At 42.1% G+C, this 142,130-nt stretch overlaps 2 protein-coding genes across 2 annotated transcripts in view; both read left to right on the top strand.

Moving 5' to 3' along the window:
• The window catches only part of MUC2 (mucin 2, oligomeric mucus/gel-forming), a 59,762-nt gene extending 50,377 nt beyond the window's left edge, over positions 1-9,385 (top strand). The window contains exons 30-41 of the mRNA XM_034768774.1: positions 476-698; positions 1,041-1,141; positions 1,279-1,310; positions 1,686-1,866; positions 2,076-2,180; positions 2,822-2,862; positions 3,485-3,604; positions 4,104-4,202; positions 5,157-5,285; positions 6,198-6,237; positions 7,304-7,433; positions 8,927-9,385. Of these exons, the coding sequence (XP_034624665.1) occupies positions 476-698; positions 1,041-1,141; positions 1,279-1,310; positions 1,686-1,866; positions 2,076-2,180; positions 2,822-2,862; positions 3,485-3,604; positions 4,104-4,202; positions 5,157-5,285; positions 6,198-6,237; positions 7,304-7,433; positions 8,927-9,176 (1,451 nt within the window). The 3' untranslated portion in view covers positions 9,177-9,385. The remainder of the gene's footprint in view (positions 1-475; positions 699-1,040; positions 1,142-1,278; positions 1,311-1,685; positions 1,867-2,075; positions 2,181-2,821; positions 2,863-3,484; positions 3,605-4,103; positions 4,203-5,156; positions 5,286-6,197; positions 6,238-7,303; positions 7,434-8,926) is intronic.
• An 11,375-nt stretch (positions 9,386-20,760) lies between these two features.
• On the top strand, positions 20,761-89,230 carry LOC117876508 (mucin-5B-like). Its single transcript, XM_034768773.1, has 47 exons — positions 20,761-20,842; positions 22,633-22,888; positions 24,971-25,085; positions 26,915-27,002; positions 30,433-30,575; positions 31,056-31,284; positions 31,847-31,972; positions 33,019-33,136; positions 36,072-36,210; positions 36,809-36,910; positions 38,287-38,356; positions 38,614-38,751; positions 40,631-40,795; positions 44,370-44,464; positions 49,581-49,707; positions 53,969-54,218; positions 55,454-55,506; positions 57,395-57,495; positions 57,935-58,086; positions 60,716-60,854; positions 62,689-62,799; positions 63,498-63,677; positions 64,817-65,053; positions 65,795-65,951; positions 68,686-68,814; positions 69,298-69,382; positions 69,580-69,617; positions 70,440-70,607; positions 71,834-71,935; positions 72,805-73,064; positions 73,502-73,679; positions 74,560-74,810; positions 76,070-76,253; positions 76,849-77,053; positions 78,243-78,421; positions 79,496-79,565; positions 79,758-79,870; positions 80,358-80,389; positions 80,887-81,064; positions 82,930-83,034; positions 83,531-83,571; positions 84,454-84,576; positions 86,079-86,174; positions 87,143-87,271; positions 87,457-87,496; positions 88,216-88,339; positions 88,941-89,230. Exons 1-47 carry the CDS (start codon positions 20,761-20,763, stop codon positions 89,113-89,115), a joined length of 6,378 nt encoding a protein of 2,125 aa, XP_034624664.1. The 3' UTR covers positions 89,116-89,230.
• Positions 89,231-142,130: the final 52,900 nt, after the last annotated feature.

Raw genomic sequence — 142,130 nt, 5'->3', positions numbered from 1 at the left:
CTAATGACTGTAATAAACCCCAAAAGCTTTATTGAAATAATTTTACAGGCCAGATTTCAAAGGTGGGGGAAATAGATGAGCCTGTAAAAATGCATGTGTGCTCATTGTGTGTGAAATGCTCTACATTTGTTTGAGCAAATGCCTGTGTGCCCAGTGTGTGGATTTTGCAGGCACAATGGGTGAATCTACATAGTTAATGGGAGACAAACTTTTTTTTGCTGGTGCAGCGTGGGAGCATTCCCATCTTCAAAAATGTGGCTCTAAGAAACGCTAGCAAACAAAAGTATTTGTATTCAGAAGATCAAATCCTGTCCTTACCCTGGCACAACAGGATGAAATGTTGCTTTGCATATGTTACTTAGTGTAAAATCACCTACCACTCAGAGACCGTGCAATACCTGTCTATTTGCAGGAGGGGTCATGGATGGATTTTTTCCCTCTTAAGTCTGAGTTTCTGGGTTTTTATGGTTCTCAGTCAGACCTTCAATGTTATTGAATGAGTCAGACATATTTTTAAATCTATTTGTTTCCAATGTTTGTTTGAAGATTGCAAAAGGTGTACACTTGCTGGGCCTCCTTATGATGGTCTTGCTGAAATATTTCTTTCTCTATATTTCTTCCATTCAAGCGCTTAAGTGCCCATCACACAGAGTATACAAAGCATGTGGTCCTATTGAAGAGGTGACCTGCAAGTCAAGGTAAATAGTTACTTTCCTGCCAATCAGGTGCCCTGCAACTACCCACTGATAGATAATCCACAGAGAAGTGAGGAATATCCAATTTAACAATCTTGATTTAAAATAGAAATCTTTGAGACAGCCTTTAACTGGTTATCATTATATCTGCCCTGGTATCCTCTCATACAGCTGAATCAAACACTGTATAGTGGAATAAGCTAAGATTAGAATCAGGATGATTTAAAATCTGTAAATTTCACATGTGCAGTTTCTTTTGCCCATACGTTTCTGGATAAAATATATTTGGCCAACCTTCCACTGTGTGTCATTGATGATAATGTGGGCTTTTTTTGTCTCGTACAGCCAAGTTGCACAAAACCAAACCAGTCGTGTGGAAGGCTGCTTCTGTCCTGCTGGAACAATGCCTTATGGTGAAGGTGTGGATGTCTGTGTAAAAACCTGCGGTAGGTTGTGTTACCATATTTAAATGCATGTGCATTTCCTTTTTGTTGTTGCCAGGTTGTGTGCACAATATAGTTCTGAATCTGGCTACCTGTCATCGTATCAGTGGTAATGAAGATTTATTTTGCTCTATTTGCAGGGTGTGTTGGACCAGATAATAAACCAAGAAAGGTATGTTACACATTTGCTTTTCCATTGCAAGTATTTTGTGTCTCCTCCATATCGGTCCTGTTTTGTATAGACTCCCAGGTTTTCATCCATGCACTTATTTGGTAGGTGAGTAGAATTTTGAAAATCCTTGATTTATATTTATCTCAGCTTGAGTTATACATTAGTGGGAGATATTGTCTTTAGACAGCTTCTGATAATCCGTTTCCAGACTACAAAATAGTAAATTTATAATTCCACTCTGCTCCCTCCTAACACATACATGTACACGTGCTTACACTTAAACACACAGCACAGCCCATTGAAAACAACAGATTTATGTTCTTTCTATTCTCTAACTATTCATTCAGTTGCTTTCTTCTCTTTCTTTAATGACAGTTTGGGGAAGTTTTTGAGTTTGACTGTAAGAGATGCATTTGCCTGGAGGGTGGAAGTGGCATTAGCTGTGAGCCCCTCAAATGTCCAGCGCAAGCGGATAAACCAAGCTGCAGTGATGAAGGCTTTTACGAGGTCACTGAAGTCAATCCTGACAACATCTGCTGCAGCATAACTTCCTGCAGTAAGTTCCCCTTTTGCTTCATTTACAGCATTCCTCTGTCCCTCAAACTTTCTTTTGTAATAACAGTTGGATTATTCATTTTTGTTAAATTAATTGAGATTAGTCTGTGAAGCCCAGGCCAGCTAAATGCTTGGACTGAGCCTGTCCAAGTGGCATATTTCTCTCTGTAGCTGTTATTTTACATTTCTCTTGGCTTTTTCCCTTTGCAGGATGCAATGCGAGCTTTTGCACAACCATACCTCCTAAATGTAAAATTGGTTACGAACTTGTTTCTGATATTGCCACTGGCAAGTGCTGTCCTACGTATGAGTGCGGTAAGTCGCTTTTAAATATATGAGAACAGTCAGTATTGTACTTTACATGCTTGAGCATTAAGGTTGGTAGCCAATACTGTGTGCTTCTCTCTTGGAGGAGGCAACAAAACCAGGCTTAGATTCTAGGTTGCTACCATGGACGAGCCCAAGTGGTAGCTGAGAAAATGGTGGTGCAAAGTGGATTAGATATAGCTCACCCTTGTCAGGTCATATATTTCTGGTTATATGCCTATGTAAGAATAGTGGGATTGTTGACCGGGACTTCAGTCCTCCCATAAGAAATTGTCCCTATGCACTTTAGCGATTGGAAAGGCAGATGATCATTCCTGGATCGTTCCAATTAAACGTATCAGGAAACGTTTTGCAACCATCCAGTGGACATTCTGGGATGTAAAACCTGGGATATAGATATTCAAACCAGACAGTCTTTCTCTTTTGCGGGTGCAAATTGTACCTTTGAATTTGTACACAAATATTTGTGTCCGTGTATTGCACAATTTGCACTGCAAAAAGGGAATCTGGGTGACACTTTTGAATATTTGTGTTGTGATTATTTGTGAAGGAAATTTGCATGACTGGAATAATAAAACTTGGCACTTTCCTTGCATGTATAACTATACAACTTCTGCCTTATTTCACAGTTCCCAAGAAGGTTTGTGTGGTTGGGAATGCTGAGTACATGGTAAGTTTCCATTTCTTCATGAGAAGGACTCTTGGATGAAACATTTGAGTCCCAAGAGCATCCTTTAATTGAAGTGCTTTGAGGCAGTTTGCATTTGGTACAATTCATTTTTAGAGATCCCCCCCCGTCCCCAAACTGCAGTCAGGGATTTATCTGTTACACGAAGCCTAACACTTTTCAAAGAAAGTTACTGCATGTAAGAGAGAATGAAGCACTGGTTCTAAGCAGCAGCACCATGGATGTAAAGATTTGTTTTTAATACACAATGTACATATCCCTAAAAAATCAATGCACATTTAACATCAGCACTTTGCTGCACTATGCTAAAGCCTCGCTGTCACAAATAAAAAGGGATGGGTAAGGGCCACATTCTGTACTGACTTGCACCCCTATAATTCTATTGGCTCCAGTAATTATTTTATTTATTTAATACAGACAGGTATTAAGTTACCCACTTCGTATGCACCATAATGCATGAGATGAATATTTGTCCTTTGTGTCTATATGTTTCCCTAGTGGATGTTTGTTTGTGGGGGGAAGTATTGGATATTAGAGATATGTCTCTCCTACACATCACGCCTTGCTGATACCAGAATTCTTGCTTTTTTTAAAAAAAATCTAGCCTGGTTCCCCAGTCGTTGCTGATAAGTGCCAAAATTGTGTCTGCACTGATAAATCGAACAGTACTGGTCTGAATGTTGTCACATGCAAGCGCATTCCATGCAATGAAAGGTGCCAGCCAGTAAGTAACAAACTTTAAAAAAAAAAAAAAATTCATGTATGTTTTCTTGAAAAGTAGCCATGATTGAGAGAGGTATATTCTAAGCAAAGGAATTCCTAGGTCCTAATTCCAGCTCTAACATTGGCTCACCTTGGGCAGTCAGTTTTCTGCATCTTAAGGATAGCAATAATAATACTCATGAGCATCATAGTCATGTTGTGAGGATTAGCTAACCGTGTTTCTAAAAATGCTTTGAAGATAAAGTGACATCTAAGCACAGTGTAGTTATTATAATGCCTTTGTTGCCTCCTTTTATTTTCTACTTTCATTATCCCTTTTCTCTTCACCTGGTGATTTCCATCTGTTACAAAACGTGACAGATCTAGATTATCCTTAAAACCATAATCAGTGCTGCTATTTAGCTGGGTTTTTACAGAGAGCCTTAGTCTGGTGCTCAGACTATTACATTTTTGTTTGTTTCTCAAGGACACTTTTAACCTAGTGCTTTTTTAATTCCTAGGGATATGAACTTAAAGATGTGAAAGGGGAATGCTGTCCAAAATGCGTGCAGACCAAGTGTGTTGTAAATAAGGGTGACAGCACCGTCCTCATCTTGAGTGTAAGTGTGCTGCTGCTCTTAGGAGTCTACCAAACATGTAGCATTCCTATTGTATTCCTCAAAGTGTTAACTGGGAGGAAAGACATGTCAGTTAGTGATGGGGGGAAAGGAAAGGTTCAGTGGCTAAGGCCTTGGCTACACTTACCCGCTAGTTCGACGGCTGGAAATCGAACTTCTGGGTTCGACTTATCGCGTCTAGTCTGGACGCGATAAGTCGAACCCGGAAGTGCTCGCCGTCGACTGCGGTACTCCAGCTCGCCGAGAGGAGTACCGCGGAGTCGACGGGGGAGCCTGCCTGCCGCGTGTGGACCAAGGTAAGTTCGAACTAATTCGAACTAAGGTACTTCGAACTTCAGCTACGTTATTCACGTAGCTGAAGTTGCGTACCTTAGTTCGAATTAGGGGGGTAGTGTAGACCAAGCCTAAGTTCAGATGTGCATTTGAAAGTTCAGCTGCTCATCTGATAGAAAGTCATCTGAATTTTTCTGATCTGGAAGATAGCCTGATCTGACAAGATCTCCAACCTTTCTCAGAAATTCTGTGAGAAGAGCCTTTCTTTCAGTTTTTTGACCAAGACATGGAAAGGTGCCAGAAAAGCTTGAACATGATTCAATTGTATTGCCCTTTTTGAGTAAAAGGCTATTCCTATTTAATATCTACCAGTTTACCCATCATCCCTAATCAAAATCTCACCCACTTATTTTTCCTTACCTCCAGAATACCCTAGGTCCCACACAGGGATTTCTTCTTTCCCAAGGAAAATTCCTTATGGAGCTCCAAAGATCCCCTCCACCCATGGAACCCCACAATACAGTCACTACCCTGATAACCATGGCAGTTATTTGTCTAGTATTTTTATGCTGAGAAATTAGGAGAATCTTTTTCAGGGGCTAGGAAGATTTCTGTCTAATGCGGAATCCTTCCGTGTATGCGGAATTTCCTTTTTGTATACAGCCTGGTGAAATGGAAAACGATCCAAAAGACAACTGCACCGTTTATAGCTGTGTGTCGATCAAAGGTCAGCTCATCTCCTCCACCTCAGAGATTACCTGCCCATCGTTCAATGAGGAGAATTGTAAAGCTGTAAGTAAATTTGGGACATTCGCCCTCATCCCTTATGACAATGCATTTTAGTTTGATCCAGCCACCTTACTATCAAAAGACACGACTGGGCAGAGGAGAAGCTATAATTGTTATTATTGGGGCTCAAATTCAGCCGGTGCTGTCTGGAGTGGAGCTCTGGTAAATATTTTCACACCTGTGGGGCGTGCCCTGGCATGCCCCGTGGCTGAAGCCCCGGCACCTCCTGCAGGGCTGAAGCCCCAAGCCCCAAATGGGGAGGGGCGTGGGGGGGCTCCGGGAAATAGTAGATAAGAATTTAAGCCCCGGGGGTTATGATTTTTTGTTGCACTAATTTACTTGAAGCATGCTTCCATCCGAAAAAGGGACATATGGTGCATATACTACATATTTATTGATGGGTTCTGAGGTTTATAGTAGGTAATTAGTGTCTCATGGCTTAAAAATTGACCAGTAGTGTGCTATAATGTCCTATCACACTATAGTCTGCAGGATCGAATTTGTATGAGACAGCATATTTTCATGAGTGTCCTGTAGGCACAGTGATTGCAATAAATAAGGGCTACCCCACACTTATTTCCTATTGAAAGTATTAGGAAATACTGTGGTATGTCAGATTAAACAGCATGGAATTCATGGTAAACAGTAATTTGTAAGTGGTGACCATTATATGTCACAAGCCTTTTCTTCAGAGAATTACATATTGCAACAGATTCCATTGTGAATTCATAGCTATTAAGGCCAGAAAAGACCATCATGGTAATCTAATCAGACCATCTGCATAGTACAGGCCACACAATTTCAACCAGTAATTCCTGCCATGGAACAAATTATTTTTCCCCACTGTGCATGCAGAAAATTTCAAAATACAGATAATTTTGATAATACAGATATTTTATTCTGATTTGTTTTCAGGGCACTATTACACTGCTGCCTAATGGTTGCTGTAAAACATGTGAGTATAATTATCCAGTGTTCATATAGTCACTACAAAACAAAATGGAGACTGATTTTTCCTATCTAAAAGCTATTGCTAATATATATTAATTTAAATAGATGCAAGTACATTCACACTAGTTATTTTGTGGAGCACATAAACTGTGCTCAGAACAGAGTCAGACACTGACTCTGCCTCAAGCAGCTTTCAGTCTAAACTGAGAAAAGTAAATGATTACTTTATTACTGTAGGCTGGCAGAAAAGGCCTTGGCTGAGTATGTGGTCACGTAGCAGATTTTGTTGTTATTAATAAATCGGTGCTGCCATAGAGTGGGCTTTGCAGCAAAAGTGCCTTTTGAGACAGGAAAAGCAGGTGAAGGAAAGGACCTAACTCAATGGCATCGGAAGACATTCCTAATGTAGCTCACCTACTGTATTTATATGTTTGGGGGGGTTTCTGCACTTTCCCTTCTGACTTGTTGAATTCAGTGCCTAATGCAGTGAAGTAGGCCATAGAAGTATCTAGATAAGAATTATAAGAGTTTTCTTTTCGGCCTTGAGCTGGTATGTTACAATTCCCTCCAGCAGTTTATTTGACACATCTCTAATAATTGGCTACTGCATGTGGCTTGGCAAAACATGCACTTCAGCACTGATCTGGACACTAGTAACATTGATAGTACCAAACAGTAATCATTCTGAAATCGTTGTTTTGATTTAATCAGCCTTCACTTTTCCCTCCACAGACTCCCAAACACACTCACATCATTTGATTTTCTATAAACCTAAATAATATATGATAAATGAGCCATTCTCTCTCTTCCTCACTTGTTTCATCATTTCCTTTGCCATTCAGTGGCTCCAATGAGGGACATGTTCAATAGACAGTCTGTCCTCCAGGCAATCAATAGAGAGCTAAAGTTTAAGGGGTAAAGCTGAGTGCTAAAGTGTTTGGCCTTTCTGGCTATTTTGGGTATTAAACACAGTTGTTTCAAAGCATCAGTGACTCACAGCCTGTGATGAAGCAGCATGGTGTTTTTGGAGCCATTTGATTGAAAGGCATTACCACTCTTTTCTCCCACAGGCATCCCTCGCGACAGCCCATCACCATGTTCTGTCACCCAAATCGTGGACCATATCACCCATAAGGGCTGCCGTTCTGTGGATAAAGTCTACCTGACTCAATGTGAAGGATCATGCGGAACCTTCTCATTGTAAGTAAATCAGACAAGGAGACTGTTTCTATAAAAGGGACAATACATAGCCAGGCTGAAGAATGGTAGAAGAGCTAGAACTGGTTCAACTTCCAGTCTCATGAGTACTGAAATTTGTAACTGGTTTGGTGAAACTGGCTAAAGGGTTGATTCACCTTAGTAATGAAGTCCAAAGCCAAGGGACACAGGGGGCTGCATCTTTGCTTCCAGAGAGTTGTGTTGATTCCTTATTGCCTACAAAGCGAGAGCCAGCTAGGGTGACCAGATGTCCCTATTTTATAGGGACAATCCCAATATTTGGGGCATTTTCTTCTATGGGTGCCTATTACCCCCTACCCCATCCCGATTTTTCACACTTGCTGTCTGGTCACCCTAGCCAGCTCACTTGTCATTTGTGTTAGAGCAACTTGGATATGTAGCATTGAGTTCATTCCCATTGCAGGAAATATCCTAATGGTAGCCATGTCTGAACTTCAACAGCAGAGACGCTACATTCCAATGATGAACATATAATGGGTGGAGGGAAAAGAGAGAGACTTTATTTAAATACACTTTGTAAGAAGGATTCAGAGGGAGACACTTGTATAAAGAACTGAAAAAAATGTGTGCTCAAGGGCTGTCCGTGACTCCTGAGATAATGGAGTCAGCATCATTGCTCTGGAGTGAGAGAACTTTGAAGAAACCAAAGGTACAGCTGCTAAAACCTAGCAAGAAACCTAGAATACAGCTGCTGAACACCATCTGACAAATGAAGTCTATAACCATAATTTCCCACTGGAATGATCCTTTGCAGCCTATCACTGAATACAATTGGCAGCCCTTATCTGGAGGAAAACCCATGATTAATCAATAAGGAAAATGAATTACAAATTCCTCATGGGGATTATTTATTTGTACTGCTGCAGTACTGACAGGCCCCAGTTAGGATCCCGATGGGGGTAACCACTGTATATAAACATAAAAAGATGGCCCCTGACACAAAGAGTTTACAGTCTAAGTTAGGCTGAGCCTTACAGGATGGTTAGGGCTGGTTTCACTGGAAGGATGATGCAGGGAGGCTTATATTGCAGCTGGCTACACTACATCTGATTGCTGTGAACAGAAAGTATCTAACTTAAATGGTTTGGGGCAAGGATTTCAAAGGGGCCTAAGGAAATTGGGCACCCAACTCCCAGTGACTTCCAATAGGAGTTGGGTGCCTAATTCCCTTAGGCCCTTTTCAAAATCCTGCCCTTGATGGCTTGGTTTTTAAAACAGCAGACCACATTATACTTGAACCTGGGTGCCTAGCATTCCGCCAGCTGGGCTAAAGGAGCAGCTCCCCTAACTCACACCATCAGAGGGCCCCTTTTACATATTATTCCCAATTCCTTACAGCAGCTTATTCACCAAAATTGCTCATCGTACTTCATTTCACTCTCTCTCTTTCTCTCTCTACTGCATGCCAGCTTATGGCAAAGTGTAACGGTATCTTTTCCCACACTAACAAACAGATACTCTGCTGAGGCCAACTCCATGGAGCACAGGTGTTCCTGCTGCAGGGAGGCAGCAACTAGCGAGAAGCAAGTTCTACTGCAATGCCCCGATGGGAAATCTGTGATTCACAAGTACCTGCACGTGGACCGTTGTGAATGTCTTGACAGTGAGTGCACACAACCCAGCTCCTCAGAAAAGTCAAAGGAAAGTGAAGAACAGAGTGCCATCGAACGTGTCAAGCGGGCCATTCAGAAAATATTGAAATGAAGGGGAGAAAAGTAATGGCGCACAGAAAAAAGTACAAGGAGGGTCTATGCACCAGTCTAATTTTCCAAGAGTAAATCAATGCTTTGCCTTTTCTCACTTCCTCCTCTTCTGTGCCCTCTCTGATTATTTGTAATTGTGCTCTATTTATTTGTATCTCTTTTGTTTAGTTTTAAGTTAGTTTCTTTTGCTTTAAATGATTAAAAATTCATTTCAGACGTGAGAGCTCTTTGTGTTTATTCGCCAGCACTCTTGAGCCTTCAGGGCTTTAAAGGGAAGGGAGATCTGTCCCAGGCCTAAGCAGTAAAGTGCCAGATTTTCTAAGTCAGTTGAATAACTATTTTGGCTCTCTAAGCTCTCTATGTCTGTCTAATATCCTGGGATCAACAGAGCTACAACAACACTGCATACGACAAGCCTCCTGTAAGGATCAATCCAACTCCCACTGAAGTCGGCAGGAGTCTTTGCATTGATTTAATTGCGGGTGAGGGGATAGAAAAAGGCAGTAATGCCTGTTTGTGCAACATCAGAAGCGGCTATCATATTCCAGCTATGTTTATGTAACCTCTGCCTAACCTACTCATCATGAATTAATACAATACACAACCTGGTTTGGCTTGATGCTCAACTAAGTACATCCAAGAGATTCCCACTTGAAAACCTTCAATATTACCAACAAATTAGAAGAGATAATTTTCAAGGCCAGATGAAAAATCCTAAAATCCTTCATCAGTTCATTATTCTGGCAAATTCTTTTAGACTTAGAAGTGTGAGTAAATACAAAAGTAATGACCCCAGAATATGGTCTAAAGCATTGAGACATTGTGCAAGTCAGTAACACACTAGTTTAGTTGACTGAATTTATTGATGAGTATAAAATGAAGGATATTGCCATTATTCCGCCAGTGTTCTTCATGAAATCACAAGTAGGTTTGTAAGGTTTCAGACTCTACTTTTTATACAACTGTCAGTAAAGGGACTCCATGAAAGTGCAGAAAATGCCTAGTAAGGGCTGGCCAGTGTACTGCTTGGTTGGCCACCTGGGAGATCTAGGTTTGATGTCCCAAGACAAGCACAGAGACAGAGTTATGCAGAGGCAATATGCTCAGTTCCTTTTGGCATTCCAGAGTGACTCCTCTGGCCCCATTAGTGAGAGACATTGATAGATCCCAAATTAAGTCCTGTTCATCCATCCATGGCTGTGTGGAAGCCTACAGGATGGCATGTAGAAAGAGAAGGAAATGAGTTACAGGACTCATATGTACATTGAGCTGTGGGCTTGAATGCTTGTCTACACTGGAGAAGCAGAGTCCATTGGTCAGGTGCTTACCTCCCTCTAACAGGGTGGAAGAAGGCGTTGTCATTTAAAAAGATATATATTGCACATCACCATGTTTGAATTTAACACATTCTAAGTTTATATTTGAGATCTAAGCATCTTTTCTCATTGCCATCCTTTCATATTTGCATCGATTCTTCCTCTCACCTAAAAAAAAAAAAACAACAACAAAAAACCTCCCCCCCGCCCCAATATTCCTAAAGAGCAAAGTTGTGTCACATACTTTAATGACAGTCTGTAAAAATGCTTTTGATAACAAGGCAGGTATTGGCTTCATCATTACAGGGAATTCTGGTGCCAAGCATGCAATGTTATTTAAGGGACGGAAAGCAAGCTTCTCACATAGACTTCATTGTACACAAAGCAGTTTATCCCTTGCTCATATGGAGTTTAAGTTTTGACTCTAATGAGTCCTGATAGTCATCTGTATACCCATGCACCCCACAGCAGGCTATGCAAAACATGGGGCAATAGGAGATGCAGATCCACACAGTTTGTTGGTCTTTGCAGTCCACCATCCTTGCTTACCAGATCCTTCCAGAACCCTGACTGGAGCCAGGAAATGAAGAACCATTTCCTGCCAGCAGACCTGTGTGTCAGACCCTCATTAAAGATACACGCAGGCAGTGGGTTCTGAAACTTATTTTTGATCATACCCGCCTTCTTTGTGTCTGTAGTCATTTATCCCCGCCCACCCCTTCTGCCATACAAGTACAAATACCTCCGCGCACCTCCAAAGGCAGATCAGGGAGTGATGGCTGGCTGGGCACCCAGCTCTGAAGGCAGCACCACTGCCAGCAGCAGTGGAGAAGTAAGGTTGGTATGGTATGGCATTGACACCCTTACTTTTCTGCTGCTGCTGGTGGCGGCGTTGACTTCAGAGCTGGGTGCATAGTCAGCAGCCGCTGCTGTTCAGCTGCCTGAGGGCAGAGCAGCTTCTCACATTCCCCCAGAATACATTCCATGTTCACCGGGGGGGGGGGGGGGGGGGAGTGGGGCACATCCCTGGTTTCAAAACTACTATGCCCAGGAAAAAGAATTTCTGGCTGTACTATGGAAGTGGGGGTTACTGGTTGTAGTTGGGCTCATCTTTTGAGGATGGAAATGGATTATGGATCCTTTTTGCGGAGTGTGAGACAGGGGTTACCTCTTTGGGTATTCTACACTATTTAGAGTACTTTTGCCTGTAATGGGGTTTGCTCTGTAGAGGATATGATTATGAAGGGGGTCTATCTTTGGAGGGTGGTTCCTGGCTGTAATGTGGTTCCTCTTTTGGGGGAGACAGTTTGTAATTTGTGGCGACGAAAAAGGAAGGAGACAGAGCACCAGGTCGTGGTAGCCGAAAATGCCTCTCAGGGACTTTCCACTGGGGTTTTTATTCTCTTACTTCTCTATTTACAACACTTATGAGTGGCTTAAGTTTTGCGCATAGGAGGAGCATACAATACTCATCAACATAACTTAACAAGCCCATATCTTGTGCACGTGAAAGCGAGCAGCGAGGGTGATGATTAGGTCAGCCAATAAGTTTCTCAATCACAGGCGTGGGGGTGTAGGCCGCTCCGGCCTCGCAGCCACGGGCACAGTGTGCCGCAGCCGTGAACTAGCGATTTGAGAGCTGTGTGTCCCTACAGTAATTGGGACTTTTCTTTGGAGGGACTCTTGGCAGAAATGGGAGTTTGGGGTTTCCTTACATCAACAAGGGTATTCTTCTCTACGGGCAGTGGGAATGATTAATGGGATTCCTTATATTTGGAATAAGAAGGACTCTTGGTTAATGATAAGGGTTCCTCTTTGGAGGGAAGAGCTTAAGAACAGAAGAACAGAAGAACATGGCCATACTGGGTCAAACCAATGATCCATCTAGCCCAGTATCCTGTCTTCTGACAGTGGCCAATGCCAGAGGGAATGAACAGAACAGGTAATCATCAAGTGAATTCCTTATTTGTGGTTATTTATTAACCTATCTGCAGTGTTTAAAACTACACATCTGGTTTATAAGGTTGCTTTAGCCTACTGTACTCTGTTCCCAAGTTCAGTACCTTGCATTGATGGATCCTCTAGGCCAAATCCTACAGTCTTCCCCAGACAAAACTCCCACTTAAACCAATGACAATGTTGGCTGTGTTAGAACTACATGATGTAGCCCATTGTGCTCAGCTTCAGAGCTCAATATGGCACAGAGCACCATAAATAGAAGAAGAAAAGCTTTGTGGACTCGAAAGCTTGACTCTTTTACCAACAGAAGTTGGTCCAATAAAATATATTACATCACCTACCTAGTTTCTCTCATATCCTGGGACCAACAGGGCTACAACAATAACATTGCACCATAAATACAGGCAATCAGGATCAGGGCCTGCCTTTGCATGGTTAACCAGGCATTAGCACAGCAGCAGTTTTCAGTCAAGATGAATAGGTCGCTATTGATGGAGCAGTTGTTTCAGGCTCTATGCCAACTCAGGTTTCAGTTGCAGACAGGCCATGCTACTAAGCTTCTTCTTCACATCCATGAGGGCTAGAAACATTTGTGTAAAATAAAAAGAGAGTCTGATTTCAGCACATGACTCCGGCACAGGCCTGTAGGGCTCATCTCTTCATTCAGCCTTGTTGTGTACTCTGTCTTTCTTATAAAAGAAGTTTAAATAGAACCTTCTAGCTAAGAAACGCTCAACAGGCACCAGCCTCCTCATGGAACTGATTCGTGTGCTAGGAGTTCTCCTCATTTAGGGAGGTGCTACTAGAATTGGGAAGAAGTTTTCAACTGAAACGTCTTTCAGCAAAAAAATACTGATTTGGGTCAACCAACACATTTTGCAAATTCATATCAATTTTGGTAAAAAAACAAACAAACCCTAAAAATGTTGAAAAAGTCAAAATGTTTCATTTTGACATGAAATGTTTCAACTTTTCCTTTCAAAATTTCCTTTAATTTTATAAAACATCAAACACTCAAAATCTAAATGAAAAGTTTTTGTTTTGAGTCAAAATGATTTGATCCAAATGATTTTTTTTTCACCAAAAATTCTGAAAAAAATTTGATTTTGGGTTGACCTGGAAGGAAAAATTTGTAATGATTGTTTTCAGAACTGCCAGTGAACTGAAAATCCATTATTCACACAGTTCTGCCTACAGCCTATTGAGATCTGTCAGTGTTTTTTGTGCACATGCCAGCACCAGTCAACAATGTAATTGTTACTATATGCAGACATTGTTAAAAAAATCTTTTAAAAAAATATATTGTGTGAATTTGTTCCTTACGGAAGTGAGGACCTGATGCCATTGGTGGGAGCCTTCCAGTTAAGGGCTAACGAAGTTTCCCAATTCTTATCGCTGATTCAGCAAACCCTATGGCAAAATCTGAGTGGGTAGAATTTTAAATTTCTGATGTTCTAAGGCAAAAACCCAAGAACCCCAACCTTTTTTTTTAAATTGAAAAAAATAAAATAAAATCTTTCTTCTTCGTACATCACAAAGAAGCAAACAAGGACACAACCCCACTTTTTTCCACTTTGCAGGTCACCTTTAAGTGAAATGGTTTTATACCATGGACTAGTGACTATGATCAGACCCAAATTGAGTGGGCCAAATTAATCTTTGGTGTAAATTCCCTGAATTCATTGGAGTTATACCAGGGATTAATTCTACCCGTTTTGTACTTGTGACCTACTGGTAAACTAGAATATGACTGGCTATAAAAAAAATAATGTAATAACCACTTACCCTAAAGACATTGCTAGTTCACTTTGGACATTTATGTTTATGGTTTACACTAATAGGAATGAGACTAAGAGCAAATCTCACTCTATCTTGGCTAACCTTACACTGTCAATTAAGTAAACTTCATTATCCAATAGAGGACTGGATAAACCCGGTGTTTTATGGTGATATTTACATTAAAAAAGCCACACTTTCTCTAACCCGAGATTAACTGGGAAGGCAGCAGGTTTCCAGTGAGAATCCTACCATCATGCAAACTATTTCCACAGTGGCACAAGTTACAAGATACTTTATTGCTTAAATTTTGGTTTGCTGCAGCACTTATATAATCCATATAGGACTCCCCTTCCGCACAACTGAATGATATGAATGCAAGTGCTGAACTTAAGTACTGTGGTCCAAAGCAGTTGGAGATGGATGGTATTAATTCCCTCAGTTATTCAATAAGTATCAGCATAAGTGTGTCATCAACAAGTGTCTAGAAAAGGGAATGGGATGTGATTTATTCCTTCATTACTCCAGTTTTATGCCAACGAATCTCCAGTAAGGCATGGGTGAATCTGGCCCATAAAAGCGTTTCCTCTGTATATGATAAAAAGTGGAGTTAATATTTACCTACTGTATTAACTAAAAACAATTGCCCTTCATTGGCAAATGATCCATGAAATATGCTGGGAAAAGGCCAAGATAATTGTACCTTTGCCAGGACATCTGTGGAAAGCAAGAATCTTAGATCAACTGCCTCTTAGGCCAGGAGGCCCAATAAAGGGGAAAATTATTAATTCTAATATTGTTACAGAGACAAAAGTTATATGTTGAAAGCCTGCAGTGGCATTGGTTCTGTGCTCTGGGTTCAGCATACCCACAGGCTCCTTGTTGGTATGAAACGGCTTAGGAAAAGCTACTTCAATCCCTTATTTCCATTCAAAATATCCCTATCATATCAGCATCCCTGAAATCGCTGCCCAGTGTGTGGATGCTTGTAGTGATTATTGAGAGCGTGGCAGAGCATCTTTCTGGAGAGGAGCTGGAAACGGAACATCCCAATCAGTTACTGGCAGCAAATGTTGCTCCCAGAAAATAGACAGAGAGGACCCGAGCACAGGTAAAAAAAGGACAAGATAGAGATAAAGGGGAAGAAGAGGGAGAAGGGTCTCCTTTTTATTTGGGCAGTAAAAGCCTTCCAAATTGCTTCTGTTCTGTTCCCAGGAAAGGATGCCAGCTAACTTAGGCCAAACTTTTTTTGCTGAGTACAGCAAAGGCGGGTGGCAGTGCTCACAGCTCTCTGATTCTCTACCCAGCCCTGTTCCCCAGAAGCAGTGTGGGGGTTTCTTTAACTTGTGCCAGCTGGCAATATTCCCCCAAAGGAACATTTACCAGATGGTGATTGCTGGAGCAAGTCACACACTAGCCACTCCTTTTGCCATCTCTGACATGCCCCCAGAACACCCCATGCCTGGGGACTTCAGGGAGGAAGCTGCAGTAATCATCTCTGCTAGCTCTAACCATGCTGGGGGCTCCTCCACATTACGGGTATCCTCAACAAGGAGCTGCAGGAGGTTGCTGCTGCCTTTGCATTGCCTGAGCGATATAAAAGGAAAGGAGCAGGGCTGAGAATCTGGCCCCTTGAGCCTTCTTCCTTCCCTCACCTCACTGCAGCATGCCTGAGCAGCAACCATGGAGGCAATACCTGCCTACAGCACCATGCCAGGACTTTGCCACTCGGTCTTACTGGGGAGGATTCAGCTGAGTTCAGCATCCCTTCCTCACCCTTGGCCAAAGACACCTTTTTGATATTGCTCCTCCCATAAAATACCAGTTTGTGTGAGCCACTGATTCTTGAACCGTCTCTCCTTGGTTTAACCACCCCTCCCTAATGTCATCACCACTAGTAGCAGCATGGCCGTCATGCATATGGGGATACCCAATTCTGGTTCACTCATTGTTTGACCAAAGCCTGAACCTGATTATTACAGTAGTACCCTATCGAACAAAGGGGAATTGGGATCATCTGAATATCAATGATCGCATATTCTCTTACTCTGATTTATCTACCGGGAATTCTGTGGTTTGACATCTTAAGTGTTCAGGTGGGCATGGAGTAGAAGAAGAGCTGTGATTAAAAGGAAAAGGGGCAGAAACCCAGAAGTTCCATCCTTGGTGCCATAAAGTCTAATGTCAGCTTTGTGCACCAGCCAAAATGGCAAAGGTTCAAGAACAGACTTTACCTCCCAAAGGGCTCTGGTTTAATTGTGACTGACAGACAATGGAGTTAATGGGGCACAGGCAGTGGGAAAGGGGTAATGTGAACCCATGTGTCATGTCCTGCACAATGTGCTCACCTGCTGGTGTGGGATTTCCTTAAAAGCAACAGCAGCAGCAAATCTTCATCTGGCAGAGATTTGCACCTGCACTTCTGTGAGTTACTCACTGAATGCCCGTAAACCTCTCAGGGAAACTGCAGTAAGAAATCAAAGAGCCAGAGCTAGGATGCTTAACTTTGTATATGCCCGAAAGTCTGGTAAAGCAGCAAGCAAACCATCCATAACATAGTACACAAGATCTTGTTCATTGCACACTGAACAAGAGGCTAATTCAGTGTTGTCAATGAGCCCCTATCTTGAGCTGTGGCTAAGGGGCATTAAATGAGGGTGAGGTCAAAATTAGTTTTAAATCATCTTTGTGCTCCCCCAATTCTAGAGTCATTCTGGCTCAAGTCTTGGCCCAGAAAGACATTCTAGCAGCCAACTGTAAGGGAACCCATGCCATGCAGCGTCATCTCAGCAGCTGGGATTGGCTGGATGGGAGGGCAGCTAGCACAGGTGTTATTATGGTGGTTGAGGATATAGTCCAGTGAGCAGGTAAGCCAGCTTTTAGGGCAGTTTTGTACCCGAAGAGTAGGGTAAATCAGCCCTAACATCAAGAAATCAAGCCCAAGAGTTAGTCACAGGAAATAACCTTGCACGATGAATAAGTGTGATAAGAAAGTTGCAATCCGTTTATGGAAAATTAGCAAAGGGAGAAAGTGGAAAGATTGTCAAAGTATAAATGATTAATTATTCATCCAGCTATAGGTATAATGTATGTTGATAGATAGAAAGAATGGTATAGATAGAATGATATTGATACAATGAATGGTATATATAGAATGAATGTTGGGAAAAAAAATCCAATTTAAAACCACTGTACCCTCTTTTATGTTTGAGATGAAAATTTCAGATTTTGAGCTCCCACAAAGTATTTGCTGCAGATTCTACAGCCTGGGGCACAGGTCACTTGCTGGTTTCAACTAGAGCAAATGGCGGATTCTCTGTAACTTGAAGTCTTTAAATCATGGTTTGAGGACTGCAGTAACTCAGCTAGAGGTTATGGGTCCATTACAGGAATGGGTGGGTGAGGTTCCGTGGCCTGAGATGTGCAGGAGAGAAGACTAGATGATCACAATGGTCCCTTCTGACCTTAAAGCCTATGAGACTCCTTAGTAAAGCAGGAGGAATAATGGATTTTTCAGTTGGTTGGCATTTTGATAAATAATAAACATTGTTTTGGATCAAACCAAAACCAATTTTTTCAAAATTTTCAGCAAATTAGAAGTTAAAAAACTTAGTTTTAGGTTGAATGAAACATTTTGTTCAATCTGTAGCATTTCATTTTAATTGGGAGGTGTAAATGATTTTTAATTTTTGAAATAAAATTAAAGAAAATTTCAAAATGAAAAGTCATTTCAAATCAAAATGTTTTGCTTCAAAAGTGTTGAAAAGAAATTTCATTTTTTTCAAAAAATTGTTAGTTTTTTTGACTCAAACAATTCAATACTCAGTCACTAAATATTTCAAGGTCATCAAACATGCATTTTTTTGTTCAAAAAATGTCTGTCAAACAAATTCACCCATATCTGCTCATTAGCACCTCAGCACTTCCATTTGCACATAAGTCAAGTATCACACACAGTCTTGAGTTCATTCAGAATAAAGTGACCCAGGCCTAGTGATGCTGGAACAGCAGGGAAAACTCATAGACTCATAGACTTTAAGGTCAGAAGGGACCATTATGATCATCTGGTCTGACCCCCTGCATGCTGCAGGCCACAAAACCGTCCTTACCCTTCCCTTGACTCTGCCGATGAAGTCCCCAAATCCTGTGTTTTAGTGACTTCAATTGGCAGAGAACCCTCTTGCTAGCGATCCCTGCCCCATGCTGCGGAGGAAGGCGAAAAACCTCCAGGGCCTCAGCCAATCTACCCTGGAGGAAAATTCCTTCCCGACCCCAAATATGGCGATCAGTAAGACCCCGAGCATGTAGGAAAGAGTCTCCAGCCTGACCCTTGTTAACCATTATACTATTTACCTGCCATTGCTCGGTATTCCTCAGCTAATATGTTTTACCATTAAACCATTCCCTCCATAAACTTATCTAACTTAATCTCAAAACCAGATAGGTCCCTCGCCCTCACCGTTTCCCTCGGAAGGCCGTTCCAATATTTCACCCCTCTGACGGTCAGAAACCTTCGTCTAATTTCAAGCCTAAACTTCCCCACGGCCAGTTTATATCCATTTGTTCTCGTGTCCACATTAGTACTAAGCTGGAATAATTCCTCTCCCTCCCTTGTATTTATCCCTCTGATATATTTAAAGAGAGCAATCATATCCCCCCTCAGCCGTCGTTTTGTCAGACTAAACAACCCGAGCTCCTCTAGTCTCCTTTCATACGACAGGTTTTCCATTCCTCTGATCATCCTAGTGGCCCTTCTCTGCACCCGTTCCAATTTGAGTTCATCTTTTTTAAACATGGGAGACCAGAACTGCACACAGTACTCCAAATGAGGTCTCACCAGCGCCTTATACAACGGAAGCAGCACCTCCTTATCCTTACTAGATATACCTCGCCTAATGCATCCCAAGACCGCATTGGCTTTTTTCACCGCCACGTCACATTGTCGACTCATAGTCATCCTCAGGTCTACAAGAACCCCTAGGTCCTTCTCCTCTTCCGTTACTTCTAACCAATGCGTCCCCAGCATTGGAAAATTACATTGGAAAAATGTAACTAAAAAATGTAAAAAATGTAACTAAATTTGTTGTTAGTCATCCCTAAATGCATCACCTTACACTTTTCACTATTAAATTTCATCCTATTTCTGATACTCCAATTCACAAGCTCATTCAAGTCTCCCTGCAGAATATCCCTATCCTCCTCCGAATTGGCAACACCTCCCACCTTCGTATCATCCGCAAACTTTATCAGTCCACACCTGCAATCGGTTCCGAGGTCAGTTATAAATAGATTAAATAAAATGGGTCCCAAAACCGAACCCTGAGGAACTCCACTGGTAACCTCCCTCCAACCTGACAGTTCACCCTTCAATACGACCCGCTGCAAACTGTTGCAAGAGAAATCACTGTCCATAGACAGTCACAAACATACAGGGTTCAAGAATGACTCTCCCCTTGGCTTAATGTTTTCGGGCCAGATTCTGATGCTCTTACTCACATTGAGAAGCACCTTACTCCATGAGTGGTCCCATTGACTCCAGCAAGCTACTCTTCAACCTAAGTAATGGGCCTTGATTTGAGTTGACTGGTGATGCAGATATATTTTTTGTCTCCGTCCTTCTAAGTAACCCCCTGCACAAGTGCATAGACCAGCTCATGATTGAGCTCTAATGGTATTTTGGTGGGCCTGTGTGAATTGGGCTTTTGAAATCTCAGAGCCTCACAATGAAAACCAACTCCAATGAACCAATGAATCCCAGCTTTATGGGAGTGAAGACTAAATCACCCTCCTCTCTCTGCAAAGCAAGGTTGAGCCACATTTATATGGTAGGGGTAAGAAGTTTGCATTCTCTGCACTAACATTGCACCTGTTCTGTGGAAAGTTGACTTTAGTGTCCAATGCAGTTAACCTGGCCCCTTTCATGAGCCATTTTGATTTCACTTTTTAAGGTCCATCACTCAGCTGTCAATACTTTTTTCTTTAAATAAGCCATTCCTTTATGCCTGACCCTACAGTATTTTTTCCTCTATTGCTCAGAAGTAGCCATCCAGCCAGCAGAGGGAGCATGTAATAATAACCAACAAACTAATCCTCAGGAAGAGCAATTCCACTAGTGTCTGAACAGAGGAGTAAGGGACTGAATCAGGGCCATGAGTGCTTGTGTCCAATAAGTCACAATAAAAAGGAAAATGTTTGCTACAAAGGAAAAGACAAAACTGGAAGGGAAGAAAGAAACACCATTTTAAAGTATTTAAAAGGGGAATGGAAAAAGCTGTGGTGAATTCTCTCATGCCCTCCCACCCCCAAAATTAAGTACCACAAAAACACGTGGTTGTCTTTTCAGAAGGAAATGTGAGTGCTCAGTCTTTTAAGCTAGATTCAGCGAGGGACTAATCAGTGAAGCTCCACCTTTCAGGGACCCTGCCATCAATGTTTTGTTCTCACGCCAAATTCCTGGACTATAAAACTGTGCCGATAAGCCAAGAAAAAGGCATTTCCCTGGAAGGATTTTCAAGTTACCTCTTCGTAGGTGTGATGGGGAAAAGAAAGGGAGGGCCACTATGGATATTCTGCCTAATTTGGAGTTATTGCGAGGGCAAAACACCAGTGCAGATAGGTAAGAAAAATCTCTGAAGTTATGTGCTTAGATATTTACCTCCATTAAGTAACAAATGCAAATGTCAAATTAAAATATACTCGGTTAGACTGAGATATATGTGCATGCTGTAAATAGCTTAGCACTGTGTACGTACACTGCAAATGAACCTCATTTAAGTAATTCATTGTTTTTCTTTGCGTTAAAAGGCAATTCATCAGCCATTCCACTGTTCCAAGATTAGTTGTGTAAAGAACAGATTTGCTGGACACAGTTTGTAATATAGAAAATGGTGACATTCTTTTAAATTGTTTGACTTTTATATAGTCTCTAGGGGAAATTTTTCTGCATGATGTCCCCTAGAGCTAATTGCCTGGTACCTGCACTGTAGTAGGAGTACTATTTTTTTTCCCTACTGCACTGTTACCTTCTGATTCCTGGTTCTGAATGTCTCATAGCTGTCTGAGTTAATTTATTACACAAACAGTTGATTGTGAATTCATGTAATGGCTGCTGCAGGGTTAGTATTTCTAGAAAGAACAAACACCTATTACCAAATGCAATCTGGAAAGACATATTGGCACCTTAGTTTGTTTTATTGATGCATCTTATTTAAATAAAATATATTTTCAATGCACCCCTGCTGATTCCCAGTTAGGAATATTTCATAAAATTTCAGAGTTCACAGAGTATTTTAAGGGCTGATTTTGATGTGGTCCGTGATGGATATTTCTAGGTTAATATTACTGAAGGCCATCACATCAACAAATCAGAAAAACCTTCCCATTTTCTCCTGCTATTCTGCCAGGTAGGCAAAATGAGAGGCTTAAAGCATATTGCAGCAAAGTGTAATTCCCATTAAAGGAGAATTACACCAGTTTTGTTTAGCTTTGCAGTCTGAGGTTGTTTCTGAGATGTAGTTTCATACACAGTCAAAGAAAGTTTTGATGTGTAACTTTAGCATATGCAATTGAAAACTCAAGGGGTTCAGTCCTGAGTGGCAGATGAAGCAAAGGTGTCTTTAAGCATCACAAATTGGCTGCATAGAGGCCAAGGTTCTGGCCCAAAGTTTTTTGAGATGGGACTGAGTTGTACTAGAAGTTGGAGGTCCATTTAAGGTACAGCAAAAGTTCATTTCTGGCATCCCTCTCAAAGAAGGGAAACGTCTGCTGAGTCAATATTAGACACACCTCTGAATCTGAGTAACCTGTGAAATGAAGAGTAGTTTAGAAAAGTTTTTAATTACAACTGGCATTTCTGAGTCTACTGCTGGAGGCAGCCATCTTGCTGAAAAGTGATGTTATTTGTGGCACTTGTTGGATGAGAGCAGGGCCGGCTTTAACTTTTTTGCTGCCCCAAGCAGCAAAAAAAAGCGCCGCCCCCCCGAGCCCCCCCCCCCCCGCCGAGCGCTGCGCCGCCGGACCCCCCCCCAGCCCCGTGGAATGCAGGACCGTGCTGCCCCCTGCCACCCCAAGATTGGCCGCCCCTTACCAGGTGCCGCCCCAAGCATGTGCTTGGTTGCCTGGTGCCTGGAGCTGGCCCTGGATGAGAGCCCAATAGAAGAGACTGCAAACCAGTTTCTAACCTGTTTAATACAGTTTAAGGGGAGGTTTACAGAGGCAGGAAGAGCACTTAGGTAGCTAACTCCAGCTGAAAACCAATGAAAGCTGGATGCCAAAGTGCCATGGATGTCTGAAAATCTCCCCCTTAAATCTTTAAAGTGCCACTTCAATGGCAGGTGCTAGGCACTGTATAAATAAAACCTTGCAATACACACTGATAACATTACCCCCCCCCATCTCTTTCTACAGTCCAGCGCCCTGCAGTCACCAGGAGTGAATGTTCCACCTGGGGCAGTTTCCACTTTCAGACATTTGACCATGTTAAATTTGATTTCCCCGGAATCTGCCACTATGTTTTCGCCTCGCACTGCAATGACAGCTACCAGGACTTCAACATCCAGGTCAAGCGCAGCGACAAGAATGGATTTCCAGTCTGCTTCACTGCTATCATTGATGGAGTGCTTCTAGAGGTGAAAGAGTCAGGCATCACAGTGAATGGACATGAGTAAGTAAACATTTATTGTTCTCCCTGGACTAAGTTGTTTGTTCTAAGTACATTCTTGTATATTAGCAATGCATTAATAGCCCTTCTAGACTTGGCGAACTCATCAAAGGAAGGAATAAGACATTCAAAATACCCCACATTATGCAATGCAACTGTATACCAGGTGAGAGAGTTTTCAACCTGCACTCAGCTGGTAGATCAGATTGTGCCACAAAGGATGAGGATTGACAGAGCTTGTACTGTAGTTTGTATCTGAGTTAGTGCAATTAAAGCCCTTCTGCCATTGAAAACTCTTAGAAGGTTATACAGGGACTGATCCTTTGAGGTGCTGAACAATTTCTGTGAGAGCATCTCAGCTGCCACTGATACTAATAGGAGATGAGGCACACACCTGGTGAGTGTTCCATCAGAGTTCATAGGTGGTAAGGACAAAAGGGACCCTTATGGTAATCTATTTTGATTTTCTATATAACACATTTCCAGCCAATGATTCCTGCATCGTGGGACTAGGGTGACCAAATGTCCCAATTTTATAGTGACAGTCCCAATATTCGGGCCTTTGTCTTCAGGGCCGGCTCCAGGCACCAGCCTGGCAAGCAGGTGCTTGGGGCGGCCACTCCGGAGAGGGGCGGCACGTCCAGCTATTCGGCAGCAATTCGGTGGATGGTCCCTCACTCCCACTTGGAGCGAAGGACCTCCTGCCGAATTGCCGCCGCAGATCGCGATTGCGATCGCCGCTTTTTTTTTTTTTTTTTGGCTGCTTGGGGCGGACAAAACCCTGGAGCCAGCCCTGTTTGTCTTGTATAGATGCCTAATACCCTCCACCCCCATCCCAATTTTTCATATTTACTTACAGACCCACAATTAGGTGATGATCAAAATAAGAACTAAAAGAATCTTCCACAACTAAAAGGTCAATCCAGAAACTGTTTTCTCCTATTTCAAATTATACAAATATACTGAAACACTGAAAAAGTGTACATGTGGGATTTAACCTTGAATGGTAACCTGAAATGAACTGGTAGCACTGTGTGGAGCATGGGGAAAGTATGATCCATGCATGAACCACTGCTAAATACAGTGAGAGCCACATGTAGAATTAGCTGAATTTTTTTTGAGTGATTTTTCAAGAGCAACTCCCTGTAAAGTGCATATTCCAGTACAGAGATATCAAGAGCAAAGGCAAGGGCTACACCTGGCAGAAACACTCACACCCTCCTGGTCAAGCAAAGATGGAAAAAGTACAATTGGCCATTGTTTCTGTCCAGACATCCAGAAGTAGTGGAACATAGGAAAGAGTCATTAGATTGCAAATCTTAGTGACAAAAGGCAGATGCATCTCGTCAATGAAAGGAGAAAAAATCTGCAATTTCTTCCAGTTATTTCTCCAACCAAACAACTTACCCTTCCTGTATTGCTAAATGGAATGGGGCCCCAGCATGGTCCTGGTATGTAAGAGAGGATTGCACTATGGAAAAGGTTGAGGAACCCCTGCGTTGACTTACATAGGCTGAGCATTAGCTGGCTATCCAAACTCCATTCTCAACCAGGCATAGGCAAAGCGAGAGACTATCATCTGGCTCAGATGCAAAAGCAATATAGATGGCACTGCAGGCCAAAGCAAATCCCATACCCCTTAAAGGCAGTGGAGAGAGAACAGGAACCTGTGGTATCTCACACGGGGGAGCCCCCAGGGCAGACAAGCAACCCCCCGCCCCAGTACTATGATCTGGCTCCTCTTACTGTCTTGATGGATCTGATCCTAAGCTGGTATCAATCAACATAGCTACACTGAAGTCAATAGAGTCAATCAGTTTACACCAGCTGAAGATGTGGCCCAGTATCAACAGGCTAATGGACAAAATACATTGCCTTGTGGATTAGGATTGGCAAAAGGGCATATTGGACAAGATAAAAGAATGCATTGTGCATAAATGGAGACCAACTCTAACTTTTACATGAACATACTTATACCTTTCATTGCTTCAATTTGACTTTTGTTAATTTTTCAGTACCTCTGATGAGCAAATTTAATTTGGGCTCTATTTTATAGTTTGTTGTTTTTTCTGCTCTGTTTTTCAGGATTCCCCTTCCCTTCAGCTTGAAGAGCATTTTGATTGAAGACACCTGTACTTACTTCCAAGTCACATCCACGCTTGGCCTGACTCTCAAGTGGAACTGGGCTGACACTCTCTTAGTATGAAGATCCAGTTAGTTGGTTATTTTAGTGAATTTTAGTGTTGCTGAAAGGTGCTGGGTTGACAGCCCTAGAGACTGTGGTTCTCTAATTATCCACTTAATGGGTGCTTCAGAGATTTTTATTCCCTGCATCACAATTCAGAGAGTTAAAGAAGGGAATAGAGAAGATAGAAAAAGATTGAAAAGTTGCTCATGTGGCTAGAAGGCCAGCTTGGTATCCATATGGGAAAAGGTTCTACAGTCACATGGTAGTTCAAATTCTGATTTAGTCTGCTATTTGCCCCAGCCAGCAAGACATAGAAGTGCTATGAAGTTTGCCTTTCAATCCAGTGGTGAAGAGGATAAGCCAATAGGAGTCACTATCAAGTGGCCAGGAGCTCATTCTCACCAGGTTTCCGCTGTTCCATGAACACTTAGCATCCTGTCTAGAGTGGGGCTGTAGTGCCTGATATGAGGAGGGAAGAAGCTGTCGTACCATAGGATTCTTGTATTATTGGTCTAGCTGTGTAATATATTGCAATTAGCTGGTAGAAATAGCAATTGTTAACTATTTTTCCCTTTGAATTTGGCCTGTTTCCTATGAGGTTCTATTACAGGTTTATTACTAAACGGTAATGTTGCAAATTTGCCAAACATATATTTACATCTTTTAATCCACTCACTTGTATTTGCAAGTTTACGTACACTTTGTAATCTGATTTCCCCCCCTTCTGTTGGGGGAATCACCTTCCCTCCTTCATTTGATATAGCTGAGTTTATCTAAACATTTTCTAATTGGAGGAGCTTGGGTAAAGTACTCCTAATTATTTTCCTGGCTTGATCTTCATTCAATAGGTGTTTCATGAGCATTGTTTATGCTCAGTAATTCTCAGGATTTGGTCATCCCTTTTTCTAATTAGGCTGTAAGTATATATGTCCTTATTCAGCTTTTTATTGAGGTAACTCTCCACTGAAATCAATGGGAATATCCCCGAAGAAAACTGAAGTCCAAATACTACCCTCAGCCACCTTGGTATAAATCTATAGTAACTATAGATAGTCCAGATTTACACGATGTGACTGAGAGCAGAATGTGCCCCTTCTAGTAAAGACCTCCGAATTTGGGCCACAGAGTGGATAACGAGAAAGGACTTGTTAAAACTAAACATATATAATGAAGAAAGCAACATTTTATATTTAACTGAATCTTCATACTTTAATGGTATTGAAGCAAATGATGTACATTAAATAATGTTCCAAAGAAATTAATAGATAAATACTAAAGGAATGTGGCTTAGCTGTTTGTTTAGAGAGTTTCCTTTTGTTTGGACATACCATTCAATGTTTTCACATGATAGAAGAAATTTGACACCTTAGTGCTTTTGATGATAGAGGTATATAAAATCATGAGTGATGTGGAGAAAGTAGATAAGGAAAAGTTATTTACTTATTCTCATGATACAAGAAGTAGGGGCCACCAAATGAAATTAATGGGCAGCAGGTCTAAAACAAATAAAAGGAAGTTCTTCTTCACAAGGCGCACAGTCAATTTATGGAACTCCTTGCCTGAGGAGGTTGTGAAGGCTAGGACTATAACCGCGTTTAAAAGAGAACTGGATAAATTCATGGAGGTTAAGTCCATTAATGGCTATTAGCCAAGATGGGTAAGGAATGGTGTCCCTGGGCAGGAAAGAGATCACTTGATCATTACCTGTTAGGTTCACTCCCTCTGGGGCACCTGGCATTGGCCACTGTCAGTAGACAGGATACTGGGCTAGATGGACCTTTGGTCTGACCCAGTATGGCCATTCTTATGTTCTTGTCTTCCTGTTTGTTTTTATTTTGTAGCTGGACTTGGAAGATACATACAAGGGGAAAACATGTGGACTGTGTGGGAACTATGATGGCAATGAGGAGAATGATTTGCATTTGAATGGTAAGAATTGGATATTATATGTTCCTTAGAGTTTTATGAAGCATGACACAAAACTAAAAACCATTTTCATCTGATTTGCTGAAAGGTACCCTGATATACACATTTGGACAAACCTAGGGTGAATTTTGAGAAACCTAAAGCTGATTCATGATTCTCAGGGGGGTTGCAAACCTGAAAAGATTCACACAAGCCCCATTGAACCAAGTTAATTGCAGACCTCTCATATTGTACTGCTACCATATTTAGGGTTGCTAACTTTCTAATCGCACAAAACTGAACACCCTAGCCCCACCCCTTCCCTGAGGCCACACCCCCACTCACTACATTCCCCCTCCCTTGGTGGCTCGCTCTCCGCACCCTCACTCACTTTCACTGGGCTGGGTCAGGGGTTTGGGGTGTGGGAGAGGGTGAGGGTGAGGGTGAGGGATCTAACTAGTGGTGGGGGCTCAGGGGTGGGGCCAGAAATGAGAGGTTCAGGGTGTGGGAGGGTGCTCTGGGCTGGGGCAGGGAGTTGGGGTGTCAGAGGGGATAAGAGCTCCAGCTGGGGGTGCAGGCTCTGGGGTGGGCTAGGGATGAGGGGTTTGGGGTGTAGGAGGGGGCTCCAGGCTGGGGGATGGGGCCGAGGGATTCAGAATGTGGGGAGGGGCTGTGGGTTGAGGCAGGGGGTTGGGATGCAGGGGGGGTGAGGGCTTCGGCTGGTGGTGCAGGCTCTGGGGTGGGGCTGGAAATGAGGGGTTTGGGGTGCAGGAGGGGGCTCCAGGTTTTGGGGGGCTCAGGGCTGAAGCAGGGGGTTGGGGCTCGGGGTCAGGGCATGGGCTTATCTCGGGCGGCTCCCAGTCAGTAGTGCAGTGGGGCTAAGGCAGGCTCCCTGACTGTCTGGCTCCGCGCTGCACCCTGGAAGTGACCAGCAGGTCCAGCTCCTAGGTAGGGGGGCCAGGAGGCTCCGCGCACTGCTCTCACCTGCAGGCACTGCCCTCTCCCCCCAGCTCCCATTGGCTGTGGTTCCTGGCCAATAGGAGTGTGAAGCCGGTGCTAGGAGCGGGGGTAGCACGCAGAGCCCTGTGCCGCCCCCCCCCCCCGCCTAGGAGACGGACCTGTTGGCTGCTTCCAGGGTGCAGTGCGGTGCCAGGACAGGTAGGAACTAGCCTGCCTTAGACCCTTAGCACTGCCAACCGGACTTTTAATGGCCCAGTCGGTGGTGCTGACCAGAGCCGCCAGGGTCCCTTTTCGACCAGATTTCTGGTTGAAAACCAGATGTCTGGCAACCCTAAATATGTCCCCTTGATAGTAATAGATTCTAAGGTAGTTGCACTTTCATAGTAGGGGTGGGTAGATGTTCCCTCCATGACAGGTCTTCACATTTTCATCCTCTTACAGTTAGGAACCAGTGTGATTTTGCATTTGTATATTGTTAAAAATAATCAACAATGATCCGTACTTTCCAGAAACTTCAGTGAGCTCAGGATAATGTTTACAAAAACCATAGTGCAAGCTACTGGCAGCTTCAAATATTCCACTGTGCTGGAAAGAGGCCAATGCAACGCTCAACTTTGGCCACCAGGCTCCCTCTGCTTCTGAAAATGGAGGGGAGCCTGCCCCCCTGGATCAGTGCTGAAGGGGAGCAGCAGGGGGAATGTCCTCCTGCATCGGGCTCCCCTCCTGGATGTTCCTCAGGTTTGGACTTTGCAGGTGGAGTTCCCAGGAGGATTCTTTTCCCTGCCACTATCTGTGCAGGAAGCAAATAGAGTATTCATTAACTTAAACGTCATGCCCTGTGGTAGTTCCAGGGGCACACAGTGATTGGGGAAGCCCCTTGCAGTATGGCTCCTGCAGGAGCCAGGCTATCTGAGGCCTGCAGCTACTCATGGGACTGAACAGCACTGAAGAGGCAAGGGTACGGTTGCCAACCCTCCCAGTTTCTCCGGGAGTTTCCTGGAATCGGGCTCTGTCTCCCAGAGGCTACCAAAGCCAAACCAGGAGATTTTAGGCTGCTAAAAGTCCGGCTGCGCAGCAGGGCTAAGGCAGACTTTGCCTGGTCTGGCTCCGCACTACTCCCGGAAGCAGCTGGCACATCCCTGCAGCCCCTGAAGGAGTGGGGTAGGGAGCTACGTGCTCTGCCTCTGCCCTGAGCACTGACTCCGCAGCTCACATTGGTTGGGAACTGTGGCCAATGGGAGCTGCAGAGGCGGGGTACCCACAGGCAGGGGGAGTGCGCGGAGCCCCCTGGAGCTCCCCCCCAGGGGCTGCAGGGATGTGCCAGCTGCTTCCGGGAGTGACTCGGGGCTAGGGCAGGCAGGGAGCCTGCCTTAGTCCCGCTGCGCCGCCAACTGGGAGCTGCCCGAGTTAAGCACCGCCTAGCTGGAGCCCACACCCCTCACCACCTACCGCACCCCAATTCCCTGCCCCAGCCCAGTGAAAGTGAGTGAGGGGAGGGGGGATGGAGTGGGTGGGGCAGGAGGCAGGGCAAGGGTGTTTGGGTTTGTGTGATTAGACAGTTGGCGACCCTAGTCAATGCCCCCTCTGTGGTAGCACTGTGCCTCCATTGGATCCTGAGGGATCTGCATGTTTTGGGGATAGAACACGCCAATCTCTTTCCATGGGAAGGGAACATTCCCCTCCCCCTGACTGAAGGAATTCAACAGAAACTCTGAGCTGAAACTGAGTGTTACCTAGATACAAAGCCAGAGTAGTTGAGCAAAATACTTATTGTCATAGCATGGCCCTCCAAGCCATTTTTAATTAGGAAATAAAGGGTTATGTCCAAACAACATTACTTTAAAATCAATTCTGGACCCACACTGCATGTTGCCAACATCAGCAGTGCTCACAGCCTGGATCAGCCAAAAACTTGTGCTGCTGATAGCGCCTGGGTACATGAGAAATGTGAGGATTTCAACTGCACTCAGCCCCTGCAAAGGGGAGAAATGAAAGGAACACTACGTGTACCCTTTACCATTCTTACATAACCCTACCAGGCTAATGTAGGGGACTTCAGGATTCTGGGTAACAATTTCAATAGCACCTAAATTCTATTTTTAGAATTGACTTAGGAGCCTACAGACAATATATTCAATGGGACTTAGGCTCCTAAGCCACTTAGATACTTTTGACAGATTTACCGTTTAGCTCAAATAAGCACTTAAACAGTTGAAACCCCTTAAGACTGATGACCTCTAAGTGAAAGGTCAAAGTTCACTTTTTTTAAAAAGACTCATCAATTCCTAATAAAAGTGTTCCTTATTTCAGGATTCTAACTCAATAGGAATGATGTAAGTCTGTCAGTCACTATGTTTCAGATGTATGGGTTATATTAAATAATTTGGGTAAAGAACATGTTGCCCTAGAGCACAATAATTAAATGTGTCTTCACAATACAGAAGCAGAGCTGAAGATTTGATTGGTATTCAGGATGTACTTGGGAATTTTCCAGGTTATAAACTACTCCCGAGGCAGTTTGGAAACCTTCACAAAGTAGAGGAGCCCTCAGAAAAGTGCCCTGATGTAGCTGAAGATGAAGATGCCAAAAACCATAAAAGTCGCTCTCATCAACAAAAAAATAAATGTAGTAAATATGTAAGTGTGTGCAGCCGGTGGCACAGTAAGTATAAACCTTCCTGAAATACAATAAAGTACAATTCCAGAAGTTATCTTGAGGCAAATATTATATAAACAATGTTCAAAGAATTAAAATTCTTCAGGAATCCAACCATGAATCAGAGCCCAAAATGAAGCTGTAGTTTTAAGAATCTGCTATTATAGCATTACAGAGGTTTATAGTGGAACAATGCACATGAGTGAGTTACAGCCGCCAATCCAAGAAGAACAGCAAATGAGCACATCGGATGTCTGGCAGGCCTTTTCTGTGGGTTTAGTGATCATGGGACAGATCCTCAGCTGGTGTAAATCAGAGTTCACTGAAGCTAGATGATCTGATGGTCCCTTCTGGCCTTAAACTCTCGGACTCTGTAAGTCAATGGAGCTTTGCCAATTTATATTGGCTGAGGATCAGGCCCCAAGATAAGATGTGGATTATTCCTTTTTCTTTCATTACAGAAATCAAAATGCAAGAAACTCCTAGCCCATCTTGGGAACTGTTCCAGAGTGGTTGCTTTTGATGACTATGTAGCCACCTGCACCGGAGACATGTGCATCTGTGCAAAGAATTCTTCTTCTGATTCTGCTTTGGTTTCCAGCTGCATATGCAGCACCCTTAGCCAGTATTCCCGAGACTGCGTCCTGAATGGGGGAATCCCTGGGAAATGGAGAACCAAAGATCTTTGTTGTAAGTAACTATAGAATTTGAATTCTGTAACCAATTCAGTTGACATCTAAGAATAATTTATATATCCTTAGCAGTATTTATCAGAGAAGATAACTGCAGTGTTCCTTTTAATGTGTTTTATAAGAGCTTCTGAAATTAGGTGCTTTCATAAAATTCTCTGTTTCGAATGATTATTCCAAGAATTGAATACGTTAAATAAAGATTAATAATGAAAGTATTTAGTGCAAGCTTCTGAGTGTGTGTGATGATCATCTCCCTGACAGGGCATGTTACAACAGTGACTACTTCAGTTTGAGAGTGAGCAAACAGTGAACTATTAGTGTAAATAACGTTATAGTCTATAATGCCTGCCAATTTAAAAACTGCAAGAGCTGTTGGCTTATAAAACCAAAGTAACCATAAACGTAACTGGTTCCTAAAGTGGATAAAATTACACTAATGCTCTGGATAGAACATTTTATAACCAAGATTGTTAGTTTCCTTTGGAAAATGATTAACTGCATTTAGAGCATTGATTTACCCTCTACATTACCCTCTACAAATGCTTCATTTGGGTTTGCAGTCCAGGAATGTCCAAACAACCTGGAATATATGGAATGTGGAAACCCCTGTGCCGACACATGCGCCAATCCAGAGAGGAGCAAGATCTGTAAAGCCCCATGTACTGATGGTTGCTTCTGCCCTGCTGGTAAAGTAGCATCCTTCTTATAACAGGCCACACTCATCAAGGGACTAATGGGGAGATACCTTTTGTTGTTCAGTGAAAGGCATTCTTCTTCATTAAAATGTGAACATACTTAAATAAAACTGTAGACAGAATTTTACATTCCTTTGTCTGGAAAACTGGCAAGTAGACAGATACTAGTTTGTGTCTTACAAGGATGTGTCTTGCATGGATTGTCCCGGGCAGTCACGGAATATCCAGTATTGACCCACGACTAGGGAAGAATGAACAGTTTCTTATAGCAGAAGAATGGATTAATGTAAAGACTGGTTTGAATTACATCTCTTTCTCCTGGCTGAAGCCAGACCTCTAAAGGGTCAGGATCATGACAATGGAAAGGAAGACAGGAGGGTCACTGGTGTAGAAACAGAGAAAAAGGCACAGGTCTGGTTGGGGAAGGATCAGGGAAGGAGAAGCTGTCTCGATGGGGAGAATATCGGCAGAGAAATGTTGTGTGAGCCTGGATGGGTGGTCAGGCACCTCCATGGTTTCAATTAAGTTTCCGATATGTGTCCAAATCACTGGGAACTTGCTCTTGCTGAAGTCAAATACAAAAAAAATGTGTGTGCAGATGCAGGCTTGCACATAGATAAATGGAGGCTGTGTTGCAGCCCTGAAGTTCCTTTTTTTATTTCTGAACTAGTATTAGAAATGGATGGAGACTGTATCCTAATCTTGCATTTGGCCCTTTACAATAGTGCCACACATGATGTCACTTTTCAGCAAGGTGACAATAGACAGCCCCATGGGATCAGAAATGCACATTGCAATTAAAACCATCTGCACTTTAGCCATGGTGAGAAATGTCTCCTATCAACTAACAGATGAACTTTCAGAATGCTGCAGACAATGAGCAAAAAGACATGATTTTCCTATAAAACATATAATTCCCCCCAAGCCAGACATGCAGAAATGTCCAAGTATGATGCACTGTGTTTTCTTATTTTCTGAATTTTCTTCAGTGTCCTTCCTACCTTAAGAAATATTAATTAGCCAGTGTTTCTGAACAGGGACTATTCTCGATGACATGAATGGCAACAAATGCATCCCCACTAACAGCTGTCCATGCATGTTTCAAGGCAAAGTCTATGCAACTGGAGGGTCCTACTCCACTCCTTCTCAAAACTGGTATTGTTACAAGCCTAATTATATTAATGTAGCAGATGCATTTATTAGAAAGCATTGATGAGTTAAATGTCATTGTCTCCACACCCCGGTCCTAATATTTGTCTTAACTAAAGATAGTATTGACACAAAACTTAAGATCTGATCACCACCAGACTCTAGAGAAGGTCAGAGTGAGATCTGAACATCATGTAGTTAGTTGGGAGTCCTTTGCTGATACTGAACCTGAGACTTCAGAAGCTGCAAGCATGAGCCTCTCCTGTCTGAGATAAAGGATCAGGTCTAGTTAGCTTGGAGGCATTAGCTGACTCAAACTTCTACGTGGTCTAGTCACTATGGGGGGACGGTTACACTGTGTTAGTGTGGGTTGCATTCACAGTTAGTTCCTATAGAAATAATGGTCTGCTTCAAAGCCCTGGATCTAAACCCCCCTCAATGTTGAGAATGTGTCGATCTGGGTCCAAACTTTGCAGCTTGAGTCCATCTCTAGTCTTCACCTATAAAAGGTTTTCACTGAAGAGACCTGTCATGTATGCTGTTTGCCAGGTTTCATTTTACTCTTCTATTCATCGTTCTAATGTCCATTGAGAAGCTCAACAAACAAGCTTGCTTTTCCTGCTGGCCTTGTCTTTTCCTGTTTGCAAAATTTCCCTAGTTCCTCATGAAGTCCAAGCAATATGCCCATGTTTTGCTGTTTTCCTTATATGTGCATTGCTCTAAGAATGAAGATTCCCTGTTAGCTTGAGTTCTCCATACCTGCTGAACAGCTGCATCTGCAGCACAAAGTGGTGTAGGCCCTGCATACAGACTCATTTATGTTCTCTGCAACACTGGGGAGAAAGCTATTGATTTAGAATCTGTAAGATATTTCTCAACTAATTATAACATCCTGGGTTTTGAAATAGTGTCCCTTTCAAGGGCCTGAGTCAAAGCCCATTGAATTACAGGAATCATAGCAATGTTGGGCTGGAAGGGTCATCTAGTCCATCCTTGTGCACAGAGGCAGGACCATGGTATACCTAGATCATCCCGGGCAGGTGTTTGTCTAACCTGTTCTTAAAAGCCTCCGATGGTAGCAACTCCACAACCTCCCTGGGTAACCTATTGTGCTATTTAACTATCTTTATAGTTACAAAGTTTTTTCCTAATATCTAATCTACATCTCCCTTGTTGCATATTAAGCCGATTACTTCTTGTCCTAACTTCAGTGGACATAGAGAACAATTGATCACTGGCCTCTTTATAGCAGGCCTTAACATATTTGAAGATTGTTATAAGGTCCCCCTCAGGCTTCTTTTCTCAAGATTAAACACGTCTCCAGTGTGTCCACATCTTTCTCAAAATGCAGTGCCCAGAACTGGACAGAATACTCCAGAGGTGACCTCACCAGTGCCAAGTAGAGCTATAACCCCCAAACCTTTTTCTGCAATACTACCGCTTAGCCACTTATTCTCCATTTTGTATTTGTGCATTTGATTTTTTAGATCCTAAGTGTAGTACTCTGCACTTGTTATTGAATTCCAGCTCGATATTGTCTACAAACTTTATAAGTGTGCTCTCTATGCTATTATCCTAATAATTTATGAAGATATTGAATAAAACAGACAGAGGACAGATCCCTGCAGATATTTTCTTCTACCTTGACTGAGTACAGTTTTCCAACCAGTTCTGCACCCACTTTATACAGTAGTTATATTTTCCTAGTTTGCTTATGAGATAGTCATGAGAGACTGTGTCAAAATCAAGATGTATCATGTCTACTGCTTCCTGCCTATGCACTAGCCCAATACCACTGTCAAAGAAGGAAATTAGGTTAGTTTGGCATGATTTGTTCTTGACAAATCCATGTGGGCTATTACTTATTCAGTCTATTATCCTTCAGGTGCTCACAAATTGGTTGTTTAACCATTTGTTCCAGTATCTTTCCAAGTATATAAGTTAGGCTGTCTAGTCTGTAATTTCGCAGGTCATCTTTGTTCCCCGCTGTGAAAGATAGGTACTATGTTTGCCCTTGTCTTGTCCTCTCGAACCTCACTCATCCTCCAAATAGTTCTTGAAGATAACGGTTAATGGTTCCAGGATTGCTTCAGCTAGATCTTTAAGTACCCAAGGGTAAATTTCTTTCCATTAACTTCAGTAAGCTTTTATTCTTTCAGGGCCTGATGATGCAAAGCCTTATACATTTGGGAGGAGCATTGCATTGAATAGGTAGCTGAGTAACAAACTAACTAGAGGTGGTCCAAAACTATGCATTGAAATGTCTTTCCAACTGAACATGCCATTGTGGATAGAAACAGACACGTTTAAAAAATGTGTCAATTGTCTCTGACATTCCACGGGAAAAATAATATTTCCAAATTTAAAAAATGTTGTTTCTGAAATTTTTGTTTGGGGAATCCCAAAGCTTTGTTTCAGGGAATTCTGAAATTTTATTCAAACTGTTTCATTACAACATGAACAGGAAACAATTTGATCTAGAAAGGAAGATAATCAATCAATCAGTATTAAGTAGCAGCTGCAATTGATTATTTTAAAAATGAAATAAAATAAAGTAATAGACTATTTGAACCATTATATTCTGTCACATTATGATGTGTGATTTTTATACTAGTGCATGTTATGAAGTAATGTAAAAATAAAAAATATTATAAAATAAAATAAAATTCTAAACAAAATTTCAGAATTCCAAAATGAAAATTTTCCAATTTGGAATTTCTGTTTTGCAGAAAATTTTGAAAATATTTGTTTTTGTTCTGATTCAGAATGAAACAAATTTCAAAATGTTGAAATTTCCCTGAAAAGGGAATTCTAAGTTTCAGTCAGCTCTACTAACAACAGGAAGAAGTGACTGATTTATACAGACATCTCAAATTTTCAACACAGATGATATCTCCTCACATGTATTCCGATTATAACTGTTCCTCTTTGTTTTTTATAGTACCTGTGCTGGTGGCCGATGGGTTTGTGTATCTCTGCCTCTTTCTGGAAATTGCAACGTGGAGGGAGGGTTCCACATTACTACGTTTGATAACAAAGAGTTCATTTTTCATGGCAATTGTCATTATGTCTTAGCTAAGGTATGAAAAATAGCTTCTTTAATTTCTCAATCTATTTAGGATTAAAAGCTAAGATATGTTAGAGCTTTATCACCTCATTTGCTCAGATGGCTCCCAATCTAACAAAGCACTTCAGCATGTGCTTAACTTTTAAGCACGAGTGGTCCTATTTGCTACCTCATAAGTCTGAATCTCATCTGCTCTGTGCTTATCAGTGGGTCCTTTCTGCATCAACACAACATTTTAAATAAGTTTTAAAAAATTATTTACTTTTCTAGGGGACCTATTAGCATAGATTTCCTCACTTTATCCTGGTGGAAAATTGTCTGGCAAACACAGGTGAATGAGCTGGCCCCTTCTTATCCAAAGACCCACCTCCAAGTAGCCCTTTGAAAAATAGACTAGCAGCAGATACTGAAGGAATGGACCATAAGGGAAAGGTTAACGGGCATGGTTTTGCAAGTGGGAGTGAAAGGTAACATTTTGCAATTGTAGTTGGCATGTCTGGGTCCTTTCCTATTTCCCTGTAAATATTTTAGAAATCTATTTTCCCTACTGCTTGTTTCTTATTATATGATAGAAAATGGTTTACATATCTGTTTTTCTGGCTTACTTTCAGGACAATGGCAGCAGCTTTGTGGTTGTTGGAGAGATCATTCAGTGTGGGATATCAAGCACTATGACTTGCTTGAAGAATGTATTAGTCACATTAAGAGCCCTTGTAAGTCATTGGTAACTACTTAGGTTAAAAAGAAATGTAAGGACCAGGAAAGATCATCTGGCCCTCCATGCCTGCACTTTTTGATTAAATGTTTGTAATATTCCCCTACAAGATCAGAGCTCTGTGCTAGGCTCTGTATAAACACATAAGAAGAGGCAGTCCTTGCCCCAAAGATTTTTACTATCTAAACAGACTGATGAAGGGTGGGAGAGGGGATGTATTATTGTCCCCATTTGATAGATAACGGTGGAACACAGAGACTGAGTTACTCAAAGCCACACAGACATAGATTTCAGGAGTCTCTGTTGGGTGCCTTGATCACAAGACCATTGTTTCTCTAACCTGTATGTTTTCTGATGGTCCACATACTCTCCTACTCCAGGAACAAACCATTGGGGAATTATTTAATTCATTTGTACTTTTTGCTTCAATTATCTTTCCTGGGAACTTCCTCCAACCTAAGTTAGGCAATTCTTATATACATATATGGGATGGGAGTAAGGAGGAGCCACCAAAAAATGGATCTAAAGTATCACCACCCTTGCAGCATGCCTTCTTGACTGTTTTTGAAGGGAAAAGGGAAAGAGGCTTGAATTTGGTTTTATGGGTCTCCTCTGGTCCATATGTTTACCAGCTTAGTTCTACAGCAATCCTCTGTTTTCTCCTAAGTTCCTAACTTTTGAGATTCTGCCTCTTGCATTTTTCACAGTGGTAAGAGGTTCAAAAAGAATCTCTATTAGCCTTCTTGGTCCTTTTCATAATTTTGAGAATTTCTACTTCAAAAATATCTCCTCTTTTCCAAGAAATAAATAGAAGCCCAGGTCCCTTATACCTTTCTTATCATTAAGATTCTTGAGACCTGATAGTACCTTTGTTACCTTGTGCTGTATCCTCTCTAATCTCCTTTGTGGAGTAGAGTCACCATAACAGCACATTGTTTTCCAGATGGAAGGCCTGATCCCGCTCCCCCTGTAGCCTATGGCAAAATTCCAATTTACTCCTCTGGGAACAGAATCAGGCCTGATGTCTGCACAGTGCTCTGACGATGTAAATTTCCTCTAAGTAAATTTCCTCTATTGTCCTCAAAAAGTTAAGTGAGTTAACATATGCTGTCAATGATATTGCTTAGGGGATGGGTTCTCTTTTTTTCCAGTACAGCTCTCAGAATTTTTAGTGTTGCTGCACAGATCCCTGGACAACACCACTCACCAGATAATATCAAACTGTGTTATGGGGCGGAGGGGTCTTGATTTATTGAAGACTCTCCCTTCTGTCAGAAGTTTCCAAGGCTGAAGCATGTCAGAATGTGACGCCAATTCCATCCCTTTCTTTGATATTTGATTGTCATTGTGGCATATTTCATTTTCCATTTGCAGAATATCCGACTCTGTTCCTGTGGAAATGTCTATATCAATAATTTCATTGCAGTGCTGCCAATAACTAGAGGTAAGTGTTCCTTCTTCAGTGTTCACATCTGCCCCAGGTTATCCCACACCTGCCTGCAGCAGGTTCTTGCACCTTCCTCTGAAGCATCTGTTTCTGGCCACTGTCAGAGACAAGATACTTGACTAGATGGACCACAATTGCTACATTCCTGTTCAGTGAGCAAGCAAATGGAGGTGTACATTTGGTGTCGTCCACTCTTCACATATATGCAGGTTTGTGCATATTTTCTTGGTAAAGATATATTTATATATTTTTAGATGGCATCACTATCTTCAGACCGTCTACATTCTACATCAACATCTTGACCTCATTTGGAGTACAGATCCAAGTGCAAATAAAACCCATTATGCAGCTGTTCATAACAGTGGATGACTCTTACCAAAATCACACATCTGGTACAGTATATTATGCTCTTGATGTCTACCCATGTTATAATGGTACATCCATCACCCTTCCTGTCCAAATTACTTGCTTCCATTTTGACCTTAGTGAACTGAGAGCCTTATTCAAATACCTTGCATCCCTGGTGTGATGGGTTCGGTCACAGAAACCTCCTTGGGACTGTCACCTGACATGCTGAAACTACCTCTGAGCCCATTTTCCCTGACACCTTGGGACTCCAGGACCTTGCCTTGTTGAGCCAGACATGCTACTCTGCTGCAACACAGACCCAGGGTCTGAACCACACCCCAAAGCTTCAGACTTAACTGAAAACAGCTTAAGAAGTGCTCCTGTCTTCAGCACCCAAACACCCAGCTCCGAATGGGATCCAAATCCCAAATAAATCTGTTTTACTCTGTATAAAACTTATACAGGATAAATTCATAAATTGTCCACTCTCTATAACACTGATAGAGAGATATGCACAGCTGTTTGCTCCCCCAGGTATTAATCACTTACTCTGGGTTAATTGATAAACAAAAGGGATTTTATTAAGTATAAAAAGTAGGATTTAAGTGTTTTCAAGTAATAACAGACAGAACAAAGTAAGTTACCAAGTAAAATAAAACAAAACACACATGTCTAAGCCTAATACATTAAGAAACTGAATACAGGTAAATCTCACACTCAGAGATGTTCCAATAAGCTTCTTTCACAGATTAGACTCCTTCGTAGTCTGGGGCCAATCCTTTCCCCTGGTACAGTACTTATTGGTTCCAGCTCAGGTGGTAACTAGGGGATTTCTCATGATTGCAGCCCCCTTTGTTCTGTTCCACCTTCTTTTATAGCTTTGGCACAAGGTGGGAATCCTTTGTCTCTCTCTGGGTTCCCACCCTTCCTTCTAAATGGAAAAGCAACAGGTTTAAGATGGATTCCAGTACCAGGTGACATGATCACATGTCACTGTAAGACCTCATTCTCCATTCTTTCAGTGTTGGCCTGCATGTACCCAGGAAGGTTTGCGAGTAAACAGAGCCATTTACAACCAATTGTTCTGGTTAATGGGATCCCTCAAGATTCCAACCCACCATTAATTGCCCACGCTTTGCATAATTACAATAGGACCTCAGAATAATACTTCATATTTCTAGTTTCAGATACAAGAATGATACATTCATACAAATAGGATGAACACACTCAGTAGATTATAAGCTTTGTAATGATACCTTACAAGAGACCTTTTGCATAAAGCATATTCCAGTTACATTATATTCACACTCATAAGCATATTTCCATAAACATATTGAGTGCAATGTCACACCTGGAACAAAAACTTAAAGTCTAGGTAGGACCGACTAAATCCTTCCACTCTGCTGAGGTAGATAAATTGAATTTCATATTATGTGGTATGTGAGAATCTTTTGAATGATTAGACTATAAAGGAAGACTGGTTAAGATATTGGGCTGGGACTCAAGGGCTGTGAATTAGATTCCTAGCTTTTCCACAGACTTTCTGTTACACCCTCGGCAAGTCACTTAACCTCTCAGTGCCTTTGTTTCCTACCTGTAAAATGGCATAATATTCTGTTTCTCCAACTTTTTTTTGCCATTTCTTTAGTTTGTAAACTCTTTGAGGCAGAGACAGTCTCTCACTATGTGTATGTACAGCACCAGTCTCTGTTGGGGCCCCTTGGTTCTACTGTAGTATAGATAATAAAAATTAAACCTTAAAAAGACTAGTCTACTGTGTGTGGATATTAAATATACCAAGCAAGACAAGTCTTTGTCTCCTACTTCCTGGATGGAAACCTAGAGCATCAGAAAGCTAAGCTCATCCCTCTAAATCTCAAAACCCTATTTATACCATTTGATTGTGATTTATCCCCCACTCAGGTCTTTGTGGCAATTTCAACAACATCCAGATTGATGACTTTCGGACAGTTAGTGGAGTTGTGGAGGATTCAGCTTCAGCCTTTGGTAACTCATGGAAGACTAGGGGCAGCTGTCCTGATGTTGAAGATAACTTTCAGGACCCTTGTGCAAACAGTGTGGACAAAGGTACTTATCCTCATTGATGTTCCAGAGCTAAATGTCTGTTGTATTTCCGGTAGCCTATATTGCTTTAGAAATCTTTTAACCAGGGAGTTTATGGTCGCAAGAGCTGTCTGTCTTCCAATGCTATTAGAAGAGAAAACACAATGGTTTAGTCTGGAGGTGGTTTAACCTTGAAAAGGTTGTTCTTCCATGTTTAAAAGGTGATAGTTTTGTTTTTAAAACAGAACATACACAGTAATGCAGAAAGATGTGGCACTTTCCATTTGATTTGATCACTGATTAATTTGAAAACCCAACGAAGATATATTAGAATAAAGGCTTTAAAGACTAAAAATATATTGTTATTAACATTATGCTCCATATCATTTGCTGATATAAATTGACATAGCACCACTGAAATCAGTGGAACTACACCATACTGCACTAGTTGAGGATCTGGCCCAATAAGCCCGACTCTGCATTCCATAGAATCACAGAATCATAGATGTGTAGGACCGGAAGGGAACTTGATAAGTCATCTAGTCCAGTCCCCTGCACTGAGGAAGTTCTAAGTATTATCTAGATTTCTAGACCATCCCTGAGAGGAGTTTATCTAACTTGTTCTTTAAAACGTCCACTGATGGAGATTCCACAATCTCCCTAGATAATTTGTTTCAGACTTAACTACCCTTACAGTTAGGAAGCTTTCCCTAGTGTCTAACCTAAATTTCCCTTGCTGCAATTTAAGCCTATTACTTCTCGTGCTGTCCTCAAAGGATAAGGAAAACAATTTATCACCTTCCTCTTTATAAGAACCCTTTAAGTGCTTGAAGGCTTTTATCATATTCCCCCGCAGTCTTCCTTTCCAGACTAAACAAACGCATTTGTTTCAGTCTTTCCTTGTAGCTCATGTTTTCTAGACATTTAATCATTTCTGTTGCTCTCCTCTGGACTTTCCAATTTGTCCACATCTTTCCTGAAATGTGGCACCCAGAACTGGACACAATACTCCAGCTGAGGCCTTATCAGTGCTGAGTAGAGTGGAAGATTTATTTCTCGTGTCTTGCTTACAACACCCCTGCTAATACATCCCAGAATGATGTTGGCTTTTTTTGCAACAGTGTTACATTGTTGACTCATATTTAATTTGTGATCTACTGTAACACACAGATCCTTTTCTGCAGTACTTCTTCCTAGGCAGTCATTTCCCATTTGTATTTGTGAAATTGATCATTCCTTCCTAAGTGTAGAACTTTTCATTTGTTCTTACTGAATTTCATCCTACTTAGTTCAGACCATTTCTCCAGTTTGCCAAGATAATTTTGAATTCTAATCCTGTCCTCCGAAGCATTTGTATCCCCTTCCAGCTTGGTATCATTCGCAAACTTTATAACCATATAATTTATGAAGATATTGAACAGAACCAGACACAGGACAGATCCAGGCAGGACCCCACATGATATGACCTTCCAACTTGACTGGAAACCATTGAAAACTACTCTCTGAATATGGTTTTCCAATCAGTTATGTACCCACCTTATATAGTAGATTCATCTAGGCTATATTTCCTCAGTTTGTTCATGCGATGGTCATAAGAAGCAATATCAAAAGCCTTACTAAAGTTGATATATATCACATCCAGTGCTTCCCCCATCCAAAAGGCTTGCTACCCTGTCAAAGAGGGATGTTGTCAGGTTGTTTTGACATGATATGTTCTTGACAAATCCATGTTGACTGTTATTTATCACCTTATTATCTTCTTGAAGCTTACGCACAGATTGCTTGAATATTTGCTCCATTGTCTTTCTGGGTGCAGAAGTTCAGCTTACTGGTTGATAATATCCTGGGTTGTCCTTATTCCCCTTTTTATAGGTAGGCACTATATTTGCCCTTTTCCAGTCCTCTGGGATCTCTCCTGTCCTCCATGAGTTCTCAAAGATGATCACTAATGACTCAGAGATCTATTCAGTCAGTTCCTTAAGTATTCTAGATATATTTTGTTAGGCCCTGCCTGACATCTAACTTGTCTAAGTAATTTTTAACTTGTTCTTTCCCTATTTTAGCCTCAGATTCTCCCCATTTACACTGATGTTTACTATGTTAGTTATCCAAACACTGGTACCTTTTTTGGTAAAAAATGAAACAAAAGAGACATTTTACTCTTTGACCATTGCTGCATTTTCTGTTATTGTCTTTCCCTCCTCATTAAGTAATGGGCCTACCCTTTTGTTGGTCTTCCTCTTGCTTCTAATGTACTTGGACAATGTTTTCTTGTTAGCCTTTATGTCTGTAGCTAGTTTAATCTCATTTTGTGCCTTGGGCTTTCTAATTTTATTCCTACATGCTTGTGTGTGTGTGTTTTTTTATATTCATTCTTCATAAATTGACCTAGTTTCTACTTTTTGTATCACTCTTTTTTGAGTTTCAGGTCATTGAAGATCTCCTGGTTAAGCCGGGGTAGTCTCCAACCATACTTTCTATCTTTTCTACTCATTGGGATAGTTTGCTTTTGTGCTCTTAATAATGTCTCCATAAAAAACTGCCAGTTCTCCTGAACTCTTTTTTCCCTTAGACTTGCTCCCCATCAAATCTTACCTGCCAGTTCTCTGAGTTAGTTAGTTTGCCTTCTTGAAGTTCACTGTCTTTATTCTGCTATTTTCCCTCCTACTATTCCTTAGAATCATGATCTCTATCATTTTATGATCATTTTCACCCAATCTGCCTTCCACCTTTAAATTCTCAACCTGTGCCTCCCCATTTGTCAGAATCAAGTCTAGAACAGCCTCTCCCCTAGTTGCTTTCTCCACCTTCTTTAATAAAAATTGCCTCCAATGCATTCCAAGAATCTGTTGGATAACCTGTGCCCTGCTGTATTATTTTCCCAACAGATGTGTGGGTATTTGAAATCCCCCATCACCACCAAGTCCTGTGCTTTCAATTATTTTATTTGTTGTTTAAAAAAATCCTCATCCACCTCTTCTTCCTGGTTAGTTGGTCTATAGTAGGCTCCTGCCATAACGTCACCCTTGGTTTTTACTCCTTTTTTCCTTACCTCGAGACTTTCAACAGGGTTGCCTCTCATTTTTATCTCAACCTCAGTGCAAGTGTATACATCTTTGATATGCAAGGCAACACGTTCTCCCTTTTTCCCTGCCTGTCCTTTCTGAACAAGCTGTACCTATGTGCAGCCAAAACTGCCAGTTTGGCTTCAGTGCAAGATCTGCCCTGGTAAGTGCCACCATGTGTTAGGAAATCTACAGTTTGCTGGTGATCACATGGCTAGTTCGATCATGTCTTTGGAAGTGACTGGAAAAAAGTGATTGAAGTGAGAAAAATGCATTCTAACATCTGTCCTGCAAACCTAAACCACAGGACTGATATTAGTAGCAAATGGAAATGTTCACACCACTATATCTGTCAATCTAATCACACTCATCACCATGGTTTCTGATTGTCTACGATTTCCTTCCACTCTTACCTGAATGTCTTAAAATATCTTCAAGATGAAAAACATTTTCGAGATTTGTAAAGCCCATTGAGAAAGAGGGAGATTATAAATTTACAGATGTGGGTAGTTTATCTCTATTTTCCCTTTCAGAAAAATTTGGGCAGCACTGGTGTGAACTTCTGTCTAACACAAGTGGTGTATTTGCTTCCTGTCATTCCGTTGTAGATCCCTCATCATATGTCAAGGTAAGGAATTGTTTTAATCTAGTCCAAAACTTGACCTGTCATAAATGTATTCTGATCAGGTGGGGATTACTTGCCGTATTCTACTTGCTCTTTAAAATTAAATGCACTGATGCCAAGGAGGAAGTAACAAAACAGAGTTTAAGAATGTTCTGCAAGGGTTTGTGGTTCTTTTCTATTGTGGACACAGCTGCTTTTCAACTACCAATTTCCGCACCCACAAGGCATCAGATGCATTAGAACTTACTAAGAAATCACACGACAATTCCCAAGTGTCTATGGGTCTATTCATAAGGCTGCTTTGCTGTGTAAAGCCAGGAATCCAGCCTTTTCCTTGAACCCGAGACACAGACTGTTCACTTCCAATATTAGCTAATGAAGCCTCCTTAAGCTATCCACACTAGCTTTTTCCAAAGCAAATTCAGTAGATTCATTTTTATTTGAAAGACTTTGGCCATTAGGCACCAATACCCTTTCCTCAGAAGAGAGACTGTTTACTATCAACAATGACCCATTAAGAGTCAAAGGAAGCAATTCCTTTTCACCCCTCCCTAGGGCACAGCTATTGACTTCTCACAAACTTCAAAGATTTCACCCAGAAATTCCTTTCCTTCTGTAATATCATGCACTGCAACAGATTCTTTCTGAACTTTTGTTATGTCCAGAACAGACTTTGGCACAACGGACAAATAACCAAACTCCTTCTGAGTTTCACTTACATCCAGAATCACTTCTGGCACATTAGGAGGATATTTACACAATTCCCTTTCAGGCAGTGGTGGGTTTACAATGGCGCCAGTGGCTCCATGGAGCTGGGCCCATGCTTAGAAGGGACCCTGGCCTGCTCCACTTGCACTGCACTCCGAGACCCTGCTCGCTTCCCCGGCCCGCCACTTGCTCCTCTCAGCCTGCCTGCCAGCTGGCTGAGGTCTTCTCTCTGCCTCCTGGCCCCTCCGCCCCCTGCTCCTCTCTGCCCCCTGGCGGGACCCCAGTGCACCTCCAGCTCCAGGCAGTCTCTGCTTCCCACCACCTGTGGGGCCCTGCCTGTCTCCCCAGAGCTGAGCCATCTGGGACTGGTGCAGAAGCCTGGCCAGTCTCAGCTGGGGATGGGGGGGGGTGACAGCGTGCGGGGCTTGGCTGGGCCCCTCCAGGCAAGTGCATCTTGAGGGATCCTGGCTGGGGCAGGCCCTGGCCTGGCTAATCACACTACTCCTGAGGGAATGGAGTGATTTCGCCTCCCAGCAGGGCCAGTGAGTGTGGCCGGGAGGCAGGGCATGGGGGAGTGGGTCTCTGGGGGGTTGGGGTGGGGGGTTGGGCTGTGAGGAGGTGGGGAAGATCTGTGTGGCACTAGGGAGTAGGGGTTCTATGTGGGGTGTTGGGCAGTTGAGGTGGGGCTGTGGGCAAGGGGGCTCTGGGCAGGGATGGTTTTGTGCAAAATGCTTTGCATTTGTGGGGGAAGTCTGGGGGAGCACTGGGCATAGTGGGTCTGCGGGGGCTCTGGCCATAGGGAGTTGGGGAGTTGTTGGGCGGGGGTGTGGCATGGCATGGGCCCGCCTCCGAGGGGAAGGGGCACGCTGGCAGCACAGGGTCAGGCGGGCCACTGTGCATCTGGCAACTACCAGTTTGTAAATAGTGCCCTTGCACTGGGCTGGGTGGAGTGGGGCTGCCCCTGCCGCCATGCCCCATTGACTCTGGCTGGCCCCTCACTCTGGGGACTGATCTCCCCACGCCATGCTCCATTGCCTCCATGGCGGCCCACAAATATGTTTGACGCCAGGCCCACAAAAGGTTAATCCAGCCCTGCTTTCAGGCAAGCTGGTAGACTTCATAGTCAAAGGGTTAGAAGTGTTTTCTCCCCTGCAGCTCTCTTTGCTGACAACAGCTACAAGCTTAGGAACCATTTCTTCCTTGTCACAAGTTTCCAGACTGTCAGTAGACAACATAGTCAAATCACCTTTTACAAGCTTTACTAGCCAACAATCCATTACTCCCTAAGAATGTACCCTTTCCTTCCTCAGTTAGGGCTTTAACCTGACCATTAACTTTAATCTGCTCTAGAGAAACATTTTCCTGACCAAAGAGTATTCTCTGTGCTTTATCTAATTTCCGATTCATTTCTGAGATACTAGACAGACATTCAGAAACTTCATTTACAGACAACCTGCTTTTTTTGCACAGATAAACAGCTAACTTTCTCAGACAAGCATTCGGAGAAACACTCCATAGGCAAGTCCTTGCCCTTAATTGACACAGGTTTAGGATTATTTCTTTCCTCTGACTGGTTTATGTCAACCTGACTGAACAAAGCTTTAATATCATCCCCAATCAAAAGATTCTTAGGCAATAACTTCCTTATACCATCTATAACTTCCTGTTTAACACCATTCCACTCAAGGTGGATTTTGGCTAAAGGCACACTTACAGTAAACTCATAGAGGATTACACTATTAACACTCTTATCTGGTAAGTAGTCTTCCTTTTTGACAAGATCTGCTTTAACAAGAGTGATATTAGAAGCTGTAATTTGCCCTAAACAGCTTTTCCATTGATTTTTACATTCTCTGCACATGTTATGGGGTTACCTTTACCTGAGCTCACAGTAAAAGCATTTACATAAAAGGTGGCAGTGTTGGGGTATATTTAGTTACACACAGACAACTGCTTAGACTCATACAACATACCAACATTGTTATAAACTGGATAGATTCTATCCCCATCTTTGTTGTTGAGAGGAGCTGGCTTTTCAGGATGATACTGCTTCTGCTGTTCTTCCATTGTTTTTTTTTTTTTTTTATTTGGATCTTAAGTCTAGCAACCTTCTCCTCAGCAGCCAGCCGTTCCATGTGCCTTGCATGGGCTTCTTTCTTTCTTTCTTTCTTTCTTTCTTTCTTTCTTTCTTTCTTTCTTTCAGCAGCTTCTCTTTTCATATCAGCTATTTTTTGTTCATGTTCAAATTGCTGCTGGTTTCTCAATGCAAACATTTTTTGCTGGGTCTACTTCCTTATCACTGGCAATTAACAGATTTTTCAGTTCCTACTCTGGGGCTTTTTTTTAAAAGACAACTCCCTCTGTGAGCACAATTCTTCCAGGCTTTTTCTGTCAGGATCTTGATCATGGGTCACTCATTGTAACTGATTTTTAACCTTTAAACTCTCCAATCTCAAAATTAATTTTTTGACAAGCGTGTGGTTAATTAACCTGTGGTAATATGTATCCTAGAACTACTACGCCACTGTGACCGGGGTCCCAGTGGGGCCAGCTGTGGTCACTCAATTAGGGTGAACTACAAAGAATGGGGCAGACAAACCCCAAAGCTGGTGGATAATTCAATACTTAGATTTACCAAACCAGCATTAAACAGCTTCTGTTATACCTTACTGGTTACTCAGAAGTTCAAACAACACAGTTCCTTTAAAGTGATCCAGCCTCAGGCCTCCATCCGGGTACCCTCGTCAAATATGATGAAGTTTTCTGAAAATTTTATTTCATCGTATGAAATAAAAGGTTCTACCAATCCCAAAGGATCGGACACATTACCTCCCAGGTTATTGAATATTCCAGATCTAACCCAAATACACACTTATGCCAATTGTTATTAACTAAACTAAAATGTATTAAAAAAGAAAAGAGAGAGAGAGTATAGTTAAAAGATCAATATACATACAGGCATGGGTTCAATTCATTGAGGTTCAGATTCATAGCAGAGATGTTTCAGAGTAGCAGCCGTGTTAGTCTGTATCCGCAAAAAGAACAGGAGTACTTGTGGCACCTTAGAGACTAACAAATTTATTAGAGCATAAGCTTTCGTGGGCTACAACCCACTTCTTCAGATGCTCTGATGCATAGCCCCATTGTAGTCAATGGGGCTGCTCATATGTCTAAAGTGAAGCATAGGCCTCAGTGTTTTGCTGGACTGGTGCTTTAGTAACCAGCAAGGCATTTAAACTAACTAGTTTGATATCTTGCCACAAATGGTGCTAGCTCATTTTCATTGTGAAATGATAAGACTTGTAGGTCTCAAGGTCTAAATAAAAGAAACTGAATAGATGGAGGTAAGACACAAGCTTTCTGTGCACTTTGTTTATACCTAGAAGGTAATCTAACATGTTACTTAAGGAATCTTCCAAGAAAGATGTTATAATACAGTTCAGTGCTTCTGAAACATCTTGGCTTCACACTTAGCTTCATTTAAAATTCAGATCTAAAAAAAGAATATATTCAACATCAGCGGCTTTTATATCATACTCTTTGTGGTGAGGAGACATTAGTCACTCCCTATTAAAATTGCAACAAACTGTCCTTAGAAAGCCCTGATTTTGCACCTCTGTAATTATGATACAGAAAAACTGACTTGCCCTGAAAATGGCCATGTTTATTCTGAAGGTAAAGAAGTTTCTGAAAATTTTGAAAAAAAAAAACCTAGTGTTTTTTTTATACAAATCACTTAGATCACCCGGGATTTTAACTCTGACTTGTCCAATGTGCCTTTGGGTCCAATTAAAAAATGGCTTGTAAGTTACCTTTCAAATGTTCCAAATTATTAAATCTCATTGAAAATTCATGGGCCAGCTATGTTTAAAATAGGTTGCAATTAACCAAAACCAGGAATGAATTTTGTTGTGGATAATTTTGCTGCTCCTGTTGATTTCATTGAGAGTTATTGGCCTAATTCTCCCACTGATGTCAAATGGGAGCTTTTCCCATTAATATAAGCAGGAGCAGGCATGGGCACTATATGAGCATGTTGCCTTCTACTGACTGGTTGCAGCTTAGAAAGAACATAAGGGTATTTCTGTAGGTGATAGAAAGCTCTTGCTTTAGCTCAGTGGTAGAGGCTGTGTTTTTTAAGAGGGAGGATCAGGGTTTCAGTCTCAGCTAACCAAATGTGTGTTATGAGGAGGCAATAATCTGTGTACCTTAAAAGTTGCAAGCACTGTTCCATAATAAAGTTGAATTTGTTCTCTTTGTAATCCAAAAAAGGAACATTCTTTGGCTTTCAAATATTGAGGGTTAAGTCTCACTGGCAACGAGTTCATGATCATATAAATAGTTAAGATGGCTCCTTGTTTCTGCTGCTCGGGCTCTCATCATAATATCAGTGTCCTTGTGTATTGCCTAGAACTGTGTTTATGACACTTGTAATGCTGAGAAGAGTGAAGCGGCCCTGTGTAGCGTGCTCTCTACATACTCCAGAGATTGTGCTGCAAGAGGAGTACACCTGAAAGGCTGGAGGCATGGGGTCTGTGGTATGTGTAACATATTAACATCTGTATGTGCACAGGAGAACACATTTTGGAGCTCTTACGCTGTTGAAACAACTATGTTCTGTGCTCACGTGCCAAGGTGATAGGTATCTTAGAAATAGGATAGAAATATACTCTGGACCATATCCTCAGCTTGTTGTAAATTGATGTTGTTCCATTGAAATCAAAATAGCTATGCTGATTGAAACCAGATGAGGGTCTGACCTTGTGTGTTCTTTCTATGGGAATAATGGATGAATTTAGCATTCATGAAAATGAGGGATTAATATCCTTAGCTAAATCAAGGCCTAGCATGGGCAGGAATTAGGCAAACTCTGAATACAAAGGACTCCCAATATATTTTAGTCTTGGCTGCCATAAGATCCATTTCTGTTCAGTTTCTGACCGACAACATCTACCATTACACCGCAGTCCTTACCTATACACAAACTTGCACCATTTTAATTAAACTGATTTGTTTTATGTTACATTAAAGTAATAGTTTCTTGCATAAAGTGTATTTGCACATATCATCTGAGGATCATAACGTACTTCATAGATATTAATTAATTCAGCCCACAAACTCTCCTGTAATTTAAGTACTAATATCCCCATTGTATAGATAGGTAGTCTGTGGCACCAAGCGATTAAATGACTCTCAAAAGGCCACATAGCAAGTCAGTAGCATCGACAGCAATAATATAGGAGTCCTAGTTTTCAGTGTTCTGATCTTACTACTAGATATCTGTGTCTCTTATAGACCATTTCAATAGTCTTTGGGGGGGTATATATGGATAAATGCATTTATGCTTATAAATGGGTATATATTACATCACAGACTTGTTTTTGCTAAATGGGGTTACTCCTTTGGGGCTTGATCAATTCACTGTTGAAGTTAATGGGACACCTTCCACTGACCCCACTGAGTACTGGATCAGGATCAACACCCAGGGTAATTTCTCCATTACCTTCATTTTTATTTCTGCATTGCCATTCTTCCATTGATGATCAGAGGATTCATCTGATTAACTCTTGCTATCATAAGTGCGGCTTGTTTGCAATAATTCCCAAGTGATTGGTATGAGAATAGCTGCTCATTGACAGCAGTTTTGGAAGATCTCTCATTTTTCCTATGAATGATTTCATGACTGGAAACCAATCTGAATATAAAGCTATAAGATAATGGTATATATGCAATTTAGATTCCCCTTGGATCTACTATAGTTTGTCTATCTATTGGTTAATTACATGCCTTTGAGGCGACTTGAATTTTCCAGATGTGGTAAACAATGTAATTAGAGTAGTGACTTGTAGAAAGAATTTAAAATTACAGTACAAGCAATTTAACAAACTTTTGATACAGTAATTCAAAAGGAACACAGTGTATTCTACAGCTGATTGGAGTAGAAATATACAGCTGTATGTATTATATACAGTGTCTGTCTATTGAAAGCTTTCCTGACAGGTGAAGAATTGTGGAACAAGATGCACTTCAGTGTGTGCCAAAAGTTAAGAACTACATTATGAAAAGCAGGAGAGAGCTGTAGCATTGGTTTAAGAAACAAAACTCCATTCACTCATGATGAAGTTGGTAATATCAGCTTCAAACAATACTCAATTTACCTTCTAAGGCTGGGAAAAAAATACTGATTGTTCAACCTTCACAATACTTCTTTGCCTTCAGACTTGTTTAAAGAAGAATAAGTACCCTTTTGGGAACATACCAGTGCTAAGAATAAAGTCTGTTATGCAGCATTATTCATGAGAGAATGAGTAAATAGGCCAGCTTGTGCTCCATTTCACTGGTGTTTCACACTGCTTTGATTTCCAAAGCTCTTTCAGATACTGCAGAGATATTAAAAAAGGGCAGGACTGCAGCCAGATGCAAGGCAGTTCAAACCTCAAAGGTTACACATCTTTAACAGTGAACAGTATAATCAAACATCTTCTCAGAAAACCCCACATTAGAGCTCTAATCCCTGAATTAGTTACTTATTCAGCAAAAACAGAAGGATGGAGCAGCGTTTGTCCCTCTGATGGCTCCAAATTTTGGCCCAGCCCTTCATTATATTTAGACCTGCACTGCCTAACATCACCAAGTCTCACTCCCTTTTAGATGCCCTTGGACTGACCAATAGCCACAGAGGACACTGCACTGCCCCACCTTATGGTTATATCCACCTTTCTGGCTCTTCCCTGTAATCTGGCACGAGCTAAAATGGCAGGAGCCACTTACCTCTCAATACTTATGCTCCCAATACTTCTGTTAGTCTTAAAGGTGCCACAGGACCCTCTGTTGCTTTTTACAGATTCAGACTAACACGGCTACCCCTCTGATACTTACCTCTCAGTGTAAGCCAAAGTTATTTTACCACATACTTGGTGTAGAGATTGGAAGATGCCCTCCCCATTAGCCCATGCAGTTTGATCAGCCTTCCACTTGCTCAGAAGCATAACTGAGCCCTGTTAGACTTGATACTTTGCCTTTCAGTCCACGCAGAGAAGCCAAAAGACTTTGCTTCTCTTTTTTCCAAAGGATGCTCCAAGAGTGATTCCGTCTTTCCATTCTTCTCCAGCGAGCTTCTAGAACCTACATGTAGTGTCCTTGGCAACAGCATGTCATCAACAAAGAGTTCTCTGGCAGCTGCCCATTCAACTTAACACGTACAATAATAGTGTTAATTTTTTTTTTCAAACTACTCCTAATTGGAGAGTCTCATATCTTTGGTAGATCTTACTGTACTAAGTTTATGTATCATTGTGGGCCAGAGACTGTATGTAATTTCATGGGAGAGGGTGACCACAGCTACTCCAGGAGCAAAGAACAGTGTTTGTGGGGGGAGAATTCTGAATACAAAGGCAAATTCTCTCAGGTTATAACACCTCCAGAGGGGTGCCACCACCCGGAGAGGCTTGCATATACTGGTTCAAACTGGATGCTTTAGATATCAACAGACAAAGAAAGGACTTTTGGCTAAAACAGCGTGAGTTTAAACTGACTCAGGACCTGCTTTCTGATCCAGCAAACAGACAGGACCTTCTATCCAAGGGAGGCCCCAGTCTTTCCTGGGAAGAACTGGAAGGATTTGACCTATTCATGAGGGTTCATATTCTGAGCAAAAGGAGTTATGAACTTGTAGCCACAGAGAAGCCCCTGTGTGGGGTTTGAAGGACTGACTCCTACCAGAGCCCTTGTTGGGGTTGGGCAGGGGAGGGTGATCTCCGGTAAGCTTCATTAGCATGTGTGTAGGTTCTTTTATTATTTTTCATTTGTTTTCTTTAATGCTTTCGCTTTAAGAATAAATGTTTTTGCTCAGAAAGAGCAGTGTGGTAACGTAACGGGCAATTATGCTGTTTCTATATCTAGAGAAAAAGCAAAGCAGGTCTGCTTAGGCAGTCTGACCTGCTGGGGAACAGCACAGGGAACTGTCAGCTTGGAAAAACCTTGGTCAGCATAGGTGCTGGAACTACGGGTGCTGGGGGTGCTGCCGCACCCCCTGGTTTGAAGTGGTTTCCATTCTATACAAGGTTTATAGTTTGGTTCAATGGCTCTCAGCACCCCCACCATACAAATTTGTTCCAGCACCTCTGCCTGTCAGGAGGGAGAGAGATGTGGGGTTTTGCCCAAGAGAGATGATAGCTAAGGAGCCTGGAACCTAGAGTGCATGCCCTTGCTGGACCACAGAGAGGAAATCCAGGTTCAATTGCGCTGAACTGTGACACTCATTAGTCATGCAGAACACCGGTTTATTTTTAAACATAGGGACATATTAGAGGCAGGGCCGGCTCTAGGCACCAGCTTACCAAGCAGGTGCTTGGGGCGGCCACACCAGAGAGGGATGGCACGTCCAGCTCTTCGGTGGCAATTTGGCAGTGGATCCCTCACTCCATCTCGGAGCGAAGGACCTCCTGCCGAAGTGCCGCAGATCACGATCGCGGCTTTTTTGTTTGCTTGTTTTTTGTTTTGCGAGGGGGGGGGGAGGGGTGCCGGCTTGGGGAGGCAAAAACCCTGGAGCCAGCCCTGATTAGAGGTATGCAGTATTTGGACCCTGACATGTGATAGCATTGTAGATATTTCAGCGTTTTGGCTAATTAATTCTAAATACCTTAGGTAAGGTGGGTTCCAACACTTTCCTTTGGAGAGAGCCTTCATCGTTAGGAGGAAAAGTATATGTAGTTATCGCCTACATCAAGAGCAGAGGTGATAATTTAACACTGCAGGTCACAAGCCCATTTCAGTCCTTATTTTATTTGTATTGTAAAGATGTCTCTAAGGACTGTCCTGAAACGATGGTATTCAGCTACGATGTGAAGTTCTGTAACCACTCCTGCCGCTCCCTGAGCGAGCCTGATCTGCTGTGTAATGTCCAGAGCACTCCTGTAGAGGGCTGTGGTTGTCCCAAGGAGACCTACCTAAATGCTGATGAATGTGTGTCTCCAGAAGACTGTCCATGTTACTACAAAGACAAGACAATTCAAGCTGGGAAATCATTCCAAGAGGACAAACTCATGTGGTAAGTTGTTTCAGATGAACTGAAGAATGTATGGTAGATGGATTGTCATGTTAAACGTACACTGCAGCCAACGAGAGTAATAATCTCTGAATGAATTCATATCACACCAAGGAATGATGAGATTTTCTATTTGACAATACTCGGTCAGGTTCCACCATGGTCCAATGGACAAACCCCAAAGTGGTTAAGTCCAAGTGCTCTAAGAATGAACAAAAGGCTTCTATAACATGGGAGATGAGAGCCACACATAACTGGTAGGAGCAAGAAGAGAGATTAGCTGTAATGGGCAGGGATGGAGTGCATGGAAAGTGAGAAGAAATGGAGAGTTGATCAGAAATCAGGAGGAGGGAGGTCCGAGGGGCTATCAGAGTAGAAGTGACATTAGCAGGAAGCTCGGAGGGCAGTGGAGGGGGAGCAATAAAAAGCTGCAGAAAAAGAAAAAAGAGTGGTAGGGTGGAAGCAAATGTGGGACACAATGGTAGATTTATGAATGGCCTGGCCTCAGGATTGCTCCTCATGCAGTATTAGGATTGACTGAAATTTCACTTTTGTGTAATTTTGGTGGAAAATGGCTTTTTGCCAGTATTACAACTTTTTACGGAAAAAAAATATTTTTACTGAAAATTTCTTCTTTTTGAAATGAAAAATGAGAAAGGAAAACAGAACATTTTTACAATTTTCAAAAACAGAATGCTTTGGAGCCAAAAATGGCCGTTGAGAATCAACATTTTCCAGCATTGAATAATCAAGAAATTGACAAAAACTAAAACAATAAAAGGATTTAAATTTTCCATGACAAATAACTGGCATTTTCAACCAGCTCAATATATTACACCGAATAACAGAATCGCTAATTATAATAATGTGCACTTATATAGCCCCTTTCATGGGAGGATCTCAAAGTATTTTATAAACACTAATTAATTTAGCATCCCAAGACCCCTCTTAAGTAGGTAAGTACCATGGAGAAACAGATGCAGAAAGCTGAAGTGAACTGCCTAAAGATATAAAACAAGTCTGTTGCAAGTGAGAGAACAGAACCTAAGAGTTGTATGCCCTTCTCCTCCTCTCTCTCTGAAGTGACAATTCCATCTTGGCATATGGGTGATTACATGAACCACGCACTGTGGTGTGACTGATATTCACATGAGTGGCAGAGCTTTTAGATAATGTTTGCTTTCTCGTATGAATGTGAGAAGAACTGATGAGTTTCTCATTTTATGAAATATCTTTAGCAAATGTATTCGAGGAAGATTAGACTGCATTGGAGAAGCCATAATGAAAAAAGGTGAGATTTTGCTAAATTTTACCATTGAGCTGTAATTTAGAATTTAAATTGGTTTTCAATGTATTTGTCAGTTTTTTTAACAGATAGCTGTGTTGTATGCATGTCTTGCTTCTCCCTGAAATGTGTTAATTATAGAGATGAATATTAGCCTGTTGATAACATTCTTTATAAAAATGTCATCAAACTTGCTGAACTCTTCAAAAATAGATATATCTCTCAAAGTTCATGAGATGAGAAAAGGGTACTTCTCATTTCTAGATGCTTCAGGTCATCTTAATAACTAGTCCTTCAAAGATGGAAAGATGGTTTATTTGGACTCCCTGTCCTTTTGAACACATCATCTCAAATGAATACAAATCTAGAATTTGTGTGGTGCTTATCACCTCTGTGTTTCTTCTTTTCCAAAAAGGGCATTTATTCCAATATCACAAATAATTCCAGTCTCTGACAGGGTAGAGGAATTTGTCTAGTTGTGTACAAATGAATATGTCTGAATGAGTTTTTTTCACAAGCAATTCTATATCATGCCATTGATCTGCTATAGATAAAAAATATAAAGACCTTTTAATACTGCTTGGTTACTGATCCCTCAGAAGACCTCTCAGGGAGGAACTTGGTCTTTTGCATCCTAAAGGTGTGGAAGCAGATTTTTTTTTCAGCGTTGACTGTCAGTGTGAAGTGCTGGCTTTGCTTTCAAAGGCTAGGCTATTTAGTCTTCCTATATACATATTTCTGCTTGTTCCCTGGATCCCTAATAGGCTGACAAAAAATCAGTCATACAAGGTACAAGTGGTATCAGTAGCTTCATACTGGCTCTGCTCCTGACAGAGTTGGTTCTCTGGTTTAAGCCAGCACCTGACTCAAAGGATTCCTGTGTCCAGGGTTGGGTACTCCATCCTTCAGTGGAGAGAAGCTAAAGCCAGTGGAAACTGACAGGTGTGAAAGGATGGGGGATCTATGCTTCCCTGTCCCCCTGAGTCTATTCAAACCATAACGTGGAAGCAAGATTCATTGGATCAAGAGGAAGGGGGGAGCAGCTGCTGTCTGCAGCATGCTCCTATCTAAGCCTGGCATCTCTCCTTCTATACCGAAGTGGGAGGGCACAGATATGGGGATAACCAATGGCAAGAGGGTGGAGGATTCTAAATGGGAAGTCTCTCAACACTACCAACGTGGGATTGAGAGTTACAGAATGGCTGCTCCAAAGGATTTCCAGGCTGTATTTGACACACATCCCAGTATAAGGCTAGAAACCCTTTTCCCATGAGGGGAAAGGGACAGGAGTTTCCAGTACACCATCTGATTTGAATTTTTGTTTTTAACAAATAACTAAACAGAAAACGTAACAATTTTTTTTGTTTTCCCAAACCATTTTAACTTAAAATTATCAGTTTTTAAAAACCAAAAACTGAAAAATGTTACCAAAACCCAAACATTTTACCGTACAATGTTTTGTTTCTGGTTTTTCTTCAAAATGAAAACATTTCAACCAAAATGAAAATTTTCTGTGAACGTTTTTGTTTATATTGGAAAATTATTTTGAGAAAAAATATTAAATCTGAACAAGTACAGTTGAGACCTCTGGAGACTGATCTTCATAAAGAAAATCAGTGGAGTATTAATCTTACATTTTATAGAAAAAGAAAAATATTTACTCTTTGTAAAGTTCATCAATGGGGAAAACATCTGAAAAGACAAAAAATGTCTGTCAGTTTCACTTTTTGAATTCAGCCAACAGCTCAAAATTGTATAAAAGAAATTCCCCCGATCCTAGCTGACATGCTCAATTATGTATTTTGGGAAATGTCTAGGCTGGCACAAATTGTTTGATGGCATCCATTCCAGTTTCACCAACTGACCCTTCTGTAATGGCTTTTCCCTCTTGTAGATTGTCCTGCTCCTATGTTTTACTTCGACTGCAGTTCTGCCGGCCCAGGAGCAATTGGATCTGAGTGTCAGAAAAGTTGTAAGACACAGGATATGCAGTGTGTAAGGGGATAAATTCATATCAAAAGAAGATGCATGGCTTATTTATTATTTTGCATGCATGATCGTACTTAACAAATGCTAACATTGCACTGCTCACAAACCACCCTTTCCACTGATAACAATAGAGAAGCAATAGCTACCCACTTTGTATCATGCCCTGTCTGTATTGTCATGTTAATGGATATGCAGCAATCTGATTTGACGATTTTTAAAATCTTATTTCCCACTGGTATAGAATAAATTAATGTACAGAAAACCAGAGATCTGTAAAATAGTTGGGTTCCAAGTGAATCTCATACACCTGATTCTTAGAAGGCTTCCAGCACGGCTTCTGATTTGGCAACTGCAACGTAGCAACCAGAACTAATTGTCTCCACTTTTTCTTTCTCCTTCCTGGATGATTAATACATCACCTTGCATTGTATTTGTATGTTCACAGTATGTCACAGAATGTGTCTCTGGCTGCCTGTGCCCCAATGGGCTTGTATCTGATGGTAAAGGGGGCTGCATTGCTGAGGACCAGTGTCCATGTGTCCATGGAGAAAATTTCTATAACCCTGGGGAAAGTATCACAGTCCGCTGTAACACATGGTATGATATTCCACAAAGTCTTATAACTTGTTTCTTCATAAGGTAATAACTCATAAAATGCAGGCCAGTAAAACAATGAGAGTTAATGCACAGAAGCAGGATGTATTTTGAGATCAGTGCTGGATCTTCCCATCCATTATGGAGGCTTCCTTTCAGTACCCCCACACTTCCACTGGGAATAAAAGGGGAAAGGTGTTACCCTTTCCTGTCTGCACCACATTGCACTAATTCATATGCATATATGGCGACAACAGGTATCATCTCCCCCTTAAATTACTTTTGACCACTTCTGTGAACTGGTCATGCACATAACCTGCCTGGAGCATGAAACATGAAAATCCCTGCCTGGTTCAGGGATGTGGCCTCTCATTACACAGGTATACAGGGGTGAGGCTGCCAGCGGCTTCCATTCTTACCAACCCCTCTACACAGGGACCAGCCACTTCAAACAATTAAAGGAACTAGTTAGAAAAGTGGACTGGACTGAAGAACTCAAGGATCTGAATGTGGAGGAGGCTTGGAATTACTTTAAGTCAAAGCTGCAGCCTGCATCCAAAGCAAGGGGGAAAAAATCATAGGGAAGGGTTGCAGACCAAGCTGGATGAGCAAGCATCTCAAACAGAGAAAGCAGAACATCTACAAGGAATGGAAGATGGGCTGGATCAGCAAGGAAAGTTATCTCTTGGAGGTCAGAAAGCCTAGAGAAAAAGTGACAGTTGCCAAAAGTCAAGCAGAGTTGGACCTTACAAAGGAGATTAAAACTAATAGTACAAGGTTCTATAGCATCCGGCCCTCCAGACGTTTTAATCCGGCCCTCGAGCTCCCACCGGGGCGGGGTCTGAGGCTTGTCCCGCTCTGGTGCTCCAGCTGGGGAGCGGGGTTAGGGGCTTGCCCCACTCTGCGCGGTTCCCAGAAGCAGCGGCATGTCCCCCCTCTGGCTCCAACACGTAGAGGCAACGAGAAGGCTCCGCACGCTGCTCCAGCTCCCATTGGCTGGAAACCACGGCCAAGGGGAGCTGCAGGAGCAGCGCCTGCGGACAGGGCAGCGCGCAGAACCGCCTGGCCGCACCGCCGCATAGGAGCTGGAGAGGGGAACATGCCGCTGCTTCTGGGAGCTGCTTGAGGTAAGTGTCGCCCAAAGCCTGCATCCCTGACTCCCTTCTGCACCCCAACCCCCTGCCCCTGCCCCAGCCCTGATCCCCCTCCTGCCCTTTGAACCCCTTGGTCCCAGCCCGGAGCACCCTCCTGCACCCCAAACCTCTCATCCCCAGCCCTACCCCAGAGCCTGCACCCTAGGCCGGAGCCCTCATCCCCTCCCACACCCCAACCCCCAATTTTGTGAGCATTCATGGCCTGCCATACAATTTCCATACCCAGATGTGACCCTTGAGCCAAAAAGTTTGCCCACCCCTGCTAAACACTGAGGGGGGGGGTGAAGATTAAAGATAATCTAGGCATGGCCCAACATCTAAACAAATACTTTGCCTCAGTTTTTAATAAGGGTAATGAGGATCTTAGGGGAAGTGACAGGGTGTCTAAAGGAAATGAGAATATGGAAGTAGAAATTAGCACATCTGAGGTGGACGTTAAACTCAGTTTAATGGGACTAAATGGGGTGGAGCAGATAATCTCCCTCCAAAAATATTACAGGAACTGGCACATGAAATTGCAAACCCAGTAACAGGGATTTTTAATTAATCTGTAAACTCAGGTTTTATACCCTATGGCTGGAGAATTGCAATTTCTACTACTTAAAAAAAAAAAATAGGGAAAAAGTGATCAAGGAAACTATGGGCCTGTTAGTTTGACCTCAATTGTATGTAAGGTCTTGGAATAAATATTGAAAGGGAAAGTAGCATTAGTTGTTTTAATGCAATTTAAACAACCAAAAGAATCAAAATGTAGAAGTCAAATATGTGTCTCAATGACATGATCCACAGTCTTGAACCCAGGCCTATAAGAGCAGCTATATTCCAACCTTCCACCTAGCAGCAGCTTAGTTAGGATCAATGAATCCTAGCTTTAATATGAGGCTCCACCCCGATGTCCAATTGGTGCACTCCCAGGGCTGATTGCCTTTACTGAAGCCAGCAGCAAGAAGCTGTCTGAACAACTGGGCTCACTCTGCTATACTGTATGCATACTACTGTCTGAGCCTAATTTCCTAGTGTTCTGACCCGGCTTGATTCCTCCCATCTGATTTATGGTTCCTGACCTCCAGTTTGTCTCCTGCCTCTGCTCTCGCTGGTGACCTGACTCAGGTTCCGAACTTTGTTTCTGATCTCCAGTTTGTCTTTTGCTTCTGACCTCCTGCTATCCTGATCCTGCTGACTTTTGCTTCCTGTCTTGTGATTGTGGATTCTGACTCTAACTACTAGATCTGGCTGCCTGCAGCCCGGCTTTGACACTCAATATTCAGCGTTCATGTTCTTTTTGTGATTGTTAAGCCAATATTAAAGCAAGGCCTCAAAGTAGCTTACAGTCCAACACTGCTCATATGAGAGGCCACTGTGTTCTGTGATCCACTAAAAGGGATTAATTTAAATATTCAGTAATTCTGTATCTACCCAGAGTTATGTAAAACCATCTTTGATGTAAAGATCGTAATGTTTTGCCTTCCATCTCCTAGCACATGTAATAACAGACAGTGGAACTGCACAGAGAACCCTTGCCAGGGAACGTGCACCGTGTATGGAAATGGACATTACTTGAGCTTCGATGGAGAAAAGTTTGATTTCATGGGAGATTGCGATTATATCCTAGCTCAGGTAACAAAGCATCATTACCTGTCTGAGAGCTGTTGCTCTTCACAGACTCAAGTTGCAGTGCTGTTTGAGTAACTAGATGGCTATCACACACAAGGTAATAGGCACCGATCCTGCCCCTCTACCTCTGCATGGGTATAGGAGATCCCAAACTATATCAGACCTGGTGATGTTCCACCACAAAAGGGCAGGGCAATCAGGAGGGGCAGTTACTTCCTTGGCGTCTCCCTCTAAGTTATCACACAGAGAGATTTTAGGGGTAGAGCAAGACTGATGAATCCTGTGCCATGTAGATGCACTAGTCGTTGCCCCTGGTAGAACTGGGACACTAAACTATAAACTCTACTTCAGTCTCTGGGTTGAAGTAGGAGCAACAGAGCAGGAGGCATCCTCTCCAGGGAGAGATGAAGCACAGGAGACTGAGCACAGGGCACGGGATTTTGAGCTGAGTGAATAAATGCATAGGTATCTGTAAGAGAAGGTTCTGACTGGCAGCTGAGTACCATGGCTCACTCTCCCTGGTCTCTCTGCTAAGAATGGCAAACTAACTGAAAAAGGAAATCTGAGAGGAGATAATAATGACATTGGGGGTACTCGCTGTCCCTTGATATTGGGGGGAAAGGTGTGGAGGCTGACTCAGGGCCACATTCAGAGTTGAGTGTAGGTAGCACAGTTGGTATCACCAGCCCATGCCATCATATTACTTTTCCTGATAAATACCTTTCTTCCTTCCACCAATTTACCCTAATTTAGACTCCCATAACTCAGCTAGACGTCAGGGCCCAGTTCAGAGGTGATGTGAAGGGGCTGCATGTATCCTTGGAGAATTGATGGAAATTCTAAGGGCCAGATTTTGATACTCACGGGCCATATCTAGACTAGAAAAATACTAGGTGAAAGCTTAGGGTTGACCACAACCATCAAGCATGTGTTTAAAGGCATACAACCCTGTCTGTATTGGTGTTAGCTAACATTTTAAAAAATGACCTGTTTTCCTAGTCTAGGCATGGCCTTACTCCCTGTGTTGGACCATTGGCTTCTATGTGACCACTCACCAATAAAGAGATCTGGCCTTAAAGTACTGTAATCTGTATGTTTAACCAGTTTAGATTTCTTTACACTTCCTTTTGAATTTGGCCCTCCCAACCCACATCCAAATAATGCCAGCCTGATTCCAGTGTGTTCTGTTTGTTGGGTGTGTGCTATTAGATGGTTAACATAATTGAGGGCCAGATTTATCCTTGGTGTAACACTACTGACTTCAGTAACAGCACTGTTTTGTAGAGTATGCTAATTCTGAATCCACTTGAAAAACCAAATGCTTCTACAGCACAGACAGTTCAAAAGTGACAACACCTTTTTGTGAATGAAACATATGAAGGTTAAACCTGCATATTAGTGACCTTGGATGCAGTGAAACTCTTTTTGCGGGGAGGTAGAAATCAAGGCCTCTATTATTTCAGTGTTTTGAAATGTAGAGGTTGCAGTTCTGCTTATAGTGAAGAGCCTGTGTAGAGTGAAAAATGCATTACAGAACGGTTTTACTGTATATATTTTGGACATGTCAGGTGGGGTCTTATAAAAGTGTTCAGCATTAACCTAGCTCTTCACTCTGTTAAATTTTCCCTTGACTTCAACGTGAGACGAGATAGGCCAATGCTGAGTGCTTCTGAAAATCCAATCTGTAACTTTTTTTGAACAACAACAACAAAAAAAGACAAGAAATGTGGAGTCAAATGTTAGAAATATAGTTCATTTACAACTCCCTTGTGGACATTCCTAAGACATGCACTAGTCAGATAACAAGATCAGATATGCTTTTCTTTATTTGTATAAGGACTTTTGCCCCAATAACCCCAATGATGGCACCTTCCGAATTGTAACTCAAAACAATGCGTGTGGGAAATCACTCTCCATCTGTTCCTTGAAGATCACATTGATTTTGGAGGTGAGTCCAACCTTAACTCTGGATTATGTGGGAGGAGCTGATAGAATGGGATATCTGACTTAATTTTGTGAGTAATGAATTTATTATACCCTAATACTGTGATGCAGCTAATATTAGAGATGTCCCAAATGAAGCCCTATGGCCAAAAAGCAGTGGTAGGTGAGGGTGGGAAGGGATTGGCATGTGGAGTGGATCAGCAGGTGCAGGGGGACTGGGTATTTAAGCTAGAGATGGGAGGGAAGCAGGGAAGACAGCAACAAATGAATGTGTGAAGGGAGTGTTGACATTTAAGGGATGGGAAGAGGAAGAGACAGGCAGGCATAATAAAGAGAATTCCAGCACATCTGAGTGTGTGTTTCAGGGAGCTGCTAAGGCAGAACTCAAGATGGCAGCTGGATTTCCAGCAGAAATGGATTTCTGTGACCAAGAAAAGGCTTTTTGATGGCTACCCTGAAAGATTCTGTGGCCATGGAGTCATGGGACCAAATTCTGCCCTGTAGACTTCAGTGATGGTGCATGGGTATAAATTGTCCCAGTGGGACCTTGGCCAAGCTGCAGAGGTTCAAGGGTAGAAGAAATAGGATGGGGTGTGATGCAGGGATCTGAATGAGACTCTTGCACAGAATGGGATAAAAGTTTCCTAGTCAGTTGTAACCGCATTCTTGTTTCCTTCAGTGCAATTTAATTCCTTATTCTAGAACATTGAAATCAGACTCCTGGAAGGAAAAATTCAGGAGATAACCACTGAGCCAGATGCTGTAAAGAATTACAAGTTGGATCTCAGGGGGGTTTATATTGTGATTGAAACTTCCCAGGGAATGACCTTCATGTGGGACCAAAAGACCACAGTAATTGTTCTAGTGGCACCCTCTTTCCAGGTGGGTACAAGTGCAGCAATTGAGGGACTGATTTTCAAACTGTGCCTCCATTTCTATGAGGGCCAATTATGTGCAGGGCCGGCTCCAGGCACCAGCCGAGCAAGCTCGTGCTTGGGGCGGCAGATTCTAAGGGGCGGCTTCCCTCCAATCCTTTTTTTTTTTTGCTTTGCCGCTCTGGCCGTCCCGCAGGTTTTTTTGTTTTTTTGTTTTGCTTCACCGCTTCGGCTGCCCCACGTGGAGGAGGGGAGCGCCCTGCTGGGACCAGGATGCATGCTCCATCTACTCCAGCTGGTGCTAGGTCTGCAGCAAGCCCATCAGGGCAGCCCGCGTCCTTCCCTCCCCGGCGCGGAGCCCTCCCGGCAGGTGGCGCAGCAGGAGGGGCTGTGTGGCGAGTGCCCCGCTGAAGGAAGCCCTGGCCGCCCACCTTCTCTCTCTCCCCGCCCGTGCTCTCTCCCCCCCCTCGCTCACTCCCCCTCGCCCGGTAGCCGGGGCACACACTCTGCTGCCCGGGACACATCTGCAGTGCAGGGAGTCCCCCTGCACCCTGGCTCCGGCCGTCCCGCATGTTTTTGGGTTTTTTTGCTTCGCTGCTCCGGCCGCCCCGCAGGGTTTTTTTTGTTTGGTTTTTGGTTTTTTTGCTTGGGGCGGCAAAAAAGCCAGAGCCGGCCCTGATTATGTGCAAATGATTAATGGTGCTGTCAGCTTTTCTTTCACTAATGAATTGTCAGAGGTTTTTTTTTTTTTTAGTTTTGGAGGCGGAGAGGGTTCATCTAAAAATTATGCCTGCAAAAATGGAGCCCCTGTTTAAAAATCCTGGCATGAAAACAGATTCATTCTAATGAGTAAGAGGGCACTAATTTATTGGCATAGTTACATTATTTCATGATCACATCAGTATGAAATATTCAAATTATTGAAGCTAGATGTAAAGCCAGGACAGGACTATACAGGCCTTTAATGGCTACATCTTGTTACTTATACCTCAGTTCTTTCCAAGATATGTTCTGCAGGTTGGTATGTTTTCAGGAATGTTTGGAATTTGCAAATATTTTTACTAGGCTTTTACTAGCAGTTTGTTAGTTCATTTTCTGTGCAAAAACAGACCTCATTTTGTTTTAAAATCTGTATAAATTCTTCAGGGCAAAGTCTGTGGCCTTTGCGGTGATTTTGATGGCCGTTCAAAGAATGACTTTACAACCAGAGGGCAGTCAGTGGAGATGAGAGTGCAGGAGTTTGGGAACAGCTGGAAAGTCACCAGCAGCTGCTCAAACATAAACATGACTGACCTGTGTGCTGATCAGCCTTTCAAATCTGTACTGGGACAAAAGCACTGCAGCATTATCAAGAGCAATGTCTTTGGGGCCTGCCACAGTAAGGTGATCTCTCTCATTATCCCAATACTCTTGACACTTCAGAGGCATTTTCTGTCATCTCTGTGCAGCAGATTTACATACACAAATCCTATTACTATTGAAGAGAGCTACATAAATACGTAAGAGTAGAAGAGCTACATAGACCACCCTTTCACTGTTACACCAGTGAAATCCCATTGTATCCTTCTCAAGGAAATATACAATGAAACTTGTTTTAAGTGACCAAAGACCCAAAAGATAATGCTTGGCTAGAAGAGGGTAATATCTAAGAACTGGCTGGAAACCTTTAGGATAATATAGCATATGGTTGCCAAAGACAAGTGAAATCCTGGCCCAGTTGAATTCAGTGGACCCAGGATTTTATCCTAGCTACTTTGAAGCGATACCTGCCTATTAGAAAGGTCTCACAATAGATAGCTGTTCTAAACAGCTCTAGTCCTATGCTACAGAGCATATGTTCTAAAGATACCTTCAGTGCAGGTTTCATCATTTTATACATTTGAATCACAAAATTTATAAGGTCCAGCTCTACCAAAACAATCCAAGCAAATGAAAACAAGGCAGCTTAAAATGCTAGTCAAATAGCCTGATACCTTTAAGATATAAATATCCCTCATAGGCTCATCCAAATGCTGCCAAAGAAACTGACACTGAATGGCAGATTTTTAGAGCCCTTTGTCTCCTCTGAAGACAAAGTACTGAGAAGGAATATGTGTTATAACAGAGTTTTTGTTATTTTGGTAGATCAACCCGATGCCATATTATGAGTCTTGTGTGTCTGACTTCTGTGGCTGTGACAGCGTGGGAGACTGTGAATGCTTCTGTACCTCAGTAGCTGCTTATTCAAGGAGCTGTAATAGAGTTGGTGTCTGTATTGACTGGAGGAGACCTAGCATTTGTCGTAAGTACTCGCAGATGGAAATGCACATTAAGAAGTACTGTCCATACAGCGAGTTATATTCCAGATAAGAAGGATAAAATCCTAACCGATGTGCAGGTGCATGACTAACAAGCCCTCTTGCTTTAAAGAATTAGAACATGGACCTTATCCATTACAGGGCTCTACAGCCAAAATGCTTCTGAAATAAATGTAGTCAAACTTCACTAATTCTGGGTCACTGAGAACGAAAATGATGCTTAAAATTGTTGATTGGCTCTAGTTTTCAAGATATGCTATTGGGTCAGTATATACGACCCTTGACTTGGGAATGGCGAAGGATAAGTGAGTTATAAAGGGAAGGGATCTCAATTTAAACCAGAAATGACTAAAATACATCTTTGACTGGATCTGTGAATAAATCTATGACTGGGTTTGGACAGTACTTGCTTTTTAGGCAAAACAATGAATGATGCAATCTGAAGCTGGTATTGCGTCATACCTGATATGAATTGCATCATGTTATTCCTAGAAGTCATGGATGATGCAATCATAACGAAGCTTACATCACTCTGCTGAACAAATTGCCCTATATCAGCTCTAGAAATCATACAGTGTCATGCTCTCTTATTTGTCAGTGTTTGATTTTGCAAAGGGACACATTTCTGTTTAGCCAAAGTGAGCAGAGATGCCTCATACTTGTGTGAACAGTGCAGATAACTTCTGCTATGTTTGTGGTGAAGTGACTTTTGCATCACAAAAGCGCAGTATAACCACTATGGTTAAGAAAGCCTGTCACCTTTATTTTGGCTGCAAAATTGGAGATCAGGACAAGAGGTGGGCCCCACACATATGCTGCAACACTTGTGCAACAAATCTTCACCAGTGGTTGAACAGGAAAAGGAAATCTATGCCTTTTGCAGTGCCAATTATTTGGAGAGAGCCAACAGATCATACCAACAATTGTTACTTCTGCATGGTGCCTCCAGTTGGGAAAGGTGTGTCAAAGAAGAAAAAGTGGACTGTGCATTATCCAAACATTCCGTCAGCTATACGCACAGTACCACACGGAGAAGGACTGCCGGTTCCTGATGCACCAGAATCATTCTCACTTGAGTCAGACGAGGAAGAGGAAGAGGATGAAACTTCTGGTCCTGAACCATCAATGTCACAGGACCCACATTTTCTCCCATCCTCCTCCTCTAAACCACACCTCATAACACAAGGTGAACTGAATGACCTTGTCAGGGATTTGGAACTACCCAAGAGTAAGGCAGAGCTGTTGGGCTCCAGACTACAGCAATGGAATCTCCTGGCAGGTGATGTTAGGGTTTCCATGTTCCGTGACCATCAAAAGGATCTTGTCCCATTCTTCTTCATGGAAGGTGATCTTGTAGCCTGCAACTACATCGATGGTGTGATGGCACCCTCAACATCGTTCACGATCCAGATGAGTGGAGACTGTTCATTGATTCATCGAAGACGAGTCTTAAAGCTGTTTTACTGCATAATGGCAATGTTTTGCCATCAATTCCAGTTGGTCATGCAGTCCATATGAAGGAAACTTATGACAACATGAAACAACTTTTGAGGTGCATAAACTATGACCAACATCAGTGGCAACTTTGTGGCAATTTGAAGGTTGTTGCTCTCTTGCTTGGTCTGCAGACTGGATACACAAATTACTGCTGTTTTCTCTGCGAATGGGATAGTCGTGCAAGAGATGCCCACTACATCAAGAAAGATTGGCCACTCCGACAGTCATTGGAGCCTGGGAGGAAAAGTGTTCAGCATCCACCACTTGTTGAATCAAGGAAGATTTTTGTTACCACCCTTAACATCAAGCTGGGTCTGATGAAGAACTTTGTCAAGGCCATTGACAAAACACAAGCAGCTTTTAAGTACCTCCGTGGAAAATTTCCAAGGTTAAGTGAAGCTAAGATAAAGGAAGGTGTCTTTGTTGGTCCTCAGATTCGTGAACTTCTTCGAGATGATGCATTTGGCCATGCACTGCGTGTCAAGGAAAAGACGGCATGGAAAGCCTTCCAGTTAGTGGCAATAAATTTTCTCGGAAACAACAAGGCAGACAACTACAGGTTGTTGGTGGAAAACCTCCTCAAGGCATATAAAAGCCTTGGTTGCAACATGTCACTAAAGATAATTTTTTTGCACTCTCATCTAGATTTTTTGCAACCGAACTGCAGAGCAGTGAGCGACGAACATGGTGAGTGATTTCACCAGGACATTGCAACAATGGAGAAACGCTTTCAGGGCAAATGGAGCCCATCAATGCTTGCAGACTATTGCTGGACAGTAACAAGAGATGCTCCGTTTAATGAATACAAGAGACAAGCCAAGAAGCGCCAAGTAGACACTGAATAGGACTAAACTATGTACATAATAGTTTTTTGCCTTTCATTTCATAATAAATTTTATTTATATAACCCTTTTGCTGATTTTTAAAGTGTTCCATAAACAGGACAGGTGAAATATTATCATGTAAAGCAACCATAAACACATAAAAAGACCTAGGTTTACAATTTATGATTAAAACTCTACTATCTACACAATATACATAGACGTAAAATGTAAAAACTTAAATATCTTAGAAACAGTAGCCAATCAGTTGTTTTAATTGTCATATTGGATTCAGCACATCAAAATACATAATAAATAGCACATTTTATCTCTGAAGCAGACGACTTCTCAAAAATTGTAGACCAGTGTTATCTGAGATTTGGCATTTTTTCTCTTTCAGCTGTGTTCTGCGATTACTACAATCCACCTGACAAACACGAATGGTTCTATAGGCCATGTGGAGCCCCCTGTCTAAAGACCTGCAGGAATCCACGGGGCAAATGTGGTAACCTGCTGTATAGTTTAGAAGGTAATTCTTGTTTGCCTTTGATGGGTCTTAAGCACATGTTTAAGTGCTTTACTGTAGGGGCCTAAACTAGTCCAATCTTGTTTTGAATGTCTTAAGCAATGGGGTCAATTTGTCTTTCCTTGGAAGACTAATCAAACTGCCCCAGAGCACCACTGACCAAATTCTTCCCTTACTCCCCATGTGACTATATTGACATCAAGGGGTGTAAGTCAGGACAAACTTGGCCTGATGCCTTCAAAGTCTTGCAGAGTTAGAGGGTCACTAATACTGTGTTTATAAGAGAATTATTGGTCATCTAGAGTCAACTAATAGTTGCTGGTTATAGGGAGAGAAAAAGAGGGGACAGGGGATCTATTTATGAAGAAGTCCAGCTCTGTCTGTGAAGACAAATATACATCTTTTACAGCTATTTCAGTGTGTGTGTTTGCATTTGGGTCTTTACTACTCAGACAAAAGACTCCATGCTATTTGTTCACTTTCCAGGCTGTTACCCAGAGTGCAGCACTGAGAAGCCATATTATGATGAGGAACGAAGGGAATGTGTCTCGCTGCTCGACTGCATGTCATGGTAGGTCAATGGGATGGTAAGAGGTTTGGATAGAGATTGCCTATTAGCCAGGCACTACGTGGGCTCTGCTAGTAGGGAATCTCTGCAGTTCAGGTGGTTCTCTTTTTAATTGGATACAGTTGTGAATGTATTTTGCTACTCTGTAAGGATTTAAGGCAATAAAGCACTAATCATGTTTGTTTGTTGTTTGTCCACAGCAACCCTAAAGAAAAACTGTGCACAGAGGACTCCAAGGGTAACCTTCCTGTCAGCTTAATGATTAATAATTGTTTTCTGTTAGCACAAAGAAGCCCCAGCAGAAATGGGGCCCACTGTGACGGGTACTGTACATAACACATTGTGAGAGGCCACCTCTGCCCTGAAGAGCCTGCTATCTAGATAGACAAGACAGACAAAGATTGGGTGGGGAAACAGCGGTAAAGTGACTTGCTTGTGGTCACACAGCAGGTCAGCAGTAGAGCTAGAAGTAGAACTCAGCTCTCTGCAATGCCAGTCTCATGCTCTATTCATTGGATCACACAGCTTCCCCTTTATTCCCTTCAGCACACATTTCATGGAGATCTGAGAAGCTTTTTGTGTATTTAAAATTGTTGATAGTGGTTACCTGCCCTGTTAGCTGGTGGATGTTGGTGTCCAATAGCTTCCTGGAAAGCCCTGAGCCATAGAGGATCTTGCCAATGCATATGGACATCCCAACTATACCCACTTTCTTCTGGGAATGCCTGTTATGCGCAGGGATGGCTTAAAATAGCAGTTCTATGATACTAATGACTCTGTGATCCAGTATTTCCCTTTACACAAGGGAGCTAGTCAAGCCAGCTTTCAGGTCACCCATGGTGCAAAAGTGGGATCTATTTTTAAAAAAATGAAATTTAGATTCTAAAGCACATCTTTGCATCAAGAAACGGAGTGAATGCTGCAGCCATGAGCACCTTTTACTTTACAGCTGATGGTCTGGGGTGGATTACGGCAAATCTGGGTTATTTTGTCTTTGTTCATATCGGTTTGTGGTGTTATGTTATCTGCTGCCATTGCATTTACCCTCTCACTGCCTCAGACTGCCTCTGCTGTTACCAGGAAAAGACCTACACCTTAAATGAAAGTATATACAGTCAAACAGATGGGGTCAGCTGCTGGAAGGCTGTCTGTGGCCCTAATGGGAATATCATTAGAACATTCATTCCTTGTGGAACATCTACAATGGTGCCTGCTATAGAGGAGTCAGGTACTAGAGTTTGTTTATATAAATTTTGGTGTATTTTAGTTGATATCAAAGTTTGCAATTGTGCCAAGATTCCTAGTCCTTAAAAAATACCATATGTATAATACAGTGTACGTGTAAGAGCTGTGTATAATTCAAGACTGTACAAGTCTCAGAGAGATGGAGTCACATTCTCTAGTCTGAAGCACCAGACAGTTGAGGGCAAAGATGGTTTTATGCCATTTTTGGCAGATTCCCAGTACATCTTTTATAGCAGCACCAGGGCTGCTCTAATTTGCACCCAGCTGCCAACAGTACCAATATCGTATAGCTCTAATGCCAACTCTTTGTTCTAAACCTTTTTCCTGGCCCCATCTCATTCCTCACAGCACTATTCCTGCTACACTTGCCCTGCAGCCAGAAGTCAGCCAATCCGCATGGTTCATCATTGCAAAGAAAAGCACCTCCAGCCAGCTGTTTGTTTCTGGAAGGCCCCATATTTAAGACAAACTAAAAAATACTCCCATTGCAAAGAAAACATGGCAGGGAGGGAGTGAAAGATCAATGTGGTTGCACCCAAGGCTTTTTAAAGACCTGAAATTGAAACCAGGAATCAACCAAAAACAAATAAATGGAAAGAAGGAGAAATTACAAAGCATTAATATAGCAAAGAAAGCAAAATAAAAGAGTAAAATTACCCAACGTACTGCTTCTTGCACAAAGACCCAAGATATAAATTTGGACAAGGGAAAAGAGAGTATAGCTGCTCTACGCAACCGGGTGGGAGAACCAATGACAAGGGATAGAGCAAAGAGCTCAGTAGCCTCTTCACTGCAGAGATAGCAGTAAGAGGACATGTAATGGAATAAGAGCTTAAAAAAAGAGAGAAGTCAAAGGCAGAATGAAGTGGGCTGGTTAAACACCACCTGAATAACCTGCATGTCTCCAAATCAACAGGGCCCAAACCCAAGGGAAGCACAGATGAAGAATCGGAAATCACTTCCCCAAAGTCACGGAGGTCAGGTGAGGTACTGGAGGATTGGAAAGGGCAAAGAGGGTTTGTTTAAGAGAGATAAAAGAGGGATCTAGGGAAATGAAGACCAGTGAATTTGACTTTTCTTCTTTCTATAGTCTTTGGTTTTTTCCATGTGTTGCAATTACATAGAATGTATAGATGATGGGGGATTAAATTTAGCATCTTCTGGTTCATGATGCAGGATTAGAATGTCACCTGCTTTTAATTATTGTAGGAGTAGGGAACATTATAGAAGTACCTTCTACCACATCGACACCAGCAGTAACCAGGGCATCCCCATGCTATTGCAATGTAAATGGACAGCTGATATCTCAGGGTGAGTAGCAGTCTAAGTTAATCTTTCTTTCATCTTTGTCACTTTTGTATAGAGGTAGAAATGTTTGGCTGTTCAGTAGAATACCTGCTCTTGAGCAAATACACATTCCCGCTGCTGGAGTTGTCAGTTCTCTAATTATAAAGCAATCATTGCTCTTCAGCCAGTCAGATCTCTGAACTGGCTAAAATATCCTTAAACTGGTCATTCTCAAAATACCGGAGCCAGATACTCTTTCTGTATTTTTCTATTGTAATGCACTTGGATCTAATCCATTCATCCAGATCCAGTCTTCAGTGGACTACATTACAAACCCTGGACCCAAACTCTCTAGAACTTATAGCTCAAAATCCACAATGGAATATGAACTTTCTCCCAAAGATGGTTGATGAAAGGCCATGCTATTTCTGTTGCCAGCATCCTGAGCCATCCATCCCCTTGACTTTGTTTTGTGAACACTGCACACAGTGGAACTAGCAAACATTACCTTATGGCCAAATGCTTCTCTTTGGTATACATTTACAACTCCGACTAATGTACTTATCTAGGAGGAGAAGAGTTGCATGTTGAATGAATGAGAGGCTCTCCCAGTCTCTGCCATTGGGATGAGGCCAGCTATGGTGGATTCAGAGAACTGTAGACTGACTATCACAACTGGTTATGGCCATGAGATGTACTGTAGATAGTCATCCCAAGCCAGTAAAATTTACTGCTCACCTTGTAGCTAATGTGGGAGAAGAGAGGAATTTTCTGGTTCAGAGTGCTACTGTGCCACATGGAGACTGATAATTCATGACAACATTATTGGAAAAGAATGTCAAACACATTGAATGGGCAATTCAATTCTAGTAATTTACTTTCTGGTCTCGCAGGGAATATTGTATCTCAGACAACTGATGGTTTGGGTCGGTGTTTTTACTCCATATGTAATGCCTCATGTCAGAGTGAGTTAATCCAGGGAGAATGTGCAACCACTCCAAGACCGAGCACAGCTCCTGAGCAGCCCAGCGACCACTGTGATTCAGCTTTACAGAATGGACGTTGTGAAAACACTCCTACAAGTGCAGCAAACACATCTGCTCCCAAAGTAACTCCTATGAGAGACTGTCCATATCTCAGTCCTCCTAGAAAGGTGAGTGAACAAAAATTACATACCAAGTATGGACGGCACACAACAACATGATCCATGAGACTGCTCTGCTTTGCACCTGGCAACAGAGCATCTGGGCAATGCAAAGGTGGATGATATTTGGGCCCTCCCTGCAAGCTGTAAACTAAACTAGGAAACTACTCCTTCAAACTGGTCTTTAAAGATCAGAAGTAGTCATGATTTCAACACTGGGTCTTATACAAAATATTGTATAGCATGGAAATAGGTATGAAGTCATCATTGATTATTACATATAGTATGTTTTAAGAGCCCCAGAGTTAAAGAATGAATGAATAGTAAATTCTGCATGCTAGGTTTTTAATTGAGTGACCTGTTCCCTACAAGTACTAAAGCTCTGAAAATGACACTAATTTCTCATGCATATCCCTCCCTTCCTCTTTCTTTTAAAATGTCAACAGTTTAATGAATCATGGGACTTCGGAAATTGTCAAATTGCCACTTGCTTGGGAGGTGGAAATGATATTAAACTGTCCAATGTGAATTGCCCTCCTCAACTATTAAACCTCTGTGTCAATGGTTTCCCACTCACAAAACACTATGACGAAACTGGCTGCTGTGAAGTGTTTGAGTGTCAGTGTAAGTAATATTGCAGTGAGATTCTAACTTTCATAAGGTGTTTCAATTGAGTCTCAAGTGATGTACATCCATGTGCTCCAATTGTGCTCTGCATTATACTCGGTTCAAGGGGGTTGCTCCAGACATAAATGTATATATCACTGTGGCAGAAGCAAACTAGTTTGAGAACGTAAACCAAACATTTTTATTGTGTAGCTTTCTAAAATTAATATTAGGAAGGAATTGTAAGGGAATAAATACAATAAGTAGGGGAGATGGGAAGCTGAAGGGAGCAGGGATGTACCAGAATGGGATGAGATGAAGAGAGGATAGGACTGTATATAATAGATGTGGGATATACAGCTGTGGAAATGGCTGCAGGTGAGCAGGGTTTGCTGAGATGCAATGTTGGACTGTTTGGGTATGGAGACTAAAAGGGAAGGGGTTTGGGAGTAAGGATGGCGAGTGAAGGGAATAGCAATGGGCTATATGGCATATTAGGGGAGTGAGAATAGAAAATAGAATGGATGGGAAAGGACTATATGTGAGTGAGTTTTGAAAGAAGAGGATATAGAAAGTGTTTGTATTGGATCAGGGATGTGTAGGAAACCGAAATATGTTATATCTTATTATACAACTTTTCTTGTGGCCCTCTCTTAGAGGACACTTCATCTTTGTTATGGCATGGGGAACCTGGTAGAACTACAAAACCAGACCGCTAAAATGAGTAAACCAGTGGAGATGAAATCAAAGAAAAAGTCATGCTATGAGACTGGTCAAAGAAACATTGTGTGACAAGATGCAACTCTATCAAATGTCGCAGGATTCAAATGTCATTGACAAAACATACATTGGGAAAGCCCAAAGTAAACCAAACTTTAAGCCTGTCTCTACTTTCTAGGTGTATGCAGTGGGTGGGGAAATGAACATTACGTGACTTTCGATGGAACATATTATAATTTCCAGGGGAATTGCACCTATCTCCTGGTGAAGCCAATCCAGCCTGACTCTCAGAGCTTCTGGATTCACATGGACAACTACTACTGTGGTACAACTGATGGAGCAATTTGTTCAAAGTCCCTTGTCATTTTTTATAAGAATTCCATGGTGATTCTGACACAAGCAGTAGAACATAGGAAAGAAACCAACTTGGTAATGTATTTTACAGTATCTGTCTGGGTATTGTTATTATGCTACTGCCTAGTGGGCCCAATCAGGATCAAGAATACAGCTGATCAAAATTGCGGTGGGGGGTGTAGTGGGGGAATTCAGAAACAGTTCTGTGAAATATTTGATCTCCTTGTTAGTTTGGGGAAATGTCAATGAAAATTTGCAGATTATAAAATTTCGACTGTAGAGAAGGGCTATGAAATGGGAGATGTGTGGGTGGGAAATTCATGGATATTTAATCCCCTTTTATTATCTGTTCCTCTCTGGCTGCTCAGTGGCCCCTGTCAAACTTGTTTGATGCTCTCTGTCCAGTTCCCAGTGATAAGCACCTACATCACAAAAACAATCACCACAATTGGTACTAACTAGCATTGTGGGATCTTGTTCTCCTATCGCAAAATACAAATAAGTCCCATTAAAGATTTGGTGGGGTTACCCAGTTTCTTACAGCAGGGACATTTATGGTAGCAGATTGGGAGTTTCAACAGAAAAGCCAATTGAAAAGGTCTGTAAGCTACATTATTCTTTTACACCTAGAGGTGGTCCCTCTAGGTTAGGGCTGAGGCATGTTAGCATAGCGATATAGGGAAGTTTGCACTGCAGGCCCTTACCTGCTCTGTGGTTTGCTGGAGGGTGTCAGACTGAAGGGCTGACTATCCAGCCTATTTCAAGAGCCTGATATTACTCCATATATTAGTGAATATTTGTCTGGTGTATATATTTGTTCCTCAATAATAAATAATGCCATTTTGGGCTTTGCTGTTACGAAGTCTGATCCAAAGACCCTGATGTCAATGGGATTATTTCCAGTGAGACTTCAGCTTTGGATCAGGCCCATGATTTACCAGTACTCTCTTGCCTGAAAGCAATAGCCCCTTGATGATATAAGCCATATACTGTAAATCAGTTGTGGGGTTTTTGATATTATCTATTCAATTTCTGATCGTAAGGAAATGACCATAAATGAAACAGTGAGTGATCCAGAAAAACAGTCTGATGAAAATTGATCACACTTGTTGCAAATTACCACCATGTCTTATTTTGCTGCTAATATTTTCCCTGAAGTCAATAACAAAAATATTAATGCTTGAAAGGCAACAAACAACCAGCAGTCTAGCCCTGGAGGGATTGCAGAATTCTCTGAGGGCAGAATTTACCCCATGCCTTCCAGAAATATAGAATGTATACACTAAGCAACATAATAAGGATGTTCATGGTGGGATTTTGACTTGCCCCTTTAGGTTCTGTTTAACAATAAGAAGGTTGTGCCAAATGTTTCCAAGAATGGTATCATCATAACCAGTTCTGGCCTCTACGTTGTGGTTGAAATACCTGAACAAAAACTGTATGTCTCCTATGGACGACTTATGTTTTACATAAAACTCCCTTTCAGCACCTTTTATAACAATACCCTGGGGCAATGTGGTAAGTGTTACATTCAGTTTTAATTAACAGATAGACCAACTGTTCTTCCCTTATTTGTATCAAAGTTATGTTACCTCAGGTTAAGATTATTTAGCACTACAGTTTAACATGTTTCTTCCTATTCAGTGGGGTCAGGGTGGTAAGAGAGTCTCAAGTCACCTCCTTTTACCCTTTCCCATTTGGTGGTATCTGGAGGGGTTTGTGTGTGAGAGAGAGAGAGAGAGAGAGTGTTCCTTCACTCTTTCCCCATCGCCTGATCATATCTGCTCAAGAATGTTCATGAAGTCCATTTTAGGAGACCTTAGGGAGCCCTGTGTTAGGCAGAACTGTCTCAATCACTTAAGCCACTTGGACGAATTCATTAGCTGACACTTTAACTGTACTTATCACAGGTAAATGCCAAGCTAGCTATATTAGCCTTCTCCTCCTCCAGACACTTTCTTCCTATGAACTCAAGCAAGCCCCTGTGCCCGACATCCTTCCAACAGGAGTTAAAACTTTCCCTGTTCCTTTTGTGTGGATATCCCTGTCCTCTCTTATAGAAGCGCTCTGTGTTCTTTAACCATTACGCAACTTGCCTTTATATTGCTGTCAGGTACATGCACCAACCAAAAGTCTGATGATGCTATGAAGAGGAATGGTGAGATTGCAGACTCCTTCAGAGAGATGGCTTTAGACTGGAGAGTGCCAGATCCTACCAACAGAAATTGTGAATTAAGTACCCTGGCGCCCGGTTGGACAGAGACCTCATTATCCAAAGTGGGAGCTTGTGCTCCCAGTGCTCTTTGTAAACTCATCTGGTAAGACACACTCCCGGGTGTGTTATGTACATAATCAGTTCTACAAGAAGGCAGCTCTGTACTTCACAAGGTGACTGAGTGAATTGTCTTTAAAATATAAAGTAAATTAAAGAATGGTAAATTTAGCCAGGCATCGAGGGCACAGATTTTAAACAGTGGCTAGTGGTTTGGGACTCTGATTTTCAGAGACTGGACACTCCAGAGTTGATTTCTGAGGAGGGGATTTAAGGTGTCTAAAGTTTGGCATCCGATATAAGTAGTCATCTTTGGACAACTCAGGCCAACGTTTTTGGGTATCTTGATTATTTGCCTGCAAACTGTGAATTAAATGGGCACTATCAAGTATGTTCAAATAGTTAATTTTTTAAAATAATTTTGTTATTAAAAATAAGATTACCAAAATGAAACAGCACATCCATGGAAAAATATTTGTACCTAGAGTTACAGCACTACGGCTGCAAAGGAGCCTTACTGTCATGTTTCAATCTATTATCAGATAGCTCAGTGGGGGTATCTCTATGCTGCAGCTGGGAGTGAGCCACCTCGCCCAGATAGAGAGACTCGTGCTAACTTTGCTTGAGCTACTGTGCTTAAAATAGCAATGTGGACACTGTGGCTGCGGTGGTGACTCAAGCTAGCCACCCGAGCTCAGACCAAGGGGGTCAGGTGGGCTTGAGAGCCTGAGCTCCCAGCCAAGCTGCAGTACCCACACTGTGATTTTTAGCATGCTACCTCAAGCTAGGGTGACCAGACAGCAAATATGAAAAACTGGGACAGGGCATGGGGGGTAATAGGAGCCTGTATAAGAAAAAGACCCCAAAATCGGGACTGTCCCTATAAAATTGGGACATCTGGTCACCCTACCTCAAGCAGAGTTTGCGCAAGTTGGTCTACCTGGGCTGGGAGGCTCACTGCCAGCCACAGTGTAGACATACCCTGGGAATACAAGGTGCTATAAATAATGTTGAGACAGAAGTCATCATTAATTGACATGAAAATCTGATTTGTTTCCATTGATAGTTATGCTGGATATTTGGTATCGAGGGAACATTTCCCATCAGAATGTTTTAAAGTCGGGTCTTCAGCTAGACAGTTTTTCTTGATGGATGCTTGTTTCTGAGTAGAATTCCTGTTATGAAATTGCCAACACTCACTATGAAAAACAAGTCCCTTGTCTTTCTTTAATAAGGAATTTGACAGGCTGTCACAGTGCCGTTCCCCCTCGACCTTACTATGAGGCTTGTGTTGTGGATGGCTGCTCAGCATTACCCCAGAAGACCGAATGCCAAAGCCTTCAGACCTATGCGGCCTTGTGTGGATTCCATGGAATCTGTGTTGACTGGAGGAGCAAAACTAACGGGCTGTGTGGTGAGTTGGGGAAGACTTTGCTGGAGTGGAAGCTATTTTATTCTATTCCTCTTTCTGTTTAAATGTGTATATTCCCATTTTGGAAGATACACAGGGTTTGCATCTTCTTTCACATGCACTGGAGCAAATCAGGACCAGCGCCATTGAAATCAGTGGAGTTATGCCAGTGCAGAACTAATGTAAATGAGGAGAGAATGTGGGCCCATAGTGTCTTCTGAATGGTTCAGCACCAGGGTAGGTTTAAAAATGTTTGTCCCCCCTGAAAATTTATTTTTGTTTATCAAAAAACTGAAAACCGCCAAAAACAGATTTTTATTTTTTGATTTTCAGATTTTTGGCTTTCTAACAAAACAAATCAAAAATATTTGAGGAAAGCAAATACGTTCTGTGATTTTTTTTCCCCTTTGGTTAAAAAAAAATTGCTATCAGTTTCCACAGAAAAATGTTGACCAGCCCTATTCAGCGCACACTCCAGGCATGTTTGCATCCTCACACACTCTCTAATCAGTTAGAGGAGCAGCTCCGGAGTCCTAGACAATCCACTGCATTAAAAAAGTCTGCAGGCCAGATTCTGCTCTGTTACAATAGCATAAATAAATAGCCACCCCACTGACTTAAGTGGAGTTACTCGGAACTTATGTCACAGGGAAGAATTTGGCTTAATAATTCAGCCCCATCATTCATAACATTCTAGTTTAGGCACTGTCGTAATGCTTTTATTCAAGGGTTTATCATGGGCGGGGAAGAAGATCAGAACTTGGCTATATTTCAATGTTTCATTAATGGTTTTTAGCTTGTTAAAATATTAACTACAATTTCATCACTAGATGGCAATATTGCTTAATACATTTGGTTTCCCTCTGCTTGTTTTGCCTCTTCTTGTCAGAACCATTTATTCTACATTACTAGAATAATTAGCTTACACGACTGCAAACACAACAGAACCCCTCAGTGGAAACAACCTCCTTTGTGTTTTCATCTGGGTGGGATATTTTATCTAATACATTATAATTTGTATCCACGAGTGTTAGACAGAACTGGCACTCTAATCTGCATATTGTAAATGTTCCACAGAAGCCAAATGTTCTCAGGACCAGATCTACAAGCCATGCGGGGGAACAGAAAGAAGCACATGCTTCAGCAGGTGGGTCATTTACTAAGCACCAAGGGCAAAGGCCGATATTTTCAAAAAAGCTGAAGGGAGTCAGAATTCCAATGGGATTTGGGTGCCTAACTCCCCTAGGCCAAATTTCTACTCAAAATTCTGTGTTACATCAGCCCTAAAAAGTGGATGAAAATAGCTCAGTGTCACTCATCTTTCCTTATGTACATGCAGGAAAACCACCATCCCCTTGCAAGATAAGGATCCAGTACTTGTTGAAGGGTGTCACTGCCCTGATGGAAAGATCCTGCTGAATAATCTTGATGGCATTTGTGTTTCTGTCTGCGGTAAGAAAAGATAAAAGGTGGGAAAAGATGAAACACCAGCTTAAAACTACCACTTTAGGGGTCCATATTGCAATTCACCAGCCTGATCTTTTGCACCCAGGGGCTGAGTGTACAGTATGCTTAGCTCTGGGGAAAAGTAAAGAAAGTGTCTAATGTAGCCTTTGGGTGGCCTTTTCTGGCCAGCTCAGAAATGATTCTGGTAAGTTCTTAAGGGGGAATGTGCCCCCCTCTTTTTATTCAGAAGGATGAGCCTTTGAGTCAGGAAGTAATAAACAGAAAATCTTCAAGATCTTTTGGATGGCTGACCTGTGCTTTTCAGCCATGGCTCATTCTTTTCAGGTCCCCTTTTCAAAGCCTCCCAGATCCTGGTTTTGATGTATGTCTCTCTCTCTCTCTCTCTCTCTCTCTCTCTGCTTCTGCCACTCTCTCCAGCTCTATTATATTCTTGAATTGACCTTCATAATTATTCAATTGTTCTATTTTGTAGGCTGTATTGGACCTGATGGATTAGTGAAACAGGTAAGGAATAGGATCTATGAAGAAGTGTTCTTTGAATAACTGTTTTACACAATAGCCAGATGCCTTCACCGATTGTAAATATGATTGCGAGAATTTTTCATTCTTTTAATGCTTAACTCAATACCAATGTGCAGTAGAAATAGTGGGGGAAAACAATGGGCCTTCTGACTTTTGACCATGCTTCATAACTCCAATTCTCATCTGAGATACTGATGCAAAGTTGGCAGCCAATGAAAATCACTGTTTTTTGGTAGATCCTTCAGGTTTCTCTCTCAACACACACACCTGCAGAGAAAGGGAAGATGCTACAGCATGTTTTATCATGCAGATCTTTTCAGTTCCCTTTGGAATTAAGAGTCTCTAGGGTTTCATATAAACAGCCCAACACCAGACCTTAGGATAAGAGATTCTGGCTTGTAGCAGACCCTCATTTCTCATTAATTTATTACTTCTAGGTTCTGTTCATTGATTGAACTATCACTTTTTTATTTGCACAGCCTGGAGAGAAATGGGAACATGATTGTCAGTACTGCACCTGCAATGAGGCGACCTTGAATATCTCTTGTTCACCCCACTCTTGTGTTAAGTCTCTGCCAGTCAACTGCACTAAAGAAGGATTTGTTCCTAAAACACGACCCCGTTCAGAAGATCCCTGCTGTCCAGAGACAGTGTGTGGTAAGAGATCGGTGACATCAGGGCTGGCTCCAAGCACCAGCCCAGCAAGCAGGTGCATGGGGCGGCCCCTGGAAGGGGGTGGCACGTCCGGCTCTTCGGCGGTAATTTGGTGGCGGGTCCCTCAGTTGCTGTCGGAGGGAAGGACCTGCCGCCAAAGAATGAAGCGGCGGCGGTAGAGTTCCAGATCGCAATCGCAACTTTTGTTGTTGTTCTTGTTCTTGTTCTTGTTGCTTGGGGCGGCAAAAACTGTGGAGCCGGCCCTGGGTGACATTGACTTGTCTACTGAAAGGATCGTCATTTTTGGAATGATAGCTCTGTGATGGGTTCGACCCCCCTTCCGGGGTGCCACCTGATGTGCTGGGGTCCCACTGAGCCCGCCTGTCCCACCAAAGTGGGTCCCTCCCCCGCACACACTCTGTGCTGCTGTGTCAGGCTCTCTAGCTCCCTTCCAGCACACACACAGGTAGGGACACACCCAGCTATAGAATCACAGAGTCTGCAATCAGTGTAAACCCAAAATTATAGTGTCTTGCGCTGTATAGAAAGTCATGCAGCATAAGCTCATGAAATTCTCCTCCTCCCTTAATGTGGAGGAAGATATGCACAGCTTTCCACCCTCACCCCCCCCAGTTATGAATTGCACAAACTGGGTTTTGGAATAAACAAAAAACAAGTTTATTAACTACAAAAGGTAATTTTTAAGAGACTATAAGAGATACCTAACAGAACAAAGCAGATTACTAAGCAAATAAAACAAAACTAAGCTTAATAAACTAAGGAACACTGGCTACAAATAATAATTTCTCACCCTAAGTGTTGTTTCAAGCATGTTGCAGAGTTTCTTGAAGGTAAACTGCACTGCTTGCAGCTTAAATCTCCAGGGATTCCTTTTACAGGCTGATCTGTCTCGCCTGGACTCAGCCCCCTGGCCCCAGCTTAGTTCCTTTGTTTCTTCAGGTGTTTTCAGCAGTCTTCCTTCTTGGGTGGGGAGGCGGTGCAGAAGAGCCAAGATTAACTCACTCCCCAGCCTTAAATAGGATTTACATATGGCGGGAACCTTTTGTTTCCCACTCTGACCCCCACCCCCTCTTTTAATGGAAAAACACTGGAGGACGGGGTGTTATACCAGGTGACATGATCACATGATCCTGCAGTGTCAAAGCAGCAACCCACGAAGCTTCCCAGGAAGGTGGGAGATTAGTATCTTCAAAGTCGTATTGTTCTTCCTAATGGCCCATCCAGGCTGATTGCCTACCGTCTGGTGGGCGTTCCCCAAGTACACACACAGTTGTAATTGTTACATAATCAATATTACTAACTTCAGATACAGAAATGACACAAGCACACAAATTGGATAATACATTCTGTAAATTACAACCTTTCCAATGATACACCACATGACCCATCTTGCTTAAAACATATCTTAATTATGCCATAATCGTATCATAACAATATTTCTATGAAGAATATGGGGCCTTTACGTCACCAGCTCCAAAGAGGCCAATGAAACTGGGCCTCTGGGGTCATTGGCTTGAAAACCTCCCAGTAACTTCGTCCCCTCTCAGACTTCTGCAGGCAGCTAGGTATCCACCAAGGTCTCGGCGTGCTTGACCTCTGTGATTTGGGGCTCCAGCAGCTTCTAGAAGAGAGCTTTCAATGTGCATCCTCCCTCTTCAGCGGTCAGCCCTGACTGAGCTGGGCTGCTCCCTTTTATCCTGAAGATCCAGTTGGAGCATGCCCAGCAGTGATGAGGGGATGTGGCTTTCTCTGCCCACAATATGGGTTAACCCTTCTTGTCCAGAGTGGGGCTGATACACCCCATCAAAGAGGCTATGACTCGATTTGTCTACATTTTCTATTTACAGAATGTGATGTAAAGTCCTGTTCTCTCATCAAAAGACAATGCGATTTAGGCTTCCAGCCAGTGGTAGCTATTTCTGAGGATGGCTGTTGTCCTATTTTTTCCTGTAGTAAGTATATTTCCTTACTATATGCTGGTTTTTATTATTTTGAAGGGGACTTCATCTTGGAGTGTAGTCCCAAAATGTACTCCATCTGCTAGTTTTTAGTCAGAGAACTATAATACACAACTACAATATCATGAGTGTGATCCAAACCCCCATTTGGTCTTTGGTCAATGCTGATGATGCTGTCACAAACAATAAAGTAAAGAAGCGAATCTCTGCTAATTTCAAGTGTGATTAGAAACACAGGGGGAAAACAGTGTTTGCCAGATGGGAAATACTAGTAGGTGAAATTTTCCCCTCATGCACTAAACGTGGGCAATGGGATGGAAATTAGCAACACGTCCCAGCCATTCTGCACTTCCTGTGGTGGGTATTAGGGTTACTAGATTTGTATAGTTGTTTTATACAACTTGTTTAACAGACAATTAAGAAATATGAAACTAATACATGTTGATGACATCATTCTTAGAGCATCCTTTTTGTTCCATCTTTCTTATAGTACCAAAAAGTGTATGTGTTTCTGAAGGAGTTGAATATAAGGTAGGACTTGCCACTTCTTTCCGTGGGCTGGCATGTCATGATTTCAAGATACCATGAACTTGTAATGATCAAAATTCACCTAAAGATTTCATTTCAATGAACATAAAGCCCCAGACTAAAATGACCCATTGTTTCTTATTGCGGCCTAGTGAGTAGTGGACTGGGATTCAGAAGGCCTGGGTTCTAATCCTGGCTTTCTTACTGGTCTGCTGGGTGACCTTGGGCAAATCCCTTCACGAGTCTGTGCTTCACTTTCCTTTGTTCCAGTGTTTGTGCACCATATAGCACAACTGGTCCCTGGTCCATGATTGGGGTTCCAAGGTGCTATAGTAATATATATAATAAATAATAATGATGGGGAGAATGATATGGATCTCCTTTGTAAAGTACTTTGAGAACTACTGGTGGAAAAGTGCTACATAAGAGTTAGGTGTTATGTGTTACTCGAGAAATTACCTAATAATGATCACTAGGCCAACAGTTTCTATCATAAAAGAGATATTCCCCTGTATTTCAGGGCTAAGATGTCAGAAATGTAGCTGAAGGCAATAACTTAATACAAAATTTCAAGTATCAATGGAAGTTTTAGGAGTAGCTAATTGGTCAAACTGTAGAAGGAAATGGAAAGGGAAGTTCTCAGATGTTGAAGTAATAGCTACATTTAGCATATTTGATTCTGTTGGAATGTTATTCTAGTACAGTGTTAATTTTGTGATATTGATGGTATGCTAATTAGAGATTGGAAGGTGTTCAAGTCAAAAGCTTGTGCCAAAAAGTGAAAGCCAAATATAGTAATTTATTAGTATTTTACAGAGAAATGCACATGTGTTTTAGAGGCCAATGAACTCTCCCTCTGCCCTCTCCTTTTCTCATTATTTTAAGCCAGGGACAATGGTGCCTAAAAACTCTTGTGAAGATTGTTTGTGCACTGAAAAGCAGGACCCTGCTACACAAACTAACCAAATTCAGTGCACGCCAGTAAAATGCTCAACTGATTGCCGGCAGGTAAGTAACTTCAATGCTGTAGTTCTCTCTGCTAAACTAAAACTAGGTTTGTGTTCAGGTGAAGAGCAATGGTTGGTGGGGGATGTGCCATCTCAGCAATCAAAAAAATAAAACATAATAGGTACTTAACCTGCTTAAAGAGAGGAAGATGCAGCAAGCTGATAATTACAAAATGACTTCTTTAGAGCCGTCGCTGTTTGTCTCTGGCAAATTTAAGGGGCCTGTCCCAGAAAGGCATGATGGGAAAAAGGTTTCCTATAAAATGGCAACGCCACCCACAAGCGGAAGATAAAGTCACTGAAAGGTGGTGTTTGCATAGTTGCCTTGGTGATGGCTATCACCACTGTATGGTAAAAATGTTAGAAAAACTATTCTGATTTGGCTCAGATACAAATGTCCCAATGAAACTAAATGTTCTAAAATTAAATGGATTAGTTGTTTGTAGGCAATATACATACTGTATGTTAAGATTTTTAGAAGTCCTTGAGCCAGATCCACTAGTGAGTCCTGGTTGGAGAGTTTGTTATGGTGGTACAAAAGGGTTTTCAACTCCACTTAACAGCACAGGGGATGTATTTAAAAGATGCCAAATTTGCTCAAAAAGTCGATGGTGCTGGTTGTTGACAATGGGCTAATTCCATGACAGTTGAGTTTGCTGATTCCATGGATTTCTGAGGCAGCTCTTGCTGGTTGAGTTCTTATGGTGCACTGCTAAATCTTAAACCTCTCTGGTAGAACCACCGTGGAGGGCAGTGGTGCAAACACCAGCTACCATCCACAGGGATGATTTGCTCTTTCAGTGGACAAAGTTCTCCTGGCACTGGGAGGTGTAGCTTGTATCTCTCTGCAATAGCTTTGCTGAATCTAGCTCTCTGTATTTAAAATCTTGAATATATAACTTGAATGCGAGTACAGAAAAGCTTGATCTTCTGCCCCACCCCTGCTCACATAAGGCCAAGCATACTGCAACATTCTAGCTCCTCCCTGGATGATGCAGATGGAGCCACACATGCCTCATTCTAGGACTGAAGTCCACACAGGAGGAATAGGTGAAAGTAGTTGTAAATAAATCTTACCTTCAGTCTTCTCAGCAAGTCTGAAATAGTGACCATACCTGTGGGAAAAATGTACCAGACAAAGTGCTGTCTTTGGATCTTGCAAGTAACGTGTGGTGAGTTAGATATTTTGGCCCAATTTGAATATCAGCTCAGATAAGGATAGGAAATAGCATATTACCTGGGATGATGCCCCTGACAAAAGGGTGGCTATTTAGGAAAGTATTAAAAGCTGATATGATGACTGAGAGGGTCTAAGCATCAGATTTGAAATACTCCATCAAACAATGGGGTTCAAAAGTCCTTCAAAAAAACCAGAAGTATAATCAAGGGCAGTTGGGTTTTTCCCCCATTGCATGAAGGAGGGCAATGTGGATTTTGTCTGAATGCTCTTCATAGGTAAGCCACAGGTGATGTGGCTAAATGATGGTGCATTTGTGCCCACAGGGTTTCCGCTACACCAGAGAAGAAGGCAGGTGTTGCGGCCAGTGTGTGCAGGTGGCCTGTGTGGCGAAGCTTCCATCTGGCATTGTGACCATTGAGGTGTGTGTGTGTTCCCCTGCTCGCCAAGGAATTGCAATATGACACTGGGCCCTCATTTTAGAAATACAGTTTCCCGTCAACTTCAATGGAGAGTTCTGCTTAAAAATTGAGTCCCACTATGTGTTGCAGCATGAGGAAGTTAATGCCTTTATGAAATAAAGTATTTCTGAAGTGAATCTACCTAGGTATTTATATGCCCTCCCCCCATCACAGTATCTGAGCACCTCAATCATTACTGAGTTATTTATGAGGTACCTCTGTGAGGTAAGGAAGTGTTATCCCCATTTTACAGATGGGCAGCTGAGACAGAGACTGACAGACCTGACCAAGGCCACACAAAGTCTCCTGAGTCTTAGACTAGTGTCTTTCTCTCTGCTGCATTGCAAAGTGTATCTGTTTAGAACAGGTGAAAATCTTAACCAGCCTGTGCACTGACACAGTGACTAGTGGCTTATATGGTAGCTCTCACATCCACCATCTCCTTTATCTGATTTTTGTATTCCCTGGTCACTGATATGTAGACTACTTTCGCCAACTTCAAAAAGTTAATTTTGTCCAAAGGTAGCTATATTTTGTTATTAATCTTTTGACCTCTGTTATAAAGGCTGACTTCCCATTTCATGCTCTTTTCCCCCCTGTACCCGCTGAAAAAAGAAAATTGGAGAAAATCTAGAGGGAAAAAAGGGATTTTCCTCCATGCCTATCTTCTCCCATAAATAGTAACACCACACACATCAATGCATAACTGTGGGCCTTGGTATGTCTCTTAATATCCCTACTGTTGTGAGCCTTTGATTATTTCAACTCAGGTAACAATTACAGATGGGATTGTCAAAGCATCCTAAGGGAGTTAATGCAGGATGAAATTTCGGGAGTTGCTAATACCTTTCAAGACAGAAAAAAAATCCTGTCCCTATGTTGGATCATGTGTTGTCTCAGGATAACTTTATTTTTTCTGCTTTATTCAGGTTGGGAAGACCTATAAAGTTCTGGAGGATAACTGTACTCTGTATAATTGCACTCAGTCATCAGGCCAGTTTGTTTTGACTAGCACAATAATATCCTGCCCAGCGTTTGATCCGTCAAACTGTGTCCCAGTGAGTATTTTGTAGCTGGAACGGTATAAGTGAATGGTACAAGCAGCTTTGTGATAGTGGACCAGTGGATTGATTGGGCACTGTGTCTCATTATTAGAAATCTCTTATTGCTGCTGTTCAGTCTGCAACGTGCACATCTAAGATTAGAATCTGAGCAATTCTGGTTCTGTTTCCTTTCAATATAGGGAACTGTTGCGACAACTTCAGATGGATGTTGTAAGACATGTGAGTATGGTCAATCCAGCGATTCATTAATCAAACATTGTCAGGCTCTCCATTCATTATGGCCCTGATCCTGCAAGGTAATGAATGCCCTCAACTCCACCGAAGTCAGTGGGATGTGAGGGCAGTTATCACTTCTCGGGAGGTGCTCAGTTCTTCGTTTTATTAGGCTCAAAACCAGCCTAGTCTTCCAGTGGTGCCACTGGAAAAATCTTCATGCTCTCCCTATCTTGGTTTTATAAAGAAGTGAGATATTTATAGTTTAGACTAAGTTCCTGATGAAAGAATGATGTAACCTGTTAGAGAATGTGTTCTGGATTCTGGCATCTAGGAACTGCATAGAAAGCATGATTCTGTTACTGTAGGACCTATGCTAAACAGTGTTGGCTGCTGTAAAGCCATAAAAGTGACAATTAGCTAACAAATGTTGTTACAGAAATGTAGGCTGTATAAAAAATATACAATTGTATCTGCCTCGGGCCCTGATCCAACAAAGCAGTTAAGCATGTGCTTTTAAGCCCATGTTTAAGACTATCCTTAATCAGCAAAATACTTATGCAAGTGTGTAAATGCTTTGCTCAACTGCGGCCTTTAAACTCTCCTTGGCTATTTGAACTCTAACTGTTCTTAAGAAGACAGAGACAAGACTTGGTTGCTTAGCAGATATCTCTCAGTGCTTTAACTCTAATCTGAGTCAGGCTAATAGGATCCTTCCCTCCTAGGTATCCCATTGTCAAATGTTTGCAAACTGAAGCTGAAAAAAGAATACATCACTCACAAGAGCTGTAAATCAGCAGCTCCTGTCCTAGTGCCTTCATGTGAAGGGTCCTGCGGTACATACTCTGTGTAAGTAAGAAACTGCTTCTCTATGCTTATGTGATGTCGTGTTCTTTCCCCTGCAGGATCACAGCTACTATCTCCATTAACCCTTTTCCTTGATCCTCTGAAAAGGAAGCTGGATGAGCAGAGCGCCAGCTTTTTAGCCATGAGACTACATGTCATGCTTGCCTGTTTTGTCACTAGGATTGCCAGATCTAGGCTAGGTAAATAGGTCATGTTTAACAGGTTAACTAACACATTTTTACTTACACATTTTTAAATGTTTGGGTTTTTTTACTTGCAGTTTGGGCTCTGCATTAGGCTGATTCTTCCTTTCTGTGTGGTCATTTTGGGCCTGGTCCATGGCCCTTTAAGTCTATGGAAAGCCTCCCATTTACTTCAGGTGGGAGTTTTTCCATCAACTTCAGAGGTCTTTGGATCAGGCCCACCAGGACTACTAATGTCCTGAGAATAGGCTGTTACTGATATTGTTTTTCCCCCTGCTGCTTACAAGCAGAAGAAACACTAAAGTTTTCCTTCCCCACTCACAGTTCTAGGGGAAGCTAATGGTAATGAAGAGCAGGAAAGCGATAGCTAATTGATTGATCTATTAGTTTTGTTCCCCCAGGTATGCTTTTGATGACAGTAAAATGAAACACAAATGCACTTGCTGCCATGAAACAAAGAGCCATGAGATGAAGGTGGAATTGATTTGCTCTAAGAGGAAGAGAATCGAATACACATATGTTCATGTAGATGAGTGTGACTGTGTGGAGACAAAATGCCAAGAGAAAAAGCCATAAAGACAAAGTGCTGGAGAAACATCTATTTTTAATGCTTCACCTGTGAATAGTTTAGAACATAGCTGTGAGTGTTCGCTGACCTTTTAATGAGGTTCCTTCCCTCCTTTGCTTTTCCTTCCAGTAATCTCTGCAATTGTGGAAATTTACTAAAGGATGCTGCTCTAAATGTTTGTAGAATAAACTACATTTGAAAGCTGTTATATTCTGCTGTGGAATTTATCTCAACTGATATGTATGCTAGTGTCTTTCATTCCAAAGTACTTTATAAGCTATTTATATGCAACTGCAGAGATATATGGTGCTGTGCAAACAGAAGACTTAGCTCCTGCCTGAAAGAACTATACATATGCAACCAACACTTGATTCACCTCTGCAGTAAAACATAGCAGCTTTTTCACAGCACTCATTCAGTTGAAAAAGCAGCGATGAATACCATAACCAGCTGAAACTGTAAGGAGGAATTCAGAGTGACAGGTTGTAATTTGTCCAGCACCATGGCTGAAACTCCTACTCTTATGAATAAGCATAAGGGGATCTCTTATTGCTATGAGTGGTCAGGATCTCTGCTGTACATCTCAGCCAAATCCCTGCAGCACCAAGAATCCACTAGCATTCTCCTGTGATAATGCATTCATGCTAAGTGGCAGAGAAGAACACCACCTATCAAATAACCAACACGGCTTCATGGAGAACCCAGGTTCCTAGGGGATCTCCTGTGTCTGGGCTGCTTTGGTTTAGATGGCCCTAGTGGAGTCTGTGGTATCATAAAGCCAGCATAATAGCACCAGCATCATTCTCCTCCCTGCATCCAGTGTTGGTGACATTGCCAGGGAGAAAGGGGTGTGGCTGAAGTGTCTCTGCACCCTGACAATCAGTGACTGACTCTTCCGGCCATTAGCAGCTAGTGTGATTTAGAACAGCCAAACAACTTCCCTAACTTACATGCACAGACCAGCCTAGTCCAGAGTCAAGTCAGGGGTACACAAAATGACTTAAAACCACCTTTGCACTATCTGCTTGAGCTGTGCACAAACTTGGCTGAGGATTTTGGTAAGACATGAAGCGAGGTGTCATTTTCTATTGCATGCTGCGCATTACAATAATGACTTTCCCAATGCAGTTCTAAAAACACACCTTTTGTGTAAATGCAGGTAAATGGTTATTTGTACACCATTCTGTTCTTGTCTGGCTTGTTGGTTGTTATATAGACTAATATCTATGGAACTAAGGTGACACTGGCAGACTGGCTTCATTGGTACCCAATGAGAGACTGAAATCCAAACAATATTGTTCATTACATCCTATCATGCAGTGACTACTAGCTACATTATAAACAATCAACTACTATTCTAGCTTCTTCCATGGAACAGAGGACTTAAGATAATGTGATGTTGACCATGGTCAAAAGCTGACCACTAGATGTCACCACTGTTACATATGTAAAGTATACAAGCAAGGCAGGTCAGTACACTTTTTAGGTACATCCTGGAGTTTGCTGCTATCCTAGTTTCCACACAAGATCTAGAGGTTGTGAATTACTAATCCCATCTATGGCCCAATCCTGCAATTTGATGCATGTAGGCTGGCAGCAGTGTCCACAGGGAGCCCCATCACATCACAGGATCAGGATCTATCAAGAGAAGAGTGGAAATGTCAAGTCACTTACCCTCCAGTTTCTCTACATAATACAAAACCACAACTTGCCCGTCTTTTCTCAGTAAAGATTCTAAAGCATTAAATAATACAACATAATCTCGTTTATCCACTGTAAAAATGTATAACATTTTTAAAATTGTGCTTCATAACCTTAACTAGGACCACAGATAATAGATAAAAATAACTGATTGTAGAAACAAATAGCTTAAGACTGCAGAAAAGATTCCAAGGCCAGAAGGGATCATTGTGTAACACATAGCATAGAACTTCCCCAAAAGACCATCTAGAAAAACATCAAATCATGATTTAAAAATTGCCAATGATGGAGAATCCACCATGAGTCACCCTTACTATTAAAAATTTACTCATAATTTCCAGTTTGAATTTGTCTAGCTTCAACTTCCATACATTGGATCGTATTATATCTTTCCCTGCTAGACTGAAGATCCCATTATCAAATACTTATGCCTCATGTAGGTTCTTATAGACTGCAATCAAGTCACACTTTAACCTTCTCTTTGTCAAAATAAATAGATTGAGCTCCTCTTGTCTATCACGATAAAGCACGTTTTCTCATCATTAAATCATTCTTGTGGCTCTTCTCTGAACCTTCTCCAATTTATCCACATCCTTCTTGAATTGTGGACACCAGAACTGGACACAATATTCCAGCAGTGGTCATAGTTGTAGTTAAGGTTAAGAAGAACAATTTAGGATTCTTCTTCAGGAATAAGAATATACATTTTAAAATGTATAAATATGATTATAGCATTACTTCACTCCTCAGAATGCATATTCAAAAGGGATGTGCCTATGTTTTTAAGTGACTAATGATGTAGATATGAAGAAACTTATATTTTAATTTCCTTATTTTAAAGCATTGAGAGTGTGGAGTGCTAAGTAGCCTTAACTGTAATTTAATGCTGTTTTTGTAAATGTTTTAGATGGTCTCAGGGCAGTAGCACATGGACAGACATACTAAACTGGTATTTATTGACACCCTGGTTGTCAGTCTACCCAGGCAGGCCCAGGATTTGAGTGGGCATAGCACATGAATGACCTTCTCCCTCCACTGTGCCCAGAATGGCTCATCCTGGAGTGAGGCATATCGGTGGGACAGTGTAGGGAAGCTTACACAACCACTTCAATAGTCTGCACATGGTTCTTACTCAGTTACCTCTGTGGTGGCAAGCAATGCTGAATGTCCCTAATAATCATGCAGAGGAGGGCATTCAGCCCATGGCAATTTTGAAATATAAGAAGAAGGAAAATTACATTCTAATTTTAAACTAGTAATATATTTATTCTTCTCTGAGCCTGGCTACTAGCTGCAGTCAGCCCATATCACTACAGCTGAGACAATTTTTTTTTAAACTTATAGAATCATAGAATATTAGGGTTGGAAGAGACCTCAGGAGGTCAACTAGTCCAATCCCCTGCTCAAAGCAGGACCAACCCCAACTAAATCATCCCAGCCAAGGCTTTGTCAAACTGGGCCTTAAAAAACTCTAAGGATGGAGATTCCACCACATCCCTAGGTAACCCATTCCAGTGCTTCACCACCCTCCTAGTGAAATAGTGTTTCCTAATATCCAACCTAGACTTCCCCCACTGCAACCTGAGACCATTGCTTTTTGTTCTGTCATCTGCCACCACTGAGAACAGCCGAGCTCCATCCTCTTTGGAACCCCCCTTCAGGTAGTTGAAGGCTGCTATCAAATCCCTCCTCACTCTTCTCTTCTACAGACTAAATAACCCCAGTTCCCTCAGCTTCTCCTCGTAAATCATGTGCCCCAGCCCCCTAATCATTTTCGTTGTCCTCTGCTGGACTCTCTCCAACGTGTCCACATCCCTTCTGTAGTGGGGGGACCAAAACCGAACGCAATTCTCCAGGTGTGGCCTCACGAGTGCCGAATAGAGGGGAATAATCACTTCACTCGATCTGCTGGCAATGCTCCTACTAATAAAGCTCAATATGCCCTTGGCCTTTTTGGCAACAAGGGCACACTGCTGACTCATATCCAGCTTCTCATTAAATTAAAACGTTTTAATTTTGCTTTTGTGGTTGGATACAATTAAAAAGTGAAAGCCCCTATTTTGAAAATATACCACTTAAGCACTTTCTTCAGCAACGTGTTTTCTTTAAAATTATTTTAGTTTAGTGAATGTATTGCTTACAGAAGGGGCCAGCGCTGCAGACCAATGTCCTCCATTTAGTCACAGCACTGGCAGAGGCATTTCAGGGCCTCCTTTTTTTTATTGTATCTAATAATACTCTCTCTGTTTCCCTCAGCCCTGGCTCTAGCAAACAGCCAGGTGAGTTGGTCTCATGCCAGCAAAGCTCCCCCACATTGCTCTACCAATATTACTTTATTCCTGTTCTTTATGAACCACTCAAGGGTGGGGGGAAAGAAGGTAGCTCAGTCTCTGGGCCTATAAAACCCTTGGCCTTCTTGTTTAGATTGACCACATGGGAGCCAATAAGTGTTAATGTGATATGGCTCACTGGGAGGACTTCATTACCGCAAGTTTCCCCATACAGCTCCACCGATATCCCATTCATCCTACTGTGGATGAACTACTTCTGGTATGGATGGGTTATTCAATCCTGGGCCTCCCTGCTTACACTGCAAATAAGGGCCGGGATGATGTGGCTGTCCACATGAACTAGCCAGTAACTAAATAAGACAACTGCTTGTCACATGGCTGAGTGATACAAACAAAGATTAATCAAATGCAATGAATAGTAGAAGGAATTAAAATGTGTGGGGTTAGATAGAGCAGTGGCTCTCAACCTTTCCAGACTACTGTACCTCTTTCAGAAGTCTGATTTGTCTTGCCTACCCCCAAGTTACACCTCACTTAAAAAAACTACTTGCTTACAAAGTCAGACATAAAAATACAAGTGTCACAGCACACTATTACTGAAAAATTGCTGACTTTCTCATTTTTACCATATCATTATAAAATAAATCAATTGGAAAATAAATATCATACTTACATTTCGGTGTATTGTACATAGAGCAGTATAAGCCAGACATGCCAAACCTGCGGAAAAAAACGCAGAAATTGGGCTTGTTTTTGGCTTAATTGGCTTGTGAGTTGCTTGTTGGCTAGTTTTTGGCTTGTTGCTTGTTGCAGTTTGTTGCTTCTTTTTTTTGATCGGCTCCTAGCAAGCAGGGGCAAGGGTGGGGAAAGAGTCAGGGGTCCACAGCGGGCCCACCACAGTTCCAGACTGCACGCCGGGGGGATCTAGTCATATAGAGTGTTGGGGTTCTTAGGGATTGGCTTGTTTTGGCCTTGTTTTGAAATGGGATTAGCTTGATTTTTGGCTTATTGTGAAAGTCGGGGTGCTTATTTACCACGTGAAAGTTGGCAACTGTGGTATAAACAAACCATTGCATGAAATTTAACTTTGTACTGATTTTGCTAGTGCTTTTTAGATAGCCTCTTATAAAATGTAGGCAAATATCTAGATGAGTTGATGTACCTCCTGGAAAACCTCTGCATATCCCCAGGGGTACGCGTATCTCTGGTTGAAAACCACTGAGACAGAGGATGTCATTCTCTGAAGGAGTTGAGCTGTCCCTTGTGATAAGCACAAAATTCACTAATTTCTTTTCTTTTTTTCTCTCTTTTTTAAAGAAATCATGTTACTGAAGAAAGCTGAAGAAACTCTCTACATTGTCTATTTGCCAGACCCTTAGCTGGTATAAATTGGTGTAAGACCATTAAGAGCAATAACAGTTGTAAGTGTGGCAGGTTATGCAGATGGCCCACGTTTTGACTCAATCATGCTGCCTGTCCTGCTACACTGCAAAGGCATTGCAAACACACCCCAAAGAGTCCCTTCCAAGTGCCTGAGGGAAAAGCATGCTGAGCCGTTAGCCAGCAGACCTTAAGCGCCAATCTCATCTCTAGTGTAGATATTTTTATGTGCCACTCAGTTCTTATAACTAATCAAGGCCTCTTATCCCAACTCTAAAAGGCAGTCTAGTATTAGCTTCCTATTGCAACAACAATTTAATGAGCGTTTGCATAAAGTATGTTCAGAGAGAATTGGGAATAGACTACTTTCTAATGTGGCAGACCCAAGTCTTACACACTCAGGCTTTCAGGGTTGAATGTGCCATCTATGTGCTTTGGTTACCCTCTCTCTAATCACTATATTGTACCAATGGATAGAAACCAGGATTTCTGATCTTTAGTATTTTACTTCACCCTCGCAAAGAGTTGTGTAACCCATGAGCAACACATGTACCAAGTCTCCTCCAGTGGCTGATCCAGGGAGAGATTCACTGGTATTCCTTAAACTCAAGTGATCATAGTCTCTACAGGGCCGGCGCTTCTACTAGGCGACCCTAGGTGGTCGCCTAGGGCGGCAGGATTTGGGGGGTGGCATTTTGCCGTTCTTGGCAGAAATTCGGCGGCAGGGGGTCCTTCCACTCTGGGTCTTCGACGGAAATTCGGCAGCGGGTCCTTCACTCACTCCGGGACACGCCGCCGAAGTGTCCCAAAGATGCGCAGCGGAAGGACCCCCACAATGGAATGCTCAGAGGAGGAGCGCTGCCGCCTAGGGTGGCAAAAACCTTGGCGCCGCTCCTGGTCTCTACTGAGGATATAGAATCATAGAAGATTAGGGTTGGAAGAGACCTCAGGAGGTCATCTAGTCCAACCCCCTGTTCAGGGCCTGGGTTTAAATTCTGTTCTTGACCCATGTGGGGATTCTTATGGTTGCATGTGATAGAATTTGTTCTTCCAGCTTTCTTTTTCAAAAGTGGTTTATTTAATTAAACATCCTTTAAAACTAGTTTAAAACATTATATTCTGTATATTCAGGGCATGCGACACAATACACATGTCCCACATTTCATCACACATTAGATTGCTGGTTTCATACACTGAAGATGGAGAAGTAGAATCAATGGGAATTTACACCAGCTGAGGAACTGACCCATGTTCTCTCATTTCGTTATATTCATTCATCAAAGTTTAAAATTAAAAAAAAAAAAAATTCAACTGTAGCAGCATGGGCTGAATGTGCCTGGTAGCCAGGTTAAGAACGACATTTGGTACATTATTGATTTAAAACATTAGTTTAAAATGCAAGAAGAAAAAATATAATATACAGAATACCCGTCTTTGTGTAATAATAAGTTTGACCCTGGGAAAGGGCATGTGGTAATCCTTTGTTAACAAGGCTTCTCAGCAAATTTCACATTGTCAAGGATTGTGCTCCTGCTGGTATTGGTCAAATAACACACACTTTGCAACAAAAATCTAAAAAAGACATTTCTTTCACCTGTCTCCCTTTGGTGAGGAATCCCACATTAAATTGTGTTTTTGTCATGAGCCGGGCAAATAGGTTTGTCAGAGAGACATGCATGTGAACTCTGTAAATCAATCATTCCCACTAGGAGAGCTTAACAAAGGCATTAGTGAAAAATTCTCACCACCCCTGCATTGTGTTGGGGGGGGAAAAAAACACTAATGTCACAAGGTATGCTCTTAAAACTGGTTTCATTCTGTCTTTTACACACAATGAGACATTTTTATAATGACATTTTTACTTAAAGATATATTTTCCCATTTATCTTTGGCATGCAAGGTGGTTTTTAGCTGGGTAACATGATTTTAGCTTAGAGATGGCTAATTCCAGTCTGCAAGATGCTGTCCTTCTGGACGTCTGGTGCACCTGCAAACCTCCGGGGGTAGGCATGATATTTTGTTTAATCAATCCAGCTCCAACCTGCCATGTTGAACAACAGCCGTACAAGGCAACTTCTCATAAATGATGGTGTCTGGTAGCCCGACATTGAAGTGGACTTGTTGAGCTTTAGATGGCATATTTGGTTAAATGCACAGTTGCACTGGAGCAAAACACTTTGTAGAAGGGCAGGGAAAATGTAGCTGACTCCATGCTACCTTTCTGCTCCCTCAACTCAGGAGCAGGTGACACGACAAATGTCTCCCTGCCTTTTGAATTGATCTGGTAGTACAAAAGGACATTAGCATAGACCCTGGATCTGAAGAAGAAAGGTTAAGACAACTGGTCGTATTTTGTCAGAAGAAAAGAAGACCCAGGGAAGAGGTTATGATTGCTACTTACAAAAGCATAAGGGGCAACAGCCAGGGGAAAGGCCTAGATTCACAAAGGTAATTAGATATTGCAATGCTCAGCATCCAACGCCTAACTTTCAAGTGCCTAGAAAATCATAGGAACACACTGCAATTCACAAAGTCTGAGTTAGGTGCCCAGCTCCCTATACAATGAATGGGGGGAGAGAGGCACATTCGACTGCAATTCACAAAAGCCAGCAAGCTAGGCAGGGAGTCGCCTAAGCTAGCCAATGGGAGATGCTGGCAAGAGGAGTGTGTGCTAAGACCTTCCCCTCTCACAGAGATAGGCACTGACGTCTGGGCTGCAGGGAGGTGCCTATCTCTGCTAGCGATTCTTAGCAATGAGTCCTGTGTGGAGTTAGAAGCCTCAGGCATTTTTTTGCAAGAGGCCGGGGAGTGTGAAGAGGAGTGAGGGGAGCAGAGCCAGGGAGAAGAGATTCAGGTGTAGCGTGAACCTGGGGTGAAGAGGTTGGGAGGTGAGAGAGAGTCAGAGCAAGCAGCCAATCAGCACAGGGCAGAGGAAGTTTGATCAAAACTGTAGGAAGTTCTTAGGATGTCTGATGGTCCCTGCTTAGTCTGCTTCTGCAGTTGCTCCTACCAGCTGGAGACTCTGGCTGACTCCTTCCTGCTATTTCCCCCCAAGGACACATGTGGGTGGAGGGGAGAGGAGGCAGCTCCTGTGTTCTAGTGTCCCCAGAGGAAGAAGTGTTCTCTCCCGCACAGGTCTGGGTGTTGGGAGGAGGGGAGGTATGGCTCTGGCTTGGCCCCATTTGTCCCCCTCGTAATGCTAGTTCACCCACAGTGGCTGGGGAGGAACAGGGTGAGGGGAGTGTGAAGTGAGATCAGGGAAAGGGACTGCAAATAGCTCCTGTACAAGATCCCCCTGACCTCCTGAAAGTAGAACCTCTGTGGGGGACAAGGCTACTGCATGGTCACTTCTCAGCTTCTTCACACACATCCGCAACCCCTTCATATACACAGTGAAGGCTGCTCTGTTTTACATTCACAGACTGACCCACTTTGTCCCATCCAACGAATGGCTAGTCACTGTGAGTGAAATGTATCTGTGGTGTAATGCCATGGAAGTCAGTGGAGTTATCCTGGGGGCTGATTTTATGTACATCCATTACCTCAGGACCCTCAGTATCTGGAAGCGTCAGAAGTCACCAAAGGAACCGAAGTCACACCACCTTTCAGCCAAGCTAGTAGGAGCTATGCTAAGCTAGTTTCATCCAGAAGTCATTCTTTGTATATCTTAAAAGCGATCCCACTGACTGGACAGCCTTGAGGCAATACTCCAGGAAGTGCTGCCCTTTGGCTAACCCATATAAGTAAAATAAATATTTGCCTAAGAATACATCATGCTGTCCAGCATCATGTAGTCATGTCCTGAAGACATCAGAATACTTACGCACACTGCACAGGGATTGCCATGGGAACCTTAAATCCAACTTCCCCATCTTTTGTGGCTTTAAAATCTTAGCCCTAAGGTTGCATTAACATCATTCCTTGTATCTAATCTTTTTTTTTGGGGGGGGGGGGAAGAGGTTCTATTGTCTTGTATGGCTTTCCATTGAGCAGGTCAGCCTACTGAGGAATCAGCTCCTGGGACTTCTAGTATTAGCTACAGTATGCTGTATTGATATAAATCTGTTCTGCTATCTATAATCTTGAACTAAAAACAAAGGCTGTAGACTGTAAATATCCAGTAAATACAGAAGGAATTGTTTAAAAGAACACTGCACCCATTTTGGCTCAGCACAGTTTTAACACTGGCTTAACAATTAGAATGAGAAAGTTTCAATGTAAACATGAAATATTTTGTTTGAATATTAAGCAGTAAAGTTATTTTAGTGGCATTAAACTAGTATAGAAACTAGCCTGCAAGGCAGTAAGGATCATCATGCGGTTAAGGCACAGAACCAAGAGTTAGGAGATCTGGGATCTGTGTCCAACTTTTCCACAAATTTCCTATGAGATCATAGGCAAGTCACTTAACTTATTTGAACTTCCCTTTTTCCATATATAAAATGAGGATAAGTATAGCTAGCTATCCCACCAGCCTGTCTGATGGTTAATCCATTAATGTTCATAAAGCACTTTGCACTTACATAGAATTTCCCATCTGAGGATTTCAGTGTTGTTATTACCTCTGACAAATGTCTCGGGGCATTGCTTATTAAAGTTCAGTAACTTTTACAGAGATACTAAGATAAAAGTATCTGTTGATAAAATCTTTCTGATTTGTACTCCAAAAGAATCTGGTTATTCAGACTTTTTTGGACAACAGTTGGGCTTAATTCTGAACGGGAACCCTCTAGGTTTACCCACTATACATTCATTTTCCCATTTATTTTCACTGTTTCTCAACAATACTCCCTCCCTGGTAAAGACTATCAGCAGCCTGTGTGTCAGTGACACCAACTATATAAGTATATGTATCAGGGGCAGGCTATGGTTTGATCACAGATGCATGGAAAAGTCTCTCTAATAAATGCTTGTCTCTCTCATGAGTGTGGGTCTTTTCTGGTCTGCAGATCCAATCCAGCAGCCTTATATCAGAAAATTCATTCTCCTTAGCTTTGATATAAAGCCCACTGAACAAAATGGAGGCCTTCAATTGACTTCACTGGGTTTTGTATCAGGCTCTTACCATTCATAAAAGGGCCGGTGCCAGTATAAGCCTTCAGTCGGAACCAGTGTAAGATCTACACATTGACACAATTGTTTAACGTGGTGTTGGTAACAATTGATGGTGAGGGCAGCTGAATTGAAAAATATCTGCCTTCTTAGAACAGAAATGACTTATTGTTCTTACTCCACTTCTTGTTGCCAAGTGTCTACAACACAAAACCACCATTGACTTTGTTGTTAGCATTCTGAGGTGTTTGAAGTGAGATGGGCATCTGGATTTCCCTCCTTTTCCTAAAGGAGATCCCTGTGGAGCATTGTTGAGAGGTGCTATGGGGGAATCTGTGCTGTTTACTGTGATGTCCTCTTATGATTTAACAGAGGACTTCATTCTGCAATGTACTCATTCTGCAACTTGTCACCAGCAGGATGTTATCTTTTTTAAAAATGGATAATACAGAGGATAAACATATTTACAATTTTACATATTAAAAGTGCAAGCCAAAATTAATTTTCAGCTAGCCTGGCACACACAAATGCTGACTGCACATTTTTAAAAAGATCCCCTGAGGCACTTCAGATGGGACATTAGATCTATAAGCTTCACAAAGAGACTAAAGAAATATTATCAACACCTGTATCAACCAGACTTCACTCAAAGCCCCTCTCTCCATTAAGGGTGTAACAATGAACACATGTATTGCCAGGTTTTCAAGGACAGGCTTTGGAAGAACTTGGAGGTTGTAGATCACATATCAAAATTCATCCAATCTCAGGACTCTGAGCAATTGACCCCTCCATCCTGATTTTAAACAGGACTAGTGCTGGGAACCTTATTCTGTTCATTATTTGTGATAGGCTATTATTTTGTCTTTTGTTTTTGCACTGTAGTACAGAGCAGTGATTTCATTCTGCCCCCCATGAAAAAAATGTGTGCCAGATTTTGACCAAAGGCCTCTTTTCATCACTCTGGCAACTCCATGTGGGTTTAAAGCTACATTAAAGGGCAGCTAAAGATTTCTCTGCCATCCCATTGGGGGGCCAAGGTGCAGCTTTAGTTCCCGAAGGCTGCTAAGGGAATACACTGGCTTAGCACACAGACTAGCTGTTCTAGCCCTGACCCTTTCATGACCCTCTCTCCGTCTTTTGTGCTGCATTGCCTCTCTGAGATTATGCAGGAAGAGAGGATATTGCAGCTTCTTCCCACCACCTCAACCTCACCTCTCCACAAGCCCTGTCAATTTTATGAATGCCTCTGTCTGTTTGCTCATGATAAGGTTCCACAGCTTTTTCAGATTGATTCATCTCATTTTGGGTTATTAGCATGGGAAATGTGCCAAATTGTCATGGAAAGAGTGATGTAAATCCAGCTCTCTCTTTCTGACCACATCATGAAAATTTGCATGACCAGTTAGACTGTCCGTCAGGCCCTTTACGTAACAAATTCCACCTCTGCCGATTGAGAACCAAAATGGCCTTTGTGTGCTCTCTGTATGCCTGCTTCCTCTGTAAAGTCCCAAAAAGATAACTTGATATGGTTCTGGGCTACATACAGAATTCTATGTCCTGTCTTATGCAAGTCAGCCTAGATGTAACTGGGTGTGCTGAGACAGGAGCTAACTCAACATCCTGTCACTCTAATACCCACCAGTATATATTAATCAGGACCTGATGGGAAGATGGGTAGTTGACAGAAGGTGTCAATTAGCTGAGAAAAACTACAGGTGATGGGCTAATTGAAGGGGAAGCAACCTCAGCAGGTGGAATTATATAAATTGGCAGGAAGGAAGTGCTGGAGAGGTGAGAGCCCAAAGAAAGTCAGAGGAAGGACGGACAAACAAATGAACACACAGGACAGACAGACAGACTGGCTGGCTGGCATTGTTCCTGTTCTTGTCTCTAAAAGCAAGTGAGGAAGCTGGCTGTAGAATGTAGATACCTGTAAATAACACTACAGACTGTGACCCGCAGAACAAATATAATAAAGAGTGATGTTGATAGGGACGTGGTGTGGTTGTGGTCTGTGATTAAAACCTGAAAGAACTCTCAGGGGGACACTAGCCCATCATAATGGTTCCTCTGGCCTTAAAATCTATGGCAGACTAGTAATCTGATTGTCTCAGGTCAATAGTCAATGTTATCCATACTTTCTGAATTGGATAATTAGATGTCCCAGTACGGACAGGCCGATCATACAAAGATCTCACTTGGAAATGGGAACTATGCCCATTAATTCCACCCTTCACCTCCTGTTGGCTGAAACTCATACAATGAAGAATGGGAAGAAAAGAATGATAATTGCTCCCCTCCCTACAGCATGATGTTTTATTTTTTGACCAGCCCTGGAGAGGTTGCTAGTACTCCCTGCAATGTGTTTATCAACAAAGAATTAATTTAATATCCTTCAAATGCTGGTGTTTTTCACTTTGTTGTGAGAACTGAAGCCAGGGCACAATCCAGGAAGTTCCTCTTTCTTTGCTCTTCTGAAACATTACGGTAGCCTATAGCAGCCTCAACTGATATTAGTGCCCCATTGTGCATGCTATACATACACATAGTAAGAGACAGAGAGAAAACAGTGGGAGAAAATATTTATTATAATCCCTATTATATAGATAAGGAACTGAGGCAGAATGATATTGAATTGCCCAAGGTCACATAGAGATTTGCTGACAAACCTGAGAATTGAACCTAGCTCTCCTGGGGCCAGTGCCTTATTCACACAACCACCATTCCTCTCTCTCAAGCTATTTATTTGCAATGCATTTATCTAATTTTTAAAGAAAATACCAAAAAAGAATAGAAATCCTTCAGCAAACGGCTCCACCACTTTTGTAAACAAGATTTAAAGTTCTGGAGATTTCTGATAAGTGCAACAACTCTGCCCAGATCCTGCTCTGAGCTGTTGGAATACAGGTGCTTTGCCATGTCACAAAAGTCCACACAAATGGTGAGTTAAAAGAAAGGCAACACCTTTCCTCAGAGAGAACAGGAGTACTTGTGGCACTTCTTCGGAAGTGGGCTGTAGTCCACGAAAGCTTATGCTCTAATAAATTTGTTAGTCTCTAAGGTGCCACAAGTACTCCTGTTCTTTTTGCGGATACAGACTAACACGGCTGCTACTCTGAAACCTTTCCTCAGAGAATTATTCTCCATGACTGTTTCCACCTGTGAATGCTGCTGGCACATCACCTATTAGCAGCCATTTACTGATATACATCAATTCACTGTCATTGTGTCAAACAACACTCAACTCAAGCCTAGAGCTGCAAGTTTTGAAAGCATACATACATACAGAAACAGATGAGCAGACTGCTGCTCTTCCTCCATCTGCTTCTTTCTTCCAGGCATCAGGATATTTTGATGACGGCATAGATTATCAAGGTTGAAAGGAGACATACAGTTGGATGTCATCCTCATACGGTGACAATGAAGTCATCCCAACATTTTTCCAAGCCATTTAATATGTATGTTGAAGAGGATAGGTGAAAGTATTGATCCTTGCAGGACTTCACAAGTGAGATGCCTTGATAAAGAGGAGCAGATACCAATCCCATCATGACTTTCTAGCATCAGTCTGAATGGAATGAATTAATTCATTGAAATGGTGCTCTGTTTACTTCTAGTAGGCCTTGTTTGTATAACTACCATATGGTTAATGATGCTGAAGGCTTTTGAGAGAACTAGCAGCATAAGCATGGAGGTTTGTTTTCAATCCATACCAAAAGAAGGTCATTTAAATCAGGGCTATCTCTATGTTGTATCCATGTCTAAAGCCCAGGGCCGGCTCCAGGCACCAGCCTGGCAAGCAGGTGCTTGGGGCGGCCGCTCCGGAGAGGGGCGGCAGGTCCAGCTATTCGGCGGCAATTCGGCGGATGGTCCCTCACTCCCGCTTGAAGCAAACGATCTGCCGAATTGCCGCCACAGATCGCGATCGTGGCTTTTTTTTTTTTTTGTGGCTGCTTAGGGTGGAGCCAGCCCTGCTAAAGCCCAATTAAGAAGGAACCAGGATATTAACACAGGGGCTGCTGGCATTTAGTTACCTCTAAAACCTTTTAATAACCATACCCAGAAAAGTGTAATCAGTGACACTGTCTCTGATTCTGTTGATTATATCAACAAAGTAAAGTCGAAGAATTCCAAGTCAATTAGTCAGCTTACTCTGTGGAACAGTTTTGCTTGTTGTGACTTGGAGACTTCGACTGCAGCTGAAAAGAAGGTTCTTTTTGCTTCTTTCACTTGACTAGCATATGTCTGCAGGTAATAGGCCTTGAGCTCTTGCTGAACTAGAATTAAGTGGGTGCTGTACTGTAATGGTGCGGGACTCACCCCTGCGGCGCCTCCTGCTGGTCGTCCAGGGAATTAGCATTTCCAGCTCCGGAGTGCCCTCTGCAGGCTGGGGTTTTGCTACCGCTGGGCCTTCTGTCCCTCCCGGACCCCGGTGCCCCTTTCTACTGGGGTGCTGCCCCCTGGCAGTAACCCCACAGTTTCTGGGTCTCCCCCCTTCCAGGGGAACCCCCACCCCCTATCCCCACCTCAGTATATGGCTACTGCCCAGTACCCATCTAGCCCCCATTCACTGGGGCAGACTGCAGTATATAAGCCACGCATCACAAGCAAGGGGGGGGGGTTGGACCTGCTGCCGCTGCCTCTGCCTACCCTTGGGCTGCCCCTGCAACCCCAGTACCTATTTGGTCTTATACCAGGCCTATAGCCTGGGGGGTTACCAGGCCAGAGCTCCCCAGCTCCTCCGACCTTCCCCTAGCCCTGCTCCTACTCAGGTACACTCCCCAGCAGCCAGGCCCCTCCCTCTCAAAGGCTAGAGAGAGCACATCTGTCTCTGGCTTCTGGCCCCAGCCCTCTTATACGGGCCAGCTGGGCCCTCATTAAGCCAGCTTCGGCCTGATTGGGGCATGGCTCCCAACTGAGACTGCTTTCCCCAATCAGCCCTGCTTTTCCTTCCCTGCCACAGCTCTCCCCCCATGCTCTTTTAAGGCAGGAGCGGGTGACCACCCCGCTACATGCACCATAAGACTTCCATGTGTCTGATTTTCCCCTTCATCTATTATAGCTCATTGATGAACCAGAATGATCAGGAGCAGGGGAGAAACCATGGAGCAGCTACTTGTACTTTTATTCTAAAATATCCTTGATATCTTGTTCTTGTAGCTGGACCTTTGTTTTTCTTATAGGGCCTTCTGGACATTCACCTCTGTGCTTAAGCACTGGATTAATCGTCCCATCTACTCATGTCTGGGTGAGGAGTCCTGCCGGACTGTGAGCTTCATCTACGATTAGGTAATAGATTACACTGAGTATATTGACCACTGAGCTTCCATAGCAAGAGCCTGAGACTCTGAGTTTGTGATAGTGCATTTCTGGGTATTGTTTCAGCTGCTAAGGTTAGTGAGATAGTTAACAAATGTCTGGCACTGGGTGCAGAACCCCTGATATTTTATTCCCTGGGAATGGGAAAGAGTTGGTCTTTGCACAGCAGCTTTCACACTCACTATACTCAAAACCACTTTACAATAAGTTTGATATGGGTAGCTTAAAGCTCTGAATATCAGGTAGGGTGACCAAATGTCCCAATATTATAGGAACAGTTCCGATTTTTGGGTCTTTTTCTTACATAGGCTCCAATTACACCCCACCCCCTGTCCTGATTTTTCACATTTGCTGTCTGGTCACCCTAACAGGCCACTTAGGGGCCCGCATATAGATGTAGCTGCCTAAGTTCAGCATCCCAGTTTGAAAATTTTGGTGTAAATCATTGGCAGATGGTGACCATATTGACTATAGGATGATAAATATTTGGTTAATTGAATGAAGAGTCTATGAATTTGGAAAAGTGAACGAAAGTATAGAATGCAGGAAGAAATTTAGTGATCTTTAAGGCTTCTATTTCGGGACAAACTAAAACTAAACATGCGTGTTTCAGTCAAAAACATGGAGCCACAAATCTGCTTGACTGTTTTTGGAGAGGAGCTGACTGAGTCACAAGGAAACAGAAAAATTTCCAGGCATACCACTTTGCACTGGTACCTTGTCAGATCCTGTAACTTGAGTAGGATCAGTACCGTGATGAGATGCCGGGTACGGCAAGAATTAGTTCTGGTTATTCAGTAATTGGTGCCTTCCCCGTTAAGCCATTACTGAAACAATTCCACAGCATCCTGCTAATTTGGCCCTGTACTACTGGAGGTGTCAGCTGTCAGATGAAAAATATAACCAATGCCCTGGACGGTATAGTCATTAAAATTAGCATGGAGTCCCTAGTTAGCATGGCTCAGAAGACCTTTTCTGTCCTGATCAAACCAGAAGCTCAGAAGCCATTATCTAACATGGCTAAAATTCCTGTATAATTTTAATAGGGTTATTCTTCACATCTGATGCTAAGATGCTGGTGTAATATTACACGGGCAGATGTGTTGCAGTCCACTCCAGACGTAATGGTTTAGTTGCACTGCACTGGTGGTGAAATAATCTGAATTCTACAGTATATGAGACCTACAGCCATGATTCTCTTCTAACTTACGTTTGTGTAAATCAGCTGAGTAACACTAGTGTAAAACTGGATCATGTTTTTGTTCCGTGGACGTATGTGTGGAACACAGTGGGTTTCTGAATGATAAATTGAGCTCCTAGGAGCTTTACAATAAAAATACATTAGTAATAAATAATAAATAGGGCCTATGGTAGTGGTTTACTCAACTAGTTAATTGGTATGGATGGACGGATAGATAGATAGTGTGTATATACCAGGGGTGGGCAAACTTTTTGGCCTGTGGGCCACAACTGAGTGGGGAAATTGTATGCAGGGCCATGAATGTAGGGCTAGGGCAGGGGGTTGGGGTACGGGAAGGAGTGCGGGGTGAGGAAAGGAGCGCAGTGTGCAGGAAGGGGACTCAGGGAAAGGGGTTGGGGTGCAGGCGAGGGGCGGGGTGCGGGAGGGGGCTCAGGGAAGGGGGTTGGGGTGCGGGGTGCAGGAGGGGTTCAGGGTGTGGGCTCTGGCCCAGCGCCGCTTGAGCGGCTCTGGGGTGACACTGGCATGCAGCAGGGCTAAGGCAGGCTCCCTGCCTGCCCTGGCCCTGCGCCACTCCTAGAAGTGGTCAGCATGTCCGGCAGTGGCTCCAGGGGTTGGAGTGGGGCAGGAGGCTCTGCCATACGCTGCCCTCGCCTGCAGGTACCAGGCCCGAAGCTCCCATTGTCTGTGATTCCCCATTCCCGGCCTATGGGAGCTGCGGGGGGTGGTGCCGGCAGGCGAGGGCAGCACACGGAGCCGTGTGCCCCTCCCTCCCTCCCCCAGGGGCCACAGGGACATGGTGCCAGGAGTGGTGCAGGGCCAGGGCAGGCAGGAAGCCTCCCTTAGCCCCCGGTGCCACGGGGCTGGCAATCCCTTGGGTTGGGTTGAAAGCCCCGAGGGGCCGGATCTAGCCTGTGGGCCGAAGTTTGCCCTCCCCTGCTATATACAGTCTGCAAAACACCTTAAGCTCTGGTTATTTAGATAAAATTGATTATATTAATGTAAGTATAAGGGATTGCTACTAATTAGGGAAATAGAATTGTTTTTTTCCTCCTTCTGTGGTCAAGAGTCCCAGAGCAAACACTAAAATATTTAATCTTGGCTTACGAGAGGATTTTGAATGTGCAGAAAGGTGTTGGCTCATCTGCACAGCTTGTTTTGGAGGAAATACAAAATGGTTGTTTATTTAATACATGCCACATCTGTTTAACAAAATGACTCAATTCTGTTGTTCTTTGGTGTGAATAAATATATGCTGATGGCTTTAGAAACTTCTGACTGCACTTTCCCAACATCTTTAGGTGTCATTTCCACTAGCATCCATGGAGTCTGTAAATAACCCATATGTGTGTCACCCTATCGTGACCACAAATAACAACTGATGTTTTAAGCAATTTTATGATATTACAGAACCACAGTAACAGCACCAGAATTAGACGTGAAATACATTTTTCAGCTGTATGCCCCTACTTCAGGAAGTGAATTGTTCAAATATTTTAAAATTCAAAGGACTAGAGATTATTAACTCTCTTAAAGGGATGTTCTCTAAACAAATTTCAAGGCTAACATTCTGTTGCCACAGGGCTCTGCTGACTAGTGGTGTGTGTGTGCAGCAACCTTAAAGGAAAGTCACACATACACTTTGTGCTGTCCCTGGCTTTCATGGTGAGGGTGGGCAGATTTGAGCTGGACCAGAGCCATGCGAATGTGGTGGCTCCTGGCCTCTGAAATAGCTCACAGTAATATAGGGGGCAGGGCAAAGTGGAGGGGCCTTAAAGGGGTAGATCCCCACTCAAGTTGTCCCAGCTGGTGAGGGAGTGGAGTGGCTAGTAGGAGTCTAGAAATTAGGTGGCCACTTATTTAGCCTACTCCTAAAGCTGGCTCTGACAATTCTAATGATAATGATATATAACACATCCCAAAGACAGACAATGCCACACAACATATATATGTGAGTATTTGGTTCTACTATCCCTTTCATCCTTTGGGGCAGTGGATATATGTTGTGGATAATACATCTTGCCATCTGACTTTTTGACAAGAATGAAAAGAAAAGAACATTTAAAATGTAGTTACCTGGAATTTCCATTTCCCAGGGGCATGGCACAACCCATCTACAATATAACCTGAGTGGTTCCAGTACATGGGGAATGGGTAGGATGTGGGGAATCTTGTATATCAGTGAAGCCAATGGTAGTTTTGCCACTGATTTTACTGGGGTGAAAATTTTGCCCCTCTTTCACAGCTCAGCTCCATGAAATCTTACTAAGTTTTGCTGCACGTTGGGACTATGGGGTGTGGAAGGGGCTGATGAATTCATGGCTATATGGATCTACCAGCTGTTTCACCACAAGGAAAGGGGACCAGGTGGAGTGGAAGTTTCTCCAGTGCCTTGCCCCGTAATCCCCCACATTTAGCCCCTACGGAGAGTGTCACCACACAGGCTAGCTGCTCAGGCTGCATCTGATGACAGGATTCTGTCCTTCATAAAAAAGTAAAACCTCGGTCTTTTTTGTTGCACAGATTATGAAATTTTGGCCTTTTCATTCCTCACACCATATGGTCACAGTTCAGATCAGCAGAGGTGCTCAAGATGGTTTTCTGTTGGTTTAAAAAACGGTGTAGGGGCTTCTGGCAGGGTGTTCTTTGTGAGCGTCCCATGGCTATGGAATTCACTCCCCAGCCCCTTTGGTCTGAAATAGCTTAGCTCTGAGGTCCATCAAGGCATTTGAAAATGGCAGAAAAAAGTTAGACTGGGGAATTTTATGGCAGGATGGGGATTATTTAAGTAGCCTGACTGTCTGGGGATGGGTTACATAAAACTGTACTGCTGCACTTAGGATATTTTCTATGATGTATTCTTTAAGTTATGTCAAGTGTGTTTAGAGCCTACAGATAGGTTCCCTTTTTCAGCATTTGCAAATAAATTAAATAAAAAATATCCCACATTACAAAATCAACCAGTTATTCAGTACATCAAGGTTTGATTGTTCCTACATGGCACCATAGAACACAGTACTGCTGTTAACAGGACACGTTAACAGGATAACATAACATGTTACTGCTATTAGTAGCTCCAAGGACCTTTCTGGTGCTTTGATAACGTTCTGTTATATTATGTCCCAACTCTAAAGCTCATTTTTAACAACTCAATATGGCAGGCCTGGTCAGCCACTTTTTTTGTGCCTGATGCGGTCATTTACACTGTGCAAAAGGAGGGCAAACCAGATATAAAACATTGCCATTCTGATTGGTTAGCATTTAAACCTGTTGTGAAAACAATGACATAAAATATAAGGCAGTGAAGTGTCAGGTCTGATTCATCCACTTTCCATGATTATAGGGCCCAATTCTCCTTTCACTTACACTAGCAATAAAAGAGGAGAAATGGGTTCTTGAAACACAAATGTTTTTTTAAAACAATTGCCTTCGCTAAATCTGTTGATCTTTCCACCCTTCTTGTGTTGACTCTCCAGGCGTATCTGACGGCACCCCAGGCAATAAGCGAAGTGATCCTACACGCTTCACTAAACAGTTCAAACAGTTCTAGATCCCTTAGTTTCTCAACAAACACTGATGATTATTTTCAGAAGTATCATGGACACAAGTGGGAATTAGTAGAAGATCTTTATTTCTCAATCTTTATTTCTCAATGTCAATGGACTTGCACTGGGATAAAATCAGTGTGAATGAGAGTTAGTCACCTTGTGTTTAGTATAAAATACTAACTACATTAACCATTTGCTTGCACACTGATCTTTTTGACACAGCATTTCTAGAATTTTAAATAGGACTTGTTGAGAAAAAAAGATCTACTAATTTCCACTTGTGTCCATGATACTTCTGAAAATAATCATCAGTGTTTGCTGAGAATCTAAGCTGTTCGAACTGTTTAAGTGAAGCGTGTAGGACCACTTTGCTTGTTGCCTTCATATACACCCAGAGAGTCAACACAAGAAGGGTGGAAAGATCAACAGATTTAACAAAGGCAATTGTTTTGAAAAACATTTGTGTTTCAGTCTTTCCTCCTTAAGAGAGAAAGTTTTATTTGTAGTCTTAAACTGCAAATATAACTGCTGACTGTCAATACATTCAGCATTTGCTAGGGACATTAGAAATCAGGAAGGAATATAAAAAAATATGATTGCAGTTGAGAGGGGCACACAGATGGAGATGTCACTGAGCACATGTCAAATAGTTTGTCCATTCCAATAAATGATGGCTACATGATTTTAATCTGGATGGATTCTCAGCCAGATTCTGACCTCAGTTTTGTGGTGAGTGACTCCAGAGTAACTCCTCTGAAGCCAGTGGGGATATTCTATACTTTCCACATAACTGTGATTTGAATCCGGCTGAGTGAGTGCTCTAATCACTGGGCTAAAGGTTATAAATGGAGATATCCCATCTCCTAGAACTGGAAGGGACCTTGAAAGGTCATCAAGTCCAGCCCCTGCCTTCACTAGCAGGACCAAGTACTGATATTGCCCCAGATCCCCAAGTGGCCCCCTTGAGGATTGAACTCACAACCCTGCGTTTAGCAGGCCAATGCTCAAACCACTGAGCTATCCCTCTCCCCCCAAGGAGACCATGTCCTCCTTTTCTTGAAAAAGAAAAGTCACAGCTGTGACTCCCAAGTAGAGAAAAGTGCCTCCCTCTGGTCTGGATTTAGACACCTAACCCCTTCGAGGAGTAGAGCTCAGGCCACAGCCCTCTAGATGGCATTTCCTATTGGTTAATTTAGGTGGCTCCTTGTTGAGCATGCTGGTTTTTGTGAATCACATTCTAAAGTGCCTAACTCTGCCCATGAATTGTATAGGGAGAGACTGGGCACCTAACTGAGGGTTATGACTTCTATTTGGCAGCAGGACCCCTAAAAGTTAGGTGCTGCAACATGAAGCTGCAACATGAATCCTTCTTGTGATTCCCACCTATATTTTTTAATGGAAGCTGAGATTCTGATCTTATCTGATGACTTCAGGAATTTAGGCCTTAGGCATGGGTCAATGGCTAACCCAGTCCTGCCCAAATGATAAAAGAAAAGTGAGTAACAGAGTAAAGATATTCCCTATTTAAAACACAAACAAATATACACACACACACACCCAATCCTCTTCCTGTACAATTTCACTAAATGATCCATCCTGTAACTTTACAACTATGACAGGTGGGGCAGCTTTACTGGTATGCTTCAGCATTGCAAAGCAAGCAAAGCATACCTGTGAATTTGGTCTCTGAATAATTTTAATTTGTAGAAATGAGACCTAGGATTAGTGCAACAAGTTATGAATGGAGGTGGTATTACTTACTTGCTTGAACATGGTCTTCCTGGACGATGACATGTTTTCTGGGAAAATCAGAGTTGAACTCTATCCTCTTGACAGACTTCAGTGATTGTGCTCAGATTACAGACTAAGTAGAATGCTACTGCCAGGGTTCTTAGTAATACCCAGCATTCGTCATCGCACATATTTCCAGTTATATTTTCTTCCATCCTAATTTGTGATAATGCCATTGCATTAATTTGGTCTGGCCCTTTCAGTGACCTTTCGTTTCTACAGATTCATAGGTGATTGGATCAGACATGCCCATTTGTTCATCTAGTCTGACCTCTATAACACATGCTATGGAATTTTATCTAGCTACTGCTGTTATTCCTTATGCTCCATCCCATGCTTTGAGATCTCATTAGGCGTCCTTTTTAGAAGTCCACAGTTGTTGTCATCTTACATTCAGTGATTGTAGTTGTCATAATCATGGGTTTCAGAGCCTCTCCCCTGTTTTACTTGTGGTACAAACATTTTTTATCACTTTAATCTAAGCTTAGTGTGATGTTTTTCCATTTAGTATATCCTGCAAACTGGGCTGTAATCTTACTATACTGTGACATGCTTTGGGATGCTGGCATGGCAGACATTAATGAAGTGAACTACTGTATGTCACTAATGTTGTTGTTGGATGCATTTGATAACATTTGTTTTTGAAAACTCATGCTCAATAGAATTAATACATCACTCAAGCACGTTTGCATTTCCTTTGAAGCATCACTAACCTCCTGCTTCACTGACCACATAGGATTTAGGAAAAATTCAATATGGAGAGTTGAGAAAATTCTCAGACATATGTGCAGTGTTGAGTCAAAGTTTTTATGTTGCTAAAAGCCTTTACTTTTTTCAAAATCTAATGTAAGCACAAATGAATCACCCTAATGATAGGATATATTTCGTTGCTATTGAGTTTTAGAAAGGGTTCCTTGCACAAATGTACCTTGCAAAATTCCATCAAGCCACAATGTTTGTTATATCATCTCCACAGGCTTGATTACTGTGCTCAATTCATTACAAGGAAATGGATATATTTAATTTAATGTTATTGATTAAAAAATCTGAAAAAGATTACTCAGGCAAACAAAACTCTGTTTTCTGAGTTCTTACCTTTCTCTCTATATAGAAGGATTTCCTTAACGGACTTTAAGGTGTTAACCATTTCATTCTTGTGAGTTCTCTGTCATGTTCTCATCTTTCTGAATATTTTCACTCATCTGTCATTGGGCTCCACTTCAAAACCCAAACTTGGGGTGAGTACAGTGAGTTTTGCATATGCAAACAGATAGGGCTGGATTCACAAAAGGACTTAGGTGCTTCACTGCCACTTTAGGCACCTAAATCCCTGAATCAAACCGCACTGGGATTCACAAAAAAACACACTCAGCTACCCACAAACCCTGTAGTTGCCTAAAATCACTCAGGGCCTAAATTTTTGCATTTCCCTAGGCGCCTATGATTCTGCACTGCAGTCCCACAGCAGGTGTCCAGACACCTAAGCCTCAGAGCAATGCATGAACCTGGGGAAGATAGGGGTTAGGGCCCTGCAGATGAGCTAGGCAGCCAATCTAGTAAGCGTGCTCAGAGCTTGCCTACCAGCTCCGGCCCCACTAGACAAGCTTGGAGGGGTGCCATGCCCACAGCCCATATAACTTGTAGCTGACTGATTAGGGTACTCAGCTGGGGTGTGGGAGACCTTCAGTTCAAGTACCTTCTCCATCTGAGGGGGGGAGGGATTTGAAGAGGGATATGGAGGGAGTGCTCTAACCATTAGGCTGGGGGATATTCTGATGGTGCCTGGGGTCCCTCATTATCTCCTATTGAAGCTGCTCCACTTTGGATCATAAATAAAAAAAAAATATTGAAGCAGGGGGACTGGCTCCTAGGTCTCCGATGTACATACTCTAAGCACCAGGCTACAGAGTCGTTCTCATTCTTGTGTGCTCTCTCTGACTCAGTGAGTCTTTCATTATTCATTCACAGCTTCAACGGCAGAGACTAAGGGAGCGCTCCATCAGATTATTGGGTTTAGTGAGGGGGGGGGGCTTGAACCAGGGGTCGCCTGCATCACAGATGAGTACCCTAACCATTTGCCTAAAAGTTATAAGGGAGGTTCTCCTCCCCTCACCCTTCCTGGCTTCTTGCTAAAAGAGCATAGGCGCCTAATGCCAAGAGGGAGTTTGCAACCGAGAAACTCAAGCAGAGGGAGATGCCTCCCTCCAGCCTGGACTTAGGTGTCTATCTCCAAAACAGGGGTAGGACTTAGGCATGTGTGTGCTAAGCTCTAGAAGGGCACACCCCCCTAGGCTTGGCATCTCCCAATGGCTAGGTTAGGTGCCGAGTGGCCTCGTGTGCTGGCTTTTGTGAATCCCATTCAGAGGCGCGTATCTCTCCCTATTCATTGTATTGGGACCCTAGGCAACAAACACAGATGTTATGAATCCCCATGATTTTCTAGGCACCTAAAAGTTAGGCAAGGTGATGCTAAGCATCACCACACCTACATATCTTTGTGAATCTAGCCCACAGTGTAAGGAAACTGCTGGTTCATTAATGAGTAGCCGGGTGCTCTCTTTACTGTGAGGTAGAGGGAAAAAGGGTTGAGTGACAGTTCTTCCTGAAGGTTCAGGGACCAAGATCATTATCTATCCAGTAGAGAGCACTGCATGATCCAGAACAATGGAGAAGGAGGAATGGGGGCTTAGGTCATTGAGAACTCAAACAAAGGGCTGGTGTGTGTGAGAGATCAGAAGGCTGGAGTCAGTAGGTGGGGATCTAGCTGCAAAAAGAAGTCCAGAAAGCAGGGTAGCATGGCTGGCCACAGACAGAGCCCAGAAGAACTGGGTTCAGGAGAAGGTGGCCTCTATGAAGTGGGGGAAGAAACCAGTTTAGAGCTGGGCTGAGGAGTGGTGAGTTGCCTAGTAGAGACATGTGTATGGTGGGGCTGGAAGAGGCTCAGGGGAACCACGGAGGAGTGGGTGCAGTAGCTAGTTGGGCTAATTCTAGTGGAAAGAGCAGCCTGAGAAGTGAGCCAGGGAGCTGAGCCAGCAGCAGCTGAGAAATACTAGGGAATGGGTTTGAGTGGCTGGAGGGGTTCATGTAGTCTGAAATTCACAGCAGCAGAACCCATCCAGCAGAAGAGGACATATACAGCAAAGTGCTGGCACAGAGGCCCCAAACGTGACCAGAGGGAGAGTCCCAGAACACCAAAGACGCAGTAAGAGCAGACCTGTTACACTATGGGCTTAGGAGGACTCTATCCCCCTCTGAGAAAGCAGTAAAGAGGCAACTTGGTTACTGAACCCAAGGAAACCTCTGAGCTTGTGGTCCACAGAGCTAATCACCAAATATCCAAAAAGGATGGTATATATTTACAAACAGTAACTCCCTGAGGTGGGCTCAATTTGAATCTCATTTGCTATCCAGTGCAGGTTCCTTCCTTGTTTTCTGCCCATAGCATTTTGCCACTGCTTCAGCGATGACTAATTTTTAGGCCTTGTATCTCTCTGATTGGAGTTTGTTCATTTAATCAAACTACCAGTGTGCAGTGGCTTGGCAACAAACCGGCCCATTTCATTTGTGACCTAAAATACATTTGAATCCTGGAGAAGAAACTGACTAGTGAATTAAACCATACCTACAGTGGGCCTCCCAACAAATCTTCTTTAGTGAACTTACTCCATTGTGATGCTGTACCCCATAATGCTTTATGGGAATATGACATAACTGGAATATGATCTACTGAATCTATCTATGCTACATATGCTATGTAACATATCTATGCAAAGATTATGATCTACTGAATCTATTAATTCTATCTGCATGCATGTATCATTTTTTGTATTCGAAGTTATGAATATGGGCTGGGTACTGGCTTGATTTCTAAATAACCTTAGTAGAGCGTTTGGTCAGTTCCTGAAGAAAGGAATGTTGAAATTAAATACCTAATCAAGAAAAATACCTAATAAAGGACAATGAATCTTGGAATGCTCCAGTCCACATAAGAAGTCTACTTGAGGACATTCAAGGTAGCATGTGACCCATGGCTGCTACCTGGTAAGAAACTGGGAGTCATGCATGGACATGCCCAGGTCACTCCAGAACTCCATCTTGGAGCTGGACTTTGCATAGGAAAGAGGAGGGGATCTCCGCCCACAACAGAAAGTCTATTTAAGGCTGTGGGAGACCCCTCCATTTTGTCTTCAGCTGGCTAAAGAGAGAGCCTCTCCACCCCCCAAGATACCTGAAAGAAACTGCAACAAAGGACAGTGACTACAGGAGGTGTGAGTGATTGCTGGACCCAGGCTAAAAGGAGAATAGTCTGTAAAAGGGAGCATTCTGGAACTGGTGAGGATCTTATCTGTATTCAGTTTGATTAGACATAGATTTGCGTATTTTATTTTATTTTGCTTGGTGACTTACTTTGTTCTGTCTGTTACTCCTTGGAACCACTTAAATCCTACTTTCTGTATTTAATAAAATCACTTTTTACTTAGTAATTAACTCAGAGTATGTGTTAATACCTGGGGGAGGCAAACAGCTGTGCATATCTCTCTATCAGTGTTATAGAGGGCGAACAATTTATGAGTTTACCTTGTATAAGCTTTATACAGGGTAAAATGGATTGATTTGGGTTTAGACCCTACTGGGAGTTGGGCATCGGAGTGTTAAAGACAAGAACACTTCTGTTAGCTGCTTTCAGGTAAGCCTACAGCTGTTAGGGGACATGATTCAGACCTGGGTCTGGGTTTGCAGCAGGCTAGCGAGTCTGGCTCAAACCAGGGCACTGAAGTCCTAAGCTGACAGGGCAGGAAAGCAGGGGCAGAAGTAGTCTGGGCACATCAGGTGGCAGTTCCCAAGGGGTTTCTGTGATCCAGCCCATCACACCATTTCTTATAAAATACTCACCAGTAAATGTCCTGTCTTACAATTAAATCCTGCTGTCCGCAGAGTTGACAACTCTCTTGGGTACCATTGACTTTAACAGGAAATGTTCAGTGCTTTGCACAATGGGGCACTAGAGCAGCAAAGTACATTCTGCCTGAACTTACCTGCGAAGTTTGGCATCAGACCAATACCTTGGAAAAACTCTTCTTTATACAACCTGTTCACAACTTGGAGCCCTTCTTCCATGAATAACATTACTAGGACTTCTCGATTCTCATTAATCTATGAAAGGCTAATCTTTGTATCTTAAACTCAACATTTTCAGCAAGATCACGTAACACACTCCCCCTAAATGCCCTTGATTGCTTTCTTTGTTACTTTCAGGGATGTGTGTCCAGACTTCTGATTTATTAAGGGGATTATATTACTGACATCATGTTTTCAACAGAGAAGACAATGCTTGACAACTTTTTCAATACAAGGAATCCACCTTCTCTTTGGAGTAAGATCAAAACACACTTATTTAGGAATAGATACTGGCTGATCCTTGCATATGGGTACAAGGAGCTTCTCCTGCCCGTTGTACTCTGTAGAATGGCCTGCTACAATATCATTACGCAGCATAGTGCCTGCTCCTTTCTAGTACTCCACCACGGACCAGCTGTCCAAAACAGCAGGGAAGGTTGGAGAGAAGGCAAGGCTTCTGTCTTCTCAACATTAGCCACGGAGGTTGGCTGGGTATGGTGCATACTCATAGATTCGTAGAGTCCACGGCCAGAAGGGACCATTGTGATTATCTAGTCTGACCTCTTGTAAAACACAGACTATAGTACTTCCCCACAATTACTAGAGTATATCTTTTAGAAAAAAAAATCCAATCTTGATTTTAAAAATTGTCAGTGATGGAGAATCCACAAGAAAACTTGGTAAATTGTTCCAATGGTTAATTACCCTCACTGTTAAAAATTTACACCTTATTTCCAGTCTGAATTTGTCTAGTTTCAACTTTCAGCCATTGGCTCATGCTGTACATTTGTCTATTGGACTGAAGAGCCCATTATCAAATATTTGTTCCTCATGTAGGTACTTATAGACTATAATCAAGTCACCCCTTAATCTTCTCTTTGTTAAGCTTAATAGATTTAACTCCTTGAGGCTAACACTAAAAGGCATGTTTTCTAATCCTTTAATCATTGTTGTGCTCTTCTCTGAACACTCTCCAATGTATCAATATATTTCTTGAATTGTGGGCACCAGAACTGGAACATAGTATTCCAGAAGTGATCACACCAGTGCCGAACATAGAGGTAAAATAACCTCTCCACTCCTACTCAAGAGTCCTCTGTTTATACATTCAAGGATCACATTAGTCCTTCTGGCCACAGTTTTGGGAGAGCATGTTCAGGTCATTATCCACCACCACCTCCAAATCTTTTTCAGAGTCACTTCCCAGGATAGAATTCCCCATCCTGTAACTATGGCCTGTATTCTTTGTTGCTAGTTATATACATTTACATTTAGCCATATTAAAACACATATTGTTTGCTTGTGCCTAGCTTACCAAGTGATCCAGATCGCTCTGCATCAGTTACCTGTTTTCTTCATTCCTTATCACTCCCTCAATTTTTGTGTCACCTGCAAATTTTATCAGTGATGATAGTGTTTTCTTCCAGGTCATTGATAAAAATGTTAGAGTGTAGGGCCAAACCCCCCCCCCCCCCCCCCCCCGCGAGGGACTCCACTAAAACACACACTCTCTTGAAGATGATTTACAGTTGCCTTTGGAGACCTATCAGTTGACCATCTTTTAATCTATTTGCTGTGTGCCATGTTAATTTCATATTGTGCTTGTTTTTTTAATCAAAATGTCATGCATTGTCAAGTCAAATGCCTTACAGATGTCTGAGTATATTACATCAACACCATTAGCTTTATCAGCCAAACATGTAATTGCATCAAAAAAAGACATCAAGTTAGTTTGACAGGAGCTATTTTCCATCAATCCACATTGATTGGCATTAATTATATTACCCTCCTTTAATTCTTTATTAATCAAGTCATGTATCAGCTATTCCATTATCTTGCGAGAGATCGATGTCAGACTGACAGGCCTATAATTACCCAGCTCATGCTGCGCCCACTCCAAGGATGGCTGAGCTACCACTACAACATGTGTGTCCCAGGGCCTGCCCCCTCAGAGGGGAATTCTGGACGGCCGAGATGCCCCTTCATGCCAACTCACGTGTTCCTGAAATTGTCTAGGGCAACAACTGCCCAGGTTAGGGAGGAAGGATGGTTTGTGGTTACAATACTGAACTGGAATTTAGGAGATTTGTGGTTCAATGCTCAGTTTCCCCATCTGTAAAGTGGGGATAATATTTCTTATCTCTCACTCTTTATATTGTCTGTGAGCTGTTCAGGGAAGGGACTTGCTCACACTCTGTGTATGTACAGCACCAAGCATAATAAACCCCAAATTTGTTGGGGCTTCTAAGGGTACGTCTGCACTGCAATTAGAGACCCACAGCTGGCTCTGGGTGCAGGAGAGGCTCAGGGCTGGGGCAGGGGATTGGGGTGCAGGAAGGGTACAGGGTGTGGGCTCTGGGAGGAAGTTTGGTTCCCCAAGTACCAACTCCACGACTCCCATTGCCTGGGAACCGCAGCCAGAGGGAGCTGTGGGGTGCAGCCCAAGCTCTGGGACCCTCCTGCCTCACAGAGTCCTATAGCCCCAGTTCCAGCCTGAGCCCAAATGTCTACACTGTAATAAATCAGCCCCTCAGCCCAAGCCCCAAGACCTTGAGTCAGCTGGCACGGGCCAGCCATGGGTTTTTAATTGCAGTGTAGACATACCCTTAGTGCTAGTGCAATACAAATAATAAATAATAATAAGTATCACCATTGTACAAATTGTACAACCATTTCTGTTCAAAGGCTTCCAGATGGTCTTTTTCAAAGACCATAAAAACAATGGTCATAATCAAGAAAAGCTGAATTTATTTGTGTTTTGGTTTTAAAACAGTTGATTAAGGCAAAGTTACCATAAAATGTTAACATACTTCATCGGACGTTACTTATTCAGGATCAGGTTAATAGTCAAGGAACCTGGCTACATATGTAATTTTAAAAGTTTACACATACATTCTGTTAATGATTTGGGATCTCAAACAGTGTTCACTATTTATTTCTAAATTGTGGCCATTAAAATGCCCAAGAGTAGCAGTGTTAGCTCTGGAGTCTTGGCCAAATTCCAGTTTGGGTAATTCCACTCTGCCTACTTAAATTTGCCCTGTACTTTCAGCTGCTGTAAATAAGATATATTTCTTTTCCTATCCTAAGCTGTTGTCAGTGTTGTGTGTTCGCAAACAGCTGCCCCAGAAGTGCCCTGCATTTCAGCGATGGATATGCCATTCCTATTATTATGCTGCTTGCTAGGTAAAGAACACAGTATCAAGGCTGCAAAGTAGTTTACTTTGGAACCACCTCTTTTCTTTTGTTCATGTAACTATCCAAAAAGTTTCCGTTGGAGCAGATATTTTCCATGCTTAGCCTCAGCCAAATATGGATTTTCCTGCTGGAAAAAATTACCACACATTCTATCCAGCAATTCAGTGTGTATTTTTCATCTAGCATTATTTGTCCTTGTGATCGATTCCCCTAACAACTTTCTTTTCTAGCTTTCATAAAGTGTCCTTATTTTAGGCAGGGAGGTATTATGTTAAAGGGGGTCAGACAGATATTATCGTTGTAATAACTATAAGAAAGCCAATAAAAATCTATGTCAAGAAAGAAAGAGAACGGATGAACCTTGAAACTTGGCATATAAACGGTACCCATTTTGTGTTACATCTGCTATCTACTTTGGAAAATAGTGTATGTGAATCAAAATCACTTCTGAGCATGCTCAACAAACATTGGCTGAATTATTGTTTTTAGCAAAGTTTAAGGAAGCTCCATCCTGTTTGTGATGTTGCGGTGCACATCCTCATTGCCCAACCCAAATGTTCTAGCTGTAAATGAAGGAAGCCGAAGCGGTTAGAACACTATGTCAGGACTGGGGAGATGTGGGGGTTGATTTCCTGCTCTACCATAAGGACTCTGTGTGACTTTTGGTAAGTCATTTACGATATGTCCATGCAAGCAGCCACAGCTGCGCCACAGTAATAGAGACAGTTGTTATGGAAATGGAAGGATTGTTATTATCACTGTAGTAAATCCATCCCCTCGAGAGGTGCTAGCTATGTTAATGGATGAATTCTTCCTTCGACCTAGTGGTGTCTAGTTTAGGTTAACTTAACTATGTCTCTCAGGGGTGTGAATTTTTCACAGCCTTGAGCAAAGTAGCTAAGTGATCAAAGTTTTAAGTGTAGACCAGGCTTTAGTATCTCTGTGCCTCCATTCCCCAACTTTAAAATTGGGAGAATAGTTCTTCCCAACTGCCTAGGGGTGTTGTGAGTATAAATAAATTAAAGATTGTGCTTAAATACCTTGGTAATGGGAGCCACATAAATACCTAAACAGAACATGCATGATGGACGTTATCTCATTGAACTACTCATAGCCAACATCTCAAAGAAAATCTTGTCTTAACTTCAGGGACAAGAGAAAGCTGTGGGTCTAGGGTTGCCAACCCTCCTGGATTGGCTGGGAGTCTCCTGGAATCAGCCTCAATCTCCCGGTGGCTATTGAAAGCAATACAGGAGATTTTAATAGACCACTAAAGTTCTGGTCGGCGGCACAGTGGGGCTAAGGCAGGCTCTCTATCTGCCCTGGCTCTGTGCGTAGGGTGACCAGATGTCCCGATTTTATAGGGACAGTCACGATTTTTGGGTCTTTTTCTTATATAGGCTCCTATTACCCCCCACCCCTGTCCTGATTTTTCACACTTGCTGTCTGGTCACCCTATCTGTGCGGCTCCCGGAAGCAACCACATGTCCCTCTGGCTTCTAGGCGCAGGGCGGTCAGGCAGTTCTGCGTGCTGCCCCTGCCTTCAGGCACCGCCCCCATAGCTCCCACTGGCCGCGGCTCCCAGCCAATGGGAGTTGTGGAGTCTGTGCTTGGGGAACCAAACTCCCTCCCAGAGCCCACACCCTGCATCCCTCCTGCACCCCAATCCCCTGTCCCAGCCCTGAGCCCCTCCTGCACCCAAGTTCACCCCCAGAGTCTGCACCCTGCACCTCCTCCTGCACTCCAAACCCCTGCCCCAAGCTCAGCCTGGAGCTCCCTCCCACACTCTGAACCCTGAGGTCCCCCCCCAGTCCAGAGCCCGCACCCCCTCCCACACCCCAACCCCCCACCCCAGCCTGGTGAAAATGAGTGAGGGTAGGGGAGAGCAAGCGACAGAGGGAGGAGGGAATGGAGTAAGCGGGGGGAGGGACCTCAGAGAAGGGGCAGGGCAGGGGCGGGGCCTCGGGGAAGGGGGTAGGGTGGGGTGGGGGAAAAGGGTGTTTGTGTTTGTGCAATTAGACAGTTGGCAACCCTATGTGGGTCCCATACAGTCAGGGACTGTCCTTTGTGTTCGGTGTGCTCTGAAAACTCTCTTTTTTTCATTTAAATACTCATTAAGGCCTCTATCCTCCAAACAGTTATGCATGGACTTTACTTTCTTTTGTGAACAGTTCCACTGAACTCAATGAAACTATTCGGGTTAATAAGAATGTACCTAGGGGTACGTCTACACGCAGCAAAAAACCCACAACAGTAAGTCCCAGAGCCCAGTTCAACTGACACAAACTCATGCAAGGTTAAAAATAGCAGTGTTGACATTTGGGTTCAGACTTGAAAAACCCAGTGAGGAGTAGGTGAGTCTCAGAGCCAGGCTCCAGCCCAAGCTTGAATGTCTACACCGATATTTTTAGCCCCACAAGTGTGACCTCTATGAGTCCAAGTCATTTGACCCATGCTCTGAGACTCCCTGCTGTGGGTTGGGGTTTTTTTTCTTTTTTTTCTGTGTAGACATACCCTTGGCTGTTACCTAATCATGGGGTCAAAAGGGTTGTTTATGCACAAATTTGCACCAGTTTAGTTAAATTGATACAAATCCCCGTGTGAGTACTTTAGGTTTAAGAGTGACTTATTTTGGATTAGCTTAAACCTGTTCCTAATTGATTTAAGATAAACCAAAATAAGCCTGATTTAAATCAAAATAAGAGTGTTCACACAGACTTCTGTACCAATTTAACTAAACCATTTAAAAATCTCACCTTTCGGCTATGTCTTCATTGTACAAAAAAGATGTATTTTTGCCTCAAGATCAGGGATGAAAGTAGGCCAGTATGGGCCAGTACGGTGTACCGGTAAGAAGTGGCCACCGGTACCAGCCCGTATGCAGCCAACGTTAAAATGATGCCGCGGCAGCACTTTAACATTGCTGCCCCTTTTGTCTTCCCCTCCCCCGGGTCTGGCCCACCAATGGGGAGGGGAGGGGGTAAAAAGGGCAGCTGCCCTGGGGCCCGGTGATTTAAAAGGACCCGGGGCTCCTGGTTGTCACCGCCACTACCACAGCAATGGCCGGAGCCCTGGGGCCTTTTAAATTGCTGCTGGAGCCCTGGAAGGGGTGGGCCAGGGAGCATGGATGGGCTGTCTGAGAGAAGCTGACCCTCCAGCCCCGCCCTTTCCACCTGAGGCCCTGCCCTTTTTGGGGGCCTGGAGCTGGTCCCCGTACCGCTAATTCATCTGTGCTACTTTCATCCTGCTCAAGATACATAACTCAAGATTGCTATCTCAATGTAAAGTCCTAGTGGGGACAAGACACAGATAGTTTTTACCTCAATGTAGCTAGTTGAGGTCATTTGTACACCCCCTATCTGGGGTTTACCTCAGCTAGCTGCATTGAGGTTAAAACTACCTGGGCTTTGTCTCCACTAAGATTTGACATTGAGATATCTATCTTGAGTTAGGAATCTTGACATAAAAACAGACCTTTTATAGCCATGAAGGCATCTCCTTAGTTACATTGGTCCAACTCTGCATATAGAGAAGGCCCAACTTTCCATCCTTTCAGTGACCACAATATCACCATCAGAAACTAAACTGTTGTTCTGCTGCCCAACTATCCCAACCTTGCAGAAAAGTCCCTCCAGGAAAGCAATATCATCAGCCTGAAGTGTTAATTCATTCACCCTCATCGTTTCAATTAGATGGATGCACTTTCTCAATCTTTATCCCATTCTCCTCAATGAAGTGTCAAATTAAGAAAAAAGTTTGAACCATTTAAAGGCTATTTTTAAAAATATGGTTAATTTCTTCTGCCCCAGGCCTCTTGTATTTAAAAAACCAAGATAATCAAATACAAAAAACCAGTTGGCACAGTTAAAAAAGTTGGAAAATGAAAAATTCCTACAGAAATATTGATTTATCATGCATGTATCCTGCATGTTTAATTTTTGTGATATATATTTTTATAACTTAAACAGAAATATATTAAGCTGCTACATATTTAACAAGAAAAACAGAAATAGAAAATCTTATGTATTTGCAAAATAACGAGGCTAATATTAGTGTAGAAAGGTGACCTTTGCCATTTTCTCACTGTTAAAATATACATTTTAAATGCATCATCTTAATGGTAAATTAACATATGCATTTGCAGTTAAAGCATAAAGTTTGTTACACAGTGAACTTCTGAATCCTTCATGAAGAAAGGCACTGTTATAAATGCAATGTATTATTATCGCTGTTAATATGTTAACAAGAACAGTTTTAAAGGAGGTGAACTATTTGTTCAATCAATATTGCTTTAACCACAATCAATATCTACGTACAATATTAATGGGATTGAATCCAATCCATAACAATGTCGAAGTCCAACTGAATTCCATTTATAATGCATTAACAGCAGGAAAAGAGAGATAATTTTTGAAGTGTAGAATGTTTGTATTTTGCCCGATTTGTATGATGTTCCTATACAAGGCCCTTTTTTGTAGCATACAACTCACCCACTTTCAGAGATGCACACCATTTTGAATGCTAGTAGAGCACCACATTTATGACAAAATATAATCAAATAATGTTCCTGGAATATATGGTAAAAAATACTTGTTTTATGCCATGAAGCTGGGATAGTCTATGGCCCTCACAGACATTTCTACGATTTAGAAACCCGAAGGCTAGAAGAAAATTTCCTGAGTCTACCATACATGATTAATTTTTCAATTTGCTGCAGGTAAAAAGAAGCAAAGTGTTTAATTTCCAGGTTTGACGGAATGTTTGCAATGCCATGAAGTGACATTCAGATCAGAAATATGGAGTGGAAAATGTTTGATGGACCATGGCTAGATTAGTTTGTCAGCACTACCATATTTATGACACTTTTTTCTTAAAAAGAGAAGTTATTTTCTATCAACCAATCCTCTCTTGTGTGCTGTTTATTTAAGAGTCATGGTGGGTTGGATTTAAACAAATACTCCCAGTGGCTTTATAACAAGCATTCCTCTAAGTCTTGTTCACTTCGTTGTGTCTAATCCCAAAAGTATTAAGGAAATTCTAGCACTAAAAGTCCTTTCTCCCCACATGCACTGCCAAAGTGATTTGCAATTATAACTGATAACTAGGGCTATTGTTTTGTTACTGTAAATGTTACTGCATTTTTTAAAGGAAAAATTATAAGTTGGTCTTAGTGAAAAGGGCAAAATCACTGAAATTGTTTTTAAAAAGTCAAAGGCATTGCTTTGAATTCAAGTAACCCTTATCATCTCAGTTTTCTGCAAATAGCTAGGACTGTGTTTGTGCGGTAATAACTGTGTTGAATACAGTAACTGACATACGAGAAACAAATTCTGGAAAACCATCTTTTAGGCCCTGATTCAGGACAGAATGTAAGCATGTGCTTAAGTCCATAGCTGTTCAGGAACTCACTTAAGCATCTGCTTAACTTTAAACATGCTCCTCCCTGCTGTAAGTAAGCAACCTCAGAGCTGCTCTAATTTTATCTCTAATGCAGTAGCCCCCAAGGGAGCAACTCCCTCGTTGGACACATCCCTGACACATCCCCTACACTGGGAAGATCTACACTCTCTAGGGAATCCTCTTATGCCAGTGGCATTCTCCAGGGGACATTTCTGCCATCCATTGGGTCCATTTATACCTCTGCAGTGGTACAGAGCTGGACTGAAAAATCACCTTCCTGGCCCTCAATCTGTAATTCTACCCCGGGTGCTAAAGTTTAGCCCTCAACCAAAATAAGGGTGGGGGGAAGATATTTTTTTAAAAGGTGGAGCTTTAGACTGGGTTTATTATGGTTGTCTCTGCTTGCAATAGGCATCATCTTGAGTTACTATACATAGATAAATAAAGGTCCCATTTACACATATTCCAGAGCTCACCTCCCTCCACTAAAAATAGAAAAGTTTCCAATGTGCTTGAACCAAATCCTGGGATCAAACAAGCCAAACTTTGGAATGTTCAGATTCTCGACATGTTGAACCCCTCTCTATTTCATACACCAAAAGAGAGAAAATAAAATCTGATGGCTCCTCTGCTGTAAACTGCAAAAAGCATGAATGAATTGTATTCCCCCACTCTCTAATATTGCCATTTTCATATCCTGTGTATGGTGAGTTTGTGATGCATCTGCAGAAGCAGCACATGACCTCACATTCCAGAGAAATCTGTGATATGCACTAGGCAGCTTGAGAAACATCATAGTCCCTGAGTCCATACCACTTCTAGAGCTGGAAGGGTTAATGGGATGTGAAGTAGCTATTGACAAATTGTAAAGATTCAGAGATGTTGCAACCAGTCCAGCAAGAAAAGAGATCTGTTAAGACATCGTGCATTATTGGTTTAATGGTTTGTACACCAAAGGAAAGGTCAAAATTTTTCTTGTTATAGGTCGTTGGGGTTGGCACAGAATCTGATCATGCTGATCTCACCCTTGAGAAAATTCTTAATAATTTCCTCCTAACGTTTCAAGAAATCAAAGACTTTCCATGACACTACTTCCTTCTGGCATACCATGTCTATAATATGGCATGTTCTGTACTGTGTGGGGATAAACTGCATGGATATAAGTTTAATATCTGTTCTATTTGAACCCCAACTGCATCCTGCATGTTCAGTTAATTAGCCAGCTCAGTCTTACATAGCTCACTGAAATGGCAGTTCACTATGTTAACAACATCTAAAATCAAAATGTCCACCACAGTATGGAAACGCTTGAGAAGTTGCATAGATCTGTCTTGAGAGAGAAACTCACCTACACAATGAAAATAGCTAGGAGAAATACACTGAAAGATGGTGCCCTCCATACTCTTCAGCAGCAGCCAACATATAACAAGATCATGCTCACACTTTGGTTGACCGATAGCTTTTATGTTTCTTTTCTTCTCCCTCCCCACAATCCTCTGTGATCATTAAGCTGTTCTGGTATGTACCTGCAGTCTTACTATATGTTCTGCACAGTTCAGATCCATGAAAATCTTGGTTTAATCTCAGTCCATGAACAAATACAAGCCTGCATATATTCTACCTGTTGCTTGACCTCTCTTGCACAAATTTATGTTTGCATATGATCAGGGCTGGCCACAGATCTTGTGACACTCTATATTTGTTGGGTCCCAGCTCCATACACACGTACCACTGGGTTCTTACCACTGCATGGGCCAGGAATCCAAGAAGTAGAGCTGAAGCATAACTTTTCCATATGGGGAACATGGGTGGATAGTTAGGAAATGTAATCTCTGCCATAGCCTAGTGGTACCAGAATCAGGAGGACTTAGCCAGCTCTAGGCACAAGCAGACTAAGCAATTGCTTAGGGGCCCAAGCAGCTCAAGATGGCCACCTATTCACTTTTTATTATAAGAACTTGCCTGTTTTAGTATTGCGGGGGGCAGGATATTCCTGGTTAGGGCCCCAATGGGCTAGCACTGGCTCTGCCATTGGAGTTGCAGCTAGGGAACTGAAAAGGAGACTGTCTGGTAGGTTGACTTTTATCTGCAGTGCAGTATCCCTGGAGGTGCTTGGCATTATATGGCTCTATAGGCTATAAAGATTAACCTTCTCTACATATGCAGGTGTCTGTACTGCATAGTATTATATGGCCATAGCATTATATGGCTACATAAGCTATATAGACCTACTACTAGCCTATTGTACTACTACTGTATAAGACACATGCAGATTAAGTTAAATCTTGAACAGCTTTCAGGGATATAGTCACAACTCAGTTTGTGGAGTGGGGGCTTGGGATTTAATTAGAATTAGCTTGTTCTGACAAATCATTTAAAGATACTTGACAGCTCTGCCATCTGACTTGATTTACATGTATGTTACAAAACTTTTCTCAGCCTCTCTACGTGTACATTAGTCCATCACGTGACAAATAAAGCTTTAATGGGCCTCTTACACTGAAGGACTGTGTCAAGGGTAAGCCCCAAATTTGACTTGCCCTTGTTTATATTTCAGTGCCTTGGTATGCTCATGTGTTGCTGGAATACAGAATCCAACTGCTTTAAAACTGAAAAAGGGTTAGCCTAGAAACAGTACTTAAAAGGTACGATTAAGGAAATTTTCCATAACTTTTCAGAACAGACTTCAACTATGTTGTCAGCAAATGTCAAGTTAAATATTACTTCTGATCTCTGATGGCAGTCACTGATTCCTTCCTGACATGCACACCTGCCTTTTTCCAGTAGCACCATTTTCACATCTAGCCTTGTGACTGGGTGGCATTATTAGGACTAAGCTAGAACCAACAAACTTCTGTGAGACATAACATTGCACTGGTAGAGAATGGCTTCAGCTCTTTGTGTCAAGTGGCCAAGTTGATGACATAGGGCCAGATCCAAAGGCCACTGAAGTCAATGGAAAGACTTTAAGGGGCTTTGGGTCAAGCCCATAATTTTCAATTCCTCAGCTTTGGCATCTCTGTGTTGCCATCTTGATGTCTAGCTTAATCATAAAAGGAAAAGAGCTCCTGAAAGGTTGTTGGTATTTATAACTCACCAACCCAAGGCACCGAATGCAGTGGGAGCAAAATGTAGGCCAAGTTGTGGGTGAACACAGGGAGGACTCTACAGTAGATCAGAGAAGCATCTTCAGAGGTGTGGCAGGGCTGAGCCGGGGAGGGCCAGTTTATTCATCACTACATATGCAGGCCTAAACACCTCTGTACTCCCTCAGCTGCTACTACCATCCACTGAATGCAGTAGAGACAGCCATCTTGACTAGATGAAACAGTGTGTAGAAAATGTTCCTATAACATAAATAAAACAGACTGTATAAATTCTAAAGTTCTTTATTCTCTCAACACACATCTATACTCAACTGTTATTAGCCTAATTGAATATGATACCTCTTATTAAGAACAAAGTATAACAGCACCTTATTTGGAAATCTTTCATGCTGCTTACGTTTGATTTAGTAGGAAACATTAATCTGTTTTCCCCCATTATACTCATACTTCTTAGAATATTTTTGTATCCACTGTTGCCAGAATACCGAGGATCCCTTGATGCAACTCCAATACTGCACATTATGCTATTCTTCATTTTTAAATGCATCTTTTAATGATAAATTGTTTTAAAAGTGCAGCTCCTACCTGCTTAGGCCAGTTGTTCACTATTATCTCCATTTTGCCCTATCTTTAATTACCATTAAATTAATGGACAGTGGGGGTGGAGAGGAGGCCGAGCGGTACATGCAACCCAGGAAAACTAAACAATTGTCCTTGGATTAGGTCTTATCAACTCAGAAAAATATTATGTTTAATATTAAATTGATGGAAGCCGAGGACAGTGAATGTCTGGTCTTTCCAAACCAGCCATCTTCATGGGTAATAGGCTGTACTGCACATCCATACTTCTGCCTACAATATTTTCCGTGTTCTTCCCTTTTTGTAGCTTTTATAGACACAATACCAAAAGGATTAGTGATGATCTCCCAGTAGGCTTGATGGTAGAAAAATACACTGACTTAATCTTTGTTTTGACAGAGTTGTTTACTAAAGGAGTCACAATTCTCTGTATCCTTTACAATGCATCCATAATTTCTTAGACTCTCTGCACTGAAAGCATCCAGGCAGAAATTTCTAACACATCATCACAGTATTAGTTCATTTGTCTTAAATCAACTGATGGTTCTCATCACAGGCTGTGCTTGGATTCTGCGCATGAAGACCAGAGATAAAGAGGTCCAAGAACACCAAGAATACTTCTTGAATATCAACCCAGTCTTCCCTCCCTGTAGTCAGAATGTGAATTGATGCCAGACTTCAAATAGGATGCTGTATTAAATCTCTCTTTCTTTGAACACTTTAAGATTATGCTAAGTTAGTGATCATTCACTTTCCTAACTCAGGTCTTGATCCTGCAATGTTCTGAGCTATACTGAGAGGTATCAGTTCCCACACAGAAGTACTCAGTGCCTTGGAGGATTAAACCCTCAATACAAAGTTCCTGGCAGAAGTGACGGATGAGTGATCTGATTCAGCTAAAAATACCTGAATCTTTATCAAAACCTTGAACAGAATCTGATCCAGACATTGTTCGAGCTTAAAAACACTGTAGTTAAATGAGTTCCTTTTTAAAAAAAAATAACTATTGTTTCCACATTTGTATGGGATTACTGGATTCACCAGAATTACCAAAATCCTGTGAAAACATTCTTTTGGCATTTAGTGCTTGACTGCTGACAGAAAATATTTAAATGTGGTGAGAACCTGGTCTCAAGAGATATCCAGCCTGATATCCTTATCCAAGAGGTTGCTTTTGAGCTTCAGTCAAGCCCTGTGCACTTATGGGCTGATGATGGCCTGTTGTCAAGGCACAGGCTTTGTGCATTACTGGCTCATCACCTTTAGCTTGCTGGTCTGATGGCAATGCAAAGATTTCTCAAAAGAGGTCTCTGAGTCATCTTTTCTAGCTTGTTGAGGTATTATTAAGTCCTGGGTATCTGATCTCACTTGCCCAGCTGTTTTAGCATGCTTGACTCATGTCAAAGCACAAGCCTTTGGGTATGTCTATACTTACCCGCTGGTTCGGCAGCAAGCAATCGATCTTCTGGGATCAATTTATTGAGTCTTGTCTAGACACGATAAATCGATCCCGGAAGTGCTCGCCATCGACACCGGTAATCCTGCTCCGCGAGAGGAGTAGGCGGAGTTGACGGGGGAGCCTGCCTGCCGCATGTGGACCCACGGTAACTACTTTTAAGTTCGAACTAAGATACTTCGACTTCAGCTACGTTATTCATGTAGCTGAAGTTGCGTATCTTAGTTCGAACTGGGGGCTTACTGTGGACCAGCCCTTTGTAACGTCTCTTGCTCGGTATCTCTAGATTGGTGGGCTGAAACCAAGCTTTTGTGAAGTTACTGGTCTTATGTCAAAGTACAGGCCTTTTGACAGGGCATTAGGTAAACAGCTGGAGTTTTCTTGGGCTTTTGTGAAGGTTGAGACTTCTGAAAGATGTCTGGTTCAGAATATTTCCCTTGCTGGTCTCATGTCAAGGGACAGGCTTAAAATCTACAGTTTGCTAGTCTGATGAAGGCACAGATCTCTGTGAGATTGCTGGCTCAAAACCTGTAGCTTGCTAAGGTATAGGTCTCGGGAGTCATTGGATCAGTAACTCCAGTTCGTGGGTTGATAAGAAGGTACAAATTTCTATGAGGACTCTGGTTCAGCTCCTCTGGCTTGCTAGAATGATGCCAAAGCAAAGGCCTTTGTGATTTCTTTTGCTCAGCAGCTCTAACTTGCTTGGATCATGTCAAAAAAACAGGTCTCTGAGATTACTGACTTGGCTGTAGCCACTGACTTTAAACTTAATTTGTTTCTCAATTGTTCTTTGCATAGAATTTGTGATCAGGGCAGGAATCACATTCCTAGATAGGTAGAATCATTATGACATGGAAAGACTATAAAAGGTTATTGAAAACTCCCATAGTTTAAATCCTGGAATTTGCTTGACACTTTGCATTAAATATTCTAAAGGAAAATGGTTTTATTATTTTTAACTGTGGGGAAAATATCTTTGTTTAGACTGAATCGGGAACACTAACTCATTTTGGAACAGAAACGGAGGCTTACAGAGATATGTTGGCAATGATTCTCTAGCTATACTGGTGTAAATCAGAAGTCTCTCCATCAATATCACAGGAGTTACACCAGTGAAAAACTAGTGTGAGAGGATTATTAGGTCCAAGCTATCATCTAACTAGATGCATATGTTTAGACATACTGGGAAAGGAGTTCTCAGAGGCTAAGGTTGCATGGGGCTTTTGTGAATGTTATCTATGTGGGAGGAGAATTTTATCTAAGGAGTCTCAGATCAGAGGGCCAGATTTTCTGCTCCAATCTGGCTGTGGAAAGAAGTCCAAATCTGATTGTAGCTAGCCATCTGAGAATTCCCTCAATGTGTGGGTGGGTAGAACTCTCAGCCAACTCACACACCATTCACCATGGCAGCAACCGGGGCTGTACCAAGCTGGCATAAGTTAGAGCAGCCATGGCTGATGCAGATTCTCTCTAAGAATCAGGGAACCATAACTGGTTTCCTGACAATCCTCTACGTCTGATTTCACACAACCACTGAGATCTCGGCACAAGACAGCATCTGATCTGGAATCTATGATTTACCAATTGAGTAATTAAGAACAGGGAACCTTCCGTTGAATGCTGTCTCTCTTACTTTTCCAATCCTACTTGCTCCACCTTATTGCTTTGGAGTCTCGAGGATTGGGAGCAGTGAAACAAATGTGAGCTGGTTTAGTGCTCCCCACTTTACCAGTGCACTTGGTTGTGTGAAATTTCTTATGTTAACAAAAGGGAACAAACTGATAAACAAACTGATAAACATTCCAGGATAGCAAATAAATGATCCTGTGTTTGTACAACTGTGCTCAGTACAATATGTATATGCTGTGAAGTCACTGGTAGCACTTTAAAGGCAAAAAAGGTGAGCGGGGCAGTGCTAAATATGTAGGCCCTGATTGGATAGATTGAAGATGGGGGACCTGGTTTGGGCTCCCTGACCTAGGGCTGCTCAACCCAGGCACAAGTTAGAGCTGTACAAGGATAGCCCTGACTTACACCAGTAGAAGATCAGACTTAGCAGGACACTGTTCCACTAAGCCCACTCCCCTCACTGCCCCACCCAGTCTACTCCTCACCCCCGACATGCCCTTCCTGCCCTTACACAGAGGATAATGGGGGTGGTGACTGGTGCAGCCACCTCTGCCAGATTTTCACTACCAGCAAGTTACCTTGCACAAGAATAATTCTCTACTAGTTATCACCATTGTCTCACGGCCACTTTGGGCTGCTGATGCACTGCAAAGTGCCTCCATCAGAGGGAGAATCCAGCCCTTGAGGTTTCGTTGTACAGTGACAGGTAGAGGTTGAGTGGCCGGCCCGTGCCGAAGGGGATGAAAATGTTTGAGAGCACCTGCAAAGAGCATGCACCCTCCATATGCTACAGAAAACATATCCTGGGACTTCATGTGCTGTTCTGTGGGAGTGGATTGGGGGCAGAAGGGCAGGGGAGGACTTTGCGTGAGGACAGTGGATTAGTCACCTGCACAAATCCACCAGCCGTTGCCTCTAATGAACCAGAAGTGCAGGAGCCATGGGATCTATGCAGGCTGATGGCTGTATGAGCACACACATATAAGTTTCCCTCTCAGTACCCTGCCTGGTGAGGAGCATTCCTTTATTCCAGGGCCCCCACCACATAGCCTAACTACTTAACTTATATGGGGGAAGAATTTTCCTCTTATAGAGCCAACCTAAAGTGGCACAGCATGTTCCTTGTAACTATAGTCTAGCAAATATATTGTCGCTCTCACCATAGGTAATTACTCAACAGCTTTCTGGGTCAAAAGTACATAAATCCCACATTCTCTAATTAGGACTCTTCAATATCTAGTACAGTCAGGTTTCTGCAAAATGCTACACCACCAGTATATGACCTGCTGATTTAATGAGTGCTTGTCTTTCCCCCAGTATGAAAGGCTATTTAGTTTAGAGTTAAATGTGATCAGACTAGATTAGCCATTTCAGACTCAGTACCAATATTACTAATGATAAATTAAATAGAGTATTTGATGAAAAAAATTAATTCACATTGGATCTCAAAATGAATTTTGTCCATTGATTTTATAACTTTTACATATCCCAAATGTCCATTATTCTGCACTAGTAGAAACTCCTCCTGGCTTGTGGTGGAGGGGCCATACTATCGCTGCATGGCAGGGCCAGAGTGCACAGAGGCGTGCAGAAGAGATTCCACAGTGGCCCCCTCCATGAGTATGTATAGGGGTGCTTTTGTCTGGCAAGACGAGTGCTGAGGACATGGCCAATGGGTCTGTGAACAGCATGAATCCACTTGCCATGCACTTTGCCTTCAGGGGAAAGAATAGGCTGCAGACAAGCTGGAGAGGTGTCCTGGCTTCAGGTTCAGGGAGGGAATCTACCTCTGATTTGGACCCCTGTATAAAGCCTGTTTACGCAGTGGCTAACAATTTCATCCAAAGGATCCCTCTCTTCCTGCTTAGATAACAGGCATAATCCTGTCAATCTATTCCCTGTTCATTTGTATACAAGCTTATAAGACAATGCAAAAAAGAGCTAAATATACTGGACCAGTTTATCCTTAAAATAATCTGAAGTCAATGGCTTAATTTCAACTGAAATGCACGTGAAAGCCCCAATCTTGCAAACACTCATGAATGTGCTTACTTTCAAGCATGGGCAGAGTCCCTTTGATTTCAATAGACGTATGCCAATTTACATCAGCTAAGGATCTGGTCCACAGTTCAAATGGGTGCTAATGAAAGGGTGATAACCACAAGAAAATGGATAACTCTTGTAGTTTAGGAATTATATTCATTATTATTATTATTATTATTATTTTATTTGCATTACCATAGCTCCTGGAAGCCCTAGTTATGGATCAGGACCCACATTGTGCTAGATGCTGCACAAATGAATTTAAAATAACTAAGAGTGCAGGAGTTTATCCTTATAGTTAGAACCAGCATCTGAAAGCTTTCTCCAACATTTCTAACAGGAAGCAAATTGTTATATTATTTGCAAACACAGATAATTAATTGGAATCCCATCAATAAACAAAGTCCAGAGGAGATACGAGGGTAGCATAACAAGATAAAAGGTAAAAAAAAGATAAGCCATTTTAACAAACCACAGGTTACCGTAATGATTTCTTATCACTTTATGTTAATAGCAAAGATCAAACAAGTACCACTTTAAAAGTATAATAATGAAAGTCTATGCAGTATAAAGAACTCAAAAATGTTGACACCTAATGGAAACAGAAGATAAGTCCATCTTGTTTAACTTGTTAATAAATGTCATTCCTTTACTAAAGGCCATATGCTTGTAATGATCTTTAATTAATAACGGGGCTGCTATGACGAATAATATTCAGAGACAGTTTTGGTAGAAGGAGCTTGCCAGTGCCATTCAGTCCCATCCATTCTTCTCTTCTGCACACTCCCGGAAATTTTCTGGAGAGAGATACATTAGGCCCGAGCCCTTTCCCAACAAATGGACACAGTCCTTACCTTACCAAATATGTTTCCCTTGTCTGGTCATTCTGAAGGATCAATACTGGGAGTAACACAGATCACTCAAGTTCTGTTGTTTGAGTGTTGTATAACCTAAACGTAACTTGAGATTTGAAGCAAAACTGCTCCTTTAAGGCACAGCCCTGGATAGATGTGGAGGGCCTAAGAGGGAGGAGTGGTATCACTGCAGCGAGAGCTGTAGGAGGAATGCTAGTTCATGCAGCCAGAATCCTTCCAGGGAAATGCTGCTGCAGTTCCAGCTCTGCTACCTTTGGGCATGCTGCACCATGTGCTCCTTCCCTGGTCCTATTCAGCTTTGTTGAGTGGTGTGGAGGGAAGGAGTTGAAGCAATAAGTATGTCTTTACAATCACCTCACTTGGACCTCTGTGCAGTAAAGAATTAAAATATGTATCTAACTTTACTCATGCATTTAGTCCTGCTGACTTCACTGGGACTACTGATGTGTGTAAAGACAGGCACATCCATCAGTACCTTGCAGAATCAGGGTTTAGTGTGGCCAGCAGCACCATCATGGAACAATGCTTGCACTGCCTCTTCCACGTAATGGCTGGTCCTGGTGCAACAGCTCACAGTGGTGAGGACTCCTTTCACACTCTCCCCAACCCTTTGTACACCTACGTAGTGTCAGTGACAAAGCAACCCTTTTTTTTTGTTAGCCACTTAATATATTTGTAGCAGTCATATTTACTTCTTATTTCATTGTATGTACTGAAATTGTGTAGGTGGTCAGAAACCAGAATTTCCATTCCATGGGAAATGCTGACATTTTGAAAAATAATTTGTTCTAAATCAGAACCAGTTGCCGAAATGTCAACATTTCCTGCTCAATGAAAATTCAAACAATTTTCAATTTGGAGCCATTAGAAAGTTTTGTTTTGATAAAGTTGAAATGTTTCATTGTAATAGGGTAAAAGCATGTTGTTTCAATAAGGTAAAATATATTGTCTAGACATTTTGATTGATTTTGTTTTAATTTTTATATTAAATTTAAAATATTAAATACAACAATTTTACATATAATATGAATATTAATATTATCACTTTAATATAAAAGTCCAAACTACTGTAAATGAATCAAAAAGATAAAGTAAAAAAGAACTGTTTTTACCTCATTGAAATGACTTTTTCCTGCAGAAAACATCAAAATTGACACATTCCTGTGAAACATACATTTAAATGAAACTGCATTTTTCAATGAAAAATTGTTTTGTTGCAAATGTTTCAACCAGCTCTAGTTTATATGCTTTGAGCAATTTGTCACATACTGTAGGAGAATGTTTGCCCAATGGTCTGGATTGACATGTTAGTGTACAGGTAAAAGGATAGTATCAGAGGAGTAGCCATGCTAGTTTAGATCTGTAAAAAGCGACAAAGAGTCCTGACGAAGTGGGTATTCACCCACGAAAGCTTATGCTCCAAAACTTCTGTTAGTCTTAAAGGTGCCACAGGACTCTTGGTCGCTTTTTACAGGTATAAGGATATGCACTCAAAGAAACCCAAAGAACTCATTAGGCTAAGAGTGTTTGAGTCAAAGAGGAATTGTGTCTGCTCTGAGCTCCTAATAAAACATCAAAAACATTAGTTTGTAAAAACTAAAAGTCAAAATGGGCTTTGTTATTTCTTAATGAAACAAGGATGTTTTATCTCTTCAGAAAGTTTACTCATATTTATTAAAATTTCAATAAAATTGTAGCATTTAAAATATATCTATTTCATGGGTCTGACCAGGTGTCTGGCAGTCCATGAAAATTTCCTGCTGTCTTGGGATCTAACCCAAAATTCCCTAATGTCAGTTGAAAACCTTGCCTAACACAGCATCCTGTTTGGCTCTTGATTACCGTGGAGGAAGTTGACTGCAATTCCCAAGCAACCACTTGAGCAGCTGACAGCCTCAAATAAATACATTCAAGCAATGTACATATACTCTGTAAAATTAAAATATTATCAGGTATTTTCATGCACTACTAGCCAAACCGCGTGTTGACTTATTGAAATCCATGATTTGAATACTGATACTGCATCAGGTATAACACAGTTCAATGGCTGGAAGTTGAAGCAGACAAATTCAGACTGGAAATAAGGCAAAGAATTTTAACCGTGAGAATAATTAACCATTGGAACAATTTACCAAGGGTCATAGTGGATTCTCTGTCAGTGGTAATTTTTAAATCAAGATTGGATGTTTTTCTAAAAGATACGCTCTAGTAATTATTTTGAGAAAGTTCTATAACCTGTGTTGTCCAGGAGGTTAGACTAAATGATCATAATGGTTCCTTCTGGCTTTGGAATCTATGAACCAGATTGCACAAGTGTGGCCTGGTGCAGAGTTTATCTCATAGTGTCTCACCTGTTAGTTAACTCACGTCGCTGCTGGTGACTTCCAGGCAGGAATGGACTCAGGCCATAAAATAATTCAGATCTGGATTTCAAAATTTGGAGGGGGGGAGTTGTTTGGTTTAACTCAGTTTATTATAAAGGCATGGACCATGATCAAAAACCTTGGTTTTGGTTTTGATTTTAGCCCTTTCTCTACTTCTAGAGCTGCAAAGGCAGTTCATACTGAAAACACAGTAAGAAAAGAAATGGTCCAGATCATCAGGAGGTGTAAATCAATGTCATTTCATTTGAGTCACCAGCTGAGGATCTGGCCTACAAACTTTTTCACTGGTTTTGTGAAAAGAGAATATATTACACTTCCCCAGTGCAGTTATTTTTGCTACAAATGAAAAAGAAAAGTCCTTGAGGATTGGCTCTTGACCAAACAGAATTTATCAAGGGGTAATTGAGATTTAAGCCATGATCCTGCAAACACTTATGCATGTGCTTAAAATTATACTGTGTTGAAGTCTTTGCAGGAACGGGGTGTTATGTTTTAAGATCCTAGATTGTAAACTCCTCAGAGCAAGTACTTTTATCTTATTTGTAATTAGGATGCTACATAATTAGTATATAATAAAAAGGGATGGGGATAGTTCCTTGCATGAGTCATCAACACTCAGGTCTCCATGAAGCTTTTACATTCCTCTACATTCCACTTTGGCATGTGCCTTTTTTAGGTTCTCTCCCCTGCTATGAAATGTCAGAGGCGAAAATTCCATAGAGGCCTATGATACACAATTTATATTTCTGCATAAACTTCTCCCCAAGGAATGAGAAACTACCTGATGCACTGTCTGGCTGCATTTCAGTGTATATCACTGGTGAATCTCTTTGGGATCCTTTCGGTGGAAAGGCATTATCTAACTGGAAGTTATTTACTACATCACTTTTCATCCGACACTACTCTCTTCATAAACAGATGGTAGAAAAGCCTAGTGTAGTAGCATGTGCTTGCCTTTTAAGGCAGGCTGTAGGGCCTGCTCAGCCATATTCCTGGTTGTGGCCTAGAATGAGTGGAATTCTGGGTGTTGTAGTTCCCAGGGCTGATAGTAGTTAAAAGCATGGAATGGTGGGAAGGAGTGGCAACTACTATCAGTATCCCTGTCTTTCAAAACAGGGAGAGACTAGGGAAGGAGCTGTCTTCTGCCTTAATTTAACGCCAAATAAAATCACTGGGAGTCTTTCCACAGATTTCAGAGGGCTTTGGTTCAGGTCCCGTGTTTCCTCAAACTCCTTCCCAGCATTTCTTGCTGCGACAGCCTCTAACTCCCTTCACTGGGGACTACAACTCCCAGAACTCCATTCATTCTGGACTAAAATCAAGACAGGGGGCAGTGCTCTGGTCCTGTATCCTGCCTTAAAGGGTCTGCATACATTATTATAACTAACCTGGCCACATTAGTATTTGTAAACCAGCTTAAGAAACTCTACATGCTCTAAAAATAAGTAGCGTGATTTGCACCCACACAACACAATCTGTAGTCCAGAACCACATTTGGTACCCTCTATGGGGATAGTCTTCAATCTGGCTCTGATTAACACACTTTCCACTACTGCCAAGGTAGCCATGCTCACTTACCATCATAGCAAAATTATTTGCAAAGCCAGTTTAGTAACACAGGCAGCTTAACTATTTGAGAACATCAACCATCCTCTTCAATTATTTAAGCTTTGGAATAGGTCTTTTGGTAGCTGGCTTCACTATAAAATGCCTTCCCCAATAATAACATATGTTATTGACACAGTTGGGGCAGAAGGCTGGTCAATAAAATAATTACAGTCCTCCTGAGTCTACCCACTCACAAAACTAGTACAGTCAGGGCCAAACTAGGAGGGGAATAGAAATATATAAATCAATGCTTCCACTCCCCAAACCCACAAGTGAGCGTATAATAACAATACATTTATATAGTGCCTTTCATCCCAAAGTGCTTTACAAAGTGATTAACAAGCTATGTCCAGGGATCACAGCCTCCACCACTGAAATTCAGACACATAACACAGAAATTACTACGGTTTACTTTAGCAGAAGAAAAGAAAAAAAATTGTGCAACTGAAAATAAAGGGCAAATTTAGATAGGACAAATACAATTACTCAAATTGGAATCTGGCCCGGACACCAGGTTAACATCCTTTTCATTTAGGCGCTCACATGCCATCTTTAAGGGACAGCAAGCAATTGGGACCTCCGTTTCACACTTTAGCTGAAGAAGGACACTTTATAAAATGCAGTGCCCTTTAGCACTATGATGGGGGCTTTAGTCCAGTACTGAGTTATAGGGTTCAAGGCCCGGACTGCTTGCATTAGTGTATAAGCATTTCAGTTATTTCTCTCAGACATCAGCCAGTTTTCTAGTTTATCGTGTTCCATTATCCCTTACTATATCTTCATTTAGCTGGTTTTCCTGCGCCCATGTGTTGAAGCCTGGTGTGGAGATTTCACAACTCTCTCCCAACCTTGTCCCCTCACCTCCGAGGTTAAAGCCCTTCTTACCAATCATGAGGCAAATGTTAGTGTGTCCCCTGCTGAATCACCTATACCACTAACTACATCACCTTGTATTTTCCATAGAGGCTGCTATTCAAGTATTAACCTGTCCTGATCTGGCTTAAATTGTGAAAGCTAACCGTCACAGCAAAGAAGTCATATACATCAGTTCCAGCCATCATTTTTTATATATAAAATATCAGGATAATGAAAATCTTCATTCAGTGGGTTGTGCAACTGTTCTTGGGTATTGCTTTCTTGGAGAGGGTAAGTACGTCTCTTTCTCCAGAAAATAATCGCCATTTTTTTTAATATAAGAAAAAGAAAATCTTCACACTAATACAGTTTTTTAATCAGGTCTAATCACCTCAGGGCCCTGGCTCCACTTATGCATTTTTATAAGTTTGGATTAATTTCTCTGGCTGATTTACAATGCTACCAGTATGTACTACTGAACTTTCTGTGTGTGACTGCGTCACCAATACAATGAAGAATTTGAAAATAAATAGTTTAAAAAACAAATGCCTGGATTTAAAAGGAAGGGACAGAATTTTTCCAATCCATTTATCGGTGATAAAGAGAAGTAAGGAGATTATGGTCATTGGATTGCTGCAAGGGCTATCAGTAATAGTGAATGCTGAGATATCACCCTTTTAGGAAAATTAAATAATGCAAGATGATAGCTCAATTTTGTTAGGTCCTTTGCAGATTGAAAGACACATGCATAACATGAATATTCTTCTGTATAATACTTCATTTTTATTTCACCTTTTTGATTGTCCTCCTTCAACACAGACAGAGCACAGGAAAGACAGGAAGACAGGTGATGCAAAAAACCCAAAATCAAATCAAAAAGCCTTTCAGGTCATCTTTATCAATCACAGAAAAGCAAAAAATCTGCTCCCCTTTAATAAGTCTGCATTTGCCAACAGTTAATATCACTGTAGCTCTGATTCAAAGTCCAATGAAGTCAAGTGGCTTTCCCTCAGGCTCTGATGTATCTAAGATTTTGCAGTATTTCCCTGTACTAAGAATAACAAATTATTGCGCTAGCTCAGATATGCTGGGTTGGTTACTGTTGTTAATTATTGACTTTTCAGTAGAGATCACTAAATGATTAATCCAAAATGGCTTGCACCATTTTTTAATTTTCTTGTTTGTTTTAATACCCTCCTGCGTGTAGCTGCTACTCCCCTGAAAATATAGTTGTTTGGGCAAAGGTATTACAGTGATGGATGTCCAGTGCACATTTTTCTCTATTGAAATTTCACTGCTGTACAATGTTATTGTCATTCAGTTTAATCAATACCCTTTGGCATATAGCCTCCATAGATATTAGTTATGCCGTCCGGGCCAATTGTTTTCTTCCAGACAACAAGATTGATGGCTAAAATCCATGTATCATAAACCAACCACAGGCAAGGTACAGTAAATTTGACACACCTGCATGTACTAAAGTGGTTCAGCAAGTTTGATAGATATCTAGTATAGTCCTTTGTGCCTTTGATTTATTATGACATCCTTGTCAAAGTTCCATCCAGAAAGACAGTTCAGCTTCTAGTTTGGAAATATTTTACAAAAACTGGCCAGTCACTCTGAATTCCTCTGGTGTTTGCTTTATTTCTTTGTCACACGCATTAGGTGGTACTCCAATCTCTTCTTTGAATCCAGAGGATCCTTTAATTTTTTCCTGTCCCATACCATGTCAACCCTTCTGGTGAAAACAAACTTGATGCAGCCTTCTTCAGAGCCTTGTCAATGCTGTTCCTTCAGTCAACTTACACAGCAATTCCAGACACTTTTCATTCTGAAGTGAGGGATGGAGCTTGGATCCCTCATTTGGGGCCTGATTCAAAGCTCACTGAAATCAATGGTGAGACCCTTTCCATTGACTTCAGTGAGCTTAGGATCACCTCTTTGCTTTCCTAGCTGCCTCTGCACTAATGGGTCAGTGTCTTTAATGTGTGGTTATAACAAAATTAGTCACAATGTACCATCCTGTGCCCCTTAAATCCATGCACAGATGATCCACTGTGCCTGAGGGAGCTGGTAGGGATTAAAAATTGAGGCCCAGGTTTCTGCAGAAAAATTACTGAAGCCTGAAGTAGAATTAACTTTTCAAAGCTTCCAAGTTTCCCCAGCCCTAATCAATATTTAACATTTAACTAATTGAAATCCTGGAGGATGAAGAAGGCCCATACATGACAAGCACCCTAACCAAAGCTAACAGATTTACTTGAAGAACTGGCCTTCCCAGCCCCTTTGGAGAATGAGCATGGCCTCCACTCCTTGTGAGGTCAGATCTAGGTTCATTATTGCCTTTATCAAAATCCTAGAAACTTCAAGAAGAAACCATAAGATAAATTCAAACAATTGGTCATTTTAATTCTTGGTTGGCATTGGGCCAGCGACCTATAGGAAAGGGAAAGCATTTCAAAATATTATAAAGAACTTAAGGCATCAGTCA

Source organism: Trachemys scripta, chromosome 4 (genome assembly GCF_013100865.1).
Source record: "Trachemys scripta elegans isolate TJP31775 chromosome 4, CAS_Tse_1.0, whole genome shotgun sequence".
Classification (NCBI taxonomy): domain Eukaryota; kingdom Metazoa; phylum Chordata; order Testudines; family Emydidae; genus Trachemys; species Trachemys scripta.
Note: the sequence above shows the minus strand (reverse complement) of the source record. Positions and strands in the feature narration are given on the sequence as shown.

Excerpts from the sequence above, each read along its gene's own strand:
- LOC117876508 (XM_034768773.1), top strand. The coding sequence starts at position 20,761 with ATGGGGAAAAGAAAGGGAGGGCCACTATGGATATTCTGCCTAATTTGG. Across the intron at positions 44,465-49,580 it reads ATCCCTCATCATATGTCAAG|AACTGTGTTTATGACACTTG; the intron begins GTAAGGAATTGT and ends TGTATTGCCTAG. Across the intron at positions 81,065-82,929 it reads CTGTCCAGAGACAGTGTGTG|AATGTGATGTAAAGTCCTGT; the intron begins GTAAGAGATCGG and ends TTCTATTTACAG.